General features: G+C 36.3%; 1 long non-coding RNA gene across 1 annotated transcript; it reads right to left on the bottom strand.

The window, feature by feature from the left end:
- Nucleotides 1-47,420: 47,420 nt before the first annotated feature.
- On the bottom strand, nucleotides 47,421-128,181 carry LOC130680681 (uncharacterized). The gene is made up of 5 exons (XR_008993719.1): nucleotides 128,101-128,181; nucleotides 115,219-115,324; nucleotides 112,306-112,360; nucleotides 60,930-61,022; nucleotides 47,421-47,720 (listed from the first exon to the last, which is right to left on the bottom strand). It is a non-coding gene; the product is annotated as an uncharacterized LOC130680681 (long non-coding RNA).
- Between the last annotated feature and the right edge of the window lie 15,998 nt (nucleotides 128,182-144,179).

Here is a 144,179-nt window from a genome sequence, read left to right as displayed (position 1 = left end):
ACCTAACACTTCAGTGCAAAATTTAATCATCTCTTCCCATATAAAACCAACTCCAATCATTCCTCCTCCACTCAGGCAGTTAATTGTACCCTCTGATATTCCCTTTATAATTTGTTAATGCATATATGTTATTGTCTTTATTATTATATTTTACTTATACATGGCTCTCTTCCTCACTAGACTGAAAAATAATCTGCAACATTGAGATCAGAGTTAAAATCCTGATTTGGCCATTTCTTCTCTAGGTAATCTAAGACAATCACTTATGAAACTTTCTGTAATTTAGTGTCTTCAAGTATAATGTGGGAATAATAGTAATAAAATACTATATATGATTACTGGTAGGATAATGTAAACTAACATAATTAAAATGCCTTCTTTGTAGTAAGTACTCAATATATGTCAGCTATTATTATTTTTATTATTTGTCTTCATTGTCTAGATTTGTACAGTTATTGGTACATGATAGGTTCTCAGTAACATTTGCTTATTACTGAGCCACCTGATTTTCAACTAATACACATAGGCACTTAACTGATGTATCTTTGGTGAGACATGAGAACAATGGGCTTCTCTGATTGCTCAGGACCTTATGACTTCTTACGGCCTGAAAAATTTGAAATCCATATTTGAAACAATATAAGAGGGACAGTGAAGTTTTAAGGGTAAGTAAGAGATTATGCCAGGAGTTCCTTTTCCATGAAGAGGGCAGTATGCCTGCTGTGAATCTAAAGATACAGTTAGAATCAGAGTTAGGGCATGATATCAAATATTAAGGTATTATTATAGTTTAGAATGAGCAAACACACTGGCACATGAATCCTGAAGGTCAAAGTGGATGTGAACCCAGTATGGGACAGAGGCTGACATCCAAAAGGTAACAGAGAAGTGTGAGTTGAAGAATCATTAGACTATCTAGGCTGGAGAGCTCAGATTGAGCATTGGGATAAGGTTGACCATGGCAACTGTTGGAGAGAATGTAGAATAACAGAAAAATATGGTACTTTGAAGAATTTAATGAATTGCTGTTAATAAGACTCAGAAAATAAGTAAATAAATAAAAAATAAATAAGAAAATATGTTGGCAATGTAATGAGAGAAGATATTACCATACACCCTACAGACATTGAAGGGATAAAATGAAAATTATTATGAACACCTTTTTGCAAATAAGTTCAACCATTTGAATGAAATATACAATTCTTGGCAAAACATAGCTTACTAAAATTGAAGAAATAAAAAATCTGAATAAGTATTTTACAAAATAAATTAATTCATGATCACAATTCTCACACACACAAAAATATATCACTCCAGAAGGTTATACAGTATATCAAAATTTTCAGGAAGAAATAGTATAAAGTTTATGAAAACTCTTACAGAAAACAGAAGGAACAAATCCCAAATTTTCTAAATCCAGAATAACCCTTATAAGAAAACATGACAGAGATATTATAAGAAAAAAATATAGAATACATTCCTTATGAGTATAAACACAAAAATATCGGCCTAAGAAATATAAAGAAATTAATAAGCAGGATTTATTGCAGGAAGCTAGATTTGGTTTAACAATAAAAAATATAATGTAATTTATCTTCTTTATATAATAACTGAAAAAGATATAAGAATTTCAAAGTGAAGGAAGAACAGTTAATTTCATGTAACACTAATTCATGATAAATAAAAATTTTGAGAAAAATATGAATAGAAAAGATCTTTCTAGTTTTTGGAAAGGGTGTCAACCAAAACACACAGGAAAAATTGTCCTTAATGGTGAAATATTAAAGCAAGATTGTTATATCTCACCATTTTTACTAAACATTATAGTAGATATCCCAGCTACTGCAGTAAGACAAGAAAAAGAAGTAAAAACCATAGGAATTGGGGAAAAAGAAGTAAAACCTTTTATTTTTTTTTGTAGTAATATAAAAAAAAATAAATTATTTTATTTATTTTATTTGTAGTTGGTAGCATTTTTTGTGTGTGTGTGCAGCTTTTTGAAAAATTGCTTTTTTTATTAAAGTATGATTGATATACAATATTATGTTGGTTTCAAGTATACAACACAATGACTTGACAGTTATAAACATTAAATGCTTATCTCAACTAGTGTACTTATTGTGTGTCAACATAGGAATATGATACAGAATTGTTGACTATTCTGTATGCTGTGCTTTTGTCCCTGTGACTAATTTACATCACAATTGAGATTTTGTGCCTTTACCTACTTCACCCACCCACCCAACCCTCCCCCACGGTAATCACTAGTCACTTCTCAGTATCTTTGAGTCTATTGCTATTTTGTTTGCTTTGTTTTGTTTTTAGATTTCATAGATAGATGAAATCATGTGGTACTTGTCTTTCTCTGCCTTGCTTATTTCACTTGGCATAATACCCTCTAGGTCCATCCATGTTGTCACACATGGCAAGATGTCTTTCTTTTTTATAGCTGAATAATTTTTCAATGTATGTTTGTAGTACATCTTTGTCCATTAATCTATTGATGAACACTTTGGTTGTTTCCATTTCTTGGCTATTTAAAATAATTCAGCATATATCTTTTTGAAGCAGATATTTTGTTTTCTTTGGGTAAATTCCTAAAAGTGGAATTAATCAATTGGATATTTCTATTTTTAGTTGTTTAGGGAACCTCTGTACTACTTTTCATAATGGCTGCACCTCTTTAGATTCCATCAACAGCATAGGATAATTCCCTTTTCTCAACATCCTTGCCAACTATTATTTCTTGTCTTTTGGATAGTGCCCATTCTGACTGGTATGAGGTGATATCTCATTGTAGTTGTGATTTGCATTTCCCTGATGATTAGTGAAATAGATCATCTTTTCTTTCATGTGCTTGTTGGCCATCTGTATGTCTTCTTTGGAAAAATTTCTGTTCAGGTCTTTTGCCCATTATTTAATTCGGTTACTTTTTTTTTTAGTGTTGAATCATGAGAGTACTTTATATATTTTGGATGTTAGCCCCTTATCACATATATCATTTGTGGATATATTCTTCCATACCACATATTGCCTTTCTGTTGATTATTTCTTTGCTGTACAGAAGATTTTTAGTTTGATGTAGTCTCACTTGTTCATTTTTGCTCTTGTTTCCCTTTCCTGGGGAGAAATATCCAGGAAAAAATTACTCAAGCTTATGTTAAAGAGATTTTTTCCTGTTACTTTCTAAGAATTTTATGGTTTCATGTCTTATATTTAGGTCTTTAATTCATTTTGAGTTTACTTTTGTTTATGGTGTTAGGGAGTAATCCAGTCTCATTCTCTTGCATGTAGCTGTCCAGTTTTCACAATACCATTTATTGAAGAGACTGTCTTTTCCCCATTATAGATTTATAGCTCCTTTGTCATATTTTAATTAACCATATAAGCATGGGATTATTTTTGGGCTATCTATTCTGTTCCACTGTTCTATGTGTCTGTTCTTATACCAGTATCATACTGTTTTGATTGCTATAGCTTTGTAGTATAGCTTGAAGTTAGGGAGAGAGAGGACCCCAGCTTTGTTCTTTCTCAAGATTGCTTTGGCTATTCAGGGTCTTCTCTGGTTCCACATAAATTTAAGGATTATTTGCTGTAGTTCATTGAAGAATGCTACTGGTATTTTGATAGGGATTGCATTGAATCTGTAAATTGCTGTGGGCAAGATGGCCATTTTGACAATATTAATCTTCCCATCCACGAGCATGGATTGGAATTCCATTTATTGGTATCTTCTTTAATTTCTCTCACGGGTATCTTGTAGTTTTCAGAGTATAGGTCTTTCACCTCCTTGATTAGGTCTATTCAAAGGTATTTTATTCTTTTTGCTGCAATTGTAAATGGAATTGTTTTCTTGATTTCTTTTTCTGCAAGTTCATTGTTAGTATATAGGAATACAACAGATTTCTGTGTATTGATTTTGTATCCTGTAACTTTGCTGAATCCAGTCATTAGTTCTAATAGTTTCTTGGTGGCGTATTTAGGGTTTTCTATATATAGTATCATGTCATCTGTAAATACTGACTGTTTAACTTCTTCCTTACCATTTAGGGTGACTTGTGCCTTTTATCTCTTTTTCTTGTCTGATTACTCTGGCAATGGCTTCCAGTATTATGTTGAATAAAAGTGGTGAGAATGGGCATCCTTATCTTGTTTCTGATCTTGGAGAAAAAGCTTTTAGCTTTTCTTTATTGAGTATGATGTTAGCTCTGAGTTTGTGATATATGGCCTCCATTATGTTAAGGTATGTTTCCTCTGCACCCATTTTGTTAAGTGTTTTTATCATGAATGGGTGCTGAATTTTGTCAAATCCTTTTTTGGTATCTATTTAGATCATCATATGGTTTTTATCCTTCCTTTTGTTAATGTGGTATATCAGATTGATTTGCAGATACTTTACCATCCTTGCATCCCTGGAATAAATCCACTTGGTAGTGATGAAAGATCCTTTTGATGTATTTTTGAATTTGGTTTGCTAATACTTTGTTGGGGAATTTTGCATCTATGTTCATCAAGGATATTGGTCTGTAATTTTTTTTATATTGTTGTTTGCTTTTGGTATGAGAGTGATGTGAGCCTAATAGAATGAATTTGGAACTATTCCCTCATCTTCTATTTTTTTGAATACTTAAAGATGGATAGTCATAGCTCTTTTTTAAATTGGACAACCTAGAAGAAGTGGACAGTTTGTAAAAATGTACAGTCTTCCAAGACTGACCCAGAAATAAACAGATAGGCATTAGCTCTTTAAATGTTTGGTAGAATTTACCCATGAAGATATCTAGTTCTGTTGGGAGCTTTTTAATTACTGATTCAATTTTGTTGCTAGCAATCAGTCTATTCAGGTTTTCTGTTACTTTTTGGGTCAGTCTTTGAGGACTGTACATTTCTAGGAACTTGTCCATTTCTTCTAGGTTGTCCAATTTGTTGTCATGTAATTTTTTGAAAAGTTGTATTATAATTCATTGAATTTCTATGGTGTTGGTTTAATTTCTCCTCTTTTTCTTTTTGGTTTATCTGTGTCCTCTCTCTTTTTTTCTCAATAAGTCTTGCTAGGGGTTTGTCTATTTTGTTTATCTTCTCAAAGAATCAGCTCTTGCTTCCATTGATTGTTTTCTATTGTTTTCTTATTCTCTATTTCATTTATTTCTCCTCTGATATTTGTTATGTCCTTCCTTCTACTAACTCTGGGCTTTGTTCTCCTTTTACTAGTTCCTTTAGTTTTGAAGTTAGATTGTTTATTTGATATTGTTCTTGTTTATTGAAGTAGGCCTGCATTATTTTGTACTTCCCTCCTAGAACTGCTTTTGCTGCATTCCATAAATTCTGAACCATTATATTTCTATTTTTGTCTTCATGTATTATTTGACTTCCTCTTAATTTGTTCACTGATCCATTGATAATTTAGAAGCAGGTTGTTTAGCCCACATGAGTTTGTGTGGTTTTTTTGTTTTCTTCATGTAATTAATTTCTAGTTTTATATATACCATTGTGTCCTGGAAAGATTCTTGATATAATTTCAATCTTCTTGAATTTATTGAGACTTTTTATGTTTCCTAATATATGATCTATTCAGGATAATGCTACATGTGCCCTTGAGAAGAATGTATACTCTGATGCTTTTGGGTGGAATGTTCTTTATATGTCTGTTAAGTCCATCTGATTTGGTGTGTCATTCAATGCCACTGTTTCCTTATTTATTTTCTGTATGAATTATCTAATGATTGATGTAAGTGGGGTGTTAAAAATCTCTTAATATTATTATGAAACTAAAGTTTGCCCTTTAGGTCTTTTAGTGCTTGCTTTATATGTTTAGGTGCTAAATGTTAAATTATGCATAGTATGCTTGGTGCATAGATATTTATAATTGTTATATGCTCTTGTTGGACTGATCCCTTTGTCATTATGTAATATCCTTCTCTGTTTCCTATTAATTTCTTTGTTTTGAAGTCTATTTGTCTGATACAAGTAGTGTTACTATTGCTTTTTTCTCCTTTTTATTTGTGTGAAGTATCTATTTCTATGCCTTCAGTTTCAATCTATGTATGTCTTTGTATCTGAAATGAGTCTCTTGTAGGCAGTGTATAGACAGGTCTTCTTTCTTTATCTATTCTGACACCCTGTGTCTTATGAATGGTGCATTTAAGTCCATTTACATTTAAGATAATTATTGGTAGGTAGGCACTTATTACCATTTTATTAATTGCTTCCTGTTTTTGTTTTTGTTTTTTTTAGTTCTTTGCTATTCCTTTCTTCTCTTGTATTCTTCCTTTATGATTTAATGGTTTTCTTTAGTGTTATTCTTGAATTTCTTTCTTTTCACTTTTTTGTATATCTGTGATAGACTTCAGGTTTGTGGTTACCATAGGTTTGTACATATTCCTAAATATATAACAGTCTTAAGTTGATGATTGCTCAATTTTGAACACAATCTAAAAGTATTACTTTTTTGTTCTTCCTCCTCCACACTTTTGTATATAATGTCATAATCTACATCTCATGTATTCCTTGACTGATTTTGTGTATAGCTAATTTTGCTATTTTCATTTTTATGAACTTTATACTTGCTTTGTATGTAATTGGTCTACTGCCTTTACTGTAGGTTTATTTTCACTCATGAAAAATATTTAAACTTAAGAACATTTCCACCTAAAGAAGTCCCTTTAACATAACCTAACCTGTAAAGACAGTCTAGTGGTAGTGAATTCTTTTAAACTTCCTTTATCTGGGAAACTTTTGATCTCTCCCTCCATTCTGAATGATAACCTTGCTGGGTAGAGAACTCTTGGTTGCAGTTTTTTTTTCTTTCAATAGTCTCAATATTTCATCCCACTCCCTTTTGGCTTGTAGCATTTCCACTGAGAAATCTGCTGATAGCCTTACGGAGTTTCTCTTAGAAGTAAGTGTCTGTTTTTCTCTTGTTGCTTTTAAGATTCTATTTTTTATCTTTGCCATTTTAATTACTGTGTATCTTGGTGTCATCCTACTGGGGTTCATCTTGTTAAGGGCTCTCTGTACTTCCAGAATGTCTATTTCCTTACTCAGACTGGAGAAGTTTTCAGCTATTACTTCTTTAAATATTCTTTCTACCACTTTGTCTCTGTCTTCTCCTTCTGGGACCCTTATTATGTGAATATTGTTTCATTTGGAGTTGTTACACAAGTCTCTTAGCGTCTTTCATTTTTAGAATTTTTTTTTCTCCCTTTTCCTCAGACTGGTTACTCTGCAGTTCTCTATCTTCTATTTTTCTGATTGACTCTTTTGTCTCTTCTATCTTCTTTTTCATTCCCTGTATTTTATTTTCATTTTTGGTTTTTGTATTCTTCAGCTCTGAATGGCTCTTCTTCATATTTTCTCTTTTTGTTGAAATTATCTTTGAACTCCTGAATTGATTTCCCCATTTCAGTGAACATCTTTATGAACATTACTTTAAATTTTTTATCAGGAAGATTGCTAATCTCCATTTCATTTAGCCCTTTTTCTGGTATTTTTTTGGAACATAGTTCTCTGCCTCCTCATTTTGTCTAGGTATCTGTTTTTTCCTTTATATTAGATGGATCACCTATGCCTCCTGCTCTGCAAATTAATGGCTTTATGAAATGTGCACTCTGTGGAGCACAGAAGCTCAAGACCGTCTGCTCACCATTCCCTGGTTCTCTTTGCCAGCTGTGCCATGCTTGTGAGTGGGGCCTATCTTTCTGCCTGTGTGCCATCAGTGGCTAATCCTCACAGCTAACCTCTGTGTGCCCTTTCTGTGTCATAAATCACTTCTGCTGATTCATTGTTGGTGGGGCCAGTCAGCAACGTCAGACCACTGCTGGCTGACTCTGCTGGGGATGGGATCGGGGTGTACACAGGGGGTTGCTGGGGCTGAGCCAGGAGAGCAGGCAGCGAGCCCCAGAGCTGGTTCCTGCAAATGTGTAGCTATTTGTACTGAGAGAAAGTGGGAAGTCTGGGAAAGTGTGGTTGACCTTCCTCCTGCCAGTCAGCAAAGTTAGACTGCTGCTGCGCTGAGCAGGCTGGACATGGTGGGTGTGCAGGGAAATGCTGCCATCTAGGTGGTAACTTTTTATTTTGAACATTCTAAAGAATTTTCAACAAATACTAGACGTAGTAAGTAAATTTAGCACAGTTGTATGATACAAATTCAATATGTAATAATTAATTGTATCTGTACATATAAGCAGTAAACAACTGGAAAATAAAACTAAGAAAGCATTTGGATTTATAATACATCAAAAACATAAAATAATTAAGAATAAATTTAATGAAATACATGTCAACATATAAACTGAAAACTAAACACATTGCTGAGAGAATTTAAAGTTCTTTATAAATGGAAATGAATTGTATATGGGTTGAAAAACTCAGTATTTTTAAAATGTCAACCCATTTCAGACTGGTGAATACAAAAATCAGAATTCTAAGACTTCTCCATAGAAATTGACAAATTGATTCGAAAATTTATTTGGAAAAGCAAAGGATCTGGAAAAGTGAAAACTTTGTTGAAGAAAAACAAGATGGAAGCACTGACATTTCCTGATTTTAAAACATTGTGTAAAACTATAGCAATCAACATAGTGAGATATTAGCATGAAGACTGACAACTTATCAACAGAATAGAGAGCCCCCACATACATATAATAGTTATTTCACAAAAGTGCCAGCCAATTTAATGGGGAAAGAAAAGTGTTTTAAAAAAATATCATGCTAGACCAACTGTATATCTATATGGAAAAAATGAACCTTCTCTCTTTACTTGTTCACCTACACATGTTAATTATATACATTGATTGTGTACACTTCTGGTAGGAGAGTAAACAGCATAGTCACTTTGGAATATATTTGGTATTTTTTCATAAAGCCAGAACTTGAAAACTAAAGCCATAAAGACTTTAACATAAAATATTGGTGAATACATTTGTAATCTTGGGGTAGGGAAAAATTTCTTAAAGAAGACACAAAGTGCTAAAAAGAAATAATGAATTTGACTTCATTACATTTTAAAACACCTGTTTACCTTAAGCCACTAGTACAAAAATAAAAAGGCTAGTAGTCACAATTTGGGAGAGACTTGTCACAATAAATATATTTGACAAAGGAGTTATACTCAGAATTTATAAGTAAATAATAGACATGCCCCCACCCCCACCCGGCCCACCGCCCTGGTCACATACACACATAGGAAGCACTTTTACCTACAAATTAAAAAGAAAATAAACAACTTCATAAGAAAATAGGCAAAAGACTTCTAGAAACTTTTAACAAAAGAAGATATATAAATAACCAACGAGCACATGATTTCACTGGTCACTAGTGAAATGTAAAAATAAACCATGAGATACTACTGCATATGTATTGGTATGGCTAACATTAAAAAGGCTGGCTACATCAATATTGGCAAGAATGTTATAAAACTAAAACTCATACATTGCTGGTATAAGTATAAAATGGTATGGCCATTTTGGTAAACTGCTTTAACAAATTCTCATATACTTAAAGATTTGTTTACTCCATGATACAGCAATTACCATCCTAGGTATTTACCCAGGAATACTGAAGACTTGTAATACTGAATCCACAAAAAGACTTGTAAGAATGTTCATAGCAGCTTCATTCACAAAAATAAAAAAACTGAGCCAGAGACAGGTAAGATTCCTCAAGGGAGGAACAACCTAAGACAGGCACAGTCACAGGGGGGCCATCAGGTGAGAAATTGGGGATCAACAGAGGTGAGGCTTAGAACCTCACCCCCCCCAGTTCTGAGAGAAATCTTCTGCATACGTGGATGTTTTATTGCCCTTGTCTAGCTTGGATTAACACATAGTCTACAGGCACACACCTGATCATCTACATTTGCTCTCTTACAACACTAAACTATGTTTTCTACCTTTATCTTGTATCTACCTACCACTTCAGCATTTTATTAAAAATAAAAAAAATAATAATAATAATAAAGGAAGAAATGTGGGATCCACATATAAATCAAGTATAAAAATCAAACAAATATTCATATTTGACCTGATTGTTTATAGTTCATAATGCGTGATCAAAACCGAAAGTTTCTGTGATGACTGCCCTTGCACTGTTCACCATGTAAGAACTTATTCACTATATAAGAATTTGTTCACCATGTAAGAACTTGTTCGTTATGCATCAGAAGATTGGAGACTGACGAAAATTAGGCTTGGGGTGGATTAATGATTGTGCATTGAGTATTGATCCCCCTATACAGAAATTTATTGTTGTTAACAACCATTTGATCAATAAATATGAGAGATGCCCTCTCAAAAAAAATAAATAAATAAAATAAAAAAACTGGAAATAACCCAGATGTGCATTAATAGTTGAATGGATGAACATATTGTGTAGTTATATAAATGGATACTACTTAGCAATAAAAAAATTACCTACTGATACATGTAAAAACAGGATGAATTTCAGAGATTTTAAGCAGAAGAAGCCAGACACAAAAAAACCACATGCCACTATTCTATTTTTAAAAAAGTTCAATAGCAGGCAAAATTTATTTATACTCAGAAATCAGAAAGTGGTTGCCTGGAAAGTAAGACTGACTGGAAAGAAGCATAAGGAAACTTCCTGGGATATAAAAATATACCATGTCTTGTTTTAAGTGTGGTTATATAGGTATGTGCAAATTGTCAAAACACATATGTGTGTTTCATTGTTTGTAATGTATCCTTAAATTAGAAGCAAACACAAAAGAAATAAGAGATGTTTTATAAGAAGAATTAGGAGGAGAAAATAAGCAACAGAACCTCAGCTAAAGACAATTATCTTTTAATTCATTTGTGGTTCAAACTTTAAGGCAGCTTGGAATAATTAGCTTAAACCTCAAGTTGATACATCTGAATTTTAATTTTTCCTCCTCTGCTTTTTGGCTCTGTGACTTTGGGCTAATATCTTAACCTTTCTTGATTTTAACCTGTAAAATGAAGAAATTGGATTAAATGCCAAATTTCCTTCAAATGTGGTGAGATGCATTTTAGGCATCTGTTGAAAGTTTAGTCTCCTTCAGTAATATGACATTTAGCCAAGTTTCCAAATATCTTACTACTAGCACATCACTTGTCATCCAGACATTTGTTATTGTAGCCCAGTGCTGGCTCTGGTCCAGATAAGAAACAGAAGTAACAGTGTGTCCCCAGGTGCAGAGTTGAGCACTTCCTACCTTGTGCCTGGAGATTCTTTTCTGAGGGAGAATTTGGTCTTAGGAAAAAGAAGATGACTGTTATTACTTGTTTTAATTTTTAAACAGAAATTGAGGGTAACTGTTGAAGTTCCAGTCTTAGTTCTGTTACTTATGTTGAGCCACTTAAAAATAATCCACTGGGCCTTGTTTTATTTTCTTTGAAATAAAGATATTTTCCTGGAGAATATCCAAAATTTCTTAAAGCAAGAGCAAGTTTCCTCTCACCTACAGTCTCTGCACTTTATTTCTCTAACTACATTGGATTGTTTTTCCTAAATGTCAACCTACTTTTACTACCCTCACATTAAATCTTTGACTTCCCATCATACCAATGTACCATGCAGAGCTTTGCACCTGTATTACCTGTGTTATTTCCAATTAGAGATCTGCCACAGTCTTTTGAACCACTGAGCATTAGATGCTACTCAAATGCACCAGCAAGTCAAATGTCTCCCTAATTTTGCTCATCTGTTCTTTCTGCCTGAGAAGACCATTGATGATTTATTGTACTAGCTCATTTCTATTTCCGAGCATCAGCTGAAAGTTTTCCTGACTCTGAAGAATGATTTGACCACTTGTTTCCCTCTGCCTAACTACCAGGTCCCCAACTGCTATGTAGAGTTAGGGTTGCTTTTTAGTGGTGTGTTTTCCAGGGTTCACATAACTTTGCATATCTTGACTGAGAAACAAGACTGTCCCCCTTCCCCTTATATTTATGTCTGAAACAAAGGAAAGGAATTTACTACATACTACCTCCCAAGACACAGACTGTATGAACAAAGCAAGGGGTCAATATGGTTAGGAGTGTGCTACTTGGGACTGGTGGACTTTCAGAAGAAATAGAGTTTAGGGAATGAGGGCCTTCCCCAAGCATGGGTTTTGAACGGACACTACCATTGATTAGGTGGGATTAACACTGGTCTTGTGGTTATTCACAGTTTGGGACTAGGGCCAAAACAGATCATTTTAATTCCTGCCTTAATCATAATACTTAGCATTTCATATATTAGCCATTGATTTTATTTCTCTCTTTTCACTAATTCCTTGGTGGTAGGAAAGCTGTCAAGTTCACCTTGGCATCTAATACATGAATGAAAACACATCTAAAAATATTTTATGATTAAATTTATTTATAATTAATTTATTTTAAATATAAAAATGAAAAAAAAATATATGCTATATCCATATTTACCAGTGGAAACACACACAAGTCTAGCACTGATATGACAGTCCTCACTCAATGAAAGGGAATGAAGAGACAATAAAAAATAAGCACCAGTTATAACATTCTGATATTGGCAATTTGGCAGATGTTTTTACCTAATGCTTCCCTCTTTTTTAAAGCTTATTTCTGAGTTACACCATATCCATGTTGGTTCTTTACCTATTGTTATTTGTTAATTTTTGTTTATTATTCCCATGGAGAACATGGCTGGTGGGGAAATGGAGAAGATCCGTAAATAAAGGACAGGCAGCCTAAGGATCAAGGAAGTGTTAGATATATTTCCTTTATGTTTAGGATTTTAAAATCCAGGAAGAGAAATAAACCCCAAGGAGGTTAATGTAAGTTACTTTGTCATCAGATAGTTTTCACAGGTGAAGATGGGGGAAAATGAAGGCATTCTCTTCTTACCAGCATCAGGGCTGCTTTCTGATGTATCTTAGTTGCACAGTCTCACATTTGCTAAAAACACCTTGATAGCACTTTTCAGGGCTACCTGTGGAAGGCAGTTTACCTGCTGTCTCCTACCTGCAGAGCTCTAAAAGTTGGTATTTATCTGGGAAAAAAATGTTGCTTGGAAATACATCAACACATCAGCATAGAGTCACTTTAACACAGAATAAGCTCTATGACATTTCAGAAATGAGACCATCTTTTATAGAGAATAATGAACTGGATAGCTCGTGTTGGCATTTAGCTCTCTAGCAGACTGTTTTCTTTTGTTAATTTTCTCAAAGAGATTATGGTTATTCTCTGCCACATTTTTTTCTGCTTACCTAAATGGTAGATTTAGATAAGAATTTTGAACTTGTGTGAAAATACTAATAGGCCGTCAGCCATATTACTCTGACTGAATGATTTCCTCTGTCACTTTGCAAGACATGTTGTTATATGCAAAGATATAAGAAAATACTCCTTCAAGCATCATTGCCTTTATTCGAAAGAACTTTCAAAAGTACCGTGAGTAGATGTAATTGTTCCACTTTCTCTTAAGATTTGTGAGCCCATAAAATGGTGTCAATAGGCATTAGATGTTGTTCAGAGAGACCCTAATTTTTGGATTATTTTTGGCAACATTTTTTGGGTTAACACAGAAGGTCCAGCAGACACAATGCTTGCTCTGAAATTCAGTATGGAATCAAACCTGGCTCTTGCTCTGCTATGGGAAACATTTGTGTGGCTGGTGTTGAAGCTCCAAAAATGGGTCCAAATATCCATGTGTCCTTGGACATTCTGAGAATGCAATTGTGGACTAGCAAGAATCCTATTTGCAATGAGATCTTTACTGGGTTTGTCCTTGGAAGTTTTAGAGAAGGTTCTGAGTCATAATTATCATGTTAGGACACAGAAATATCCTCAAGAAGATAACTAACACTGGAAACCCTATTCCTGAGATAGGCACCTTGTCGAAGTGGTATTGATAACAACAAAGCCGGCTTCGTAGATGTGTCAACTGTTCGGTCACAAACAAGGGTTCCCCCTCTTAATGTCTGCCAGCTTGAATTTCTTCATTTTTTAAATTACAATTTTGAAAATGAAAAAAAGATTTACAAGAAATTACATTTTTATCTTGCAGTGGGTTCCACAAATTACGCAAATGATGTGTTATTGAAAGGCTGGTCCCGCCTTTCAGGACAAGAAAAATCCAGTTTCAGTTTGTTTTGTTCCAGGATGTGGGAGAGAAGCATTTAAGTGTTATGCTAAATAGATTTACTAATCTGCCCCCAGGAGAAGTTGGTTTAATTCCCACAGAATGGGGAACTATATTAAACCTCACAAGGCAAGGGGACCCCCTGGAGTTCACAGCAGAGTTGACTGAGAAGCAAGGTCACTGTGTGCTGGCACAGAGAGATCACAAGCTTGAAAGCAGGTCTGGGCTAGAGACAGTCTTGTTTTGGACACTTACATGGAATCAACTGGAGCCGCTGAGACTGTCATGATCATCCTCCCAGATGCACACATTCTAATACAAATGGGGAGACCGGCAGGGGAGGAGGAAGTAGAGACCTATAAAAGCAGAAGTTAGAAGTTCTGAGTAAAGCTGGAATCTTGAAAAATGGGAAATAAAATCCAGATGAAGACTTGTTTCTGCCAGGTATGATTTTGGAAACAACTATCTGTGATTTTAAAGCTTCTGTAAAAATAGAGCTGCTAAGGGCTTGAAGGAAGTCAAGGAGAGGACCTTAGAAAAATAGCTGCAGCTCAACTTTGCATTTCTATTACATTTTGTGAAAACTGGGAGGTAAATACCTATTCTGAGCTTTTTCTTTAGTGAAAATACGGTATTATGAGTACTTACCAGTTTGCATAAAAAGTCTTCATGAGAAAAGGCTGCAAAGTTGGAAATTTGTGGAGCCTAGTAGGTATCTGGGTATAGGATAGGTCTTTCACACAGGGATAAGCAGATTTTTCAAATATGTCTAAAAAGCTGACTTGGACTGTTATAGAAACAGATGGTTTTATAGACAGTTTGTATTGGAATGAAAAGAAATATTGCTCGCCGTGAGCTGACCCAGCATTCAAATGAGAGCTGCACCTCCCGCTGAATGCAAGATGGGAATCTGACCATGAAGAGGCAGATGCGACATCAACAGCTGCCTATGTACCACATTGCAACTGTAAACTAAGTGAAGGCAGGGCCCACATCTATCATGGTGCTGTTGCATGAATGAATACACGTGGCTCATGGTGATGAGCAGAGCTGTGTCCATGAACAGCAGCATCAAGGAACAAATAGTGGAATAGTTAAATCAGTCATGGAAGTTATTTCGCTTGTGTAATCGAGCAGGACTCCAGTTTTTAAATTACTAGTTAACGGTAGGAAGTCTTCCCTGAATTATTCAGTATGAGACTGGTGTTTTTACTAAGACACTTTTCTTTGGTTAGGTATCATGATATCTGATGAGGAATTTCTACCAGAGAAATTCTGCTCTGCCATCATAATTCAGAGGAGAAATAAATGAGAGCAATCAGAATGTTTCCCATTTAACTGCTTCCAAAATAAAATATCCTGTACAAATGCCCATTTGTAATAGGGAGCTCTAGAATTCTGGGTAATGCCACAGTGTATCTATTGACTCTAAAATGTATCTGATGACTTCAGACATTCAGAAGGCTGAGAAACTCCTCAGATTGCAGGGCGGAATGTAAAGTAAAAACCACATGGAGCCTCGATACAATAAACTAGGTTTGAGCTACAATCCCATCAGTCACCAGCCACAAAATATAGGCAACAATTTTTTCTGTTAATGGACATTGTATTGTTCTTGGTAGGCCAGGTTATACTGCTGTGACAAATAACTCCCAAATCTCAATGGCTTTACGCAAACATTTTTATTTCTTGCTTGTAATATTTGTTCAACCTGGGTTGATGGGGCTCTCCATGCTGTTGTCACCTAAGGATCCAAGCTTATGGATCTTTCCTTCATGACAGGTGCTTCCTTGGAACCATAGAAAAAAGAAAAATTCATGTATATTGTGTACCAGATCTCACAGCTTCCACCCAGAAATAACATATGTCACGGCCAGTCACGTTTCATTCACCAAACAAGTCACATCGCTATGACAAACTTCAAGGGGGGTGGTGCAATCCCACCATGTGCTCAGAAGGAGAGAAGAGCTTGAATATTTTGAATACCATCAAGGACTGCCACAGGAAAATAATGCCTCCTCCACAGCAGCGTTGTTTAGTCACATATGTAGAGCATATTAAAATTAGTAGAGGTTCAGTCAATGGTAGTTACCACCATGACTTCCAGATAAGTGTGGCAGATTAAACAGTCATGGCTTAACTGCAAACTTCCTCATATTTAACTAAAAATTATAATTATAGTTTAATTATAATTGAATAAAATCATAATACCTAAATTTTTTTAAAACTTAACAAGTCTACAATGAAGAGGAAAATGGGAGAGTAGATGAAAAATAACAATTTTTTTAAGGTACCTTAAGGTATACATAAAAGAGCCATGAATCAAAGCCAGGAAGTGAGTATGGATGCCAGGTCTGCCCTGGGATTTTAGGGACTTAACGTTTCAGAAATTCTTACTCAGGAGAGAATTGGAAGAGTATGTCTTGGGAATGTGCTGAGCTGGGAGCTGGAATCTGAGATCTACCTATTTAGTTAGGATTTTAGAAGGGCTGAGAGCTTGAAATATGGGTTGAAAAAGTTTTCTGCCAACAAAATCCACAAGGAAATCTATCAATCTCTGTTACAGTTCTGAATAGAAAAACAAGTAGTAGTAAAACTATTCTATAGAATGTTTAACCATGGTTTGTCCCTGAGCTGGTCTTGCTCTTAATTTATATTATCTGAACAGTCTGGGAAATTCAGAGCAAACTAAAGTGCTTCTAGGTTAGTGGCTCCCCCTAGTGTCCAGTGGTAGTAAATTTGTCTAGGAGAAAACTTGGTTGCTAAGATTCCCATGGGTTAAATTCCGTCAATAATGGCTCCACTATAAAAAATTTACATATAAACAGAGAAAAGTCACCATGAAGAGTAGTAAAAGTAAGACAGTGCCGGACACTATTCTTTCCCTTTTAGAGCTCATGATTGTAACTCAACCCTTAGGTTTGTCTGTTCTTCTATTAATTCATAGCAATAAATTAATGAGCTCCCATGCTACCTAGTCCTGTGGTAGCTGATGAAAGATACAGAGGTGACAATGGCAGAGTCTCAGCCTCATATAGTTTATAATTAAAATGGGGAAACAGATGAGCAGACAACTATAATACAATAGAAAGTTTATTATAGAGATATCCAGGAGGTTTATGAAGGCACAACAATATAAATGCCTAAGTTGCTTAGGCGCATTCAAAAATAAGTGGTAGAAACTTTCCTCAAAAATAATTATTATGTATTACTTGTAATAAGACCCAGTAAGTTACAGTATATTAAAATTGCTTCATGGTATACTTATTTGTGAAGTGCCTCATTTGAATTTTATAATATGACTTGGCAATCAAGGGTGAATGTGGTGGGCACAGTGTAATGAAGGACACTGGAGACTTGAGGCTGTCTTTGCTAGGTCAGGAGGAGAAAAAGGGAATAGGATTGGAGCACCATGAAGTGAGGAAAGTAAATGGCTCACTTATATATGTAATTATTATTAAATTACTTTATATAAGATAAAAATGATATATTGAAATATTTTATATTTTGACATTTGATGTAAAATAATACTATACAGTGTTTTATATATATGATCTATTATTACAAACTATAAAAAAGTACATGAGTTTATTTTTATGGATCTGTATCTTTATAAAAAAGAGATTTTATAGGAAAGGGCTTGGTGGTCTCAGGTAAATAGTGTTACTTCTTACTCATAATTTTTTAAATATAATTTGTTCTAAGGGTGATTTTTTACTTTTTTTGTTTTGGTGTACTTAAATTCAAAATTTCTATAAACAGCACATGAATTTTTCGGCATAGAGTATAATTGGGAATCCAGGTCAGAGTCAGCCTTGAGCTCAAGGACCAGGTTCTGGACTTATTTCTATGGAAAATGGCAAATCATTGAATTACTGAATGATTTCAAAGAGGGATTCTTTATGATTTGATTTATTTTCTAGAAAGGAAAACTTCACACCCAACAAGTATGTCTGACACCAAAGATGATTATTCTCTTTATGTTCCGCTGAGTTTAGATTTTAGCTTAGATTAGAATTTAAGATTTGGCTGTATCTGTTATATATATAACTGAATGAGGTTAGAGGCTTCAGAATTATTTTCTCAAGTAAGTGTATTGCTAGCACAGCCCTTGAGTCTTTTTTTACAGTCCATCAAGTCTTCAGCGTTTTCCATCTTTAAACCTAGCAGGTACTTTGGGTAAGTCCAGTCCAGTGCAGCTAAAGTGAAATAAAATACTCTAATGGGCAATGCCTGGTTTGATGTGTTTATGTGCCTTCTTTCTTTGAGTTCACATACCCTATTCCAGTATTTGCTTTTGTTCATTCTGCCATTTTTAATGGCAGCTATATACTGGACTCATAGCTTTAAGGATTTTTCTACAGCTCCCTTAAATCTCATTTTAGCCATTATCTTATATGACTCAATATACTATGTGTTCTTATTTGTGTTCCCTGCTCCTAGACTTACTGCTTTTTCCTGAGCTTTATGGGCTGCTTGGGCATATTTTCTCATCTGTAGATACATAGTTGAGTTTCTTGGACTGCTTATTTTGATATTTTATATTTTCTTTTCTTTTTAAGTTATTTATTTTTACAATGGGAAAGAGGTGTTTTAAAAGTGACCTTTGGAAACATTCAATCCCTTAGCCAAGACTGCTTCATAAACCCTCTCTGTCTTCTAACATGACCACCATTCTCTCCTCTGCATTACTCCTTCATGCATCTTAATGCTATGAGCCTTTATATACACTTATCTGATTGTTGCTCTAATGTGAAAGAATTTACTACAGGTCCTTTGGAAGCCTCAGAGAGAGATTTCACTGTTGAAACAAGGACTGTGGGCTTAGACAGAATAGGGTGAGGGCCTCCAGAAAAAGCAAGGCAGGATATTTGCAGTCAGAGCAATGTAACTACATGCAAGGAAACCCCCTACCAAAACTCTGTGTTAAACGTTAAGCCCTAGAGTCATTCTTCAGTGAGATCAGTTAATATTCCCCAGATAAAGAAGAGTAGCACATGTTTTTATTATGCTAATCATTAGTAATCATGTGTAAGATTCACCTTAGCATGCTGAAAGGCCCAGGCCTCTGTGTTATCTTTCCTCCTTCAGACCTGATGAGATGATTTGCAAACTGGTCAACTAATTTAGCATGCAGACCCAGCCATAAACAACATAGTAAAAGGCAAGAAGGATTCCATCTTAAAGATAAGATTGCCTTTTAATACCCAAGAAGTTAAGAAGTTAGAAATTCTTAACTTACTCTTCAGCAAACAATACCTCAGCGCACCTTGGGGGCTAGGCAGGTGGCCTTGTTTGATATGCTCCCAGACCAAGATACTGGTATCTCAGAGAGAAATCATCAGAGCAGGAAGTTGCTTATATTAAGTTAATTCTAAATATTCAGGGACCACTTAATAAGTCCACACCCCTAAGGTTTTTTCATGTTCCCAAATATCCTCAACTGCCTATAAATCCCCTAGACAACACACCACCCTGGACTTTCTTGTCCCCTCCTGGTGTGAGCCAGGAGCTCTGTCCTTTCACTTTATCTCTAAATAAAAGCCTCTACCTTGCTCTCCTATCCTGAGTGTTTGTGAAGCTCATTCTTCGGCTTGGTGAACAAGAACCCTGGCATCACTGTGGCCCTGGAAGTCTGCAGGATGCTAGGTAAGGACGAAGACTCCTGAGCCTTACCTCTCAGAGAGCATCCTCAAATCATTGCTCACTCTTTCATTGCTAGTTTCTGAAGTATGTATGTGTAACAACGAATTATGTTATAAAGCAAAGCAAGGGAAAATTTGTTTTCTTGTAAGAGAAAACAGAGAGAAAGGGGAAAATAATAGGGAAGAAAAAAAGAGACACACTTGTTAAACACAATGCATCTTTATTTCTAGCTTCACCCTGACAAATAACTGACTCAGTGGACTTTTATTTTTTAGCTGTCAAGTTCAGCCACTCCTGAGGTATGAAGTTAAGCTAGCAGTGTAAGGCAAAGGTACTAATCATGTGTGTCAGTAGCCCACGAACTGCCAGTCTTAAAGAAGTGGCGCTGCCTTTCTGGGCTTTAGTCTCCTCACCTCTGACCTCAGGGTTTCAGATCCTCACAGCTGCTCCACAGACGTGCGTGGGGCCCCAGCTGCAGTGAGAGCTGCATGAGTGCTGGGGTTTAGCTTTTTTACCTATTGTGCTTCTACTTAGGAATTATTTTTTAAGGAAAGTTTCTACTACTAAAAACACTGAAAATCAGATCTCTAGGTGATCCCTAATGTTTTTTCCCTAAGTTTACGGAAGTTACCTCCTCACTGGTTCTTAGAAAAGGGGCTTTTGGTGCCAACTCACTGATTTTTAAGTCTGTTTAAATGTCAAAATCATCTCTGGAGGTTAGTTGATTCTTTTTAATAGAAATTCTTGCCTTTCTAATTACTAAATCAGAATGGCAGGGGAGAAAAAATAATTTTCCTTCTGCTGAAATAAAATTCTAGGGCCCCAGAGATGGAGCAGCTCTTGCCTGGGGAGCCACATTAGCAAACCAAAACCTAGATTACTTTATGTCCCTGTCAATGTTCCAACTGACCACAAACACAGTACATCCAGTCAGCCGGTCCCCACACACCAGGCCGACCCTGGGCTCTTATTTCCTTGTTCCTTTTCACCCCAAGCAAGGTTGACTATGTAGCCTCAGCCAATCAGATATTCTTTATTAGTCTCCTGATTGCCCTTTATTCTCAGTCTTATGAATGCTTCTGCCTTCTGCCCCATTTTGCAGTTCTCAGAAAAGAGACTGTCCACTTCATGACGTGTTCAATCTGTATTTTTTTGGTACTACCTGAATTGTCTTCCTTAATCATTTTTTAACAGCTCTACCCTTCATTGATCTTGGCTGGTACCCTTTATAAATTTTAATTACTAACATTTGTACAGGAGCCCCACAAAAATATCAGACTCAAAAGACAGCCAGAAGATTGAGGCTCTTCTACCGTGGTGGGCCTGGGACAGGGACAGAGGTCTGGGGCTTCAAAGGAAAGGAAGGCAATTCGTGGGAAGGTGAGAAGAGCAAATGATTGGTAATCAAAGGTTGCTCTGCCAGGCAAATTAGCCTCCCAGATAAAAGAGAATTATCACTAGTAGTAGCTTTTTCCTGGTAAGGGAAATATAAATTTCTGGGCTTTAGTCTCCTCACCTCTGACCTGGTAACTTCTATGTTGTATAGAACTTCTATGTTGTAACTTCTGTGTTGCATTCAGAGCTCCTCCTGTGTCTGCAGTTTCTCTCAAAATAATCAGCTCAAAATAATCCTGGCCAAAGTGGCATATTTTGGGGGGCATATTCTGCTCCCCTTCAGGATCTCTATGGCAAAGGCTGGGCAACTATATTTTTTAAATCTCTTCCCAATCCTCTGCATGTGACAATTTTTGACATCCCGGGAGCAACTGGTCTAGCTCCAAAGTGTGGTGCTGAACTCAAGTCAGATGAGCCATACCTGGGATTTGATATAATGGCTACTGATTTCTAAATGCTTCACGTAATTAGCTATCAAACCTGAAGACTCTGATTTAGTAAGTCTGGCATAGACCCCAGAGAAGTTTGAGAAAAGAAACATGAGTGTGTGATTTCTTTTAGCTCTCTCTCTATAATGGGCTGAAAATGTATATAATGTATATTTTTTTGTCTTTTGTTTTTGCCTTTCATCAATATTGAACATTGTTGGTAAGCTAGCTAACTATTAAATGTGATTCCTGGGTGAGCAAAATTTAAACTGACATAATACAGATTAACAGGAGAAAAGCATACAAATTAGAAATTTTACACGACATAGGAACCCTCATAAGGAAGGAAGACCCAAAGAAATGGTGTAATCTGCATGCTTTGTAGTGGTTAAGCAAACAGAGGTAATTGTGGAAAAGTCAACTACGTGGATTGGTTAAATAACAACAATTATTTTGTATAGAATTCTCTAGGTCTCAACTTCTTGTCCTTGTTGGCAAGAATGTCACTTTCCCTCTGGTACAAGGGTACATCTTTCACAGGGCATTTCATCTCCTGCTTTTAAAAAGATCAGAGTGTTTTCTTGCATTTGCTGTTTTTCAAATGCTTTTCCCTCAAAATAATGCCAAAGTGGTGTAGCTGGGGATGGTACATTCCACCCCCCTTTATACTAGTGTTATAATCTTTTAATGTATGATTTTACTATCATAACAACCCCAAAGAGTTAGGTAATTATCATACACATTTTGCAGATGAATAAATGAAAACACAGAATATAAGATGTATTAACTGAAAGTTGCAAAGCTGGTAAATGTCAGAGCTGGGATTCAAACCCAGATTCTGATTTGAGATGTGCTGACTCTAAGGTACTTTGCCTCACTTCAAAGTTACCTGAAGACACTCAACTCGGATGGGGCTGCCATCACCTGGCAAAACACAGCCTCCCAGTGGAAATACAGGAGGTGGAGCAAGATTAATAGCAACTGATTGATAAGGCTCTTGTGTTATATCACATGTTTACACAGACCCCTGGAGAGAAGATATGTTGGGCAGAGACAGAGTTGAGGGCAGGAGTAGTAAGGGATAAAAGCGGGTTTGCTGCAACTCCCTCCCTACTTATCATTTCCACAGAAGATTGGAAACATGCTATAGTTGAATGTTTTCACAGTAAGAAAGCCAACTTTGGTCCAGGGTTTTGCTTAGGGGTAGAATTTAGAGAACTTTTGGATGTTCGTATTATCATAATAAATGGAAAATAAAAAGCTTTATCTAATTTTAAAATTTGCTAGAAACATCTGAACTTGGAATCAGGCAGTAATGTGAAGATTGATAAAACTGCTTTATACAAATATTTCTCCTACAAAATATACGCAGAAAATATTATTTATTTATACCATGGAAATTAACACATGGGTATATGAGAATCAATTATCTATGTTTCTTTTGTCAACTTTACTTTGGGCTCCTGAGTTAGAAATCATACAATTAAATGTTCTTTGAAAGCAGTTCTATAGCTTGTAATGTACTTGTTCTGGATTCTCTGTAACTTATTGCCTGGATAGTCCATTAAACGTCTTTAAAACATTTTAAGAAAAAAAAAATCAAGGTTGTATCTAAACCTTGATCCTGGTTGGCACAGTTGTGTCTATCAAGACTTGAGATCAGGGAAGGAGCTGACCTTCAGTCTGACGCCTGGGAAAGCCCACCCATCCGGGCTTGGTGACTAATTGATTTCCAACTCTGGATTTGGGACGAGAACTTTTAAAGTGTATGTCCCTTTCTTTTGGATAGAGTTCATTTTAAACATTTTCTCACTTCAGTAGACATGCTCAGATAGGTGTCCATAACCTTGGTTCTCTAAAAGGTTGACCAGCTTTTCTATAAATCACCTGTTGAGAGTGTCTCTACAGCATATATGTCCTTCCTTCTACTCTCCACCTCCTCCCACCCCTCTGGTCATACTCTTTCTTTGGTTTTTCTCTTGCAACAGTCTCTGAGCAGGTGAGAATGTGTGACTTTCTCCACATACTTTGTGTCCAGCAATCCATCTAATGCTTGCACACAGAATACATTATGGCACTGCAGTCCCCACTCTGTGCAAAGGAATGGGCTTTTGGGCTCTTTCCAGAGTCATTTGGGGCAGGATTTATGATTCAGCTATTTTGACTCAAACCAGGCTAAGAATTCTTGGCGCTGGTGGAGTTTTAACTCCATTAAAATTTGGCTTAAATATGTCAGACTATTTTTTTGGCACAATGTATTACTAAGGCAGGAAAGGAAATCAATGTACCTGGGATTTTTCTTAAGCTCACTGAGTGGTGCAATGTGTTGTATATATCCGTGTTCTTCTTTCCCAATTAGCCTATATAAATCTGGGTGATTTGCTCTTAAAGTGCCATGCAACTGTTCTTTATGGTTAACTTTATTTTGAATAATTTAATTCAGTGAATGTAAACTGATACATAAAATGATTTGCTCGTATGAAAGATAATTATGTGACTAAAGATCCTGATTAATTGCATTATTCAGTTCACGTCAATAACTGCATGTAAAATGTGGAACCATTTTATTCCACTTAAATGGGGGAAAACTAGTATCGTTTTCTTTTACAAAGAGAGTTGAAGACAGGGCCTTTGTTGCTATGATTATGTTTGTGATTTTAATTGCTAAGATATTCATGTCTGAAAAGGATCTGCTGTCAAAGCAGAGAAGCAGTAAATGTTCCTAAAGCTTTTTGTACAATGACAATTACATCACAATCCATTTGAGAATAACCGTAATGGTTCCATTTAGTGTGTGTTGTGTGAAGGACCATCAGGGTCAATATAATGCCTGTGAAAATGTCTGATATAACAGATACTTCTTGTGGGTAAAATTGAAACATTTCCAGAATATCTCGCCTGGCGTTCAGAGGTGGAAAGAAGTATGGCTTTAGTAAATTTGCATCTTTCCTCGGGTGGAGAAGTTCATCTCCATATCAATGGGTAATTACTAGGGCAACAGAGGGCTTATCTGTATCTGAGAGGTGAGGGGGAGGGCTGGTGTTGTGGCTGCTTGAGGAAGAGAAGAAAGACAGCTGGAACTGCAGTTTGTGAGCAATAAATGGGTTTTAAACTTTATTTCTCTCTTTGACTGATTTTGGTTTTTAGGGGTATTTTGCCCCGGGATTTCCTTTTCCCGGACTTACACTTCTATTATGTCATTTCCATTGATGTTATGGAAGGGAAAATGGAGACCTGAACCCTGAAGAAATGGGGAAGAAAAGGAGCATTTTATTATGCTACTGTTACCGCATCTGAGGCACTCCCTTGTGAATCCACACATCAGAAACTTCCATTTGAACTTCTTAATGCTGTTTTTCTTTTGAAAATTGAGGAGAAAAACAAAAAGGAAACATTGATTTAAAAAAATACATGCAAAAACTCTGTGAAATGTTTTAAAGGCAGATTAGTAACCAACCTGTGTATTGTTTCTTAAATGAAGTCCTGCTCTTATATTAGATGAAGAATCAAATGAACTTTCTGACCGATTTGGCTCTCTAAGGAAATGATACAGAAAAAACTTTTGAAAAACTTGAGCAATGAACATCAGCCTTGAAATGAAAATGAAAAGAAAACATTTAAAACACCTGAGCAACCCTAATTAGTTTACTCAATTCCAAAATATCTAAAACGGTCCCCTCATTTTGTCCTGCTCTTATTAAGAATGCTGAAAGAGAAAGCTTTTAAAATAGAGGTCAAGAGAGGCAAGAAAGATTTGTGTACTTCTGCTTCTCCCTCTCAAGGTGGATGGAGTAAGCCCTGAGGATAGATTGGCGTCTGTGTGCCTGCGGTGGCATGCTGCAGCTGGCTCCCATCAGCTCAGGAGAGCAACTGTATATTTTCAGGAACTTTCTGAGTCACTTGTTCAACAATAGCATGATTTGAACATAAACTGTATGAATGTAAAATTAACTATATTAAAAACAAAAGTAATAATATTCAAACATCATATTCTAATTATTTTGCTACATGTTATTATTATCTGTGCTCTTGAGATAATATGTGTCGATTGTACCTATTCGATGGAAATACAATAGAACAGTATGCTATTGCATGTTTCCTCCAAACACTGCTGATGATTTCTTGGTGGATTGAAATCAGCTATGGTGGGGATATTTGCAAGCAGTCATAGTGGTAGTATTTACATCACGATAGCAGATATTGGCAAATGCTACCAATTAAGGCTAGATTATTGTTTTGTTGATGGTCCAGACATCAGTAAGTTATGGACACTCTTAGTAATTTGGATTAAACTTAAAAGTATGTTGTATTAATTTGAAAAGGGCCAAAGACAGTAACAGACACCTCATGAAAGAAGTGTACAGATTGCAAAAAAAAAGCTTATGAAAAGATGCTCCCTCTCATAAGACAGCAGGGAAATGTGAATTAAAAGCAACAGTGCTACCAAACACCAGTTAGGATGGCCAAAATCGAAACACTGACAACAAATGTTGTCAAGGCTGTGGAGCAGCAGGAACTCTGATATTTTGCTGGTGGGAACACAAAATGATATAGCTGTTTTGGAAAACAGTCTGACAGCTTCTCACAAAACAAAATGTTGCCTTAACTGTATGATCCAGTAGTCACACTCCTTGAAATTTACTCAAACAAATAGACAAGTCATGGCCACACAGACCCCTATACACAGATGTTTATAGTGGTTTTATTCACAATTGCTGAAACTTGGAAGCAACCAAGATGTTCTTCAGTAGGCGAGTGAATAAAGTGAAGTACGTTCAGGCAGTGGAATATTATTCAGAGCTAAAAAGAAATAACCTGTCAAGTCATGAAAAAACAGAAGAATTTTAAATATGTATCACTAAGTAAAAGAAGCCAATCTAAAAAAGCTACCTGCTCTATAATTACACCTACATGACATTCTGGAAAAGGTGAAACTATGGAGATAATTAAAAGATCAGGAGTTGGATTGGGAAGAATGAATAGGCAGAGCACAAAGGATTTTTAGGGCAGTAAAAGTGCTCTGTACTGGTACTATAATGATGGATGTATATTGTCCAAACACATAAATATACAACACCAACGGTGAACTCTTAACATAAACTATGTATTTGGGATGATTATATGTCCATGTAGTTTCATCAATTGTAATAAACATACCATTCTAGTGGGGGATGTTGACAGTGGAGGAGTTTATGCAGGTGTAGGGCAAAGGGTATATGGAATATCTCTGCACCTTCCTCTCAATGTTTTTGAGAACCTAAAATGGCTCAAAAAATAGTCTTTAATTTAAAAAAGTTTGTAGGGTCTATAGTAACTACAAATTGCTACCAATTGTAATAATTCACACATTTTTACAAATCTGGGAAATATTCTTGTAGTATCTGGAACTATTAGACAATTCAGCAAAGAAATGACTCAGTTATTGTAAAAATAATTGAAGTTCTAACATACATCTTCATTGTTTCACTTTTATCCTAATTAGTTTTACCAAAAATACCAACCAACATTCATGTAGGAACTACTCTTGTTCATTAATTGCAACCATTGTCTGTCTACAAAAATTGTCCCAAAATCAATGAAAGTATTCTATGAGAATGAAATAGCTATATGAATTTAGAATAAGGAATGTTATACATTTTATTATTATTTGTAAATTGTATGTTATATATCCTCTTTATCAGTGTGTGTGTGTGTACATGCATGTACATGTTTTTTTCAGATAACCTGTTGTCAAATATTACTAGCACACCCCTGTGTACCTAAATGCTATAATTTTTAAGTCATTTAGCTGAAGAACATCTCTCTCACAACTACCTATTCTGAGGCCTGAAATTCCAACATTAAAGATAATCTCATTAATTTAGAATGTTGAACCCTTTTAAGAAGCACCTATTTCTCCAAAGAGTACTGATGTAAGCTCAATCATGATTTTGTTTTCTTTGGGTAAATTCCCAGAAGTGGAATTGCTGGGTCAAATGGCACTTTTATTTTTAAATTTTTGAGGACCCTCCATACTGTCTTTTATAGTCTCTGCACCAATTTACACTCCCACCAACATTGTACAAGGTCTCTTTTTTCTCCACAAACTTGCCAACACCTGTTATTTTAAATTGAAATTTTACATTTTTTTGAATCATAGAAAGGTAAAACTAAACAAAACTTAGAGGAGACTAAGTCTTCAAGAGGTTGATGGTCAAAAAAAAATCATAGAACTAGTTAAATAATAATAATGATATTGAGTTCATTAATTGGATCCTCATATGCTGTGATCTGAATGTGTACTCACAAAATTCATAGGTTGGAATCCTAACCCCCAAAGATGATGGTTTTGGCGGGTAGGGCCTTTGGGAGGTGATAAGGTCATGAGGATGGTGTCCCCAGGATTAGGATTAGTGCTCGTCTAAGAGAGACCCCACAGAACTCCCAAGCCCTTGGTCTGCCATGTGCAGGAGGATACGGCAAGGACTCTGTGACCTGGAAGACAGCCTTCACTCAGCTATGCTGGCACTCTGATCTCACCCTTCCAGCCTCCAGAACAGTGGGCATTAAAGTCTTGCTGTTTATAAGTGACCTAATCTATGGTAATTTGTTAATAGCCGCCTGAAGAGACTAAGACACACTATGCCAGTCAGTATACTAAGAACCTAATATGAATTATTTTCTTTATCACACTGATCTTTTGTTACTACTTCATTTTGGCCATTTTACAGATAAGGAAACAGGCACAATGACTTTTTAAGAAGTTTGTTCCCAAGTTCCCATGCTCAGATCATAGAACTCGCATGTGGGTTCCACTGTATAATTAAAGGGCCTGTTCTTTTTTTCCTCAGCTCTGTTGAGATATGATTGACACATAGCATTGTATAAGTTTAAGGTGTACAGTGCATTGATTTGATATACTTCTATATTGCAAAATGATTACCACCATAGCATTAATTAACACCTCCATTACATCACATAATTACCATTTCTTTTTTGTGGTGAGAACACTTAATTTTCTCTTAGCAACTTCCAAATAATATAATACAGTATTATTAACTATAATCACCATGCATTACAATAGATCCCTAGAACTTATTTATCTTATAATTGGAAGTTTGTATTCTTTGGCCAACATCTCTCCATTTGCCCCAACACTCAGCCCCTAGTAAGCACTATTGTACTCTCCTTTTCTATAAATCTGGCTTTTTTAGTGTCCACATATAAGTGTTATTATACAGTCCTGGTATTTCTCTGTCTGACTTATTTCACTTAGCATAATGCCCTTCAGATTCACCCATGTTGATGCAAATGGCAGGATTTCCTTTCTTATGGCTGAAAAATAATCCAGTTCATGCACATGTGAGTGTGTGTGTGTGTTTGTGTGTAATTCACATCTTTATCCATTAATCCATCAACAGGCACTTAGGTTGTTTCCACATCTTGGCCATTATGAATAATGCAGCAATGTACATGGTAGTGCAGATATCTCTTTGAGATTCTGTCTTTATTTCTTTGGTATGTATACCCAGAAGTGGGAAATCTGGGTCATATGATAGTTCTATTTTTAATTTTTTGAGGAACCTCCGTACTGTTTTCCACAGTGGCTGAACTAATTTGCATTCCCACCAGCAGTGTACCAGGGTTCCCTTTTTTCCACATCCCCTTCAATCCTTGTTATTTATTTGTATTCTTGATGATAGCCACTCTAGCAGGTATGAGATGATATCTTGATGTGGTTTTTATTTGCATTTCATCGATGATTAGTGATGTTAAACACCTTTTCATGTAACTGTTGACCATTTGCATGCCTTCTTTGGAAAAATATTTATTCAGTTCCTTTACCCATTTTTTTCCCTCCTCTGCCCATTTTTAAATTGGATTATTTGTTTTGTTGTATTCAATTGTATGATTTTTTAAAATATATTTTATAAATTAATAGTTATATGATTTGCAAATATTTTCTCCCATTCTGCATGTAGCCTTTTGATTTTGTTAATTCTTTTGCTGTGCAGAAACCTTTGAATTATTGGTCTTAGAATTCGTTGTTCTAGGCTGGGCTTATCTGATCTTGGCTGGGCTCACTCTTGTGTCTGCAGGCTGGAGGCTTTGTTTCAGACAAGGGGGAACCCCGTGGCAGCTTATCTGCAGCAATTCTACTTCATATGCCAGGCCTGCTTCTGGGACCACTGGGCGCGTCCAGCCATGCCCTTCTCATGACAATGGCTTTTTCAAGCCTCTGCTTGTAGTACATTTGCTAATGAATCACTAACCAGAGCAAGTCACACAATTTAAACCAAACTCAGACAAAGGAGAAATAAGCTGCACCCACAATAAGAGGACACTGTAAAGTTTCTTCCACAAAGATATGTGCATGGGGGAGGTGACTGGCAGAGTCTATTAATCTACCTCAGAAAGTAAGGTTGATTTACCATAGACATTGGAAGCAAACAGTGTTTCACTGGAAGCCAAGTGAAGAGCATGTGTCAAGGAGAACACGATCTCTTCTGTGTTAAATGTTGCTGGTAGGTCAAGTGAGATGAGGTCTGAGATTTGAATGGTGGAGGCAATGAGTGACCCTGAAAAGAGCAATTTCATTACACTGTTGGGGACAATATTCAGATTGGTGGAGATTTAGGAGAGAATAGTGGGAGAGAGATTGTAGAAGATAATTATAAAAAATACTTTCATAAATTTTTTTCTGTTGCAAAAGCATAGAGAGATGGACTGGTACCTGACTGAAAAATGGCATCAAAAGAGATGTATTTATTTATTTTTGTTAATATGGGATAAATAATAACAGGTTTATATGCTGATGGAAGTCACTCAGTAGATGATAGGAAACTGGTGATGTAATACAAAGAACAGAGAATTGTGATGTCTTCCAAATAGGCAGGATGAAATAGAATCGAGTTCATAATTGGAAGGATTGTGTTTCCATAGAAGCCTGGAGAATTTATCTGTGGTATGTGAAGGGAAGGTAGAGTATATGCTGGCATTGGATAGCTGTGGCCATGCTAGTCTGTAGAAGCTCCCTAGGGTACCAGAGACCTCCCAACTCTGCAACTCTGGAACTCTTTAGTACGAAAGTAGAGAACTATCAGCATAATCATCTATCACTAAACATTTTCATTTTCTTTGTCAACTCACAATTTTACTTTTTATAATTTTCAACTAGCCTATATATATATATATATACATATCTATATTAGAAATCAGCATAAAAACATTCCTATCTCTACTCCAAATATTCAAAATCACATTAAAGTACTTTCATTTCTTAATGTTGCTTTAGGCTTGAGAGTTTAAGTCTTTATATACCAACTGAACTAACTGCATGGTTGAAATTACTCTTGAAGTACCTCTTATAGGACTAAGCACCTGAAACATTTAGAGACAAGAATTCACCATTCCTTTCATAGTGATTGGGTATTAAGAGTTTCTTTTTGCTGAGACTAAAGCTTGATTGACTGAATGAATAAGAAGCCCCAAGTACACTTGTAGCAGTCAAAGAAAAAGAAATAACTAAGTTAAGAGAAAAATAAAAGCTAAAGGTGAATAAAATATCCTATAATATCTTAGGACCTAGGTGGAATTTGGCAAAGAACAGTATTTGTTCTCTTTATTATGAATTTTGTTTTCAGAAAGCAGCAAAAATTGTGTCCTTTCTGAAGTATTTCTATTCTTTTAACTAGAGCATCTTGATATTTTGTCACAGAATCTCTGCTTTTTTTTCTCTTCTGCCATCAGTGAAAACAGCCATTTGCAATAGTTTGGGGTGACTTTGTTTTCATACCAGATTGCTTAGGAGAATGTTGTGAATGAAAACACATAAGCTACAATATGAACCTGTCCTTATAATTAAACACTGGAGGTGATAAAGGGTGGTAGATGGATTCTAAACTAAAAGAATCCATCCTCATGAATTCATCTTTTAAAAACCAAATTCAATGCCAGGGATAAGATGGAGATTTGGGATACATTTTACCAAGGATTTTGTCCTCATTCCTGGTATTGGGACCATCCTTGTGACTACAGGATTTCATGCATTTGCTGTATGGTGTGATCTCAGCCAGCCTCCTTTGCTAGGTGATGCACACTTGCTATGGGGGCTTTCAGTCATCCCCATCACCATTATCACCATCATTGCCACCATCACCACCATCACCACCATCACCATCATCACCACCATCACCACCATCACCATCATCACTACCATCACCACCATCATCACCATTATCACCATCATCACCACCATCACCATTATCACCATCACCATCAGCACCATCACAATCATCATCACCATCATCACCACCATCACAATCATCACCATCACCATCATCACCATCAACACTATCACCACCATTACCATCATCATCACCATCAACATCATCACCATCACCACCATCAAAACCACCATCAGCTTCAACACCACCACCACCATCACCATCACCACCACCATCATCATCACCTTCACCATTACCATCATCTGGGTATACATTTTGATATAAACACTGCAGTGCTTTCTAACTATGTACTGTAGTCTGGTGTGAGAAAATTGTTTTAAATGACCGCTTTTAAAGATTTAAATGAGCTATCTTTGAGGAAAATTTGAAATATATTTCCTTTGCAAAAAAAAAAAAGACATAACCGTTTAAAATTAAAACCAGGCTTGCAAATGAGCTAAAACTATTTTCTTTCCATTTTGACTAAAAAGTCACATACTGTACACCTTTTGCCAAGTCATGTGTAAACAAAATAAGATTCTTTTCTCATAAAGGAACTGAGACTGCTTGTGGCCATGTCTGGAGACATTTTTGCTCATCGCAGTGTAGGAAGGAGTTGTTCCTGGCCTTTGGTAGGTAGAATGAGAGATATGGCTAAACATTTTATAATACCAAAGACTATCTCCTCTCCCCTGAGAAAGAATTATGTTGCCCCAAATTGCATAGACTTGTTGAGGTTGAGAAACCTTCTGTAAGAAGATAATTACTATCTATTCATCATACCATTTCCTGGTAAGTCCAGAAAGGTTAATTTCTTCCTCCAACACTAAAATAGATCCTCACTGGTTTTTCACCTCCTATGTAGAATGAAGACATGGAAGACCTTCACTTACACTTATGTAACACCAAGTAAAATATGGATAATACAAAAATCTCACATATTTATGTGACTATTGAAGAATTCTAGATGCAGGAAAGTCTTAATGAACTGATCTCCAGAGAATGGAGCACTGCACAGTTGAGTAGTGAGCTGCAGCAGATTCTGGGGCAAAAACTGCATCTGGATCTAGACAGATGATGGAGAAAGCCTGCCAAGGACATAAATTTTAAGGTTGGGAAGAAGACAGTTGAGCCACTGGCAGCACTAGGAGTAGGTGGGATGGTCTGTCATCTGGAAAACCCCCAAACACAATAATAGTTTGCTTGGCATAACAAAGCTCCATGCTTTACCTTTCCTCTCATTTTTATGAAAAAGAGAAAAGAAAAGTAGGACCGAAAAGCAGAAACTGGGTGGTCTTGACTCTCAGTTAGGAGAACTGCTGAACCAAATCATTCAGTCTCACCCCACTCCTTTCTTGACTTCAGGCTCACACATCAGTTAAAAAAAAAATCTAGCTAGCCCCTAGAAGACAGGAGGGGCACTTATGGTGGAGAAAGTAGCAATAACCAGTAGTGGGTGAATTTTCTTAAAACTGTGGCTCAGTCATACTCATGGTGAAATCTCTTTAATTTATCAAACAAATGTTAGAACTTCCACTCTCGGGGAACAATGGTAATAGTAGTAGTACTAGCAGTAGTAGTAATAATAATACTAATAATAGTAATAATAATAATTGGCAGTATTCCTCAACCTCTATTATTCCACAGATAAAGACCCCACACCATAAAAAAATCTAAAGACATTCAAAGATGCAAGTAAATAGAATTTATACTTATTATAAAAAATAGCATTCACTTAGACTAACCCATAGATGACCCAAATACTAGAGGTAGCTGACAAGGACTTTAAAATAATTACTATGACTATGTTGGGGAATTTATACAAAGAGATGGAAAAAATGAGAGAACAGATAGAAAATTTCATTAAAGAAATGGAAACCACAAAAATAATGAAAGGGAAAGCCTAGATACGAAAAGTGTGTATGTGAAATTAAAAAATACACTAACTTAATTTAATAACAGAATAAACACTGCAAAATAAAGGATCAGTTAGTTTAAAGACAGATCAATAGAAATTGTCTGAAGTGAAGAATAGAAAAAAAACTGAAAATGAGCAGAGTATACGTGAGCTATGGGATAATACCAAAATATCAAATATATGTGTACTGGGATTACCAGAAGGAGAAATGAGATTTGGCCTGAAAAAATTATGAAGATAAAAGTGGAAAACTTTGTTTCCATTTATCTGAATTTCAAGATCATTTAAAATTATTTATATATTAATTTATAACAAAATATGTGTGTAATATAAATATATAACATCTTATACTAATATTGTAAGTAATACTTATATTGATAGCAATCTGAATACTATTTCTTGAGAAAAATAGACTAGAAATGAGCATAAAAGAACTTTCTAGGTTAAGTTCATGGCTCTGTATTTTGTTTGGTATCTTGGCTACAGCATGCATGTATTTGTCCAATCTCATTGTGTGCACTTAATGTGTGTACATCCTTCTTTTATCTGTGATTTTAAAATAAAATAGTAGTGTCAGAAGCAAATAATATATAGAACTTCCAGTGACAGACTGGAGATGTCAAATACATTCAAAATAATTTTCAGGTATCCTTTTGTTACTCATATTTTCCTCTGTGCTACCTGAAAGCTATAAATACAGGCTTTTCTAATTAAAATTAACATCTGAGTACATTGTCTCCCTCCTTCCCACCCCTTACCTGTGCATACACTAAATAGAGTCCTTTTTATCACGCATCCCCGGTAAAAGTCAGAAAAAAGTCATATGCCTTTACTCCAGGACTTAACAGTATAACAAAATAGCATAATTTAAAACTTGGCAGACTGCTTTGCTTTGAAAATTTGCTATTCTTTGATGAAATTAGAAATTAGAAACTTTTGTGTCTTTTAGTTTGAACAGAGTTGTTTCTTACTTAAAAGCTTTCTATTTATTTGTAACATTTTGAAATACAGTATACATAGAAAAATATACAAAGTATACAGCTTGATGAATTTTCACAAAGCAAATACATCCATATAACCCTCATCTAGAACAAGAAACAGAACAATTAAGCCCTGATGGCTCAAATTTAGTCACTATCCACCTGTAAGAATAATTATCATCTTGACTTGCAAAAGTGTGGTTTGTTTTTGCCCAGTTTATTTTTATATCCAGGAGTTTATGTACTACATGCCATTTTGTGTCTGGTTTCCTTTGCTCAACAATACATATGTGAGAGGCATGTGTTTATGTCTAGCTGTAGATTACCCAGTCTCACTGCTGCATAGTATTCCATTGTAGGAATACACCACGATTGATTAATTTCCAGTTAGGGGAAATTATAAAGAGTGCTGCTGTGGACTCTCTGGAACATAAATGTCTTTTGGTAGACATTCCTATGAATTTCTATTGGATTTATAACCTGAGTGGAATTGAGTCATTATAAAATATGCATATGTTTAGCCAAACAATTTTCCATAGTGATTCTATTGAATTATACTCCCATCTGTATTCTATTAGAGTCCTGGTTGTTCCACATTTGGATATGATCTTAATCTTCCATTTCAACCATTCTACATATGTCTGGGTGTGTATAACAGTTTTATTAAGGTATAATTGACATACAATAATCTGCACAATAAAACTTCACTGGCAAAATTTTGACAAGTGTATACACCCATGCAATCATCACCAAGGTCAAGATAGCAAGCATACACATTGCCACGCACAGTTTCCAGATGACACCTTAGCATCTCTTCCCTCCACCCCTCCCATCATGTTCAGATCTTCCGTTGTTTCAGTGCGCAGGGCAAATCCAATTCCTGCTACTTTATCTTGGCCGAAATTGAAAATTGCATTGTGGTTATAATTTGCAATTTCCTTGGTGGTTGATAAAATGGAATAGTTTTTTTATTGTCCAAGATATTTTTCACTTTTCATTTGACTATATAAAGGAAAACATAATGGGTGGAATCTCTAAGATAACCCCATAGATGGAAAGTTTATCATTTTGTTCTTGGAGATCATGGCTCAGCTGCCAGCGATCACCTGGCATCAGCTTACTCATATTTTATATATACCATATCTTGGACATACAGATATGCCCTTGATCTCTTAAGTGATCTTCCATAGATCTCAGTAAAGGAAAAAAAAATGGATGAGACACTAAAGCAATTAATTTCATAAATTATAACTTTTAGGAATATTTGAACAGCATTTTTTTGTAATATATTTTTGCCATCAATAGTAGGATATGCTTCAAAGATGTTATTTCTTCTTGCAGTTCTGTCCTTTCAATAAGGTTCAATTGAACTTTTAATGGTTTAATGTTTTAAAAATTGGGCTGTTTTCTATCACATGTAAACCTAGCACTGTTTGATGGATTTTACTGTAATATATTTTTCTTTCCCTTTGATTTTTGGTCTGGATAGTCATCTTTCTAACATACTCTTCTAGATTTTGCTACCAAAACATACTCTGGGTACTTCTGTGGTGAGGTATAAAGTTCTGAGCTTCCCAAAGGCATCTATTGTTCACCTAAATCTTGTCCAATGTCACCTGTCTGAATTAGAAATTTCTACACAAAAGGAGGTACTCTCCCATCAAATCAGCATGTGATTCCGGCTCGGACCAGCTCTGTCATTGCACTCTCTGGCTTCCAGGCAGAGGCAACAACTTTGTGGTGGTTTTCCTTAGAGTCATAATTCCATAAATGTCTTGGGTACATTCCCTTAAGATACAGGAGATAGAGCTATATAGGTAATGGAGAAAACCTTCCTATAGTATTTTAAGTATTCTATAATAATCTTTCAAACCTTTAAAATCCATCCAGAATTTTTGTAACCATTGCTCTTACTGTCCAAATCTTGAAGAGATAATCATATATGTATGTGTGTATACACACACACACACACACATATATATATATGCAGTGAGACATTGCTTCTCAGAGGATTTCTTGACCTGACTGCTTTTGATGAAGTCTCTATAAGATGCCCTATATCCTATCTTCCTCTGTTCTTTTTGGACCCTGATCTAGTGATATTTCAATTTTCTATTCTTCATTCCTTTTCTAAATCACTCCATTTTCCATTTCATTTATGTCTGGTCTACTGTTCAGATTATAGTCATTCTTCTAAGGGAATCTCTCTTTTCTTCTGGCTGAGTCAGTCTTATTTTTTACTTTATTCATTACTCCTCTTTTGGTAAGACTAAAGCAAGTTTTTCAAACCATCCTAGTTCCTGCTCAATTTCCTGAGCAGACATGACTCTTGGAGACACAATCTCAGGACTTTTAGGTCTTCCTTTGCCTTTGGAATTGAAATAATTTCACTGCATTATTTCCTTACCTCAACCTAAGACAGTGTCCTTAGTAAGGTCCTCATTCCTCTGTATTTGTTTGTGAATACATTCTTTAATCTTTTGCGGATAGAGCTATGCTTACAGCTTTGGAAATCCAGGCTATGGTCAATATTTATACATTAACAAATCCAGAGACTTGTATATATAATCTAGGTTATTTCCTTCCAGCTTCCTCCCTTGGACCTAATGACAGTTCAAAACACATAAAATAAGGACCAAATCTGGTGTAGTCTGTGTATAGTACATATATAAAATTACCAATAATAATTTTCCCTAAGCCTGACATTCTTTTCCTTTGCCTTAAGTGTGCCTGCTTAGGAAAGATGTACATCCATAACTCAAAGACAGACTACAGCAACTACATTATAACCAAATTAAAATGGCTTCTATTTAGTGAGCATCTCCTTTGTCCCAGATATAGTTTCACTTAGGTAAAGTGATTGTTTTCAATACCTTATGTACCAGGTATCATTATCGTTGTTCTTTGGTGTTTGTAGACTTTGAAATAGACTCATGGATGTTAAAAAGCTTATGTAAATACATACAACTAGGGCGGAGCAAACATGGCAGCATGAGTAAGACAGTGGGAATCTCCTCCCAAAAACATATATATTTTTGAAAATACAACAAATACAACTAATCCTAAAAGAGAGACCAGAAGACACAGGAAAACAGACAGAATACAACTACACCAGCGAGAACCCAGCGCCTGGTGAAAGGGGTAAGATACAAGCCCCGGCACAGCGGGACCCGAGCACACCACCCCAGCTCCCGGCGGGAGAAGAGTAGGCAGAGCGGGAGGGAGATGGAGCCCAGGACTGCTAAACACCCAGCCCCAGCCACCCGCACCAGAGCGCAGGCACAGTGCATTGGTAGAGGGCTGGTAACTATGAAATAGGGCAGCAAGACCTCTGAGCGGGTGCAGAAGCTGATGCCCCTGTGACAAAGAAAAGCAGAGGCTTTTTGAAAGTCTTAAAGGGACAGGGATTTAACAGCTGGACGGAAACAGCATAGGTCACAGCCCAGTGGCAGGAAATTACAAGGAAAACCGGGCGCACTAACCCTCTGGGCAACAGCTCTGAGACCCCTCATGGAGGTAAACAGCCTAACAGCACCCCCCCCACCCCCCCGGTCCATTACCCCTCTGGGCCCTGCGAAAGCAGAGAAACAGCCTAAGGCAAACCCTGCCCACAGAAAGGGAGATCCATCCATATCGGCCAGGCAAGACACAAAGACCCAGCCTACTCGCAATTACCAAACACAAGCCACTAGAGGTCGCAGTTGTCCCAGTAAAGAAAGGCCAGCAGCAAGTGAAAAGTTTGGCCCTCCCAGCTGACAGTCAATAGCACCTGTCAACATGAAAAGGCAAAAACATATGATCCAGACAAGACAAACACAGACAGCTTCGGCATCTGCTACATCTTCCCCTGAGAAGAAACCTGGGGAGATCGATTTAACCAGTCTTCCTGAAAAAGAATTCAAAACAAAAGTCATAACCATGCTGATGGACTTGCAGAGAAATATGCAAGAACTAAGGAAGGAGAATACAGAAATAAAACAAGCTCTGGAAGGACTTCAAAACAGAATGGACGAGATGCAAGAGACCATTAATGGACTAGAAAATAGAGAACAGGAACTCAGAGAAGCTGATGCAGAGAGAGATAAAAGGATCTCCAGGAAAGAAAGAATTTTAAGAGAGCTGAGTGACCAATCAAAAAGGAATAATATATGCATCATTGGAATGGCAGAAGGAGAAGAGACAGAAAAAGGGATAGAAAATGTCTTTGAAGAAATAATTGTCGAAAACTTCCCCAAACAAGGGGAAGAAATGGCCTCTCAGACCACAGAGGTACACAGAACTCCCATGACAAGGGATCCAAGGAGGGCAACACCAAGACACATAATAATTAAAATGACAAAGATCAAAGACAAGGAAAAAATATTAAAGGCAGCCAGAGAGAAAAAAAAGTTCACCTACAAAGAAAAACCCATCAGGCTATCAACAGACTTCTCAACAGAAACCCTACAGGCCAGAAGAGAATGGCATGATATACTTAATGGAAGGAAACAGAAGGGCCTTGAACCAAGACTACTGTATCCAGCACGAATATCATTTAAATATGAAGGAGGGATTAAACAATTCCCAGACAAACAAAAATTGAGGGAATTTGCCTCCCACAGACCACCACTACAGGGCATCCTACAGGGACTGCTCTACATGGGAGCACTCCTAAAAAGAGCACAGAACAAAACACCCAAAATGTGAAGAAGGGAGGAGGAGGAATAAGAAGGAAGAGAAATAAAGAATCATCAGACCGCATTTATAATAGCTCAATAAGCGAGTTAAGTTAGACAGTAAGATAGTAAAGAAGCTAACCCTGAACCTTTGGTAACCACAAACTTAAAGCCTGCAATGGCAATAAATTCATACCTTTCACTAATCACCCTAAATGTAAATGGACTGAATGCACCAATCAAAAGACACAGAGTAATAGAATGGATAAAAAAGCAAGATCCATCCATATGCTGCTTACAAGAGACTCACCTCAAACCCAAAGACATGCACAGACTTAAAGTCAAGGGATGGAAAAAGATATTTCATGCAAACAACACAGAGAAGAAAGCAGGTGTTGCAATTCTGGTATCAGACAAAACAGACTTCAAAATAAAGAAAGTAACAAAAGACAAGGAAGGACATTACAAAATGATAAAGGGCTCAGTCCATCAAGAGGATATAACCATTATAAATATATATGCACCCAAATCAGGAGCACCAACATATGTGAAACAAATACTAACAGAACTAAAGGAGGAAATAGAATGCAATGCATTCATTCTAGGAGACTTCAACACACCACTCACACCAAAGAACACATCCACCAGACAGAAAATAAGTAAGGACACAGAGGCACTGAACAACACATTAGAACAGATGGACCAAAGAGACATCTACATAACTTTACATCCAAAAGCAACAGGAGACACATTCTTCTCAAGTGCACATGGAACATTCTCCAGAATAGACCACATGCTAGGCCACAAAAAGAGCCTCAGTAAATTCCAAAAGATTGAAATCCTACCAACCAACTTTTCAGACCACAAAGGCATAAAATTAGAAATAAACTGTACAAAGAAAGCAAAAAGGCTCACAAACAAATGGAGGCCAAACAACACACTCCTAAATAATCAATGGATCAATGACCAAATCAAAATGGAGATCCAGCAATATATGGAAACAAACGACAACAACAGCACTAAGCCCCAACTTCTGTGGGACACAGCAAAAGCAGTCTTAAGAGGAAAGTATATAGCAATCCAAGCATATTTAAAAAAGGAAGAACAAGCCCAAATTAATGGTCTAATGTCACAATTATCGAAATTGGAAAAAGAAGAAGAAATGAGACCTAAGGTCAGCAGAAGGAGGGACATAATAAAGATCAGAGAAGAAATAAATAAAATTGAGAAGAATAAAACAATAGCAAAAATCAGTGAAACCAAGAGCTGGTTCTTTGAGAAAATAAACAAAATAGATAAGCCTCTAGCTAGACTTATTAAGAGGAAAAGAGAGTCAACACAAATCAATAGTATCAGAAACGAGAAAGGAAAAATCATGACGGACCCCACAGAAATACAAAGAATTATTAAAGAGTACTATGAAAACCTATATGCTAACAAGCTGGGAAACCTAGGAGAAATGTACAACTTCCTAGAAAAATACAACCTTCCAACACTGACCTAGAAAGAAACAGAAAATCTAAACAGACCAATTAACGGCAACGAAATTGAAGCGGTAATCAAAAAACTACCAAAGAACAAAACCCCGGGCCAGATGGATTTACCTCGGAATTTTACCAGACATACAGGGAAGACATAATACCCATTGTCCTTAAAGTTTTCCAAAAAATAGAAGAGGAGGGGATACTCCCAAACTCATTCTATGAAGCTAACATCACCCTAATACCAAAACCAGGCAAAGACACCACCAAAAAAAAACTACAGACCAATATCCCTGATGAACGTAGACGAAAAAATACTCAACAAAATTTTAGCAAACCGAATTCAAAAATACATCAAAAAGATTGTACACCATGACCAAGTGGGATTCATCCGAGGGATGCAAGGATGGCACAACATTCGAAAGTCCATCAACATCATCCACCACATCAACAAAAAGAAAGACAAAAACCACATGATCATCTCCATAGATGCTGAAAAAGCATTTGACAAAGTTCAACATCCATTCATGATAAAAACTCTCAGCAAAATGGGAATAGAGGGCAAGTACCTCAACATAATAAAGGCCATCTATGATAAACCCACAGCCAACATTATACTGAACAGCGAGAAGCTGAAAGCTTTTCATCTGAGATTGGGAACTAGACAGGGATGCCCACTCTCCTCACTGTTATTTAACATAGTACTGGAGGTCCTACCCATGGCAATCAGAGAAAACAAAGAAATACAAGGAATCCAGATTGGTAAAGAAGAAGTTAAACTGTCACTATTTGCAGATGACATGATACTGTACATAAAAAACCCTAAAGACTCCACACCAAAACTACTAGAACTGATATTGGAATACAGCAAAGTTGCAGGATATAAAATCAACACACAGAAATCTGTGGCTTTCCTATACACTAACAATGAACCAACAGAAAGAGAAATCAGGAATACTCCATTCACAATTGCATCAAAAAAAATAAAATACCTAGGAATAAACCTAACCAAAGAAGTGAAAGACTTATACTCTGAAAACTACAAGTCACTCTTAAGAGAAATTGAAGGGGACACTAACAGATGGAAACTCATCCCATGCTCGTGGCTAGGAAGAATTAATATCGTCAAAATGGCCATTCTGCCCAAAGCAACATACAGATTTGATGCAATCCCTATGAAACTACCAGCAACATTCTTCAATGAACTGGAACAAATAGTTCAAAAATTCATATGGAACCACCAAAGACCCCGAATAGCCAAAGCAATCCTGAGAAAGAAGAATAAAGTACGGGGGATCTCACTCCCCAACTTCAAGCTCTACTATAAAGCCATAGTAATCAAGACAATTTGGTACTAGCACAAGAACAGAGCCACAGACCAATGGAACAGACTAGACAATCCAGACATTAACCCAGACATATATGGTCAATTAATATTTGATAAAGGAGCCATGGACATACAATGACGAAATGACAGTCTCTAACAGGTGGTGCTGGCAAAACTGGACAGCTACATGTAGGAGAATGAAACTGGACCATTGTCTAACCCCATATACAAAAGTAAACTCAAAATGGATCAAAGACCTGAATGTAAGTCACGAAACCATTAATCTCTTGAAAGAAAACATAGGCAAAAACCTCTTAGACATAAACATGAGTGACCTCTTCTTGAACATATCTCCCCGGGCAAGGAAAACAACAGCAAAAATGAGTAAGTGGGACTATATTAAGCTGAAAAGCTTCTGTACAGCAAAAGACACCATCAATAGAACAAAAAGGATCCCTACAGTATGGAAGAATATATTTGAAAATGACACATCCGATAAAGGCTTGACGTCCAGAATATATAAAGAGCTCACACGCCTCAACAAACAAAAAACAAATAACCCAATTAAAAAATGGGCAGAGGAACTGAACAGACAGTTCTCCAAAAAAGAAATACAGATGGCCAGCAGACACATGAAAAGATGCTCCACATTGCTAATTATCAGAGAAATGCAAATTAAAACTACAATGAGGTATCACCTCACACCAGTAAGGATAGCTGCCGTCCAAAAGACAAACAACAACAAATGTTGGCAAGGCTGTGGAGAATACTCTCCTACACTGCTGGTGGGAATGTAAATTAGTTCAACCATTGTGGAAAGCAGTATGGAGGTACATCAAAATGCTCAAAACAAACATACCATTTGACCCAGGAATTGCACTCCTAGGAATTTACCCTAAGAATGCAGCAATCAAGTATGAGAAAGTCCAATGCACCCCTATGTTTATCGAAGCACTATTTACAATATCCAAGAATTGGAAGCAACCTAAATGTCCTTCGATACATGAATGGATAAAGAAGATGTGGTACATATACACAATGGAATACTACTCAGCCATAAAAAAAGGGCAAATCCTACCTTTTGCAGCAACATGGATGGAGCTGGAGGGTATTATGCTCAGTGAAACAAGCCAAGTAGAGAAATAGTAATACCGAATGATCTCACTCATCTGTGGAGTATAAGAATAAAGGAAAAACTGAAGGAACAAAACAGCAGCAGAATCACAGAACTCAAGAATGGACTAACAGGTACCAAAGGGAAAGGGACTGGGGAGGATGGGTGGGTAGGGAGGGATAAGGGGGTGGAGAGAAAAAGTCGGGTATTAAGATTAGCATCCATAGGGGGGGTGGGAGAAAGGGGAGGGCTGTACAACACAGAGAAGACAAGTAGTGATTCTACAACATTTTGCTATGCTGATGGACAGTAACTATAAAGGGGTATATAGGTGGGACCTGGTATAGAGGTGAGCCCAGTAAACAAAGTATTCGTCATATAAGTGTAGATTAATGTTAAAAAAAAAAAAAGAGCAGTTCCTGTGTGGTGACCTCCAATGAGCTCTACACAATGATACAAAGGGCATATAAAAGTGTAGGCAAAGGGTCTGTTTGTGTTTATACAGAGGATCAAAGCCTAATTTGGCTACCCCGAAAATGAACTAAGATACGATATGCAAAAGAACTTTCAACATCAGCACTCTTGGGAGGACTCATGCCAGAAGATGATCATCAAAAAACCCCAACAAAGATCCACGCACTGCTACAGGTTTAGATGCACTCATCCCACCAAATCCTGGACTTGCCATGGGAATGAAGAAGTAGATATCTAAGCTGGCCTGTGCATTCAGTAAAACAACAAATTTGACTGGATCTATATGGTTGGAACTCAACCAAGAATTAGGAGAAGTGCTAATTGTAGCACTCCAAAATCTTACAACCACAGACTATTTACTGTTAAAAGAACATATGGGATGTGAACAGTCCCCAGGAATGGGTTGTTTTAATTTATCTGAATTCTCTGAGACTGTTCAAGTTCAGTTGGACATTATACACCATATCATAGATAAGTTTTCAGAAATGCCTAAGGTGCCTAACTGGTTTTCTTGGTTTCACTGGAGATGGCTGGTAATTACAGGTATGCTTTGGTTACGTAACTGTACTCCTATTATGTTAATGTGTGTGTACAATTTACCTAGTAGTTTAAAAACTATACATGCTGAAGTTACTCTACAAGAAGATATGTCAAAGAAATAATCAATCTCCCCAGGTTTTCTTCCGCCTGCTACTTGTATAGCTTTTCTTCTTCCTTCCTAATTACAACCCTTAAATAGAATTCGTGCCATATATCGAATTTACCGAGTATCATAATTCTTCCAAGGGGTAAAGACACCTCAAGACAAACACTGGGCATAGAAGCCACAGGGCGTAAATATGCAAAGAAGTAAAAAGCTAACCTTTTCAAACAATAAGGCTTCTCTCTCACTGATCAACTTTACATTTCCCTGTATGGCCCCAGAAGATGACTGGTTAGCCAGAGACGGGTAAGATTCCTCAAGGGAGGAACAACCTAAGACAGGCACAGTTGCAGGGGGGCCATCAGGTGAGAAAATGGGGATCAACAGAGGTGAGGCTTAGAACCTCCCCTCCCCCATTCTGAGAGAAATCTTCTGCATACGTGGATGTTTTATTGCCCTTGTCTAGCTTGGATTAACACATAGTCTACAGGCACACACCTGATCATCTACATTTGCTCTCTTACAACAATAAACTATGTTTTCTACCTTTATCTTGTATCTACCTACCACTTCAGCATTTTATTAAAAATAATAATAATAAAGAGGGAACTGTGGTATCCACATATAAATCAAGTATAAAAATCAAATGAATATTCATATTTGAACTGTTTATAGTTCGTAATGCATGAGCAAAACCGAAAGTTTCTGTGATGACTGCCCCTGTAATGTTCACCATGTAACTTAATCACTATGTAAGAATTTGTTCTCCATGTAAGAACTTGTTCGTTAAGCTTCAAAAGTTTGGAGACTGACGAAAATTAGGCTTGTGGTGGATTAATGATTGTGCATTGAGCATTGACCCCCCTATAGAGAATTTTATTGTTGTCAACAACCATTTGATCAATAAATATGAGAGATGCCCTCACACACACACACAAAAATATATATATATACACGCACTTCCAATTGTAAAATAATTAAGTAACCGGGATGTAATGTATAGCATAAGGAATATAGTCAAAATATTGTAACAACTTGGTATGGTGATAGCTGGTGCCTAGAATTATCATGTATATAAATGTTGAATCACTGTGTTGTACACCTGAAACTAATGTAATACTGTGTGTCAACTACCCTTCAATAAAAATAAAATAAAATAAAATAAAATACATACAACCAGGAATTACTGAAGCCAGGATTCATATCCAGGAATGTAAAAAAAGAAAAAAAAACATACTAATCAAGAAATATAAAAAGATGTACAGAATAAGATACACTGAGACTCTGGAGTATCACATTGCCTGTGAGTAAAAGTAAGTATGAAAACATTCTCAGATCTAATGGGATTAGGTCTCTGAATTGAGCAGATTCTAACTTGAGCTTGGAGAGTGGAAACAACAGAGGCCTTAGGAAATGAGAAGTTTATCAGTCTTATAAAGAAAAAATGAAAGCCTAAGATTGGTTCCAAAATTTTAAGGCAATTCCTGTTATCTACTCCAATAGATATTCGGAATCACATGACAAAGAGTATGTTCCAGCCTTAATGGCCTTTCTTACAGTCCTATTCCTTTTGGCTGGTTAAGTCCTGGAGGAAATCTGGATCTCAGAAGGGCATTTGGTTTACACCCACTATAAGGAAAGAGATGTGAGTTGTAAAGGGAGGTTCTTGACCTCTGGAGGTTGTGGGAGATATAATCCTTCTATAGAGAAAAATAGAGGGATTTCTCATATAACTGCATACCCTCAGAGCCTTGGGAATTCTAAGGGTGACTTGACTGTCCTGCAGGGACCTATGAAAAAAGGAGAAAGATGTATAGTGAAGTGCACTGAAGACACTACCGCACAGATTTTTATAGTTATCATCCTATGAGCGAGGAGATAAAATGGAGAACTTCCCACATCTTGTCTCACATAATTTTATTTAATTTTTTTCTTTTTTAAACAAAGTGTAATCAAACCCAATGCAAGCACCTTTAGAAACTTTCATATCAAGAAGCTGGGGTGAGGTGTAAAGTGATCAAATAATGGTCTATTCTTAATACTGAACATTTTCTAAGTCTGCTTATTCATTATTTTAATTATATGGGAATAGGAAATAGTAGTGATGTCTATTGCAAATAGAAGGAAATGGAAATAATGATCAATTGTGGTTTTCCCAAGATTAAAAAAAGAAACAATTCTGAGAGGGTGAGTTTTAGTAATCTGAACTGAATACCTTACAAAGAGTTCACTGGTATTTACACATTGAAATTCTTTTTCTACGTGTCCAGAGGCATATGGGTCACAGCACATTTTTAATAAATCCTGTAAGTAAGCATATGTAACAGCTACACTCTGGAGGTAGTTGAAGGAGTCTTAAGGTAAAGGAATGCATGCACAACAAGGAGTTATGTATTCTTTGATTCAAGTTTGAACAGGTTCTCATTATTCAAACTTTTTATTTTGAAATAATTTTAGATTCACAGAAAAGTTGCAGAGATAATATAGGGAGTTTCAGTATACATTCTCTTCGCTCAGTTTTCTCCATTGTTAATTTCTTATATAAGCTGGTACATTTGTCAAAAGTAAGAAACTGACACAGATGTATTACCATTAATTAAACTGCAGACTTTGTGTCCTCTTTCTGTCTGTTCTAGGATTCAGTGTAAGTACCACATTGTATCTCGTTGGTTTGTTATGGAAGAATAAATTATATGGGAAATAGAAAAGAAAAGGAATAGATACGTTGGTTTGAAAAGTTAAGGGAAAAGTAAAAATATGGAAAAGAAAGAGCATGTATTATTCCTGGAAAAATGGAGTATTGACAAGAATGAAGATCTTATCTCTCGAAGTATATTGTAGGAGATGAAGAAATTCTTGCAAAGTAATTTGAAGGTTTCATACCTCTAAAAGGAGAGGAGGATTTGGACTTGTGAAAGCTAATATTCTGGCATTTACATAGCTCTTCTCGTGTGCTAGTATGCTATAAACTTTTTTAATATGTTAAATATTTATTTCTCAGAAAAATACCATGAGAGCCAAACTATTATTAGACCTATCTAACACAGTGATTCTCAGTCCGAGGCACTGTTGCCTCAGGGGACATTTGGAAATATATGGAAGCATTTTTTATTTTCACGACTTGGGGAAAGGGTGCTAGTGGCATCTACTGGGTAGGAAGGACAGTAGTGCAGTTAAGTAGGAGGTTGCACAGGCAAGGCCACGCAAGAAATCCTTCCAAAACAATGTCTGATAATAAATGAGGAAAAAAGGCAAAAGAAATTAAGTCATCCTCCCATACTACACATCAAGTAAGTGGTGGATTATGGCAGTCTTATTCTCTTCCTCTATGTTGTACCTCATCTTGAACAGCATCATAAGAAAGGGGTTCTGTGGGAACAAAATAGTAATGTAATAGTGCAAACAGGTATTTGAATATTTGTGTGTGTGTGTGTGTGTGTGTGAGTGTGTTGGAGGGTTGTGATACTAAATACAAAGCCTTACATATTCTGCTAACAGATGTATTTATCTAAATAGCAACAGAAGACATACTTATTAACTATATTTGGAAAATAATTTAAAAAATACATCAGAATGGGCTTAGGTTTGTTGTTTAGTTTCTGCTGGACCTAGACTGGGATGCTGAGAGTAAAATGAGCATGATGCTAAATTTAAGAAATAATGCTCAAGAATCCTGATAAATACCATTAGGACCCAGTGGAACAGATGTCTTGTCAACAGGCAAAGTACCTCATTGTGGACCATCTCTTCCAAGGGACTGGTAGAAGAAAATATGGAAGCTAAATTCTTTGTTTTTGTTTTCCAGAGGCATGAAAACACCCTACTTTACAAAAATGAAGTGCAGAGAAGAAGGGAATACTGGCAATACATCCTCTTTGATACATCACAGGTGGGAGAGTTCAAACCAGACAGAGACAGGAATTGAAAATAATGGGCTGGGAGTGGCTTTAATTTATAATATCTTTAACGCTGAAGTACAACATCTGTACTACACCTGGACGGTATCTCATGTCTATCTGAGTTTGCAAAAAACTTGACTGTCTTGACACAACCTTAAACTTCATTTGAACCTAAGTTGTTTAAAGCGTATTTAAAACACAGAAATGGATATCTCACATCTGGCGGCTGTCTGACTTAACCAATGGGCTTGCAACATTTTGGGTCAGGCAGAATATAGGAAACAGAAGGTATCTAATTTTAGTTTGATTGATCGTAATACTGTATCTTCCAATCTTTCTTATTCTCACGAACTTACATAAAGCATCTGTTTAGGGGCCTTTCTCAAGGAGCAGTATATAAACCAGATGTATACATTAAAGGATGTTAGAAGCACAAAGAAGGTCATATGGACTTCATTCAGCTAAGCACAAAATTCAACATCTGGAGGAGTCGAAGTTTGATCCCAGTTCTGCTATTGCCTTGTTATATCACTCACAGAAAAAGCTCTCATTCCCTTTGGGCTCTTAAGAACGGGAAACATCCTGACATCAACTGTTGAGTTGAATATAGAACTAAGTAGCTGTTTCAATATGAGTTGGGAAACTTTACAAGAACAGTGTAAACTATTATTATATATTTAGGTTAAAACACACACAATTATTTTAGAAATGCTATTGACATCATGTTCTGCTTGACACTATAAATCTGCAAATTCTGCTCCAGGTATGTTTTTTTTTTTTTTTCTGCAAAATCTTTGGAGGATAAATAGGGAAGATGCTCTTTCCTTGCAACTTTTATACCTGATTATTACTGCTTCTGAGCTTAGCCAAATTAATGTCCCTAACTCATAAATTAGTACTGTCCCATGACTCTGTAAATCCCTGCCTCAGTCCTTACAAATCTAATAGTAAAAGTCAAACTTTTTCATTTCAGACAAAATAATACACACATAAAATTTTAAACATTAAATTACTTGTTACTACTCAGGGATAACCTTTTTTTAAATACTGATTTGTACATATTTTGTCTCATTTTTGTTTGTGAATAGATTTCTATATGTAAGTGACATGTAAGTATATGTTTGCATATATATTATTATTCTATATACACATTGTTATCTTTGTATCCTTATGTTTGTATATGTGTGTAAATGTGCTTGTGTGTGTATCCTACATTTTTCTGGTTAGTGTACTCTTTAACTTTCTAAAAAAGCTTGATTCAAATCTTTTCCATGCTTTTAAAGTTTTTAGTGCTGTTTGCCTCTGCCCTGAGCAAATGACCTCAACTAGAATATTGAGGAATAAGAGGTCATCAGTTAAGAATCCTCTCAACTTCTTGCTACCAGACCTTGAAGTTTTACATCTTCAGTTGTCTTATTTGCTATCCAGTTACAGTGAAGAACATGCCACTTCCCTTTCCATGAATATGGATCTGGTTATGCATATATTAATAATTGTTCTTTCAACTACCTCCTCTTTAGTTGGATTATTATCATTGACTGACGTTCAACTTTTTTTTTTCAGATGTAGCAGATGTTGTTTCTGTGGCTCTTAGGTGCCTATTTGAATTGCTCATAATCCTCAGTTCATGACTGGCAAGCAACAATTTCAAAATTTCTTCCTTTGATCCCAAGCCAGCTCCCCTCCAATCAGGTGGACCCGCTCCAATCCGTTTATCCACAAAAATTCTTATCCTTGTATACTTGTAAAATATATAGTGTATTTATGTTAGAATTGTCTGCCTCAGATCAGAATCACAAAAGATTTTATCAGATGGGCATGAAAATATTAGTTTTATGATGAATAAAATAAAACTAGGTGGAGATTTTGGTCCAAGTGTGAGGCCAAATGGACTTGCTGACAGTCTTCTCCACACCCCACCCTTCATTTCCGTTTCCTTTTCCTTAACTGCACTGTTGGGACTGCCAATAAAATCCTGAATCATACATTTCTTTACCATTTGGAGGGATATTAGCTGTAGGATTGTTTGCATGTATTTTGTTTTGTTTTGTTTTGTTTTAGGTTGAGGATGTTCATTTTATTCCAAGTTATTGAGATTTCTTATTAGCAATTTTGTGGACTTTTTCCAATGCTTTTTCTGCATCTGTTAAAAGGATGATATGTTTCTTTATTCTTTAATCTGTAAATATGGTGAATTGCATGGATTAATTTTCATGTGTTAAATCCGTCTTGTATTTGAGGGATAAACCATATGTGACATGATCTATTAACCTTGTTATGGATTGTTGGATTCAATGTCTAACATTTTGTTAAAGGATTTCTTGCATGTGTTCATGAGGGATGTTGGTGTGTAGTTTTTTCTTGTAATATTTTTGCCAGAGTACAAAATGTCTTTTCTACAGAGTATGCCCAGGAGCTTAAAATGAATTGGAATGTGCTTTCTTAAGCTCCTTTTTCTGCAAGAGTTGGTATGGAATTGGTAATACTTATTTTTTAAATGTTTATTAGAAGTCCTGGGCCTGGAATTTTCTGTGTGTTTTACAATCCTTTTAATATCTTCAGGATCTGGAATGATAAACTCTCCTTTTGTTCTTTTGTAGATTAACTTACAATTTATCTAATTGATTTGAGATGTTTCTCTAATAATTGTTTTATGATACCATTTTCTTTCTAAAAAATGCTTTAGCTGTATCACACATTTTGATTTATTTTCATTTAGTTCAGTTTTTGTCTAATTTTCTTTGTGATTGCTTCCTTGATACATGGGTTACTTAAAAGCTTTTAGTTTAATTTCAAAATACTTGGCAACTTTCTAGATTTCTTTTTTTTTTGAGAGGGCATCTCTCATATTTATTGATCAAATAGTTGTTAACAAAAATAAAATTCTGTAAAGGGGAGTCAATGCTCAATGCACAATCATTAATCCACCCCAAGCCTAATTCTCATCAGTCTCCAATCTTTTGAAGCATAATGAACAAGTTCTTACATGGTGAACAAATTCTTATATAGTGAATAAATTCTTACATGGTGAACAGTACAAGGGCAGTCATCACAGAAACTTTCAGTTTTGATCATGCATTATGAACTATAAACAATCAGGTCAAATATGAATATTCGTTTGATTTTTATACTTGATTTATATGTGGATACCACATTTCTCTCTTTATTATTATTATTTTTAATAAAATGCTGAAGTGGTAGGTAGATACAAGATAAAGGTAGAAAACATAGTTTAGTGTTGTAAGAGAGCAAATGTAGATGATCAGGTGTGTGCCTGTAGACTATGTGTTAATCCAAGCTAGACAAGGGCAATAAAACATCCACGTATGCAGAAGATTTCTCTCAGAACAGGGGGTGTGAGGTTCTAAGCCTCACCTCTGTTGATCCCCAATTTCTCACCTGATGGTCCCCCTGCAACTGTGCCTGTCTTAGGTTGTTCCTCCCTTGAGGAATCTTACCAGTCTCTGGCTAACCAATCATCTTCCGGGGCCATACAGGGAAATGTAAAGTTGGTAAGTGAGAGAGAAGCCATATTGTTTGAAAAGGTTAGCTTTTTACTTCTTTGCAGATTTATGCCCTGTGGCTTCTATGCCCAGCATTTGTCTTGAGGTATCTTTACCACTTGGAGGAATTATGATACTCGGTAAATTCGATATATGGCACGAATTCTATTTAAGGGTTGTAATTAGGAAGGAAGAAGAAAAGCTATAGAAGTAGGAGACGGAAGAAAACATGGGAAGATTGATTATTTCTTTGACATATCTTCTTGTAGAGTAACTTAAGCATGTATAGGTTTTAAACTACTAATTAAATTGTGCGCACACATTAACATAATAGGAGTACAGTTACATAACCAAAGCAGACCTATAATTACCAGCCATCTCCAGTGAAACCAAGAAAACCAGTTAGGCACCTTAGGCATTTGTGAAAATTTATCTATGATATGGTGGATAATGTCCAACTGAACTTGAACAGTCTGAGAGAAATCAGACAAATTAAAACAACCCATTCCTGGGAACTGTTCACATCCCATATGTTCTTTTAACAGTAAATAGTCTGTAGTTGTAAGATTTTGGAGCACTAAAACTTGCACTTCTCCTAATTCTTGGTTGAGTTTCAACAGTATAGATCCAGTCAAATTTGTTGTTTTACTGTATGCACAGGCCAGCTTAGATATCTCCTTCTTCATTCCCATGGCAAGTCCAGGAACAGGTGGGATGAATGCAGCTACAACTGTAGCAGCGCCTGGATCTTTCTTGAGGTTTATTGATGATCATCTTCTGGTATGACTCTACCAGAGAGTGCTGAGGTTGGAAGTTCTTCTTTATATAGTATCTTAGTTCATTTTCTGGGTAGCCAAATTATGCTTTGATCCTCTGTATAAACACAAACAGACCCTTTGCCCACACTTTGATATGCCCTTTATACCATTGTGTAGAACTCATTGGAGGTCACCACACAGGAACTGCTCTTTTTTTTTTTTTTTAAGAGAAAGGAATATTATCAGAAAAATGTACCTCCATAGCTGATCATCTGACACCCTTTAAGTGATCAAAATTAAGGATATTTAAAGCATGCATTAATCGTTGATTTACAGTTAGTTTTATCCTATCAGGGAGTAATCCCCCTTTTCTTTCTTTCTTTTTTTTTTTTGTTATCATTAATCTACACTTACATGAAGAATATTATGTTTACTAGGCTCTCCCCTTTACCAGGTTCCCCCCCTTAAACCCCACTACAGTCACTGTCCATCAGCACAGCAAAATGCCATAGAATCACTACTTGTCTTCTCTGTCTTGCACAGCCCTCCCCTTTCTCCCACCCCCTATGGATGCTAATCTTAATACCCCCCTTTTTCTCCCCCACCCCCTTATCCCTCCCTACCCACCCATCCTCCCCAGTCCCTTTCCCTTTGGTACCTGTTAGTCCATTCTTGGGTTCTGTGATTCCCCTGCTGTTTTGTTCCCTCAGTTTTTCCTTTGTTCTTATACTCCACAGATGAGTGAGATCATTCGGTATTTCTCTTTCTACACTTGGCTTATTTCACTGAGCATTAATACCCTCCAGCTCCATCCATGTTGCTGCAAATGGTAGGATTTGCCCTCTTCGTATGGATGAGTAATATTCATTGTGTATATGTACCACATCTTCTTTATCCATTCATCTACTGATAGACATTTAGGTTGCTTCCAATTCTTGGCTATTGTAAATAGTGCTGCAATAAACATAAGGGTGCATCTGTCTTTTTCAAACTTGATTGCTGCGTTCTGAGGGTAAATTCCTAGGAGTGGAATTCCTGGGTCAAATGGTAAGTCTGTTTTGAGAATTTTGAGGAACCTCAATACTGCTTTCCACAATGGTTGAACTAATTTACATTCCCACCAGCAGTGTAGGAGGGTTCCCCTTTCTCCACAGCCTCGCCAACATTTGTTGTTGTTTGTCTTTTGGATGGCAGCCATCCTTACTGGTGTGAGGTGCCTCATTGTAGTTTTAATTTGCATTTCTCTGATAATTAGCGATGTGGAGCATCTTTTCATGTGTTTGTTGGCCATCTGTATTTCTTTTTTGGAGAACTGTCTGTTCAGTTCCCCTGCCCATTTTTAATTGGATTATTTGTTTTTTTTTGTTGAGGCATGTGAGATCTTTATATATTTTGGACGTCAAGCCTTTATCGGATGTGTCATTTACAAATATATTCTCCCATACTGTAGGGTTCCTTTTTGTTCTATTGATGGTGTCTTTTGCTGTACAGAAGCTTTTCAGCTTAATATAGTCCCACTTACTCATTTTTGCTGTTGTTTTCCTTGCCTGGAGAGATATGTTCAAGAAGAGGTCATTCATGTTTATGTCTAAGAGGTTTTTGCCTATGTTTTATTCTAAGAGTTTAATGGTTTCATGACTTACATTCAGGTCTTTGATCCATTTTGAATTTACTTTTGTATATGGGGTTAGACAATGGTCCAGTTTCATTCTCCTACATGTAGCTGCCCAGTTTTGCCAGCACCATCTGTTGAAGAGACTGTCATTTTGCCATTGAATGTCCATGGCTCCCTTATCAAATATTAATTGACCATATATATTTGGGTTAATGTCTGGAGTCTCTAATCTGTTCCACTGGTCTGTGGCTCTGTTCTTGTGCCAGTATCAAATTGTCTTGATTACTATGGCTTTATAGTAGCGCTTGAAGTTGGGGAGTGAGATCCCCCCTACTTTATTCTTCTTTCTCAGGATTGCTTTGTCTATTCGGGGTCTTTGGTGTTTCCATATGAATTTTTGAACTATTTGTTCCAGTTCATTGAAGAACGTTGCTGATAATTTGATAGGGATTGCATCAAATCTGTATATTGCTTTGGGCAGGATGGCCATTTTGATGATATTAATTCTTCCTAGCCACGAGCATGGGATGAGTTTCCATTTGTTAGTGTCCCCTTTAATTTCTCTTAAGAGTGACTTGTAGTTTTCAGAGTATAGGTCTTTCACTTCTTTGGTTAAGTTTATTCCTAGGTATTTTATTCTTTTTGATGCAATTGTGAATGGAATTGTTTTCCTGATTTCTCTTTCTGTTGGTTCATTGTTAGTGTATAGGAAAGGTACAGATTTCTGTGTGTTAATTTTGTATCCTGCAACTTTGCTGTATTCTGATATCAGTTCTTGTAGTTTTGGTGTGGAGTGTTTAGGGTTTTTTATGTACAATATCATGTCATCTGCAATAAGTGACATTGTAACTTCTTCTTTACCAATCTGGATTCCTTCTATTTCTTTGTTTTGTCTGATTGCCATGGCTAGGACCTCCAGTACTGTGTTAAATAGCAGTGGGGAGAGTGGGCAACCCTGTCTAGTTCCCGATCTCAGAGGGAAAGCTTTCAGCTTCTCGCTATTCAGTATGATGTTGGCTGTGGGTTTATCATATACGGGCTTTATTATATTGAGGTACTTGCCCTCTATTTCCATTCTGCTGAGAGTTTTTATCATGAATAGATGTTGAATTCTGTCAAATGCTTTTTCAGCATCTATGGAGATGATCATGTGGTTTTTGTCTTTCTTTTTGTTGATGTGGTGGATGATGTTGATGGATTTTCGAATGTTGTACCATCCTTGCATCCCTCGGATGAATCCCACTTGGTCATGGTGTAAGATCCTTTTGATGTATTTTGAATTCGGTTTGCTAATATTTTATTGTGTATTTTTGCATCTACGTTCATCAGGGATATTGGTCTCTAGTTTTCTCTTTTGGTGGGGTCTTTGCTTGGTTTTAGTATTAGGGTGATGTCATAGAATGAGTTTGGGAGTATTCCCTCCTGTTCTATTTTTTGGAAAACGTTAAGGGGAATGGGTATTATGTCTTCCCTGTATGTCTGATAAAATTCTGAGGTAAATCCATCTGGCCCGGGGGTTTTGTTCTTTGGTAGTTTTTTGATTAACACTTCAATTTCGTTGCTGGTAATTGGTCTGTTTAGATTCTCTGTTTCTTTCTGGGTCAGTCTTGGAAGGTTGTATTTTTCTAGGAAGTTATCCAATTCTCCTAGGTTTCCCAGCTTTTTAGCATATAGGTTTTCATAGTACTCTCTAATAATTCTTTGTATTTCTGTGGGGTCCGTCGTGATTTTTCCTTTCTCATTTCTGATTCTGCTGATTTGTGTTGAATCTCTTTTCCTCTTAATAAGTCTGGCTAGAGGCTTATCTATTTTGTTTATTTTCTCAAAGAACCAGCTCTTGGTTTCATTGATTTTTGCTATTGTTTTATTCTTCTCAATTTTATTTATTTCTTCTCTGATCTTTATTATGTCCCTCCTTCTGCTGACCTTAGGCCTTATTTGTTCTTCTTTTTCCAATTTCGATAATTGTGACATTAGACCATTCATTTGGGATTGTTCTTCCTTCTTTAAATATGCCTGGATTGCTATATACTTTACTCTTAAGACTGCTTTTGCTGTATCCCACAGAAGTTCTGGCTTTGTGTTGTTGTTGTCCTTTGTTTCCATATATTGCTGCATCTCCATTTTGATTTGGTCATTGATCCGCTGATTATTTAGGAACGTGTTGTTAAGCCTCCATGTGTTTGTGAGCCTTTTTGCTTTCTTTGTACAGTTTATTTCTAATTTTATGCCTTTGTGGTCTGAAAAGTTGGTTGGTAGGATTTCAATCTTTTGGAATTTACTGAGGCTCTTTTTGTGGCCTAGTATGTGGTGTATTCTGGAGAATGTTGCATGTGCACTTGAGAAGAATGTGTATCCTGTTGCTTTTGGATGTAGAGTTCTGTAGATGTCTGTTAGGTCCATCTGTTCTAGTGTGTTGTTTAGTGCCTCTGTGTCCTTACTTATTTTCTGTCTGGTGAATCTGTTCTTTGGAGTGAGTGGTGTGTTGAAGTCTCCCAGAATGAATACATTGCATTCTATTTCCTCCTTTAGTCCTGTTAGTATTTGTTTCAGACATGTTGTTGCTCCTGTATTGGGTGCATATATATTTATAATGGTTATATCCTCTTGTTGGACTGAGCCCTTTATCATTATGTAATGTCCTTCTTTATCTGTTGTTACTTTCTTTATTCTGAAGTCTGTTTTGTCTGATACTAGTATTGCCACACCTGCTTTTTTCTCTCTGTTGTTTGCTTGAAATATCTTTTTCTATCCCTTGACTTTAAGTCTGTGCATGTCTTTGAGTTTGAGGTGAGTCTCTTGTAAGCAGCATATGGATGGATCTTGCTTTTTTATCCATTCTATTACTCTGTGTCTTTTGATTGGTGCATTCAGTCAATTTGCATTTAGGGTGATTATTGAAAGGTATGAACTTATTGCCATTGCAGGCTTTAAGTTTGTGGTTACCAAAGGTTCAGGGTTAGCTTCTTTACTATCTTACTGTCTAACTTAACTCGCTTGTTGAGCTGTTATAAACGCGGTCTGATGATTCTTTATTTCTCTCCCTTCTTATTCCTCTTCCTCCCTTCTTCATATGTTGGGTGTTTTGTTCTGTGCTCTTTTTAGGAGTGCTCCCATCTAGAGCAGTCTCTGTAAGATGCCCTGTAGAGGTGGTTTGTGGGAGGCAAATTCCCTCAACTTTTGCTTTTCTGGGAATTGTTTAATCCCTCCTTCATATTTAAATGATAATCGTGCTGTATGCAGTAGTCTTGGTTCGAGGCCCTTCTGCTTCATTGCATTAAGTATATCATGCCATTCTCTTCTGGCCTGTAAGGTTTCTGTTGAGAAGTCTGATGATAGCCTGATGGGTTTTCCTTTGTAGGTGACCTTTTTTTCTCACTGGCTACCTTTAATACTTTGTCCTTGTCTTTGATCTTTGCCATTTTAATTATTATGTGTCTTGGTGTTTCCCTCCTTGGATCCCTTGTCATGGGAATTCTGTGTATCTCTGTGGTCTGAGAGGCCATTTCCTCCCCTAGTTTGGGGAAGTTTTCAGCAATTATTTCTTCAAAGTCACTTTCTATCCCTTTTTTTCTCTCTTCTTCTTCTAGTACCCCTTTAATATGGATATTGTTCCATTTAAATTGGTCACTCAGCTCTCTTAGAATTCTTTCATTCCTGGAGATCCTTTTATCTCTCTCCTCATCAGCTTCTCTGCGTTCCTGTTCTCTGTTTTCTAGTCCTTTAATGGTCTCTTGCATCTCGTCCATTCTTTTTTGATGTCCTTCCAGAGCTTGTTTTTTTTCTGTATTCTCCCTCCTTAGTTCTTGCATATTTCTCTGCAAGTCCATCAGCATGGTTATGACTTTTGTTTTGAATTATTTTTCAGGAATACTGGTTAAATCTATATCCCCAGTTTCCTTCTCAGGGGAAGATGTAGCAGATGCCGAAGCTGTGTGGGTTAGTCTTGTCTGGATCAAATTTTTTTGCCTTTTCATGTTGATAGGTGCTATTGACTGTCAGCTGGGAGAGCCAAACTTTCCACTTGCTACTGGCCTTTCTTTACTGGGACAACTGCAACCCCTAGTGGCTTGTGTTGTGCAATTGTGTGTAGACTGGGTCTTTTTGTCTTGCCCAGCCGGTATGGAGGAAGCTCCCTTTTGAGGGCATGGCCAGTCTTAGGCTGCTTCTCTGCTGTGGCCGTGCCCCGGAGGGGTAATGGACCAGGGGCTGTTTGGCTGTTTACCTCCGTGAGGGGTCTCAGAGCTCTTGCCCAAGGGGTTAGTGCGCCTGGGTTTCCCTTGAATTTCTAGCTGCTGGACTGTGACCTGGGTTGTTTCGGTCCAGCTGTTGCGTCCTTGTCCCTTTAAGAGTTTCAAAAAGCACTCACTTTTCTTTGTCACAGGGACATCAGCTTCGGAACCCGCTCAGAGGTCTTGCTGCCCTGTTTCCCTAGTTTCTAGCCCTCCATGCATGCACTGTGTCTGCACTCTGGTGCAGGTGGCTGCGGCTGGGTGTTCAGCAGTCCTGGGCTCCCTCTCCCTCCCCGCTCTGACTCCTCTCCTCCCACCGGGAGCTGGGGTGAGGGGCGCTCGGGTCCTGCTGGGCTGGGGCTTGTATCTTACCCCTTTCACCAGGTGCTGGGCTCTTGCACGTGTGGATGTAGTCTGGCTGTTGTCCTATGTCTTCTGGTCTCTCTTTTAGGATTAGTTGTATTTGCTGTATTTTCAAAAATATATATGTTTTCAGGAGGCGATTCCCACTGTCCTACTCATGCAGCCTTCTTGGCACCACCCCCCCCTCTAGATTTCTTATATTGATTTCTAGTTTAATTCCATTTCAGTCATAGAAAGACCTTTCATCATTTCAGTGCTCTTATGTTGATCAAGATCTCTTTTATGGCCCTGACCATCTGTGGTCTCTCTGGGTGACAGTCCCATGTGCATTTGAAAAGAATGTGCTATTGCTAGGAATATTGTTCCATAGAGCTCAATTAGATCAAGTTTAATAGAAGTGTTTAATTCTTCTACATCCTTATTGAATTTATATCTACTTTTTTTCTATCAACTACTAAGAGTATTGAATCGTTCAACTGTTTTTTTTTATTTCTTTATTCTTCCAGTTCTATTAATTTCTGCTTTCTTTTCTTGAAACTCTGTTATTAGGTGCATACATATAGGGTTATTGCATCCTCTTGATCAATTAATCACCTTATAAAATTTTCCTCTTTAACCTTGGTAATGGTTCTTGTTCTGAAGTCTTGTTTGGTCAGTGTTAATACAGACACTGCCATATTTCTTTAACTAGTGTTTTTATGGTTTGCATTTTCCATTATTTTACTTTTAAACTCTTTATGTGTCTACATTTAAAGTTGGCTTTTTATAGATAGCATATAGTTAGGTTTTTTGTTTTTAATCCTATCTGACAATCTCTGCCATTTAATTAGAATGTTTAGACCATTAATATTAAATTTAATTATTGATATTGCTGTGTTTAAATGTTCTATGTTGCTATTTTTATATCTCTGTATTACATCATTTTATTTCCCTTTTCTTCCTTATTCTATATTCTTTAATTATTCTATTTATCTACATATGTATATTCCTTTTTTTAAGTTATTATTTTATTTGATTTATCATATTTGAAAAAAAATTGGTAAATACTACTTCAACTATATTTTTGTTCTGTCATTTCTCTCCTCTCCTGCTGAGACTCCAGTAGCACACATATCATCTCATTTCTTGCTGTACCGCAGATTGTTAGTATGTTTTTCACCTTGATCTTTTTCCTTCCTTCATTTTGTGTAATTTTTATTGATATCCATCCAAGGTCACTAATCACTAATCTTTTGTTCTGCAGTGTCTGTCAAATCATCTCCTAACTCCATTCATTGTATATTTATTTCACAAGTTACATTTTTTTTTCACCTTCAGAATTTTCCCTGGCATCTTTTTTTATACCTTCTACTTCCCTCTTCTTTATAGTCATGATTTCTTCTACTTTCTTGAACATACAGAACATATTTATAATAGTTACTTTAGCATATTTGTCTGCTGGTTCCATTACACCTCATTCCTTGTTCTGATTCCATTGTTGACTTTTCTCCTGATTAATGGTTATATCTCCATGCTCCTTTGCTTGCTTGAAAATTTTTATTGGATGCCAGATGTTGTGAAATTTTCATTATTATTTCTTGGGTTTTCTTGTATTTCTTTAAGTAGTACTGGAATTTGTTCTGGTGTGCAGTGAAGTTACTCAGAATTAGCTGGGTCTTTTCAAAACTTACTTTTAAGCTTTGGTAGGAGAGGTCCTAAGCAGCCACAATCTAAGGCTAAATTAATCTCAGTTATGAAGGTAATACTCTTCTAAACTACACTATGCCTGTGCATTTACAGGGTCCTTCTGGTCTGGCTGGTAGGAATACAAATGGTTCCCAGCAGGATATGAACTATAGGAATTATTACATCTACTGCTTTCTCCTACTCCTCACTGGGGTGTTTCTTTACCTGGGGTTGGATAGTTTCCTCCCCCATTGAACAGATTCATATTCAGCTAAATACTATGAGAGTCCTTCTCCAGTCAGCTCTCTCTTTACCTCTCTCTGTGTATCTCTTTGTATCTCTGTCTATCTATCTTTATCTCTCTGTGCAACTCCTTTTTCTCTAGTACTTTGCCCTACAAATTCCAGCTAATATGCCTCACTAATTCCAATCCCTATGTCCTCAATTTGGTGAGACTGTCAGACTTTCTTTGAGTCACCCCTCCCTTTGCTGTGCCCTTGGAAGTTGCCTCCAGGCAGTAAGCTGGTCCAGTCATAGACTCACCTTGTTCGCTTCTCTTCTTTCAGGGGTCACAGTCCTGAGGTGTTTGCTCTCTGATGTCTGGAAATCATTATTTCCCATATTTTGACAGTTTTCCTAGATATATAGGTTAGAAGGGAAATCTGGTCCCAGTTACCAGTTATTCCATATTGACCAGAATCAGACATCACACTATACTATTTTATCAGAACTCATTTCTGCCATCATATCTTACAATATCTGTTAACATAATCTTTTCTCTCTTTTCTTCTCTCTCATTATCTAGGTCAATATTGTTGTGCTCTTTGGAAAGTCTCAGTCTATTTCATGTACTTTTTTTGTTCTTTTGGCAGTTTCCCTAGTAATTATGGCCCATATTTTGTTTTATTTTTACCCATCAGTTTGTTAAATTTACCAGTATTTATATCTTCACCCCAAACTAGATAATTACTCCAGAAAGTTGTTTTTTTTCATTTTTCTTTCCACCTACCTCCTTCCTGCCCCCTGATTGCTGTTATATTATTGTCATCCAGAACTTCTGATCTGTATTATTGTTATATGTTTTTTATCTTATTTGTTTAGACCATGGTAGACATGATTAAGATTTTCTCCTGCTTTCTTCCCATATTGCAGAGCACTGTCCTGTATTTATTTGTCTCTTTTCTCAGATACTTTAAAAGAGAATGATTCTGTAGTGAAATTTATGAAGTCTTGCATGACTGAATATAACATTATTTTGCTTTCATTATTAAATAACTTCTTTTCTAGATCTAAAGTTGTCTTCTGATTTGTTTTATTGCATCACCCTGAATATATTACTCCATGGTCTCCTTTGTCCTGTATTATTGCAGTTTGCTTTTATCCTATGGCAGGTATTGCATTATTACTTTATCAAGATTTATGGGTTTTTTTCTTCTTGTTTGATGCTTTTCTGGTGTACCCAGGAATGGCCTTTAAAAATCTTCTTAGTGTGACATTCCACTAAACCTCTCTTCTAAAGTTCTACATCTTTTTATAAAATTGTTTACAGAAATGATCATTTCCTTTGAGTAAATGGACAAATAGGAATACTCTGCCAAAAGATACATTCTGAAGTACTGAAGAGAAAAGAGATACCAATGTTTTGGGTTAGGTTGACAGGAGAGAATGATACAGACTTGGTCTCATTAAAAGCCGCTCCCATGCCAGGAAATCTGCTACCTTATGGGATTGGAATTGGGTGGTGGAAACTGTGTGGTGTTTTCCTGTGTACGGTTCTTCTGTTCTGCTTAAGGGCCTTATTCTAACTTTGCTTAATGAAAGAAATTCCATCTGTGAGCTGGAAGGTTATTGACTAGTATTTCTAATGTCTGGTCCTGTTTAAACTGTTAATTTATTTTGGGACGGTTATGAGTAATTTAGTAGGAATATGGGAAAGGGCAAATCAGGCAATGTTAATATTTTACCACAAAAATCTGGAACTCTTAAAATACCTTTACCTCAGATTTATGATTTACTTCCTTTTAGAAGATTTTTTGAGCATTCTCTGACAGCTGTTGTATTACTTCCTGGCACCTATCTTCCACCTCTTCCTTTGGACGACTACTCTTTCTCTATTCCCTACAGTAACGGTAATTAATAAATGTGTCTCCTCTTGACGCCAGTGTGCCCTGCCTCAGGTAGTGTTTGAGCACTGTCTTTGACCAAATCTAGGATAATGAGATTCTCTCTCCTGGGAATGTGAATCATGAACAAACCAGTGAAAGAATGGAAAAAAAAGTTCAAAAATTTTGGAGAGGCCCTTGTTCCTGTCCTTCCAAGCCTTGTTTGTACAAATTATCCTTCATCTATGAGCTACCCAATATCCTTCCCATAAATTCCCTTCTTTCCCCTTTGCTTGTGCAAGCCAAAATTTACTGTGGTTTCTTGGAAAGAATTCTAATTGATAACCGGATGTGTTTAAGAGTTGGCTGCAGGAAACAGATCCTCAGAGACAAGTGCAATGTTTGTTGGATAAAGATAAAATGAAAGATATGAAGTCTTTTGTTCTTTTATAGGGAAGAAAATTAGCATTCCAAGGAACAAAATTCACCATCAGCTGATCAAGTGATGGTCTGCTATCATCTGAGATCTTGTGTGCAGCTCTGGGTCTCTAGGTACATGCGGCCATAGCATAGTTTAATGGGGATGATTTAGGGGAAAAAAATCATAGTGTAGGATAGTGATTTTGAATAGGATTGAATAATTTAAAGCAAAAGAATGACAAGAAACAATGTCAAAATTCTTGCCTTATGGCAAAGGATGACACTCCTATGTGAAACTCTTACATGCTCTGCATACATTCAGATCCATGGGTTTGCAATTACCAAAAAAAAAAAAAACCTGAGTAGTTAATATAGAGTTGCTGAATTAAAAGAGTAGAATACACAGCCTCATCAAAACACCTCTTGTAGCACTGGCATTGTTCTTTTCCCCATAGTCCAGGAAAGGAAGAGCAGCTGGCCCACTACCACCTACCTGATGGCTGACACAGCTGGGGCTTGAAGCAGTTTAAGGTAGATGCCAGAGTCCTTGTTCCTTGATACTATGAAAATTCTTCCTAATGACCCCAAAAAGAGCTTCTGGGCTTTCATCTAGATTATTATATTCCAACGTTTTCCCTGGAAGATGAGAGAGGTGAAATCAGGATCTGTAAAAAAGTCCTACTAAACTGATTGGAAGTCAGGACCTGGAAAGAGAAATATCAGTAGACTGGTGACAAGGAAGATTTTCATGGTTTGTTTTGGAAAATATCTGCCAGTGGATCTTGCAGAAAGGACAAAAAGCCTGCAAACCATCTGTGCCCGCTGTGGATGCTCAGCCAAATGTCTCCCCCACAGTAGAAACTGGCAGCCGATCCAGCGGACGAGAAGGCTCCGCTCCTGATGAGAGGCGATTTCTGTGACCATCCCACCGCTTGCTTGGGGCCCCTATGAATACTGTATGTATAGTGTGGCAGTAATAAAAAACAGTACAATGATACGAAAACACAAATTTCCAAGGTGGGCCACTATTAAGTGGCCAGCAGTGGTGACCAGCCCTGAAGTTTTAGAATGACACAAATAGCAGAAAGGAGCCAGACACGTCCCCAAGGGGCAAGTTGTTCACCCTGGACAACTTTTGTCATAGGAGGGGCAGTACAGATTTTTTTCTCATGGATTAGTAACTTTTCTGCTTAGGATTCATCTTTTTTTTTTTGTCTGTTAGCAAAAATGCATCATCGTGATACACTTATTGCTTCATAATGATCAATCAATAGTTCTTCCAGAAAAGCCTTATCAAAGTGAAGGATGTAAGACAGAGAGAAAATCCCCATGAGTTTCAGAACTCACACACACCCTCATCTACAAATAACTTGTTGTATTAAATGGCTCAATGAAGCCTTAATTCCAATGTCAGCTGGATAAAGTTACTCTGCCAAGCGAGGGAGATCATGTATATCCTGAAACAGAAAAAAAAAAAAAGTGGGTGCTGTATTTCCCCAAGTCAAAACACACAGAACTAGTAACCAAGGACTCAGAGATGGGGTGGTGCCTTTTATATTCATACAAAATGACCCGCATTTTGAATATTTAATCCTGCCCATGAATCTGGCATGTGCTGAGTCAGAGGTTTTAGTGGTCAAGGTTGAACGGCTCTACCAGGAGATACACCCTCTTGTGACTCTATATTGGAAGCTGAGGCTCGCCATTCAGCCACTGTGCTCTCCTTAGGAAAGGTGCTCAGGCACTGAGAGTGGAGACTGACCTTTGCTCTCACGAGTAAACAGAATTGCTTTGGGATACAGAATTAAGAGGACATGGTTTGAACCCAGATATTCCTTATGAGCCTCTTCTACTTTCCATCCCAGTGGGTACAATTATCAGAAAACTACTACAGACACAGTATCACAATCACTTATTCCCTTAGGGCATGAATATTATGTCACACTTAGAGGCAAAAACACCCAACCAGCTAAGGGACTGGCTAAAGGGCACAGAAATGTGGAATATGTTGCATAGAAAAAGAGTAAAAATACTAGCTATAGCCTTGTGAGCAGCTGACCAAATAAACATCAAAGTATTTCCAGGTATGCTCCTACTTGCTCTGTCTTTCCTGTCTCTGCGTTTTGACTACTGTCTTATGCTAGAGTTGTGGGTGGTGGTTACATTTATCACATCACCTGTGGATTGTACAATAATGAGATGGAATGACCTTGGGACTAGGAGAGAGAGACCAGTGGTGGAAGCCATGTACAAGCCCCCGCCGCCCAGCCCTTCGGGAATAAGGATGAGTGTTTGCTCGTCAGTACTTTTCACCTTCCCTTTGGTAATGACATGCTCCCTTCCTTTTAGGGACTCCATTTCCTCTATTCTATGAGGTCCCTGTAGGATTTGCAATCCCTTGGCACATGAACTGAATGGGGACAAAGAGGTAAATAAACACCTGCCAATGTGACTCTTGAAGGGCCTGATGCCACATTGCCCAGAGCTGGAGCTCAGCCCTTGCAGCACCCTGAGGACCCTTCTCCAAATGAGTCTCTGTGGCTTCCCCGCTTACTATTCTTGCAGAGGCCTTATAGTTGGACAACTCCTGGGAGTTTGTGAGCTTTCCCATAGCCCAAGTTCGTTTTTAACACTGGGGATCAAAAAATCTAACTTGACACCTTTTCTTGATCTATTTCATAGACTCTTATACACTGACACCATTCTCACATCCTGTTGTCTCATACTTCCTCCTTATTCTTTTGGATAAGGCATAAAATTAGACTGGAAATTAGATATAGCACAAGGTAGCCATTGACCTGGGCAAGTCACTAGTCTCTAGAGGCATCAGAGTCTTCATGTACAAAATAAGGTGATTTTTACTCTGCCTCGCTCATGGAATGGTTATGGAACTAAATTATGAGTCATATGAGATGATATTTAGAGAGACATAGGTACAACATATGGCACTTAGAGGCACAAATCTAATTAGGACAAGCTTTTATTAGAAGGCTGTTTCTCTGGATTTACTCTCAGTTGGCACCAGAATATTGCCCCAAAATGGTTGGGCTTAGTCTGTCCAACCCAGGTACATATTCATTATAAGACTGTCTCCTATATGAAGACTTCCCCAGTGACCATGCACTTCTTCCTTCCAGGAGAGCAATCTTTGTTTTTCTGTTCTTTGCCTTAGAGTCTCATAGCATTTTGCACCATCCACACACCACACTACAATTCAATACTTGCATGTCTTTCTTTCACCAGTTAAAAGTTGAAAGTTCTTTGAAGATAGTCACTACATCTTATTTATCACTGTACACTCTTGCATTCATTCAGTTTTTAAATTAAATAAAGAAATTAAAATGAAAGGTTATGAGGACAAAGGAAAGCTAATAATGTCAATACTAACTTTCCCCTTTGCAGCACTGAACATGATGTTAATGAATGCTGCACTGCTGCACTGCTCTTACTGGCAATGGGTGCATGGTACCCTCCAGAAGGTGTTACTCTCAGCCATGGTGGGAACGTTTAGAAGGAACACTTTAAAAAAAAGAGGCTCCAGTATGGTTTTTCATATCAGGGCAAATATAAGCACAGTTCATTTTACTGTACTGTTCTCTACTGCACTTTGCAGATAATATGTTTTTTTACAAATTGAAAGTTTGTGGTAACCCTGCATTGAGCAAATCTATGGGTGCCATTTTGTCTAACAGCATTTACTTTGTGTCTGTGTGTCACATTTTGGTAATTTTCACAATATTTCAAACTTTGTCATTATTATTAAATTTGTAATGGTGACCTGTGATCAGTGATCTTGGGTGTTACCAGATATTGTTTTGGGGTGACACGAACCATGTCCATATAAGACAGCAAACTTAGTCAATAAATGTTGTACGTGTTCTGAGGGCTCCACCCACCAAGTGGCTCCCCCACCTCTCTCCCTCTCCTCAGGCCTCCCTATTCACAATATTTAAATTAGGCCAATTGATAACCATACAATGATCTCTAAGTGTCGGAGTGAAAGGAAGGGTCACACGTCTCTCTCACTTTCAATCAGAAGTGAAGAAATGATTAAACTTAGTGAGGAAGGAATGTTGAAAGCTGAGATAGGCCTCTTACAGGAAACAGTTGGCCAAATTGTGAATGCAAAGGGAAAATTCCTAAATAAAAAAATGCTACTCCTGTGAACACATGAATGCTAAGAAGGGAAACAGCTTTATTGCTGATATGCAAAATATTTTAATGGTCTGGACAGAAGATAAAAATTGCCTTAAGCCAAAGCCTAATCCAGAACAAGGTCCCAACTCTCTTTAATTCTATGTAGACTGAGAGAAGCTACAGAAGAAGAGCTGGAAGCTAGTAGAGGTTGGTTCATGAGGTTTAAGGAAAGAAGCCATCTGCACAGCAAGAAAATGCAAAGTGAAGAAGCAAGTGCTGTTGTAGAAGCTGCAGCAAGTTATCCAGGAGACCTAGCTGAGATCATTAATGAACACGCAACACTAAATAAGAGATTTTCACTGCAGATAAAACAGCTTTCTGTTGGAAGAAGATAGCACCCAGGACTCTCATAGCTGAAGGGAAGTCAATGCCTGGCTTCAAAACTTCAAAGGACAGGCTGACCCTCATTAGCTCTCAAGAGCTAAGCAGTGGTGACTTTAAGTTGAAGCTGATGTTCATGATCATTCTGAAAATCCTCGGGCCCTTATGAATTATGCTAAATCTACGCTGTGTGTGCTGTCTAATATAAACAGAACAATAAAGCCTGGATGACAGCACATCTACTTATAACATGGTTTACTAAATGTTTTAAGCCCACTGCCGAGACCTACTGCTCAGGAAATAAATGATTCCCTTCAAAATATTACTGCCCACTGACAATGCAGCTGGTCACTGGAGAGCTCTGATGGAGATGGACAATGAAATGAAAGCTGTTTTCATTGCCATTAACACACCATCCATTCTGCAGCTCATGGATTAAGGAGTCATTTCAACTTTTAAGTCTCTTTATTTAAGAAATACATTTTGTAAGGCTTTAACTGTCATAGATAACCATTCCTCTGCTGGGTCTGGGCAAAGTAAGTTGAAAACCTCTGGAAAGGATTCACCACCCTAGATGCCATGATGATCATTCATGATTCATGGATGGTCAAAATATCTGCATGAATAGAGGTTTGGAAGAAGTTGATTCCAACCTTCATGGATGAATTTGAGGGGTTCAAGATCATTGGAAGAAGTAATGGCAGATGTGGAAACAACAAGAGAACTAAAATCCGACCTGGGCCTGAACATGTGACTGTTCAGTCACATGCTACCATCTCATGAAACTTGAACAGATAAAGAGTTGCTTTTTATGGAAGAGTAAAGGAAGTGCTTTCTTGAGAAGGAATCTACTCCTGGTGAAGATACTGTGAATTTTGTTGAATGACAACAGGATTTACAATATTACAAAAACTTAGTTGATAAAGCAGCATCAGGGTTTGAGAGGATTGACTCTCATTTTAAAAGAAGTCTGTGAGTAAAATGGTATCAAACAGCATCACATGCTAAGAGAAGTTATCTGTGAAAGGAAGAGTCAGTGCATGTGGCACACTTCATTGTCTTACTTTCAGAACTTGCCGCAATCACCCAACTTCAGCAGCCAGCACCCTAATCGGTCAGTGGCCATCAACACTGAGGGAAGACCCTCTATCAGCAAACAGATGATGACTCACTGAAAGCTCAGATAATGGTTAGCTTTTTAACAGTATTTTTTAAATTACATACTTTCTGTAGACATATGCTACTGCACACTTAATAGACTACAGTATAATGTAAACATAACTTCTATATGTACTGGGAAACCAAAAAATTCATTTGACTCACTTTATTGGATATTTGCTTTATTGTGGTGGTCAGGAATGGAAGCCACAATACCTCTGAGTTATGCCTGTATTTTGTGGAAGAGTTTGATAGAAAAATCACCTTTCTTAATGACATCAGGAAACATTCCCAGTGCTACTATGGCTACCACACAGTGTCACTACAAACCGTAAACACCTAGACTACCCCTGTGATGACCAGAACACAGGGATTTATTACTGGAATAGTTCTTTTAACATTGGTTGTAAGCTGTATTCCAACCATCTGTGGACTGTACCAGTAAGTAGCTTATCCTGGCACTGCTTTCTGAGAGGCCAAGGTTAATATGGTAAAATATTATGGAACTTTTTTCCACACGAATCTGCGTAATATACAAGAGAGTTTTATTTACTTTGTGCATGTGAACTTGGTTCGTTGAGACCAGGGTCCCATAAATGGGGGAATCAATAGTATCGACCAGAGCAAATTGATAGACATGTCCCTTAGTATGGGGGCTAAGAAACACGTTAAGAAAAAGGTTTTAGATTCTCTTAAATAATGTTTATATGAGTTGCAAGATCAAGTAAGATCTCAATTTGAACTAACTTCTCTGTTCCATTAAAGGAATAAGCAATAGTTTAATTATGGGATTGTGGGATAGCCAACTTTTTATTTAGTTTCACTTTAAAACCACTCTGAGTCAGTCTTTATCTCTAAATACCGTTTCTCAGAAATTGAGGGAAATGATGTTTGAACAAGAGGCTGGGAATATTTTAATTTAAGCTTAAAGTTTTAATTTCAGCCCTATTTTTGTTCAAAGTAATTCAGAGTACATATATATATCACTGTCATATATTTGCAATGAAATCTTGATAATCAATGTTGATTTTACTCTGTCTTGGTAGAAACAGGTGTCACCCTATGCAAATTAAGATCAATGTAATTTGATAGAATGAAAAGAGCTTTAGCATGAAAACAAACTTAACTTCAGTCTAGGTTCAGTCACTTAATAACAGTATGACTTGAAGACCAAGTCTAAGTTTTGGCATCAAAACAGTGAGGATTTTTAAAATGCTGATTGGTATTTTGGAAGGATTAAATGAGAAAACCAGAAGTAAAGGTCTGGCTCATAGTCATAGCTGATCAATTTTATTTTTGCTTTTATTATTGTTTTCTAAGAAAGGAATGGAAGGAAAAAAATCATAGGGCTCAAGAGCAAGTAGGTGAGAGAGTAGCCACAGATCACTGGAAGGGAAAATAAAAATATGTGGGACCACATTTTAGTTTTTCCCATTTAATGGGGGAGAAGGAGTGAAAATGATATCTTCTCTGGTCTTATGTGAAGTAGACATGACTGCCTGTCAGTTGTACCTTGCCTGACTTCCAAAACCTCCATCACTGTGCCAGAGCTTCGGTGTTCTAGGCAATGGCTAAATGTATATTTCTTGACATTTGTTATATGAAATATGACTTCTATTTAAAAGGTAGAAAATGTGATTTTCTTTTAGCTTTCATGATTTAAGAAAGAAGTCTCCCCTTGTACAATGTTAAGAAAAATGAATTTCAGTGTTTTTAGGTGAGAAAGTATTCTCTATTTTAATTTCACTAATTAATTTTCACTAATTAAATTAATAATTCACTAATTTAATTCCAGTAATTAATTTCACTAATTAAATTAAATTTCGATTAGTTAGTTAATAACATAATCCTTTCTTAAAAATTTCAAATTCATGAGACATCTATTAATACAGGGCTCACTTTTTGTTTAGTTTATTGTATTTTTTTTCCCAGTCTGTACCATGATCTTTGATATGTATATCAGTTTTCTATTGTTTCTCTAACAGAGTACCACAAACTTAGTGTCTTAAAACAACACAAATATATGATCTTACATTTTCATAGGTTACAAGTCTGACAGTACTCATTATGCTAAAATGAAGGTATTTCTGTTTATTTTACCAAAGGGTTGTATTGCAATCTGATCTGGAGACTCACAGACAAAGACAAAAATTATTTCCTTGCCTTTCCAGGTTCTAGAGGCTGTCTGTCTGCTTGGCCTGTGGCCCCCTTCCCTCCGTCGTCAAAGCCCGCAATGGTGAGTGGCCTCTTCCTCACACAGCATCGCTGTGACTGCTGCTTTCTTGTTCCACTTTTAAGGACCTGTAAGATTGTATTTGGCCCACCCAGATAATTCAGTATACTCACCCAATCTCATTGCAAAGTTCCTTTTGCTACGTAAGGTAACATATTTATAGATTGCAGAGATTATGATATGTATATTTTTCAGGGAAAGGCCTGTGAAATTTCTGTGCTGTGCTTGCTTGCTTTTTTCTCTCTCTTTCTTTCTTTCACTTGACATATTTTTAAGACCTTTATACTTGTGTGTGTGTTGATTTAGTTCACTACTTCTATGTGCTGTCTGGTGTTCCTTCTTGTACATCCACCATATTTTAATGATCCATTTCCCTATTGACAGACATGTAGGTGGCCAATATTTGCAGTCTCAAACAAAACTACTATGAACAACCTTATGCATATCTCTTTGTAATCAACATGAAATTTCTCTGGAGTATATACCCAGAAGCAAGATTAATGGGTAGAATACTACAGGCATCCTTAATTTTCATTAAATACTGCCAGAGTTCACTCCCACCTCCCATAGTGTATGAAGATTATCACAAACCTTATCCTTGCAAACACCCCATGTTATCCGATTTTATAATTTTTACCAATCTCATTGATTCACATGGTTTTCATTTATGTTTTATGTAATACTCCTCATTTCAGTGTAATGTACATACAAAGCAAGGTACATATCCTAAGTTTACAGTTCAATCAATTATCACAAATTAAACATGCTTGCATAAGTGACACCCCAAAAACAGACAGAAGGTTGAAAACCCTGCTTTTAGTCACTATTCCCTCCAAATGGAGCAATTACTCAGATTTTTATCTCTATGGAATAGTTCTCCAATTAATTTAAATGAAATCACAGTGTTTTTTTTTGTTTGTTTGTTTATTGTCTGTTTGGTTCTGGCTTCTTTTAACCAATGCAGTTTGTGAGATTTACGCATGGATTTGTGTGTAGCAATAGTTGTTCATTCACATTGTCTTGTAAGGTTTACGTGATTCAACGACAAGGTCTAGCGTATGGTAAACAGCCTGTAGGTGACAACTGCTGTCTCTGAGCTTTGGTGTTTCTCAACCCCTGTCTCTCGTAGCCCTTAGCTACGCAGCCCCTGAAATGGGGCTCTCGTACAAACTGCTTTCCTTGTCAAGTTCAAAGTCATTGGCCCCTGACTGCCTCTGTCTTTACCTCCCATAACTCAGCTCCACATCATTTACTGTTAACTCATATCAACTGTTCCTGTTGCCTGAAATAACTTGTCTGCTGTGATAAGCTCCTGCAAATTCATTGCATGATTTATTTCTCTGTTCTATTATAGATGTTTTAGCATATTATGAATACTCTTGCAATAAAAATGCTGGTAGATGACCTTTCTTGAACATATCTATTCATTTTTAATGGGCCCAAACCTGGTGGTGGAATTGATGGGTCCAACCGAGTGAATTTGTTCATCTTTTGTAGACATCACCAAAGAGTTTTCCAGAGTGGTTATACCAATTGCTACTCCCACTATCAGGATATGAGAGTCTAAGCTGCTCCACATCGTTGTCAATGTCATTCTCTGACTTTTCTGTTTTTCCATTCTGGTGGATGTACAGAGGTATCTTATTGTTCTTTTTAATTTCCAGTCCCCGAATGACTAATGAAGTTGAACACTTTCTATATGCTTATTGATACTTGGATATTATCTGTTTTGAATTGACTGTTCAAGTATTCTGCCCATTTTTATTAGGTTGTTTGCCTTTATTTTATTGATTTGTAGTAATTCACATACTACAAATAGGAATCATTTGTTGTATACATCTATGTAACAAACATTATCTCTAACATTGATTGTATCCTTAGTTTTATCCCCCTTTCTCATATGATTTTTTTTTGCATTTTTCTCTTTGGTCTTTCTTATTATAGATCTATATATTTTTTGTTCTTTTAAAAAGTGAGTTGTAAAAATTTTCTTGTATCTTTCTATATACTTTCATAAATTTCTACTCCAGTTTTTATTATTTCTTCCCATCTACATTGTGTGGGGTGGGGGGGGAGTTAATTTGCTGTTGTTTCCCTAACTTATGAAGATGAGTATTTAGAACTCTGGTTTTCAGTTTTTCTTCTTTTCTGGTCTAAACTCCCTTATAAGCAGAGCTTTAGCTACATCCAATATGTTGTCATGTCTTTTATTTCTCATTGATTTAGTTTAAAATATATTTTAATTTTCTTTATGAGCTCTTCTTAAGCACATAGATTATTTTAAAGTACATTGCTTAATTTCCAATTATTTGAGGAATTTTAATAATTATTATCTTGTCATTGAATGTTAACTTAACATCAGTGTGGCAGAGAACAGTCTGCATGATGTCAAACCTTAAAGTTTGTTGAGTCTGGCTCTTTGACTCAGCCTCTGTCCAGTTTTTTTAATGTTATATGTTCTTGAAAAATAATACAGGTATATTCTGTAATTGTTTCATGCAATGTTTTGCGTTTGTCACTTCAGTTACATTTACTAATCTAGCTGTTAAAAGCTGCTACATTCATACAGAGATGCTGTTTGTTCAGGATATAGTTTTGCTCTACTAGTTATTGAAAAGATGCAATAGATTTCTAACTGCAGTTTTGCATTTGACTAGTTCTCCTTTTAGTTTTGCCTTTGCTTAAATATTTGTGTACTATAGCACAGGTATATAAAGAGAAGTAAACATGTCCTAAATGTCCAGTCTAATAAGTGTTCACAAACTGCACCTACCCATGTGGTCGTTTCCCAGATGAAGAACAAAATATCATTGTCATTCAAACACTTAATATTATTCTCCCTCCCAGTAATTTCCTCCTAAATGGTAACCATAATCCTGCCTTCTAACAGCCTAAAAATTTTTTACATGTGTTTTAAATTTCATTTGCTCATGTAGTCATGCTTTGCATTCCTTTGTATATGGTTTCTTTGGATGAGCATTATACTTTGAAATTAACCCATGGCGTTTTTAGTTGTTATAGATGGCTCATTGCCACTGTTGTATAGTATTCCACTTCGTGAGCACAGTAAGATTTATATATCTGTTCTACTGTTGATGGGCATTTAGGTTATTTCCCATTGGGTACTATTTCCAGTAGTACTGTAATAAATATTTTGGTGAACATGTGCATGAATTGGGGGTGGATACGTACTTAGAAGTGGAATTGGTGGATCCTGTGGTTTTCCCGTGTTCAGCTTTAGTAGGTACTACATGAGAGTGTTGTAGAGTGGCTATATCCATTTACATGCTCATCAGCAGAGCATCAGGGTTCTGACTGTGCTGCTGTGCTCAAAACAGTGGTTCTTGTCAGACTTCTTCATCTTAGCCATTCTGGCAAGTATCTAATGGTTCTCACCGAAGTTTCAATTTGAATTTCTAGGAAAGTTTAACACTCATATGTATGGATACTCTTTCATGATGTATCTGGTTATTCTTTAGCCCATTATCAACTGTGTTGTAAGTGTACTTAATGCTGAAATTAAGTTTTTCTTATTGATTTGTAAGAGTCCTTTATTCTGAATATGGGTCTTTTCTTAAGTATAAGAATCATGAATATATTCTCCCACTTCATGTATTGCCTTTCCATTCTACTAATGGTGTATTTATAATATATGTTATTTTCTTATAATATAGCCATTTCTTTTTTTTTCTTATATGGATAGCACTTTTAGGGCCCTATAAAGAAATATTTTCCCATAAACAGGGAATCAAGATTTTCTTCCATTTTTCTCCAAATTGTGTATAGTTTTACATGTCACATTTAACATATGATCAGTCTGGAACTGATTTTTTTGATGGTTTGATATAAGAGTCAAAATACTTATTTTCATACGACAGTCTTCAGTGTCACCTTTACGAAAAATCAGGTGACCACGTAAGTGTGAGTCTGTCTGTGTGCTCTCTATTCTGTCTCACTGGGTAGTTTGTGGATCCTTGCATCCATACCACACTCTCTTAATTATCATATTTTTGCAATAGGTCTTGACATCTTGTACTATATGCCCTTTTTACTACATCTTTAAAATTACCCTGGATACTTTTAATTTGCCAACCTTATTAGTGAGAATAGTATCACATTATTATTTTTTTTTCTGATTGCTATGAGGCTGAGCTTTTCCTATGTAAATGGAAAATTCACTTAACCTATTCTTTACTTAGGGGAAATTTTCTCTCTTCTCTGTTTAGTATTGGTACAAATTAGGTCTTTCCATGTTCCAGATAATAACTCTGTCATTTTTAAAGGTTGTATATACCATTTCCAGTGTGTGCTTTGTCTATTCACTCTTTGATGTACAAAAGATTAGACATTTTGATACATGGTCAAATTTATCAGTTTTTACTCACAGACTATGCTTTTGTGTCAGTGTCATCTTTAAGAACATTATATTTGCTTCTAAATTTTTTAAAACTTGCTTTATACAGGTAAGCCTTGAATCCACCTGGTATTGATTTTTCTTTGTGATATAGAATGAGACTCCAATTTTATTTATTTATTTTCCATAGAGTTAATCAATTCTCACATTTATTGATGAGTTTATTCTTCATTGACTTCTCTGAAAATGATCTCAATTATTTCAGTCTTTGTGTATACTTGCATCTATTTCTATGCTTTCTATTTTATTCCAGTAGTCTATTTTTTTAAACTTTCATCAGTATTTCTCAACTTTAACACTCCCTTAATTTCTGAAACTTCTAATGATTTTGATCTCTGCTAGGGCAAGTGTCTCCATGCAGTAATATTAGTTGTAAGGTATTTATGGAGCAAAGGGATTTTCCATTCTTATTTTGAGATGCCTTGAATCATAAATAGGTATATAAAAATTGTAAAGTAATTTTACTGTAATTTCTTTATTTTACAAGTGAAGACCCTGAGAGCTAAAAAAGATGAAATGTTCTATGACTCCTGATTCTCAACTTATCTCCTTGATTGTGTAAAAAAAAGCAAAGAAATTAGGTATATAAGAAATTATATTGCTTTAATTTTCTGTGATTCTCTCAGAAGAAAGAAAATAATTGTGCATTTTTTCTTTGGACAAAAACATTGTCCAGGGAACTATTTCATATAAAAGATTAATTAAAAATCATTAAATCCAGTAAAAGAACACTGATTTGTCATTGGTAAAAGTGGATGTTAACAACAGGTGGACCAATCACCACCATGTAGCTGAGGGCAATTACCTCATTTGTCAGTTGAGTGGATTTGTCTGGTGAAGTTTAGGTGCTAGGTGATTTTTAACTCTCTATAATTTTATTATTACATCTTGAAAAATAGTGGATATTGCTCATACTGGTAGGAAGAATGAAACAGCTTTGTCGTGAAAAATTTGTGAATAATTATAAAGAGTTATTTTGAAACTAAGATCAAGATAAAGAACTAGTATTAAAAAACAACCAAATAAAAATAGAAACCAATATTCAAATATCAGATGGGATCCTTGTATTGCTGATTGCTTATACTATTGCATAATTATGTTTAGAATAAATAAAGGCAATAAATAGTGAATTTATAATTTAATTCACTATTTCCACTGCACGAATTGTTATTACTTCTAGTTGGTTGTAATGATATTTTTAAAAACCTGTTTTAAAAAACCTTAAAACAAAAATATTTTCTACTGGAATTATTTCATGAAATCAATGATAAACTTCTTTAGAAAATGAAGTTTGGCTATATTGTGAATTTACACCATTATAGGAGTTTACTCCTTTTACTATATGTGTCAAACAATGGTACATTTCATCAATATTTAAAACCATGAGATGTTGTCATGGGATAATGAATAGGGATATTCAATTTTATTGGAATTACATAATAATCAGAAAATCCTGACTCACACCAAGTAACTAAATAGTTTGTCTCAGTTATATGTAGGAACAATAAAATTTAACTTCCTGTCTGCAAGAATAGATCTAATGAACAAAACATGTTTTAAAACAAAAGGATTGTTTTTAAGCATTGATATATACAAAATGCTTTTTGACTGAATTGTGAGTTATAATCTAAAGAACTAATGAAGTCAGTGTTTGGGTGTTTGAAAGGTATTTTTCAGGTTTAAGTATTCTCTAGTTCGTTTTGAAAGTACTGGATAGATGGTGTCCTTAAGGTCCCAGAAAAATGGTGAAGAAACCTACATAAAACATGTAGAAGAAAAGTTGGTGAAAATACATCTTCATGAACATCTAGATGTGAATGGCTGGAGGCAAACTAGCAGAAGCTGAACGAGTATTATCAATATTGTGAAGAGAGAAACAGAAAGAATGAATAGGGCATCTGTGAGGCCTAAAAATAATAGAACCCAAATGGCTAAGATATTCTCCCTGCAAAGATCAGGGGGCAATTTGAATATAGTAGCTAAAACTAAGGCTATTAGTTTCATTGGAAAGAGGTTTGTGGTAAGATCTGAAGTAGCAGAAGCATTCTATGCCTTTCCCATGAAGTCTTAAAATCAACAAGCCAAGATTACCTTCTCAAATAAAGCCAAACACTAAGGAGAGAATTTATTTGGATCTACATTGAACAGGACAAGACAAAGGAAAGAGAAGGCCCAGATAGAAGTGGGGAAGGGACCAGTACCTGAATATCTCTGCACACATTAAACTATTTTTGATGATTTCATAAAAGCAAGACAGGCTGGGTCTGTGATTTGAAGCTGGAAATCCCTCCTGATCCAACCCTACTTCTTAAAGTTAAGGAAAATTTAAATTACATAAAAATTGGAAAAGAAAAATATTATGTTTGGAAATGCTTTTGCATTTGAATCTCATACAAAAATACTACAAGGAAAAAATGCATGCCAAACACATGACACTATAAACCACTACTTCAAAGTATGCTAAAATAGACTAAGAAAATAATAGAAGACATGAAAAGACAACACAAATTACAATTAGGAAAATGCAGAAGTGAAATTTAGAAATCAAGAAATAATTAGAATAAAAGAAAAACATGTCAGAAATTAACATTAAACTGAAAAAAGCATAAATGGAAACTAAAACAACAGATTGATCCTCAAGATAAATGAAAGTTGAAGAGAAAGAATATTAAAAGAAGTATGAAAAAGAAATGACACATCTCAGGATTTGAAATAAAATTTTAAATGTTTAAGACATGCAAAGAAGATCCAACATACATATGATAGAAATTCCCAATGGAAAAAAATCAAAGGACACAAATAATATTAATAATAAAAATTTAAGAAATTGAGAAGTAACTAGAATGATCAAAACACTAAAACTTAGTTTAGTAAAATACAATAAACCTTAAAAATACTCTTTAATATCCACACACAAAAAACAAATAATTTATAAGGGAAAGATCATCATGTCATCAGACCTTCTGAATAGCAACCCTTTAATGTGAGATGACAGTGCTTACTCAAGGAAACATATTCAAGGAAATAAAATGAGAATGAAATATATTACATTTTGACAAACTGACTTTCAAAATAAAAGTGGAATTAAAGTTATTAAAATGCAAAATCCCAGAGAATTTTAATCTTAATGAGACTTCCCTAAGGAATCTGCTACAGAATCAGCTTTAGATTACCAAAATAATTGAGAAGAAACACATAAAAAACTATGAGTCATTATAGTTGGAACTAAGAATAAATAAATTATGGTTGTAAGAAAGAAACTATAATGTATCATAGGAGTGTGCTTTGACAAAAAATATACTTCAATAAGTAAAACATAAGAGGGCAATGGGAAAAGCATACCGAAATTTATAATGCCAGTTATTGCCTGGAGGCAAAATAATATTACTTAAAATTATATACTATAGGTGAGGTTGGAATAAGAGAAAAATAGCTTATTAGCTATTTTCAATCTTAATAAAGCACCAATAGAAAATAATTTTTGAAATGATAACAGAAAATGATATATTAAAGTCAACAAAGGAACAAAAATGTAAACCTCCCTAAACAATGATAAAAATATCCTCTCCTCCATCTAAAGGGTGATATAGTATGGATATTTGCTCTTTCTAAAAAATAATGAAAGATTAACATTAAAATAATTAGTTAATTAGTTAACCTATCAGAGAGGTAGGGAATACAGTTGAGAGAACAAGAGTAGAGTTTATTCTCTTTAAATGTGACTTATTTCATGATTTCTCTTGAAAGTATAAATATTTTATATAAAAATTAAACAATATCAAATATTTAAAATTTCTAAAATTTTTGTTCATTAAATGAATAAAACCAAGATATGTCATAGGAGGCATAGAAAGGGATTCGTCTAAGTCATTTAGAACATGTTCATTTGATAATACTATGTATTTCACAGAACTATTTTTACAAGAACTTAAAAATAAAAATTTATACAATTTTAAGTAATCATTATCAGTGGTAGTTGTCAGTAGTATAATTTTGTTTCACTGTGTGTAATGTGGGTTAAAATTAATGAGTAATTATGTGTTAATTCTAGCCTCTCAAGTGTCCTTGACAACTGGAATTGTTCAGCATTGAAGAGTAGATAAAAAAGAAAGACAGAAGTTATGTAGAAATCTTGTAATCCTTTCACTTTAAAATATCTATATATTCATTACTTATTCAATGATTGGATCTCCATCCTAAATTAATTCATGAGTTCTTGAATATTTTTCTGTACCTCCATGAGCATGTTTATGATTTTTATTTTGAAATCTCTTTCAGGAAGATGTATTAATTCAGTCTCACTTGGTCCTTTCTCTGGTGTTGAGCTTTTGCTTTGAACCCCAGTTCCTCTGATGTTTCATATTTGCATGTGGTGACCTCTAGGGCCCAGAATCTCTACTCTCTGGAGTTGCTCAGCCCCTGGAGCGATGTCGGGGGTCACAGGGGAGGGGTGCTGGTGCCTGGGGAGAGGAAAGAGCTATTTCCTGTTTCCCAGCTGTTATTCCTGTCTCCACTGCCAGAACCAGTGGGCTGAATACACAGGTGTAAGCCTCTATGCTTTGTGTTTGTAACTGCTGTAGGCAGGGCTTCCCTCTGGTTGGCCTGACACCAGGGTAGGGGCTGCCAGTTTGCGAGCCAGGTGCCGGATAGCTGGGAGGAAGGCACAGCAGGCTGCGTATCACAGTGGGGGGCCTTGGAGCTGCACAGCCAGCCAGGGGAGGAATGCCTGAAGATTGTTTTAAGGTCCCAACCTGCTAGGCAGAGTGCACCTGAACAATCTTGTCCACCTGTCCTCTCTCCTGAGCAGCAAGCTCTGTGCAGTCCTTGCCCCTTTAGCAGCCCTTTCACTGTTAGGAAGTCTCTCAGACTGCCTGCCCAGATCAGCTGGATATGAATCCCTGTTTTTCACAAGCAGCTGGAATCTCTATCTCTCCAAGTATTCTGCCTGTCTTAGCTTTCCAACCCCACTAATCACCAGAGCACCATGCAATGTAAGTTCATGCTCCCAGAGCAGATCTCCAATGCCAGGTGTTCAGCAAGGCCTCCACTCCCTTCCTGCTCTGTTTCTCTTCCTCCCACTGGTGAGCTGGGGGAAGGGCTTGGGTCCCACCAGGTCACAGCTTTGGTATGGTATGTTACCCTGTTCTGTGAGGTCTGCTCTTTTCTCCAGGTGTATGCTGCCTTCTTTCCTGTTGCTCTTTCAGGATTAGTTCTATTAATTATGTTTTTGTATTATATATGGTTTTAGGAGGAGATCACTGTCTCACCTCTCACACTGCCATCTTTAATCCAATAAATTTCCTCATTACTTATTATATCACAAAAATATTTCTTGACCTGTCCAATGAAGAGAACTAGAAATGACAAATAACTCAGAAACAATAGGTACACTTAATTCCCATATTGTAGTTGCATTGCAAGGAACCAGGGCATTTGGAGAAATTTCTGATTTCAGATTTGGGGCAGTAAGTGTGTAAGTCTCGAACAACGTTGCAGATTCAACAGCAAGGAAGTTATCAATGAGCACTAGAGTTGGGTCAAAAGAATTCAAAGTACAAATTTGAAGAGACTCTCATGGCCAAAATTGAGACAATGTGCAATAACTACAAGAGAGTCAGAACTTCAAGTACATTTAATCATGTTTTCAAAATCATTCCAAACAATTGATCACCATTGGAGAATGATGATGAATCAGCTCTTATTTTTAAGACTGTTAAATACAGGAAAAGACTCATGCATTTATCTTTCCCTTTCAACATGAACTATACTATGAGGTAAACAAATAAAGAGGGTTAAGCATCTCTTTAAAAAGTATTCCAGCTAATAAATGAAAAAAAATTATATAAATAGAACATTTCAGTTTTGCAAAGTATATGCCATTGCGTATATATATCAATGTATATGTACTTACATGGTTTTGCAATCTTTTAAGTGCCTAATGGATCTAGGTCTTGAGACTCAACTGCTACTAATATCACTAACTGAGGGGCAGCTAGCCATTTACATTGATAAAAGAGCTCAACATTCTCTCTAAGGTAATGATGCCAGAAACCAAACAATAAACAAAGAAACCTTAAATTTGATCAAGATTCTAAGTCCAGTTATCCAGTTATAGGATGTGCAGAGCACAGAGGACCATGTTAAAAACCATAAGGATGCAGTCTACAAAGTCTAAGCCAGGGCAGTTCTATTGGAACACATTTCTTGATCAAACAAATTCCAAGGAAAGAGAGAGAGAGAATGTAGGAAATAAAAGAAACTTAAAAATGTCAAACAATTGTACTATGTGGACATTATTTAGACCCTGGTTTAAAAACAAAATATGAATATAAAATAAAAGGTCTTTGAAATTTAGGTCAAATAAAATTTAAACTGTCTGCCTATTTGATGATACTGAGAAACTATTGTAAAATTTTTCTATATCATGATAGTGTGGCTAGGTTAAAAGAAGAGCCCTCATATTTTGTAGATATGTGGCAATTTTTACAGATGAACTTACATGATGCTTGATATTTGCTTTAAAAAATAGGGGCAATGGAAAGTGGGTGGGAATTAAAATGAAAGAAGTTTGGCCATGAATTGGTAGTATCTGGTTGGTGGTACAGGAGGGTTCATTTTACCATTCTATGTGGTTTGTATATGTTTGAAGTATTCCACAATTTTTAGTTAAAATAATAGTAATATATATGCTGATTTTGAGGACAGCAGAGTGCATAAATGATATACATGAAAAATAGCCTCCCTCCTAAATCTCCTTGGATCTTACTGGGGATATTTTTATTCTTCTTTTCCCAGGAAAATGCTTTCCTTTTGCCATATTTGCTCAGAGGTTCTCAGCCTCTTCTCATCAATCTTAGCATCTCATTTATTGCTTATTATTTTATCTGTCATTCATAGAGCTTGTCGGCCTTTCACTGTGTTTATTATAATAGAACAAACCCTATCCCTGGGACCATCTGGAGTTCTGCTCTTTAATAGCATTTCTTTCAACACTTAACCAACCCAAAGTGGTTGGGAGCATGCCCCCAGGCTAAAATAGACACCTATTTCATGGCCAAGCTCTGTCAAATTTATTTATTTGCACACTGTGAGCTCAATTTGTTATGGGCCTTTGGTTAGATCAGTGTGTTTTAATTGGCACTAGACATGCACTGGGTTTAAATATACCCTTGACATCCCTAATTGCAATACTACGTAATGCCCTGTTTTGGTAAACACCTGCTTTAGGGCAGGCATCCCATCCAAACTTCAACGTCATCTGCCAGCTGTTTCTAATAGACAACACCAGTCACTAGGCTATAAATGACAGTCATTTTAAGTCCACTCTAATCATGGAAACTCTGAGGATTTAAAAGGAAAATTTGACTTATTTAGCAATAACTTGAAATCATGAAGTAGTCTATAATGAATATGAGCTCAGTTCTATTCTGCCAAGTAGACTGGTGAGCAACAAAATAATAAACTTCTAGACAATGGGGAGAATAGTGCCATACTAAGTTTTAAACAAACCTAGTGCCATTTTTTTCTTAGGTTTTAAAAGCAATTTGATTCTTTAACAGCAAGATTTTATTCAGTTTTTCTGTATTAGAAATATTTTATTTAATTTTTGCCAGTATGACTCTACTGCAGGATCCAAAAAAATTGGAAAATTAGATTTCCAGTTATATCAAACCATGAACTTAATCATTGTCCTCTAACTTGAGATGCACATTTCCTTGAAATTGATCCTTTTAATAATTTTACCACAGGTTCTTTCTTCCTGATGACCTTGGCAATTTTGATCATAGCAAGGTCATCCAAATGTTTACATGGAGTTGCTAAGTTGAAGGAAGCAACATTATATTGTATCCCTAGAGGTACATAGAATACAATGAGACTAGTGCTCCTTGGAGTTGTCCAAAGTGGTGGCATTGTTATTTAGAATGTATAGAAGCAATAGCTCCTGAAGTATCCTGAATCTTTGTGTTCCTCCAAAATTCATATGTGGAAGCCCTAACCCCCAATGTGATGGTATTTGGAGCTGGGACCACTGCAAGGTGATTAGGTCATGAGGGTAGAGCCCTCAGAAATAAGATTAGTGCCCTTTTAAGGGGATGAAGAGATCAAAATTCTTCCCTTCACCACATGAGGATGAGAATGAGGACACAGTGAGAAGACAGCAGTCTATGAACCAGTAAGCAGGTCCTCACCAGACAACAGACCTACCAGCACAGAGATCTTGGACATCCAGAGCTATGAAACACAAATTTCTGTTGTTTAGAAGCCACCTAGTCTATGGTATTCTATTAGAGCAGGTTGAATGAACTAAGACAGCTGCCCTGAAATGGATTAAGTTACTGTTCCAAGTTTCCACAAAGTCTCTAGGAAATTTTCTAAAACACACCACCTTCTCCAATGGTGAATCATTTTTGAACTTTACAGCACATTTTCCCTTAGATTGAAAACATAGATTTTTTAAACAAACTTAATTAGAGGTAAAATGTTTTTGTAACCAAATAAGAGACTGTGATATTTAAACTATAAAGATTCCTATTTAAAAGTAATTGTTGATTTGTTTCCAAGGCTGTGAGGAGAATAAAGTAGAATTTAAATGGCAGGCTAGAGAAAAGAGGTCAAATGTTGCCACAGGCAAATGGAACGTGAAGTTCAGAAGCTTCCTTGCTACACCGGACTCCAAAGCTGTTATTTTTAAGAGGGTTTTAAATTTGGCAATCAAAATTCTCCCATCCTTAAATGAAAAACAGTGAATTTAATGTAATGCTCTTAAAAATAAATATACTCAAGTGGGTGTTTTAGCTTCTTTAGAGCTGGATTATCTGATTACCAACTTCAGGAAGAATAAAAAAATGCATCTGGGAAATGTTTTTCAAAGTGAGGACTTGGTTCTCCTCACACGTATTTCCTTTAGCTTCATCGCAGAAAGCTATAGCTACTTCAGATATTTCCAGAAAACTCCATTATTGGCCAATGAATGTTCCCATTTCCCATACTCTCATACATGTTCATATGTTTGTGTATCTTCCGTTGGTTGAATCTCAGCTTCATGGTTTTCTGTAGTTGGCTAAAACCTAAAACAGAAGTACCCTCAGCATATAATGTCTAATATGATGAACCTGACAGATCTGTCACATAAACCTCTGAAGGGAGGAGACATTCTCTTTTCTTTTTCTTTTTCTTTTTTTTATAGTATCTTCCTTATCTTAATGATAATCAGTACTTCTGCTTGCTGATCAAGCTTGGGAGAAAATTTTGGTCCACCTATGTGTAACTACGGGGGTAAAATATGTTCCCAGCCCGGGGCCAATAAACCTTTGAAACTGAAATCAATTAAAGGGAGAAATAAAGTGGGAGGAACCCGTTTATTACTTACAAACAGTGTCTACTCTTGCTCGCCCATGTCTCTTGTGATCCAGCTACTAAAGGACCCCACCAAACCTTTCTGTACAGGTGCATGCTGGCCCCCCACCCCCTTTGTAATCACCTATTGATATGGAGATGGACAACTTCTCTCCAACCCTTGGAAATACCTACTGATACAGAGATGTACTGAGGCCAGGCAAGAGATTCTGGAACTGTTGCAATGTTCCCACACTATTAATCTACTAAGTGGTGCCTGTGTATTAGTATACACAAAATCTCAATAATCCTTAACACATCAGCTATGCTACTTAAGTAGCTGTTTATCCACATTTCCTGTAAACTTTGGTCTGTAAACCAGGAGTAAAACCAAGTATTAGGCTCTAAAGTGCTGTGAAAGAGTAAAAAATGCTAATGATTATCCTTAGGATTAGTGAAACTCTCCTTCTCCTGAATAATTCAGAATCATTGCCTCTGAGCTTAATACCCTAAAAAAAAAAAAAAAAAACAACTTTCTTGCCTCTCCTTGTACTTTCAGGGTCAAATACAATACAAACTTCTTAACATGAAATAAAAAGGCCTTTGACAATATGGTTCTAATATTTTTTATCCAGGTTTCTGATATGAGAGAATAGATTTCAGTCTAATAAGCAAGAGAAATTTCAACAACATTATCCAAAGATGGGACTGGCTCCCATTGTAGGTGGTGGATTCACTTTCAGTGGATGGCCACTTGGCAGTGCATTTTCAGATATGATGGGCATGTGAATGGAAAAATAGCATAGTAGTTAATACATGGTCAAGATTCAAATAATAATTGCTCTACTTACTGGATTCCTGCACTTAGACACATTACTTCAGTGTATTTATCATCATACTAACTTCATAAAACTGTTGAGGATCAAATCAAATGCTATACATAAATGGGATAATCATATAATTTAACATCCATATTGATTACTGTGGAGAATGAAGAGGTGATTATTAATAATTACATCAAGAAAACAGGTGTTCTATCCTGGGCATTTTACATATAAAACATTTTTAAAAATTCTTGGCACCAACAAATGATGAATAAATGCTTGCTCTTATTATGGTTGTGGTATTACTATGGTTGTTTTAGTTGTTGACATGAAAGAGATGACCCTTTTGGTTTCTTCCCAAACTTGGGATTCTAAGATATGCAAGTAAATAGCTGTCATTCACGAGCCCTAGTGAATCCATTGCCAAGTGATACAGCTCAGGAAAGAGCTGAGAGAGAGATGGTAAGTATGAATAAATATGTTTATTTCCAGAATCAGTGTGTTTGGATTTCAGTGCACTAAAGAAGCATAAAATGGAGATCACCTCTGTCAAATCTGTGGAGGAGGCCACTTTATCACGTTGGCAACTTTCTTTTTTCCTATCAATGTTGTATCATAAAAGACAAGAAAATTGTGTTCATGTTCTCTGTTATGACATGCACTGACATGATTGATAGGAAGCAACCTTTATGTTGCATAAGAGAAAAGAAAATAATGGCACCTTACAACCAATCAAGAGTGGCAGGCACAGAAGATCTCTCTGAGTCTCTGCAAGGGCCCAGAAACATTTGTGTTCTTTCTCCTCCAGCTAAGAAGGTAAAAGATGAAGTCACATTTTTACAAGGCAGCGTGGAGTAGTTGGGAGTATGCTAATACTTTTTATGTTGCTGTTGTTAAAGGATAATTTTCATAAAAGATAATACAATAACATTCAGACAGATATAAATAGAATGTTTTTTTAAATTTAATTAATTAATGAAATGAGGCAACTGGCAGATGTCAAATCAATTCAAAGGAGAATTAAAAGAACAAGCATATGTGTAGATCAGGACTCTGGAGATGAATTAAAAATGGAAGGCATATCTGGCTTCTTCCCCAGTGGGAGGGGAAAGTCAATTGACCTTCTGATAAGCAGAATTTACATGTCTATAGAAAGGAATTATTTCGCATTATTATCGGTTATCTATAATTAACAGTGCTAGTTGTAAGAAAGCTCTTATGAGTCAGATAACTCAGAAGTGAGCTCTAGACTAAACTAGGATTTGGCAAACTATAGCTGAGGACCAGCTGCCTGGTTTTAGAAATAAAGTTTTATTGGAACACAATCATGTTCATTTGTTTATGTATTTCTTATCTTGCCCCATGGCAGAGTTGAAAAGATGCAACCTTGGGGCCTGCAGACCTAAAATATTTACTCTTAGGCCCTTTAAGGAAAAGTTTTCTGGACTTTGCTGTAGACAATGTTTAGGTTTCAACAGAAGCACAAATTTTTCCCTAAATTGTGTAGTAGTAAAAATAGAATTTGGGAAATAGAGAAATCTGGGTACAAATCTGAATTCCATCACTTAATAAATATATCATTTTAGGCAAGTTACATAAACTTGCCTTTTAGGGGCCAATACTACCTGTAAGCTAATAGCCTTAAGTTACTGGGCTTCTCATCATAAGAGAGTTGGCCATTCATGCAGCAGGCAGCAGAATCTGGCCACTGTGTTATTCTTTGGGACAATGAAGAGTCACCAAGTTTATCAACCCTCACAATGAATTGGGGATTAGGACATCAGAGACCCAGCCTGGTGAATTTGGAAAACTCTCAGATCTCTCTGGTTGTCAGTTACTTTATCTCTAAAGTGAAAGTGTTGAGCTAGAGGCAGAGAACTGCTAGTGCCCTTCTAGGCTCTGAAATTCTGTGAAATGATGCCACAATAGCTTCTTTGTCCTATCATTTTGCAGCTGAGAGAATAAAAGGGAAAATATGACCGGAAATTGTGACCATATGGAGGCAAATTCTTTTTCTTTTGGCACAATGCCATTGCTTCCTTCTTGTTTTCTAACAGGTATTCTTTTTGGCAGAAGATGATGTCTGATATGATTTTTGTTATCCATCCACTTTGCTCCTTATAGAGTTAATAGAGTTCTGAACACAGTGGCACTTAATATCCAATGAAGATAGAAATAATTCTTCAATGATGATTATCATTAACTGTTCTTAATAGCATCCTGGGAAGCAATGTCAGTATAATTGCCTTGGTTTTACAGGTGAAAAATCTGAAGCCTAGAAAGGGTGGAGCCACGTTTCTAAAGTCATACAGTTAGTAATTAGCAGAACTGGGAATAGAATTCACCATCCCAAGTCCTGGGATTTTGTTCAAACAAAACTATGATGACATCCTGCCAAGGGACTGGTAGCCTTGGGGAAAGACATTCCCCTGAAGGGGACAGAGGCTCTGTATCGCCACCTAAGATCATTGAGTAGAGCGGGCTCCTGAAAAGTCATTTAATTCTCATTCATTCATATATTTTCTCAGTTTTTATGATGATTCCTATATCAAAAGTGTCGTTGTGATTCTAGATACCTTCTTAACATGGCTTTGTAATTCTTGTGAGAAATGTCTAAACTTAAAGGCATGCTCTAACAATGATGTTAATGAGTTAAAAGTACTGGTGATTAAGAAAGTAGGTGGCAGAGGAAACATGACTTACTTCATTCACTTATTGAATAAATATTTATTGATCGCCTGCTACCTGCCAGGTACTGATCTAGGCATTAGGAATACAGCCACAAGCTAACATTCCTCTTCTGATGGACTTTACGGTCTGATGGGAAACAGAAAATAAATAGGCAAATATATAATATAAAGTTACTATTAACAAACACAATAGAAAATCACAGAATAAGCCCAGGAAAAGAGAATAGTGTTTCGAGAGTTTACTATTTTTACATTCAGTCATCAGGAAAGGCCTTTCTAGAGAGGCGGCATTTGAGAAGAAGTCTAAATGAAGTTAAAAGGTGATGCCATGAGAGTGCCTGGAGGGTTTGGTGTAGTACATGCTCAGTGCGTTCACGGGTTAGCAAGTAGGTCAGTGGGGATGGGACATGTAGGGATGGACACATGGGGAGAGTGTCAGAAAATCATGTTGCAGAGAAAGCTGAGCAGGCTCACAGACCATGGTAAGAACTTTAATTTTATTCTAAATTAGAAGAGAGAAGGGTTTGAGGCAGAGAAGGAATGTGAACTAATTTATATTTTACTTTTCCACTCCTATGAGGCCATAGGGAATGGACCACAGTGAATGCAGAGAGAAGAGAGACTTCAGAGGGCATTGCAGTAGCTGAGGGGATAACTCTTGGGTGGTTACTGTGGAAGAAGTGGACAAAGTTTGGAGATGAGCTATATTTTGAAGACATGGTCAATTTATGTTCTAATGCATTGAACGTCAACTGTGAAAGATAAGGGTCAAAAATGATTGCAGGTTTCTTGGCTTAAGCACCTAAGTGACACAATACAATTTACTGAGCTGGAGAACATAGATGAGGAAAACTTGGGGAAGGATGCAGGATTTCATTTTAGGACAAGAAAACCTGGGGATGTTTATTTGGAATCTTAGTGAAGCAATTCAGTAGGCAGTAGGATTTGCGATTTTAGACTTCAGAGTAGTTGACACATTTTTAGACATGTTTTTGGAGTCATCAATATGTAGATGGTACTTAAAGATATAAAACCTGTCAAGATCACACCTAGAAACTGCACCCTGGGGCACTACAATATTTAGATGCTGGGGAGGAGTGGAGGAAGGTCCATATAGTAAACTGAGGAGGAAAAATCAGGTGAGTATGGGATCCCAAAAGACAGGTGAAGAGTATTTCAAAAGAGAGCATACTTTCTTGTGTCAAATGCTGTTGAGAAACTGAATTCAAATAGAACTGTTAATTGGCTGTGGACTTTGGTGATGTGGACTTTGGTAATGAGATCCTTGGTGATTTGACAAAAATGGTTTTAGAGGAGAGGTTGGAATAAAGACTTTCCTGAGATCATTCAAGAGGGAACTGGAGAAGAGACTTTGGAAAAATACCAAAAAAAAAAAAAAAAGTTTTTTGAGTTTTCCTAAAGAAAGAATAAGAGAAATAGGGCAATAACTGGATGGTGATACCAGATAAAGAAATAAGTTACTTTTTAATATTGTAGCTAATACATCATGTTTGAATGCTGATGGGAATAATGTATTAATGTAATAAAGATAGGCCTTCCAGGCAGGGGAATGAGAGATTGATGGAGGTGAGAGCGAAACTTTATAGGACCAATGGGTTAAAAATTCTTGTGGGTTTAAAAATTCAGTGGATTTGTTTCCTGGAAGGAGTGAGTTGGAAATACAAGAGATAAGAAAGTGGGAAGCCCGAAGTTGAGGCCTTAATAGACAAGATCCAAGGGAGTCGGATGAGGCTGTTGTTTCCCTGCAGGTCACATTTGTTGATTCATTGATCCTAACCGGACAAATGTTGTCTCTCTTGTCAGTTTTCATCATGAACACTCAAAATACATTTATCTGGAATAAAATGTAAGTATCATTACAAATATCCCTATTTAGAGCTTGTTGATGCTTTAAACATTAAAGCATTCTGCAATGGATCAGGTAAAGGAGAAGGAACATCGCTGGAGCAAAACCTGTGAGTAGGTTCCACAACCCAGGCGGATGGACTTCTCGGCTTATAGACAACACAGCATTCTCACAGCAGGGAGGCTGGAGTACATGGAAGCAATGATAGGCAAGTTGGTAAATTTGGAAGCAACATGAAGATAGGCAAACTATGTCCTGATTGTAATTTTCTCAGTGAAATGAGATGTCAGAGCTCCGGAGAAGGGAGAGCGAATAGAGAGGGAAAACGGGAGGATTGCTAGTGAGGTTTGCGGTCATAAATAAAAGTGAGGTCAGTCAGCACAGTTATGTGTAGAACAATATTAGGGTTTTCTGTTGAAATAAAACAATTTTTATTGAATTCCCACTTCATCTTTTCTTCTTTACTGCCAAACAACATAATATCTTCAGGAAATGAGGAAAGGATTTTATTTATGTGAAAATTGGATGATAAAATTAGGCAGCCCACATCTCCTCCCCTTTCTGGAAGCAAATAGACTCTGTACTTAAACTAATTTCTTTGCTTCAATTGAAGGGCTTTTTTCAGATGCATTTCTTCTTTCAGAAATATGCATATTAGCAGACTTTCCTTTTATGTTTTGAGAGGAAATAACTTTTTGTATTGTATAAGTCACAATATTCATTATGCGAAATGTAGAAGAGTCCATTTAAAATGTAAGGAAATAAAAATCATTGGTGTTCCTATCAGGCCGTGATAATCACTGGTAATGTGTTAGTATATTTCTTTTTTGGACTGCCTAGATTAACAGATTTATTTCTCTCCTAATGGGACCACACTTTAAAAAGTTTTATTATCTATGTTTTAAAATGTAATAATATATATTCTAAATGTTTTTCAATGTCATTCTTCTGGAATATCATTTTTAGTGAGTTCTTCTGTTCGATATTCCCACTCACATTGTGCAGGTTCTTCATCAAACTGGAGAATTGATTCTAAAGTTCAGTGGAAGAGGCAAAGTAAAAGACTATTGAAGAATATTTTGGAAAAAAAAGGAATAACAACAAAAAAGTACATATCCTTTAACCTAGCAATGCATTTCTAGGATATGTTTAATAGAAATATCAGTACTTCCGCAGAAGGACACTTGTATAGGGAAACTCACTGCTGAGTTGCTTCTAATACTTCAAATTTAGGAGTCACTCAAGCGTTTTTCAGTAGGTGACCAGATATATAAAAGGTTTCTAAGATATATTGTCTAGCAGAAAAAATATCAAATTTAAGTGTAATTTGTTTAATGAAAATGAAATAAGGAAGAACAAAGCCTTCTATATTTAAAAGGCATATAAAAGAAAGTTCACAAAGCTATCCACCCCAGTAATAACAGTCATTTTCTTTGGGGCAAGAAGTCATTTTCTTTGGGGATTGCAGAAGGACAAATGGAGCAATTATGTGGGAAATCATTGCATATTTACTCTTTATTTGTGATTGGTTTACATTTTTATTTTGAGAATGTGGTTATTCATTATTTATCAGTTATTAATTATGCATATATTTTTTATAAACGGTATCTAATACATTTTATAAAGCACCAAAACAAAAGAATTAACAAAATAAATTTTTTGGAGCTTGCGATAGCTACCTTTACCAGGAGTATGTGTATTTATGATGGGGCAGTTGAAGTATCATTGAATAAGTGAGTTTTAAGTTAAGGTGCAAAGGATTAACACCTGTGAAAGGCAAAAATATCAGAGAAGCAGGAAACAGTATGTGTGTGAAGACTCAGAGATAAGAAACCACATGGCACATTTGAGGAACAGAACTAAAGAATGGCTGAAGCATCAAGATCAATGGAAAGACTAACATAAAATAAGGGTGGTGAGATTAACATATTTCAGATTATAAATGGCCTGTGCTTAATCCATGGTAAAGTTTGGAGATCTGATGAGACAGCAGAAATGAAAGAGTTTTAAAGTTCAGTAGTGACATGATCAGATTTACATTTTAAAATTTCTAGTGCTTGAGATTGGAAACTGGATTGGAGGAGAGCCTATTGTATGGATAAGGAAGGCCAGTCAGTCTAAGTGAGGCGCGTTGGTGAAGTGGACAGGATGGTAACAGTGGATACAGAAACAAATGGGTTGATTCAAGGAATATTCATAGAGAGAAATCTACAGAAATTGCTGGTAAGTTGGATATGAAAGAAAAGACAATAACAGTAAAGCTTTATGCTTTAGTGAAGAGGCATATGTAAAACACATGGAAAGGCTAAAAGTAAAACAATGAAAAAATTCAGGCAAGTACTAACAGCATCTAAATATTTAAGTTCTCCAGAATGATAAGAGTCCTATTTATTTTTCTAGTTTTATTGAGCCATTATTGACATTTAACATATATAAAGTTAAGGTGTACAATGGGATGACTTGATACTTAGGTATATTGCAAAATGATTTTCACAAGAAGGTTAGATAGCACCTCCACCTCTCATATTACTACGACTTCTTTTTGTGGTAATACCGTGTAAAATCTGTTCTCTTAACTACTTTCAAGTATATAATGCTTTTTTGTTGATTATAGTCACCATGCTGTACATTAGAGCTCCAGAGCTTCATCTTAGAGCTGGAAGTTCATTCCCTTTGACCAACATCTCTTCATTCGCCCCACTCTACGTCCTCATGCAACCACTATGCTGCTCTCTTTTTCGGAGTTCAGTTTTTTTAGATTCCACTTGTGAGAATCTTTGATACTTGTCTCTGTCTTATTTCACTTAGAATGAGAGCCTCAAGATTTTTCCATGTTGTCACAAAAGGCAGGATTTCCATCTTTTTTATGGATGAAAATTACTCTTGTGTGTGTGTGTGTGTGTGTGTATGCGCATGCTACATTTTCTTACATTCATCCTTCAGTGGACATTTAGGTGTTTCCTTATCTTGACTATTGTGAATAATGCTGCAATGAGCATTTCATTTACTTTTACTTCATTTACTTTAATAACTTCAGAAGTGGAATTCCTGGATCATATGGTAGTCCTATTTTTAAATTTTTGAGGAACCTCCATACTGCTTTCCATAAGGACTGCACCAATTTACATTCCCACCAACAGGGCACCAGGGTTCCCTTTTATTCACATCCTTGCCAGTCTTTTTGATAATATCCATTCTAACAAGTGTACGGTGTCCTAAGTTGTGCTTTTGATTTGATTCCCCTGATGATCAGTGATGTTGAGCATCTTTTTATGTACTTGGCCATTTAGATGTCTTTAGAAAAAAATGTCTATTCAAGTCTTCTGACCATTTTTAAAAATAGGATTATTTGTTTTTTAAATATTGATTGATTCTTATTGTTTTATAAATTATTACTGAGTTCCTTATATATTTTGGATATTAACTCATAATCACATATGTGTTTTGCAAATATCCCTCCATTCCATAGGTTGCCTTTACGTTTTGCAGATTGTTTCTTTTGCTGTGCAGAAGTTTTTGAATAGTCGTACCTGTTGATTATTGTGCAAATCAAAAAAAGTCTTGCAAAGACAATATTGAAGAGCTTTTTCCCTAAGTTTTAATTTAGTAGTTTTATAGTTTTTGGTCTTATATTTAAGTCTTTAATACATTTGAGTTAACTTTGTGAATGGTATAAGATAGAGGTGTAATTTCATTTTTTTGAATATCCAATTTTCCCACTATTTATTGAAGAGGCTGTCCTCTCCCTACTCAGTATTTTTGGTACACTTGTCAAATATTAGTTGACTGTGTGTGTGTGTGGGTTTATTTCTGGGCTCTGAATTTCATTCTTGATCTATATGTTGGTTTTGTGCCAGTACCATAATGTTTTGATTATTACAGCTATGTAATGAAGTTTGAAAAAAGGAGTTATGATGCCTTCAGCTTTTCTTTCTTATGATTGCTTTGTCTGTTAAGCTTCTTTTGTGGTTCCCTATCAATTTTAGGATTGTTTGTCCTTTCTGTAAAAAAATGCCATTGGAATTCTGATAGGACTTGTACTGATATTTTAATATTAGTTGTTCCAATCCATAAACACAGGATATCTTTCCATTTATTTGTGTCTTATTCAATTTCTTTCATCAATATCTTGTTATTTTCATTGTACAGATCTTTTACCTCTTTGGTTAAATTTATTCTTCAGTGTTTTATTATTTTTTATGTTATAAATGGGATGTTTTTATTTTTCAGACCTTTGTTAGTATGTAGAACCAATTTTCGTATGCTGATTTTGTATCCTGCAACTTTAGTGAATTTGTTCATTAGCTCTAATAGTTTTTTGGTGGAAAATCTGTAGGATTTTCTACATGTAAGATCATATCATCTGAAAACAGAAAATTTTATTTTTATTTTTCCAATTTGGATGTCTTTTATTTTTCTATCCCACCTGACTGCTCTAGGTAGGATTTCCAGGTGTTGAATAAGGGTGGTGAAAACGGGCATCATTGTCTTTTTTTCTCATATTAGAGGAAAAGCTTTCAACGTTTTACTATTGAGTGTGATGTTAGCTGTGGATTTGTTGTACATGGGCTTTATGTGTTGAGGTATATCCCTTCTATACTCAAGTTGTTGAGAGGTTTTATCATGAAAGAATGTTGAATTTTTTCAAATGCCTTTTTCTGTACCTATTGAAATGGGCATATGATATTTTTCTTCCAATCTATTAACATGGCATATCACATTTAATGATTTGCATATGTTGAGCCATCCTTGTATCCCAGGTATAAATGCCATTTGACCATGGTGTGTGATCCTTTTAATGTGCGGAATTTGGCTTGCTAGTATTATATTGAGAATTTGTGCACCTGTAATGCAAATGCATCTATAATGCTGGTCTCTTAAATGAGTTTGGAAATGTTCCCTCATTTTCAATTTTTTTCAATTCCTCTTCTTCAGCTTTAGTTTCAGAAGGATTGGTGTTCTTTTTTAAATGTTTGGAAACTTCACCAGTGAAGCCATTATCTCCTGGACCTTTCTTCGTTGGGAGGTTTTTAATTACTGATGCAATCTCCTTATTGGTAATTGATCTGTTCAAAATTTCCAGTTCTTAATTTTTCAGTTTTGGTAGGTTGCATGTTTCTAGGGATTTATACACTTTTTCTAGGTTATCCTATTTGTTGGCTTATAATTGTTTATAATAGTTGCTTAGGATCCTTTGTTTTTATGTGATGTCAGTTTTAATATCTCCTCTTTCGTTTCTGATTTTATTTGAGTATTCTCTCTTCTTTTCTTAGTCTAGGTAAACGTTTGTCAATTTTGTTTACCTTTTCAAAAACTAGTTTATTTCCAATGGAAATAAAGTTTTGCCATGTTTTGTTTCCATTTTCATTTGTCTCAAGATTTCTTTGATTTTTGTTTCGATTTATTCTTTAATTCATCGAGTGTTCAGCAACATGTTGTTTAAATGCCAAATATTTGTGAATTTTCTGGTTTTCCTCCTGTTATCGATTTCTAGTTTAATACCATTGTGTTCAGAAAAACATGTTTGGTGAGATTTCAGTCATCTTATATTTGCTAAAGTTAGGTTTTTGGTCTAATATATGTTCTATCCTGGAGGATGTTTCATATGCACTTGAGAAAAGTGTGTATTCTGATGCTTTGGGATGGAATGTTCTGTATTTGTCTATTAGTTTCATTTGGTCTATGAAGTACTTCAAATCCAGGGTTTCCTTATTGATTTTCTGGTTGGATGATTTATGCACTGTTGAAAGTAGAACATTGAAGTCCCCTGCTATTGTTGTATTGTTGCACATTTTTCCTTCCAGACCTTTGAGTATTTGCTTAATATATTTAGGTGTTCTCATATTGAGTACATAGATATTTACAATTATTATATCTTCTCGATGAATTCACCCAAGTATCATTACATAATGACCTGCTTTGTCTCTTGTTACAGTTTTCAACTTCTATTCTGTCTGATATAAGTATAGCTACCTTTGCTCTCTGTTAGTTTCTACTTGCATGAAATATCACTTTCCATTCCCTCACTTTCAGTCTTCATATGTCCTTAAAGCTGAAATATATCTCTTGTAGACAGCACATATCTGAGTCTTGTTTTTTAATCCATTGAGCCACTCTGTGACTTTTGATTGGAGAATTTTTTCAGATTACATTTAAAGTAATTATTGCTAGATAAAGTCTTACTAATGCCATCTCACTATTTTCTGGCTGGTTTGTACTTCCATTGTTCCTTTCTTCCTCTTTTGCTGTCTTTCTCTGGGAGTTGATGATTTTCCACAGTGATATACTTTGATTCCCTTCTCTTTGTCTTTTGGGTCTCTATAACAGTTTTTATTTGGTGGTTGTCAGGACTCTAACATAAAATATCTCATTGATACGAATCTATTTTAAACTTTTGACAATCCGCTAGAGTGAGGCAAAAGCCTTGGGTCCACAGTAGTCAGTCTAGTGCTGGGCCCAGCTAGGAGCCTGGGTTTGTAGGGGCTGATTTTGCACCTGCTACCATGGGAAGCACCCAGGGCTATGGGAGCTGACAGATGCCAAGACGGGGCAGGGGGCTGGGTTCATGGTGACCCACCAGGAGTCTGGTGTCACAGCAATTACCTGGGGCTGCTGGAACCGTCAGGTGGCTGGATGAGCCAGGGGCTGGGGTATGCAGGAATATCCTGGAAGGTACTTAGGGGCACAGGAGTTGACCTAGGGCTGGGTCATTCATGGGAGGTCCATGGCACTCACTTCACTCTCCTGCTCTTAAGGGAAGAATATCTATCTATTCATGCTGAGCTGCTGGGTTTTGACACAGGAGAGATGAGCTAATGTGAATCTCTTTCCTACTCTCCTCAATGTGTCTTTCTTGTTTTGGTACTTCCCTCGGTTATTATAATGTCTCATATGGAATCCTTAGCTCTAGTGATGATAGTTTTGTGCAGAGATAGTTGTTCAAATTGATGAGTTTGGAAGAGAATGGGCACTGGAAATTCTTATACTGCCATTTTGCTAACATCACTTTCCCTAAAAAGCCCAATTCAAAAATGGTCAGAAGACCTGAATACACATTGCAGACTGTCAGAAAGGAATAGAATGCTTGGAACAGGATCCAGGAATTCACCCGGTTGTGGGAACCAGCTACCTGAGAGAGTGTTAACGCCCTTCCTCCAGATGGAAGAACTGGACTGAAATAGTTTCCTATGGGTTCGGTAACTCCCTGAACTTGAAATTAGGCTTTCCTCTTTCCCAAACCAGCAGTGCCCTGGAAGAGGAACGATAACGTAATTTTCTTATTAATGCAGACTTGGATCAGGTATGGACAGTAGTGAAAGCAAAAATATGTTGTGACCACTCCTTTTACATAAAACATTAATTGTATCAAGAGATGAAACCTTGATTTGACATGAAGCATCCTTCCCAATACCCCAGTGGCTAATTACTGTTAAATTAATGGTCATGGGAGGCAAAATTCTGATGGTAGATTATGTGGCAGTTTTATTTTTAAGTATATCAACAATTTTTATTTTTACTTATGTTTTCATTAGAATGAAATTGGAGGTCAGAAGCTGTATGTCCTAGTAGCAAGATTCTTTTACTTCCGTTCAAACTTGAAATACAGAAAACAAAGACTCTAAGTGCAGACAAGATATGTTTCCCTATTTCTGGAGATCGCAAAGGAAAGATTAACTTGGTTTAACTGGAGTAGGGGTGATTTTGACTGGACATTACTGGTCTTAGACATGAAATATTGAAATACACTATTGAAAGAGATGGAGATAGCTCCATCTTCAGTAATCTCTTAGAAGGAAAAGGAGATAGCATGATACAATATCACTTCAACAGCAAGAAAGATAATTCTATGAAACAACAAGGCAAGAAAAGGAGGAGAGAAAGTATTTTTCCTTAAGTCTGAGTTAAATTGACTTGTTTCAGGTCTTTCTAGAAGAGGGTTACCCCCGAGTTGGATACAATTCCAAGCCTGTTTTTCTGTTCCAAATGAATGGATAAGGAGATACTTCTTGTGGTCTCTGATCTATAATCTTTTCCATCATCATAAGGAAATCTCCAAACAGCAGCAATGTGGTCTATTGCTAATTGCTTCTTTGACTTGACTAACCCATCAATAATCTTTGAGGTTAGATTGAATGAGGAAGGGAAATCAAGTTTTTGTTCTACTCTATCTTGTACATTTTTACAAAAAGCTTCCATTTTGTCATTCATAAAATGGCTTAAAATAGCATGAGTGGTTTATTTGTTTTGAAACTTAAAACTCTGTAGAACTGACTCAGGAGTCTCACTGAACATGGGGCTGAGAGGTGGGGCTTCATGCTTTCTACTCCTGCTTTTCTTTTTTAAAAACAGCCCTACTGAGATATAGTTCACACACACACAAGTAACCCATTTAAAGCATACAATTCTGTGCTCTTCAGTATACTGCATATATGTGCAAACAGTATCACAGTCAACTATAGAATATTTATCACCTCAAAAAGAAACTCTGTGTTCTGTAGCTATCACCCTAATATCTCACTTGCCATGCCAACTCTGGGCAACTGATAATCTACTTTATGTCTCTAGAAAATTTCATTTGAAATAATTACATAATATTAATTTTGTTGTGACTGATTTCTCTCACTTAACAAAATGTTTTCACATGTTAACATGTATCCAAACTTCATTACTTTTTATGGCTGAAAGTTATTGCATTAGAAGTATCTTAAAAAAAAACATAGAGTTATAGGCAAATTTTTATTTGAAATAAACACATATCTTTATCCTAAACTAAATATAAATAAATATGATTGTATACTAAAGCTAGTATTTTGAATACTAGCAATGTGAAGATCTTTAAGTCTGTTGCATGCAAATCTGATATTCTTTGAGCCTATAATTCATCCTTTTCAGTATCAAGAAATCCCACTCAGTGTTCCTGGTGAGCAGTCAGTCCTAACTCCCTTCACTTACAGTAGAACTAAAGAGAAGCTGGGTTGGTGTATGATCACCTTTGATAGTATTTTCATGTTAAAGTTGACTGTGCCCAATCAAGTGTCCCTCCTTTACAAAATACAGTATCTAGAACCTTCCCTGATATGCCAAATCTTGTGAAAACCTCTAGGTGAGGGAGCAAAGTAATGAAGTCTGGAGTCCATCAACTTGGACTTGAATCCTAGTTCCATTGTTTTCTACCTTTGGGACCTTTGTTAAGATACTTACCTATTCTAAACTTGAGTTTTTTCATCTGTGAAATAAGATAATAATTATATCTACATCACAAGGTTATTTTTTAAGACAATTTAATGAGAAAATATATGTGAATTTCAGGCAAAATTTATGGCATGCTGATGCCAGTAAGCATTTAATATATATGAATTGCAATTATTCATATTATTATCTTTATTTTTTATCGTTATTCATACTTGAATCCCAATATGTAGCACAGTGCTTATTATGTATTAAATGTCACCCCCTCCCACATAAGTGTTTAATGAGGGAATACATTAATTAAGGAGCCTTTCAATACAGTGGACTCTACATTGTATATTTCACCTTATTAAACCTGGACTCCACAATAGTTATCCATTTTGTATGAGTCATTTGGGGAAGCCACTGGGGAAAGGTCTTCTCAAACACAAAAATTACTACTAAGGAGGAGATGTGTCAGCTTCTGTCTTAAACCTCTCATTGTCACTCAGTGAAAAGAGGGGATATGATGTTCCACTTCTATGTCAATAAACAGTGATGATGTCACATCTCCTGCCCTCCCTCTTGTGGTGAGAATGACAACATCAGAATACTTGGAAACATTTCTTCTAGAACCACCTGGCATTGATTTTTTTTAGCTGCCCTTCCTGAGAACTCAGCAAATTTACAAAGTAAAGGAAGCAATAATTCTCTGGCCAAGAAAACTGCTGAAGTAAAGCCACATGTTCTTGCTATACCCATGGTAGAACACAGAGCTAGCCTGACAAAAATGTGGACCCCCTTCCTGCTTGACACTGTTAATTTCTGAGGAGTGGGGAGCCTGGGGTTCAGTTTCTGTATTTTCTGTCACTCTTAAGTTCCTGTGGGTGGTTGTGTTCCATTTGATTTTCAGAGCTATAAGGTTGCCTTGATTGAAGACAGTAAGTCCAGAGTTGCCTTTGAGGAATAAATTACAACTTATTGAAGGCTTGCTTTCTCCCTGCACATTTTTTTGATACACAATGAAACATAACATGGGACTTTTTCAAAACATAGTAGTAGAAAGATGACAGTTGTACCCCATCCCCTGAACTCCTGAATCTAAGAAGTTTGGGAGATTATGTGCATATTTCTTGACAATGCATGTGAGTGAAACTTCGGAATTTTGTTAGGACTGTGAATGAAGGAGAAAGAATGAAATCAGAGGAAGGAAGTTCACAGTTTATCACAGCAGTCTGTAATTCTGTCTCTTCAGTGACCATCTTCCTGCAGACCACCAGTTCTCCTCTGGACTGAGGCTGTCTCCGCTCCACATGTTCTCTGGGCTCACCTCACCCCCTGGGTAGAAGGCAGACAAATCCCCATCACATTCAGCCAAGGTAAAGTTGTAATTTTTCAAAATAAATGTATTAGGAAAAAGAAAAGGTAGCTGAAACAAAACCAAACTAAGGAAAATTAATTCCTCCCCTGAAAGAATAGAGAAAATATAAAAACATGGAGGTAATGGAGACCATAGAGGAGACTCTATGAGAGATTCATTGTTCTCAGTGCAGCCTTAGGTTGGCTCAGTGGCCATGACTTAGTGGGAACATGACCCTTAAGTTCCTTCTCTCTGTTTACCTGAAACGTCTTATGTCAAACCTGTGTGTGCCCTGGGCATTTATAAAGGCCCTGTGTGAGCTATTTGCCTAGTTCAGTGCCTTTTGGAGCCACGTGACCTGGATGAGTGTTACCCTTGGAGCCTCTCTGTTACATGTGATCCTTCTTTGTTCACCTTGCTTAAATTCTGTATTCACTACCTTCTAATTGTGTGATCTTTCTAAGTCCTAATTCCATCAAGTATAGTAAATTGATATTCTAAAACCTACTTTGGAGGGCTGTTGTAAGTATTGCTAATATCATATTCATAGTTATTAGTAGAGAATCTGGCACAATGTAGCTCAGGAAAATGGTAGATATTTTTATTATTACTGTGACTAATTAGAAACATCCATCTCTTACAATGGCTGAGCTTTGACACCTATTAGAATGTTCTAAGTTTCCAGCTCCTAGTTTTCAAAGCATGGGTGACTGACAATTAAAATGAATCACTTCCATATCACTTATGTTTATTGTATCATTTCCAATTATAATATTTCCTGTTGCTTTACATATACCATGAGACAACACATATAAAGATCCTTCTACAGAGTGAGGTGCACAGTGGCCACTTAACCCTTTCCTTGTCTGCTAGCAATGCTTAGTGTTTCCCATCTCAGATATGCTAGAGCAGCATTTGCTTTTGTGAGGACTTGGCTTATCAGAACCACAAAGGGAAACCAGCAAACATGAAAAGAGTCAAAGTATGGATAAATCCTTTCAGGCTTACGTGTCTAGGAAGGAGGGCTCTAATCTACATTCAAATTTCACTTTTGTATATTCCATTGGCATTGACTTAAATACTGAGAAATGCAATAATTTGTGTGATACACTGTATTATTTTTAGTTGGGTGTTAATGAGGCTCAGCAACAGTGAACAGGGCTTGAAGATGACTTCAAGAATGAAACATAAGATAAAGCCCATCACTAAGTCAAGAGCCATGTAAACCGATTAAAGCCACTAAGTTGAAAAGAGCAGGATGTCAGGGGTCAAGAGAACAGAATCAGTCACCCGGGACAAGAAGACATTGACAGAGAAACAGTCTATTTGACATAGAAGGAAGGTTGCTGAAAAGACCCTAAGTCTGGGGCTCCAATCAGTATGTAGTCTTCTCTACTTCCTGAGTGTATGTTTAGAAACAATTCACTATACCTCTGTAAATTGCATTTTCCTCACCTATAAAATGAGAATGGTATTTATCTTACCTACTTTCCCAAACTCTAGTGATGTAAACAACAGTAAAACACTTGATAAGCCATTGAGTTCTATGGCTGTTGTAAGGTAAAAGTAGCCTGTAGTTGGATGCCACATGCAGATGTACGTTCGGCATACAGCTCGGGGGCTTCAGACAATATGGGTTTTCTTGAAACACTGAAAGACTGGAGTCTCTGCATTTGGGTTCATAACCTTTAATAAGAGATTCATGCCTCCCCTCTGCTCAGGATCCAGACCTGACAGCCCAGGATATGATTAGTCATGCCTGAGGGCTCAGGAAAGAGCTCTCTGCACCCGGCAGAGCCTGACAAAATCTTTGCAGCCAGATTAACAAAGCAGGGATATATATGATGTCTTGTCAGTGGGGGCAAGGACATGGAACGTCATTATGCAGAACAATTTATTATCATAGCCCACCTTGTACTAGGCTTTTGCCTGCATGTTCACCTGACACAGCTCCCTGAAGGAACATGGGTAAATGTGTGGCTAAGGTGTGACAGCAATTGGCAAGCAGCTAGAAAGCTAGGTCTTTCCACCCCAAGCTCAGTTTTAAGAGAACCACAGTTCTGGGGGCACCATTCATTTTGCTATTTCTGAGTCCTTTCAGCTCTGCTTCAGCGAGCTACAGAGGCTTCTTTCTTTCATCCTGAATGAGTTTTTCTCCTTATCATTCAGTTCTGCCTCTACCCTAGTGCTTCGGAGCTCATTGGCGTGGGTTGGTGGAGGAGGCATTTTGCAAATTTTTTAAGCTATCAGTTCTTCTCCTTTTTGGATAGTCCAGGATATACCTACTTCCTCCAGAATCGCCCTTTTCTCCAAGTCTGCTCGCACCCAACGGGTCTATGGCGTCACTCACAGATCATACCCTGAGGGACCACTTTCTTGCACCTACATTAGGCCATTGCCCCTGAACACCAGGAACTTTTCATGACTGTTTACTAAAATGCCCAGCAAGAATTTTAGACAGAGCTTCAGTCATGCTTCACCTCTGCTATTTAATAAAAGGGGAGCCATTGTATAATTTAATTAACTCTATTAAGATTTAGTTTCTTCTTTCTCAAAATGGCCATGACGGAGAGAGAACAGTAAACCTGTTTCATCTGACCACCTTCACAGCACTACTATGCCAAGGATTTCTGGGTACACCTTTGACCAGTCAGGTAATCCGGGTTTCTGTGTGCTTCACAGACTTGATGATCTCAGACTTGTGAGGGAGCAGGACACAGAGGTGCCCCAGAGACTGGGACACGGCACATCCTCCCAGCTGCCCGTATCAGAGGGCGCTCGCCTACTTACTCAGGCTCTTGCCGTCCTGGGTGCGCTGTGATTGCAGTTACAGGAAGTGACTGCAGCGGTGGGGGAGTTTGACAGCTGCTTTCATTCACACCAAAATTGAACCTTGACCAAAACAGTATTTATAAAAAACACTCAATATCTTTGAAAAAAGATGGTGTCACAGGCCAGGTTCCCCAGGAAGGTTGTGTGCTCTGAAGTAGACGCTTGTGCATGGTGGGTTTGTCAGGACATGCTTTTGAGAGCAGAGTCCTGGGCAGCAGGAAAGCTTGGGCTATGGTGCAATTGCAACAGACTTCATAGCCCATCCAGCAGATGGAAATGGGTGGCATAGCTGTTCATCACTTTCCTACACACTGGGCATGAGGGTGAGGCCTTTATAGCCCGCGTTGACTAATCACTGGTTGTGGGCTGCCTCTAGGAAGGGATTTTAACCTTCAAAGACACAACTCTGTCTAAGCCAGAGCAATTTGGGGTGGGGGGCATGGGGCAGAGAAGCTAGATGAGTGATAGAATTTATGCTTTTTCTTCTTACACATTTTACCTTTCAAAAGCACTCAGATCTCTGCATGTAACACCCCCTTACTTTTGCATAATGCTTTATATATTTCACAGACATGAGCAATTTGGGGTGGGGGGCATGGTGCAGAGAAGCTAGATGAATGATAGAATTTATGCTTTTTCTTCTTACACATTTTTCCTTATGAAAGCACTCAGATCTCTGCATGTAACACCCCCTTACTTTTGCATAATGCTTTATATATTTCACAGACTGATGACATATGTCCCTCCTCCATGATATTTTTTGAAGCTGGTGAAACAAATTTTATCTCCATTTTAAAGAAAAAACAAATACTTAGACTCTTTCTCATCATTACAGCCTTCAACAAATTGTAATTTCTGTGGCAGTTAGCTTCCTTTTTAACAAAATGGGGCAAAAATCACTTGCCTGTCTAATGTTTCTATCCCAGATTTTGGATCTGTGATGATGTACCTTGCACAGATTCATGTGTTGCTCTACAGAGGAGCCAACCACAGCATCAACGTCCAGGGGACTGTGCCCCAGGGCTCTGTCTACTGCCCCACGCTGCCCTGCCGGGACTGAGATTGCAGACAACAGCATGTGAAAGAAGTAGAATGCAACCTGAGAAAATGTCCCCGGTGTTCAGGTGTCTTAGTGTGTGTGCAGTTGCATGAAGAGCAATGTGGAACATTTCCGAGTTCTCTGTGTGCTGAGATTCTTCCCCCTTCCAGATAGACTGGTTTGTACTTCTAAAGTGGAATCATCACATGTAGTAGATCTGGCAGTCTGTGTGACGCTTATGCTTGGATTTTTTAAGCCAATTGGTGGCATAAGCCTTTTTTGGGGTATGCTTGCTATCCTCTGAAGTTGGCTAACTCTATTAGAGAAAGACATAAGCACGACGTCTAACACACATGTTCGTCATTCTCCAGTCACACTCCTCTCCTCTGCATATTTCCATTAGTTTTGCCAGCTGAGAGAGTTTGCAGAACCACTCTCTACCCTGTGGAGAGTTTCTTGTCCCTGTCCGTGGGGATGACGTTTAGCCCACCGATTTTTGTGCAGTTTCAGCGAGCATTTAGTGCCCAAGCAAATTACCTGAAATGAGGAGCTGGAGCTGACCCACATCAGACCTCATCAGCATTCAGCAATACAGGTACAGGGTGAGGGAAAAAAGAGGGAAGACACAGGGAAAGGGGCTCAGTCCGAGAGGAGCAGTGAAGCAGAAAATAAGGACATCACCCAGTTGTTGAGCCCCAATTTCACGTACCTTACAAGCTGTTTCTTACAACAGTGCAAGGCCTCCTGACCCACCTGTGTGTGCCTTTTCTAATACTACCATCCTGTTAGCTTGCAAAAGCTGGCTGTGTTGTATATAAGCTTTAATTTTAGAGAAAGGAAGTGAAATATGAATTAGGACCATCAAATTGAAGGAGAAAATGCCCCTGGCTCCCTGACATGGAAGAAATGCCCTAAGGCAGGAAGGAGAAGGAAGGAGCATGTGTGACACTCCGCCTTTGGCCTCGCCCACTGTTGCCAGAAGTTGGGGCTATAAACTGCCCTCCTCGACTTGTCTGACCTTTTCCTGATGTACTCCGTAGCATTTTTGTTTCTTGTCTCAGGCACTTCTCTCTTAAAATCTTCACTTTTGACTTTTAAGTCTCTGAGATTTCTTAAAGATCGTATTGATTGAAAGTCTTTAATACATCAATCTGTTTCACTTATTTGTTATCACAAATACCCCAGATGATACATTTCCCATCATTGGGAGGAACTGAAGTGTTCTAGTCACAACTCAGGTTGACGACAGTAAATACTGGGTTTCACTTTTGTCCCCCACTACTGTGCTGGAGTGAAGTGAGCTGAAAGAAAGTTGTAAAGTCCCTCATCTTCAGGTCTCTCATCTTTTGAGGAGGAGCCCCAAGAGCTTATCAGTCAAGTGATAGCCTTTGGAGGTGGGATAAAAGATGTGAAGTGAGATTACATGGACAGCCAGGTGCACAGAGGTGCGATCATAGCCGCAGTGGACATGAGCTGGTAATGAGCACTTCAGCTACAAGGCCAAAGTCCATTTTTCAGAAGGGAAAGGTGCCTTAGAACTTAGAATGTCCTGAACCATGTGGTATGCATTAAACCAAATGAGACTAAACAGGTTTGTCTAAAAATCATAAATAATGTCAATTTTAAGCTCTGTAAGGTATTCCTCACAAAGCCATCTTCATCCTCACTCAGTCTTCAGGATTATGCTCATCATTTACACATAGGTCTGTCCCATCTTATACAAACTGACAGGGAGACAACCAGTGACAGGACTGGTGATTACTCAAACAGCAAAGCCCTTTAACCTCACTTTCCCCTCCATTTAATCACAGCTACTATAGCCTCTTTTGCTTACAGTGAAATATCTTACAGTATTCTCTAATATAAGATCTTAACAATAAGAAAAACTAGGTGTGGGGTACGTGAGAACTCTGTACTATCTGCAGGTTTGCTGTAAATTGAAAACTGTTCTAAAGTAAAGATTTTATTTAAAAACAAAAAGCAATGTTCTCTCTTCCCTGACTCCATTTTCATCACCTCCCACTCACTGCTCAGACTTCTGCAGTCTGACTCACTCAGCACAGAAATGACTCTGCACAGCTACCAATAATCTCCATATTGATAAATCCAGGGACGCTCTCCACCCTCATCTCCTTTAACTTCTTCATATTCAAAACATGGATCACTCCCTCCTATTTGAAACATTTTCAAAGGAAGAGACAGTAGCCTCTTTATCTGAAACAGAAAGCTGAATGTGTTATGTGCTCGGTAAGGGAGAACAATGCTTGAAAAACAGTATTTTTAGATAATCAATAGAGTCTGGGGAGGAATGCAAAGACTGACAGATTTTCAGAAGTGAGAGTATTTAGGGATAGATAGGTAAAAAGTCAGCTTTGGAAGATTATTTGAATGAGTCTGTTGCTGATTGGCTGACTTTTAAATGTATGGTTACCAAAGCCAGTTGTAGCCATGCAAATCATCACTGGGCAGTTGAGATGGATTTAAAACCAGCTCTGGACATTACTTTTCATATCTTGGATTGTGGCCAAAGAACAATGTCTTTTCCTTGAATTATTGGAGTGAGTCAACTTTAAAAATTTTCCCTTGGCCTCTATTCCTGTCCTAATTTTCTTCCTGTGTCAGTATTTCTGCCCCCTCCCCACCCGTTCAAGTTTTGCTTGCCCCACCATCTTCTTTTTGTTACACATTTAAATATTGGGACTCCTACATTCCATACACTTTATGTGTATGCAGTTCCATCTAGCCCTTGGGCCTCGTCTCTCCTCATCAATCCCTTGATTTCATCTAATCTTATGGCTTTAAACACAAATTCCTTGCTTATATTTCTCTAAAGTAGATTCCTAGCTGAAACCCTACATCTAGCTGCTTAATGAATATGTTCAGTTAGTTGTCTAATGCACATTTCCAGCTCAAGATGCCCTAACAAACCTTTCCACCTAAAATTCACCATTTTTAAAAATTCAATCAATTTTTAAAATTTATTTTTATTGAGCTATATGACATATAACATTGTTGAAGTTTTAGGTGTATAACATGTTGATATGATACATTTATTTATCACAATATGATTACTAACAGAGTGTTCATTAGCACCTCTGTCATGTCACATGACTGTCATTTCTTTTTTGTAGTGGGGACACTTAAGATTTAGACTTTTAGCAACTTTCAACTATGTAATATAGTATTGTTGTTTATAATCACTATCTTGTTCATTAGATCTCCAGGATTTATTTATCTATTAACTCCCAGCCTGTACCCCTAAATAATAGGTCTCCAATTCTCCCTCATCCCAGCCTCTGGTAACTACCATTCTAGTGTGTTTTTAACAAATTTGGCTTCTTTTAAAGATTCATATGTAACTAATATCATACTGTCTGACTCTGCCTGACTTATCTCACTTAGCAGAAGGCCCTCATAGTCTACTCATGTTGTCCTTTCAAATGGCAGGATTTCCTTTTTTCATGGCTGAGTAATAATCAGTTACATATTTATATACACATTTCTTATCCTTTCTTATGTTGATGAATGTGTAAGTTGTTTCCCTCTCTTGGCTACTGTGAACCATGTGCAGGAGACATGGGTGCACATGTCTCTGCAGCATCCTGTTTTCCTCTCCTTTGGTTACATACACAAAAATGAGATTGTTAGGAATATGGTAGCTCTATTTTTCATTTTTTGAGGAAACACTATACTGGAAACCAATTTGCATTTCCACCAACAGTATGCAAGGGTTCCCTTATCTTCACACCTTGACATCACTTATCTCTTGTTTTTTTTAGGATAGCCATTCTCACTGGTGTGAGATGGTATCCCAGTGTGGTTTTGATTTGCATTTTTCTGATGACTAGTGAGGCTGAGCATCTTTTCATGTACCCATTGACCATTTGTATGTCTTCTTTGGAAAAAATATGTTTAGTTCCTCTGTCCATTTTTTAATCAGATTATTTTTGTATTGAGATGTATATGAGTTTTTATATATTTGAACATTCAATATGGAAAAGAGAGTCTCTTCAATGAATGGTACTGGGAAAACTGAATAACCACATGCAGAAAAATAAGAGTAGACCCCTATCTTACATCACTCACAAAAATTAACACAAGTGGATTAAAAGTTTAAACTTAAGACCTGACACCATAAAACTAGAAGAAAACATAGGGAAGAAATTCCCTGACAATGATCTGCATAATGATTTTTTTGAATATGATATCAGAAGCACAAACAACAAGAGGAAAATGAAGTAGAACTGCACTAAGCTAGAAAGCTGCATACAAAAAAGAAACAATGAAAAAAGGTGACTTATGGAATGGGAGAAAATATTTACAAACCATATATCAGATGAAGGGCTAATATCCAAAATTATATATAAAGAATTCATACACTCCCCAACTTCAGGCTCTACTACAAAGCCACAGCAATCGAAACAATTTGGTCCTGGCATAAGAACAGACCCATAGATCAATGGAACAGAATAGAGAGCCCAGATAAAAAACTACACATATACAGCCAATTAATATACAATAAGGGAGCCATGTATATACAATGCAGAAATGACAGCCTCTTTAACAACTGCTACTGGCAAAACTGGACAGCTACATGTAAGAGAATGAAACTGGATTACTCTGTAACTCCATACACATAAGTAAACTTGAAATGGATCAAAGACCTGAATGTAAGCCATGAAACCATGAAACTCATAAAAGAAAACATAGGCAAAAATCTCTTGAATATAAACATGAGAAACTTTTTCCTGAACACATCTCCTTGGGCAAGGGAAACAATAACATAAATGAACAAATGGGGCTACATCAAACTAAAAAGCTTCTGCATACCAAAGGACACCATCAGTAGAAAAAAAAGGTATCCTACAGTATGGGAGAATATATTTGTAAATGATATATCTGATAGGGGGTTAACATCCAAATGTATAAATAACTCACATGCCTCAACACCCAAAAAGCAAATAACCCAATTAAAAATTGGGCAGAGGATCTGAACAGACACTTCTCCAAAGAAGAAATTCAGATGGCCAACAGGCACATGAAAAAATGCTCCACATAGTTAATTATCAGGGAAATATTAATTAAAACCATAATGAGATATTACCTCATATCAGTTAGGATGGCCAACATCCAAAAGATAAGAAACAAAAAATGCTGGAGAGCATATGGAGAAAAGGGAACCTTCCTACACTGTTGGTGGGAATGTAAATTAGTTAAACCACTTTGGAAAGCAATATGCAGGTTCCTCAAAAAACTAAAAATGGAAATACCATTTGGCTTAGGAATTCTACTCCTAGGAATTTACCTGAAGAAAACAAGATGACTGATTCAAAAAGACATATGTGCCCCTATGTTTATCACAGCACTATTTGTAATAGTCAAGATATGGAAGCAACCTAATGGTCCATCAGTAGATGAATGGATAAGGAGATGTGGTACATATACACAATGGAATATTATTCAACCATAAGAAGAAAACAAATCCTACCATTTGCAACAACATGAATGGAGCTAGAGGGTATTATGCTCAGTGAAATAAGCCAGGCAGAGAAAGACAACTACCAAATGATTTTACTCATTTGTGGAGTATAACAACAAAGCAAAACTAAAGGACCAAAACAGCAGCAGACTCCAAGACTCCAAGAAGGGACTAGTGGCTACTAAAGGGAAGGGGTTGGGGAGGGTAGGTGGGAGGGAGGGAGAAGTGGATTAAAGGACATTATGATTAGCACCCATAATGGAGGGAGGGTCACGGGAAAGGCAGTATAGCACAGAGAAGACAAGTAGTGATTCTATAGCATCTTACTATGCTGATGGTCAGTGACTGCAATGGGTTGTGGGGGCCACTTGATAATATGGGTAAATGTAGTAACCACAATGTTGTTCATGTGAAACCTTCACAAGATTATATATCAGTGATACCTTAATAAAAAAACTGAATCCAAAGAACACAATAACAGCACAGATCAAAAAACCTAATTAAAAAATTGTCAGAGAGACTAGACATTTTCCCAGGGAGACTTCCAAACAGCCAAGAGGTTCATGAAAAGATGCTCATCTCCACAGGATAATTCAGCCCCACACAGTGTTGCCTTGTAGAGGGGTGGCATGGGGAAATTTCTTCTTACCAACTCTACTGTGACCAAACTCATAATTTTTTTGGCTCTGATGGTGTGCCAAAATCTCTCTTTAGGAAGGCTGGACTTTTGCAAATTCTCTCTTGACCATGGAATTTTCCCAGTCAGCTCTTTCCAAGTTTTTATTTTTCCCAACTGCTGTGAGAAGGGTTGGGACAGGTTCACTGGCTCTGCTGGTTCTACAGTCTCTGTGGAGGTCTATCTGCAGATATGAAGGCAGGCAAGACCCCTTCCAGATCTGTTGGCTTATGGTGCAATCCCAGAACCCCCATAAAGGTACTTTCGTTCATGGACGGATATCTAATTCATTGTTTAAAGTGGAGGCATATCTTGCAGTGCCATGATCTGTTATCACTCCCCACTTCTGGTCCCCATCTTGACAGTTGAAGGAATTCTTGACTCCTCTCTTCTCACATCATGCTATCCAATTTGTCAGCAAATACAGTTGTCTCTAACTTCAGAGTAAATCTGTAACTGGAGTGATCACTTCTTGTCAACTCCACAGCCACCATCTTGGTTATAAACACCAAGATTGCTAGGAAAGTTATTGTAATAGCCTCTGAGCTCGTTTTCCTACTTCTACTCTAGATCTTCTCACTACCATTAAGTTGAGCAACCATCCTGGCACTTCCTGGCTTTAATATTGAAAGTCATATGTCTCAAGACATCCCTCAGTCATAGGAAAACTGGGACAGATGGATGGTCACCCTATCATTTACTCTCAGTACAAATCCAGAGTTGTCCTTTAAAAATATAAATCAGATTATATCAGTCTTCTCCTCAAATCCTCCAATGACTCCCAGCTTCACTCAGAGTGCACACTGATATCCTTACAATGGCCTACAAGACTCTGCACTGCATGCTGCTGCTTCCTCTGTTCTGACTTTAACTATGACTCTCCTCCTCATTTATTTTGCAGTGGCCACAGTGACTTCTATGTTCCTTGAGCAGACCAGGTGTCTTCCTGTCTTAGGATCTTTGCCATGGTTACTCCTGGGATACTCAGCTTCTAGGTACATACATGGCTAACACTCTCATATTTCAGGTCTTTGCTCAAATGTCACCTTCTCGATTAAACCCACTCTGATCATCTTGTTTAATATTGCAGTGCCCACTCTCAGAACTCTGAATCTTAGTTTCCATGCTTTTGTCCACCCCATTATATTTACTACTTTCTAATATATTATATAATTTACCTATCAATCATGTTTATTTCTTGTCTTTCAACAATAGAATGAAACTAATGAAGGTAGGAATTTTTAATCTGTTTTGTTTATGATGTATCTATAGTGCTTAGACCAGTTCCTGGCATAAGAAGGTTTCAGTACCTATTTGTAAAATGAATAAATGAATGGCCTCATTTACTACCTCCGTATGGATAATCCTCTCCATCAACCTCTGTCTATTTCTATCTCTATCACTGCCTCTGTTTCTATCTCAATATTTATCTCTTCCTCTCCTCCTCCCTATACCTCTTTTAATAGTTCAGACCTGTGTATATTTCTGCCTTGTTTAACTATACTGCCTGTGTATGACTAATGGAATTTCAGACTCAATTTATTCAAAGTTTAATTCATGATCTTCCTACTAAAGCCACTTTCCTCTAGTGTGCTCTTTCCTAGTAAATGACCATATTTTATATTTGATTGTGCACACTAGAACTTGAAAGTTAGCTGTGACACCCCTTTCTCCATGATCTACCATATCCAAAATACTGTCACTTCCGAATAAGTGAAATATCTTCATCGTACTCCACCTATGCTATCAACATCCATACTCACGCCTCTGTCATTTCTCAGCTGGCAGATGTCCTTTACTGACCTCTTTGTTTTATCTTCTCTCTTCTCTTCTACCCATTCTCTACCCTGCAGCCAAGCTGAAACACAAACATATAATTAATTATGTCACCTCATGAGTATGCACATACCACCATCACTGTGTTAAACCTCTTAAATAGTTTTTATTGTCTTTGGAATAAGTACAAAATCATCAATTTGGCCTCCCTGGACCGGTATGGTAAGTTCTGGCCCTTGTCTACTTCACCAACTTCATGCCAACCCCCTGACTCTCCTACTCTAGCCTGGAAGTCAATTTGAGTTCCTTAAAAGTGTTGTGCTCTAACTGGCTTGAGTCTTTCATACGTGGTTTGCTTCTAACCCAAATGGTCTCTCTTTCTATCTTTTCCTATTACCTGCTTCAAAGCTCAGCTCAAACACTGATCTCTCAGGAAAACCCTTTGTGACTCTCCAAGCCTGGTTAGTGTCACTGGGTAGGTTCTCATAACATTGTGCATTTCTATTTCTCTTCACAGTCCTTTTAAAAAGTAATTTAAATAATTAGGTGATTGCTTTTTAAACGTCTGTCTCTTTCATTAAAATACCAGCTCTAAGAGGAAAGAGACTGTTTCTAAAGCACTTAAATGGTGGTTTGTCTTAGTCTCCGTTTGGGCTGCTATAATAAAAGACCACAGACAGGGTAGCTTATAAACAACAGAAACTTATTTCTTACAGTTTCTGAGGCTGGGAGTCCAAGACCAGAGTGCCAGCTTTGTTGTGCTCTGCTGAAAGCCCGATTCCAGGATGCAGACTACCAACTTCTCACTAACGAGTTCTCTGTTACCAGGCCACTAATCTCCTTCATGAGGGTTCTACGCCGTGACCTAAGTACCTCCTGAAGGCCTCATCTCCTTATACCTTGACACTGGACATTACAATTGCAACATTTGAATTTTGGGGGAAGACAATGAGATCATAGTACCATTCTTTGAACATTTTAGGCATTTACTAATATTTATGAATGAATGGATGGAAGAATGAAGGAGTGAGTAAGGATTGAGCTGTGGTTGTCTCCTCTCAGATCATGTCCTTCCTCCTTATGGTATATTAATGGAAGTCCTCCAAACTGCATGATAGTTACATTTTGAGCATCACATCTGTGACAGCCTTTTTTCAATAGCAATGAATTGCTTTCCTTCCCTTAGTGAGCTTAACTGCAACTTAATCAGTAATTAATATTCAAATATTCACATGTATGTAAAATAATAAATCTCTCTATGTTTTCCTCTCTTAGTTTAGTGTGCTGTTATGAAGTCATGATATCAAGAAACTAAAAGTCTGGGAGAACCTCTTAGTTGAGAGGCTCTGGATGAGAAAAAGCATCTTAGGGTGAAGTGAGGGTGATTATAGAGTGTTTTAATGCAAAACACCAAGTGCTGATTGGAGTAGTTATCAGAACTACAAGTACAGGTAAAAGCAGATATTAGGAAGGTGAATTACACTACAGAAAGTTTCTGTTCAGGGAGGAAACACTAAACAAATTGATCAAATTCTCTTAGCCCCAGACTTGCAGGCTGTTTTGTAAAACTTTAGTATCTGTATACTTATCTCACCAGCCATATTAAATAAGTGCCTTATTTCTGATTATTTCTGTAACTTGTATACTTAATTTATATTCTTAACAAAATACTGATTTGTGTTCTTAGCAGAAATGTATAATTTTGGTTATATGAAATTTCTAAAAAGATTGTGCAAATAGGTATTATTAAACAAAATGTTACACTAGTTCCTGAACTTAGTAGCATGCAGGATTAAGATTAGCTCATATAACAGAGAATCAAAATAACAATGTTTTAAACACTGAAACAACTTTTTTAAAACATAACAATCTAGCTCCACATCACTAATCATCAGGGAAATGCAAATTAAAATCACAGTGAGATATCACCTCACACCAGTAAGGATGGCCAGCATCAAAAAGACTAAGAACGGAGAAAGAGGAACCCTCCTCACTGCTGGTGGGAATGTAAGCTAGTTCAACCATTGTGGAAAGCAATATGGAGGTTCCTCAAAAAACTAAAAATAGAAATACCATTTGACCCCAAAATCCCACTCCTTGGAATTTACCCAAAGAATACAACTTCTCAGATTCAAAAAGACATATGCACCCCTCTGTTTATCTCAACACTTTTTACAATAGCCAAGATATGGAAGCAACCTAAGTGTCCATTTGTAGATGAATGGATAAAGAAGATGTGATACATTTATACAATGGAATACTATTCAGCCATAAGAAAGAAACAAATCCTACCATTTGCAACAACATGGATGGAGCTAGAGGACATTATGCTCAGTGAAATAAGCCAGGCGGAGAAAGACAAATGCCAAGTGATTTCCCTCATTTGTGGAGTATAACAATGAAGCAAAACTGAAGGAACAAAATGGCAGCAGACTCACAGACTCCAAGAATAAACTAGTGGTTACCAAAGGGGAGGGATGTGGGAGAGTGGGTGGGGAGGGAGGGAGGGAGGGAGAAGGGGACTGAGGGGTATTATGTTTAGTACACATGGTGTGGGGGATCACGGGGAGAGCAGTGTATCACAGAGAAGGGACATAGTGGATCTCTGGCAACTTGCTGCACTGATGGACAGTGACTGCATTGGGGTGTGGGTGGGGACGTGATGATGTGGGCGAATGTAGTAACCACATTGTTTTATCATGTGAAACCTTCATAAGAGTGTATATCAATCATACCTTAATAAAAAATTTTAAAAAAAACATAACAATCTATACACAAGTGTCTCAGAGCTAGAATAGATCTTTCTCATATTGGAACCCAGATCTAGCTACTGATCTCCCATCTCCGGAGCATTGCTCTAATCCAATACTATTTACAGTTCATAGCAGCACCTGGGCCGACACAGTGGGGAAGGGAGAGTGTGTCCTAGAAAGTACACACCTTACGTCTGCTCACAAGCCTTCAGTCAGCACTCAGTGGGATCCAGGACGGGCTCCAAAGGAGGTTGAGAAATGCGCTGTCATAAACGTTCATGTGCCTGCTAAAACTTGCAGAGATTATTACTATGAGAGGCAAGGAAGAACATATTTATGGGAAAACTAACAATTTCTATTACAGTCAGTAAGTAAATCTAATCTCATCCCTCCCTTTTTTTTTACAAACTGCTCACTCAAGTTTTTTTTCTGGAGTTGGTTTTCAAGGGAAAATATTTCTTGGAATGCTTTCTGCTTTTGGTTAGAGTAAGTAAAAATATTGGTAACTAAGGTCAACATGAGAATGAGTGGAAAATCTTAAAATGATAATAAAAAATTAACTGGAAATGAGTAACTGAAGTCCCCTGAGTTACTGTGCTTTTCCTGATGCAAAAAAAATTTTTGTGAACCCAGACGACGTGCACTGGTCGTTTTGGACGACCACCGAAAGGACAACCATATCCCTTTGGTTTTCTTTCTGTGTCCCGAGTGGCTTATTTTTCCTGGTTAATCTTGGCTCTGATTTGAGGCATCCACTGAATTAGGGACAGAATCACAGAATCATCTCTGGGGCCCTAAACCGCACCTCATTTATACATTGCTGAAGTCTTTAGTCAGAATGTCAATTTTCTTTGATTTCTCGTAAAACATGACTGATGCAAAGCATTAATATGTACAGAATTTACTGAAGGTTTCTTTTTTTATTTGTGGTAATGCTGGATATGTATGTTCATGCATACATCCATACTGAAGACAACAAAATGTTTATTAGTAGTATGGTTGTGTCTTACAGTGTCACTGTAGAATTTCTGCCAATTTCATCTGGGACCTCCTGTCACTAATCTCTCCCTCCTCTTCTCTGCTCACTATCCTTCCTCTGAATTCCTATTTTTTGCCTATCTGGAACAATCTAGCTTTCTTCTATTTCTTATTTTCCCCTCAGCTGTACCCATATGAACATATTATTTTAAGCATAGACATTTCTTGACTAATTTTTGGTGGCAGATACTAAATATTGGTGAGTTTTTGTCTTGCTATATATATTCTAACTACATCCTTTTCCTGGATCTGAGCCATGCAGAACAAATATAACAGGAGCCATGTACTTACATTGACACTATCTACTTTGCATATTGATTCATTAGAAAAATCTGTAAAATAAATATTATTGATTTAAATGTTAAAATGTCTTAGTTTCACAATAAATTCTAGTAACTCACTGGTCTGTTCACAAATGCATTCTTCCTTTCTCTGAAGCTTTACATTTACTTTGTTCATATGCAGTGCAAAAGCATTCAAATTCATGTTGCCATTTATTTTTTTATTATTGAATATTTGGCAAGCACTTCTTTTGTTTCAAGAAAATTTTGAATTTGAGATAACAGGAAATCTTTTTAAAACTCTACCAGAGATCAACCAGTGAGAATTGGCAAAGAACTTAAGATCATTAAATATACTGTCTTCTATTTCTTCTTGAAGTTCCAAAAACCAGTTTTGATTCATGTATTTATGACACATTTCATAATCTCCTTCAAAGCCTATGCATAAATATTTTCACCATGTGTCATACAGTAGAGTGAAGCAATAAGGAAACTATCCATCTCTTAAAAATCTCAATAAATCTAGTCTTTTGCCCTAACATAGAACACTGTTCACAGTGATAAAAAGAGATTTTTCTTTAATATCTAGGTGAAATCTTTGAAAGATGTAGAACATTCACAGTATGCTCTGAAGGCTGATATTTTACACTGCAAATTGGCAAGATTTCTTTATAAACTTGGAAGTCCAAAGGCAAAACATGCCCAAAGATATAATTGGGTGGTGTTTCATATTCCATGACTCATCTTAAACAAAGCAAAACAAAAAAGGTACTTGCAATTTTTCAAATTTTGTGTCAACTATCTTTGATATTGTTGGAAAGGTATATTATGGGCAAGTGTTTCGGAGCTCAACTGAAGATCTTTCAATTTTCTAAAAAAATTAAAATAATTTCCTTGTGACTCACTAACTAGATTTTCATAATTGAAATGAGTTTATTTTACCACCTCTTGATCTTCTGTTTTTATATATTTATAAGAATCCAAGATGTTTTAAACTGACCACCGTTATAATGTTAGATCCAATTCAAAATAATTCATACTTTTTTTGACATTTAATTTTTATTTTAGATGACCAATTTCTTCAATTCCGTTTTAGCTATCAAGATAAAATTTCTTATCAAATTTACTGTCCACTTCACATTGTCTTGTTTATTATCCATAAAATTGTTTTTGCACCCCAAGAATGTTTTTTATTTTGTCCTGCTGCCGTTGCCATATTTATTTTCTAATTAAAAAATAATTGAATTATAATTAAGTTAATAATAAATATTTTAATTGCAAACTAGAATTTATACAGGTACTGTTGCAGCTCATATTGTCTGCATAAAATATTCAAATAAACCCATTACAAAGTTACACTGATACAAAAAATAGTACCATTCAAACTGAATTAATCCAGACACACAATGGATTGATGATAGGTTTATGTGTAATACTAGAAATGAGGAATGTTCCCAACATGTGTAGTATAATCTAACAATAATATCTTACATGATCCAATAGTTGAGTGAAATGTAGCTTTGCTAAAATAGTGAAGTTGTATAACAAAAAATATTTTACATTGCTTAAGTTTTTACCACATTCCAATGTTCAATGGCCACATGAGGCTAAGGGCTACCACACTGGATTGGACAGTTCTAAGTACTACATTGACATCTCCTCATGTTTAACACTCAGTGATTTCTTACTTTTCTTAATTGCAGTAACTTTTAAAAGAACATATTTCTCTGGATTAAGTGGTTTGTCATAAACTGGGTCTTTTATGTATTCTTCAGTCTGGCGCATTACTAGGCCTTGATAAATATTACATGAGTAGATAAGCAAACCTGTACTTTGCCACTGTTTTATATAACTTCCAATGATAAACTTTTCCAGTGTATCTAGGGCAACCCTTTTCATGAGAGAAATAACCCATTTAACTCTTCACTATCTCTCATTTGTTATCAGTACGTTCAGATAATTGTACTTGATTCTGTCTTAAAACCTCATACCACTAAATTTCGATCACAAGAGTAGAGGTGAAAAATATCAAAATCTCTTTCCTAAATCACCAGATTTAGCAATTATTGACATATTGTCATGCTATATCTCCCAAATCTCTGCCCTTCCCCAACCCCACACCCCTACTGTTGGATTACTTTAAAGGAAATCACAAACTCATTCATGTTTCATTCAGAAATACTTCAGTATGCTATTTTAGAAGCAAACTCTGTTGAAAACATAAATACAGAACCAATTTCACATCTATGAAAATAAAAATAATATCATAAAATACCAAATCAATGTTCAAATTTCCTAAATTTTCTCTTAAGTTTTACAACTGGTTTGCTCAAATCTGGATCTACACAAATCCTACACATGTCAGTTAATTCTCTTTTAGTCTGTAACCATTTCTTCTACATCCATTTCGTTTCTTGATATTTGTTGAAAGAGCAGGATTAATTTTATTGCAGATTTATCCACAATATTTTGCTGAGGGCATTCACATGATGTCATTCAAAATATCTATTTCCTACATTTTCTGTAAACTAGTGGTCTATTCTAGAGACTAGATCAGGTTTTTTACTTTCCCTGCGACCATCAATGTTGGTTTCAATTCTCTTCAGTAATCTCAACTATTATTACTCATTTTAATTCTTTCCAGTCACCAAAATGTTGGTGCTACCATTCACCCATATTTTTCCATTCCCAATGGATTTATGTTTTTTAACTTCAATTCAGGAACGTGTAGAAATAAATGCTTGTATCCACTAACCATGTTTCTCTTTTCTCTTTCAGTTCTATATATCTGCATTTTAGTTTCCTCTTTATCATAGATACTCTGCCTAAAGTTACCAATAGCCTCCATTTTAGCAAATCTCCCTGACTGTTTCCATTGCAACACTATTCCATGAAAGACTTTTATCCCTTCATCTTTTGGAGATAAATTTCTTCAGGTTCTTCTGTTTCTGTATTCTTACTTCTTTTTTAATTAGTCTTCATTCTCTTGTACCTCTCTTAAGAAGTCTCTATTTCTTGTTTAGTCTTTTTATACTTATATATAGACCTTTTTATTTTTCACTCAACTTTAGGCAAACTTGAATTAACTATTTTCTTGCAGAAATACATTCCTTCTCTTATGTAAACTCTATATAAGCAGGAAATATGTTCTCCTCATATGTAATTTTATCCCCAATCCTGGCAAGTGCTTGACTTATAGTAAGCATATAATAAATGTTATAGAACGACTTAATCAATGAATGAGAACTCATTTTAAAGGGAAATTTTATTTCCTTACATCTTTAGGTACCTTCAGTTTCCTTCTTTGAATTTTTATTCTCTGCCAGGAGTTAAATGTTGTCCTCTGGTTTCCATGCTGGGCCTTCTATGCATTTCACTCCAAACCCCGCTTCTGTATTTTTTCTTAGACAATTATGATGGTGCTACTGTATTTATATCAGTGACTACTTATGCCTGAATCTCCCGTTTCAAATTTTACATAAAACTCTAGACCCATATTTTTCATTTGGTACTGGGTACCATCAGAGTCTTACTCTGACCCCTAAAACTTGATGTGTCCAACTACCTGTCTTCTGCTATTGATGAAAATCTACTCTTCATCTTTTATTCACAATCCTGGATTATGGAATCACCACCCACCAGCTTCTCCAAGTACGCTCTCCATTCATCTCCCCATGTCATTGAGTCAGTCACCAATCCCAACTTATCCAACTCATAGAATTTCAAATCCAGTTGCCTTTTTCTGTTAAATACTACTATCTGATCAAAATCCTTATGTTCCCCTTTCTCCCTGTGGCACTCTCCTAAATGCTATTCCTGTCACCATCACCATCCCTTTCTATCTTACCATTTTCTATATCCCATATTGTCTAGATGACTATCTTCCTAAAAATCAAACTTGATTGTGTATCTCCCTTGAATATACCCTTTCCCCTTTGTTTTGGGCTCCTGTTATCTATACTCAGAAGGACTCACAACCTATCTTATTAGTCTTAGGTCACTCCTCTCCTCTGCTCTTAACTTGCTGCTTTTCCTTCTCAAATAAGCAATGCTGAGCTCTCTATTAATAAACCCAGTGGAATTATTTTCTCTATTCCTGAAACTGCTACCTTCTTTAATTTCTTTCTGTATGTTCTTTAAAGAAATGAATATTTTCCTCTGCTTGGAATGGCTTTCTGCCCCACCTTCACCTGGAAAGTCATTCACTATCCCTTTCAAGTGGATAGTCAGCATATCTGTAGGTTCTGATATAGAAACACATATAAATTTATCATTATTTGACAACAAGCTTCCTTTATTTGAGAAAGTTATTGTTTTCTGCAAAGCTTCTTGCTTCCAGAGGGCATATGTGTGGTAAGCAGGGGATAGTGCTAAACCACATATGATCAAACAAATAAATCCTGCTAATTAGTAGCATGGCAGGTGTGGAGTCTGGCCTCCTCATACCTGGATTAGAAGCAGCTCCAATCCTATTTCTGCCCTGAAACTTTCATGCAGTTAGTCAGCCACTTTCTGTGTTTCCTTAGCATTCTGTTCACAGTTCCAGTAAAGCACATATTATACAGTTTTCTAGCACTTGTTGACATGTCTGCCAAAATGTGATTTTTATGGACAAGTCCAATTCATCTTTATATCCCTGGTATATAGTTTACTCTAAACATTTACTTTGAATGAGTAAATTTAGAAGAAAAAAATAAGAGTGAGAGGCATATCAAAGGCCTATGAATGAAAAACCTATTCTTCATAGCTCTCAAATTTCTTGGATTATATATATTTTTCAGGCTAGATTGCTAAGGCAAGAATTTTTAATAAAGGGTTCCTTTTAAAGGAAGTCTTTAAAATATCAGAGTTTCTTATGTTTACATATTGAGATTTCAGTTTATCTGGAACAGAACTTCTTGATTAGGAGCCTTTAAATAGTCTCATGTGTGGAGATTAGCTCTTGCTTGGCCGTTTCATGGCACAAGCAAGGCCACAACTCCTATGATTCCTGGTCTGTAAAATTGCCAAGTGGGAAGGAGAAGGTGGACTTTGCCCAAGAATCTGAGGTTCTATTTGGAAACAAATGAACAATACTTTCCCCTTCTTTCATTTAATAGAAAAGGAATCTTTTTACTTAAAATTCTTGCCCTGGCAGGTATTAATTGTGTAAATAATATTTTAATCATCAGATCATTTATTAAAAGCTTTGGTATTGGTCCAAGTGCTAGTTTCTATCCTCCAGAAATATGTAATCCAAGAACTTGAGAGCTATCAAGTGTAGGTTTTTCATTTCAGTGTTAAGGAGATTTATTTTAGTGACTGACACAGCTCCTACCAATATGGGTAGCAGGCATGTTAATAAAATGCTCAGAATGATACCACCATATAGAGGTAGGAAATCTAAGCTTAAGTAACCTGAGTTACCAAGGCCAAGTATAGGTTTCACTGTGGCTACTTCTGGTATTTGCTTTAAATCCAAATACTTGGCAATAAATTTGCTTTAGGGAATATTACCTGTATAAACAAGTGTGAACTAAAACAGCAGTAATTTGGATCCCACAAATGGCGCCATATTAGGAGCTATGTAGACATATGAACCTGGTATTACCCTGTCGACAAGTTTCCAAAGAGTTGTGTAGGATTGTGTTCCAACAATAAAAGCCACAGTATTTCAACAGTCTCCAGGTCCTTCTACTCTTTTTAACTGAGATAGAGTTGATATGTAATATTATTATTAGTTTCAGGTGTCCAACATACTGATCCAATATTTATATACACTATGAAATACTCACCACCATTAAGTGTAGTTATCATCTGTCACCATACAAACTTATTACAATTACTGACTATATTCTGTATTCTGTAATTTTCATCACTATGATTTATTTATTTTATAACTGGGAGTATGTATCTCTTGATCCCCTTCAACTATTTTACCTATTCCCTGACCCCCATCCTTTTTGCTAACCACCAGATTGTTCTCGGTATTTTTTAGTCTGTTTCTGCACTTTTTGTTTGTTTTGCTTTTTAGATTCCATGTATAGGTGAAAGAATATAGTATTTTTTTTCCTCCGTCGACATTATTTCACTTAGCATAGTACCCTCTAGGTCCATCCATGTTATTGCAAATTGCAAAATTTCCTGTCTTTTTAAGGCTGAGTAATATTCCATTGTGTATTCATACCACATTTTCATCTATTGATGGACATTTAGGTTGTTTGCATATCTTGCTTACTGTAAATGATGCTGCAAATAACAAAGTGCATTTATCTTAAAAAATTAGTGTTTTCTCTTTTTTGTGTAAATAATCAGAAATAAAATAACTGAAAATAATAAAATAAATTATTTTATGAGGAAACTTCATACTGCTTGACATAATGACTGCACCAGTATACATTCCCACCAACAGTGCATGAAGGTTCCCTTTTCTCCACATCCTCACCAAGACTTTTTCATTTTTGTCTTTTGGATAGCAGCCATTCTGTTGGGTGTGAAGTGATATCTTATTGTGGTTTTAAATTGCATTTGGTTAGTGGCATTGAGCATCTTTTCATGTGTCTGTATACCATCTGTATATCTTTGGAGAAATGTCTATTTAGGTCCTCTAGCCATTTTTCAAGGTTATTTGTTTTTATTGGTGTTGAGTTATGTGATTTCTTTATATATTTGAATATTAACCCATTTTTTGATATGTCATTTTCAAATATAGTCTCCCGTACAGTAGGTTGTCTTTCATTTTATTGATAGTTTCCTTTCCTGTGAAAATGCTTTTTAGCTTGATGTAGTCCTACTTACTAATTTTTTATTTTCTTTCCACTGCCTGGGGAGACATATCCAGAAAACATTGCTAATGCTGCTCTGTAAGAGTTTGCTACCTATATTTTCTTTAAGGAGTTTTGCATTTAGGTCTTTATTCCATTTCAGATTTACTTTTGTTTATGGAATAAGTAGTACAGTTTCATTCTTTTGCGTGTAGCTGATCAGCTTTCACAACATCATATATTGAAAAGACTATCTTTCCCCAATTATATATTCTTGCCAACTTTGTTGTAGATTAATTGACCCTTGGTTTATTTCAAGGCTCCTTCTTATGTTACATTGATCTACATGTCTATTTTTGTGCCAGTACTATACTGTATTGATGATGATAACTTTGTGGTTTAGTTTGAAATCAGTGCATGTGGTATCTTCATCTTTGTTCTTATTTCTCAAGATTGTTTTGACTATTTGAAGTCTTTTGTGGTTCTATAAAAATTTTAGGGTTCTGTGAAAAATATCATTAGTATTTTTATAGGAACTCTACTAAATCTGTAGATTGCTTTGGGTAGTATGAGTGTTTAAATAATATTAATTCTTCCAATCCATGAGCATGGTATATCCTTCCATTTATTTTTGTCATCTCAATATCTTTAATCAATGTCTTCTTATTTTCAGAGTATAGATCTTCTACCTCCTTGATTATATTTATTCCTTGGTATTTTATACTTTTTGATGTAATTGTGATATAATTATTTTCTTAATTTCTCTGCTAGTTCATTATTAGTGTATAAAAACACAACATATTTCTGTACATTAATTTTGTATCCTGTAAGTTCACTGAATCCATTTACTAGTTCTATAGATTTTTCTTGGATTTTTTAGGGTTTTTCAGATATAGTGTCATGTCATCTGCAAGTAGTGACAGTTTTACTTCTTCCTAACCAATTTGGATGCATTTTATTTATTTTTCTTGTATTATTGCTATGGCTAGGACTTTCAGCACTATGTTGAATAAATGTAGTTATCGTAGACATTTTTGTCTTACTCCTAATCTTAAAGCAAAATCTTTCAGCTTCTCACGATTGAGTGTGATGCTAGCAGTGTATCTGTCTTATATGGTCCCTATTATGTTGAAATATGTTCCCTCTATGCTAAGTGTGTTGAGAGTTTTTATAATGAATGGATTTGAATTTTGTCAAATCACTTTTCTGTACCTGTAGAGTTGATCATGTGGATTTTTTATTCTTCCTTTTGTTGATGTCTTATATATCACATTAATTGATTTGTGGGTATTGAAGCATCCTTGCATCCCTGGAATAAATCCTACTTGATCATGGTAAACAATGCTTTGAATCTCTTTTTGAATTCAGTTTGCTAATTTTTTGTTGAGGATTTTTGCATCTGGGTTTATCAGGGATATTGGCCTGTGGTTTCTTTTCTTGTGGTATCATTGGTTTTGGTATCAGTGTAATGCTGGCCTTGAAGAGTGAATTTAGAAGCATTCCTTCCTCTTGTATTTTAGGAATAGTTTTAAAAGGTAGGTATTAACTCTTTTTAGAATTCACCTGTGAATACATCTGGTCCTGGACTTGGATTTGTTAGAAGTTTTTCTTTATTATCAATTCAATTTCACTACTCGTACTTGGTCTGTTCACATTTTCTATTTCTTCCTGAGTCAGTCTTGGAAGGTTGATTATATGTATCTAAGAATTTATCCATTTCTTCTATAGTTTCTAATTTGTTGGCGTATGATTTTTTTGTAGTAATTTCTTATAATTCTTTGTATTTCTTTGTCAATTGTAACTTTGATTTCACTTTTTATTTATTTGAGTTCTCTCTTTTTTTCTCAATTACTCTGGCTAAAGTTTTCCCAATTTTGTTTTTATTTTCAAAGAACCATCTCTTAGTTTTATTGATGTTTCATTGGTGTATGTGTGTGTATGTGTGTGTGTGTGTGTGTGTGTGTGTATGTGTGTGTGTGTGTCTATTTAATTTATTTCTGCTCTGATCTTTATTATGTCTTTTCTTCTGCTAACTTTGGGGTTTATTCCTTTTTCTAGTTACTTTAGGTATAAGTTTAGATTGTTTATTTGAAAGTTTTGCACCTTGAATTAGGCCTGTATCACTATAAACTTCCCTCTCATTACTAATTTTTCTGCTTCCCAAAGGTTTTGGACCATTATGTTTCAGATCTTTCTACTCTGGACATCAGGAGAAAGCTGACTTACCTTTGAGCTTGGTAAGCTTACTCTGGGATTCCTAGACAATTCAAGGGCAGGGAAAAATAAGCCTCAATGGAAACATTTTTAATAAGTGAAAAGTGGGAGATCAAATCATGTTCAGTTAACTACTTGTTTGCCCAGAGTGTACCAAAAATAAATGATATTTAAAATTTTTTCTTCACCAAGTTAGCTGATTTTTTTTCTACTTATACTTATTATTTTCTTTTTCTCCTTGTAATAAGTCAAGGGGAATTTGAATAATTAATTAAAGAACAAAGAAATAGCATATTTTTTCTCTATAGTTGTGATGAGGTTCATAGGAGTTAAACAGAAGTACTTTCTGGAAGCACTTTTGTGTACTTGGTAGAAGTCTAATGACATGACATCTTTTAATGAAATCATGTGATTATGAGTACTTAGTAAGTGAAAAATACTATACACATGAAATAAATATAATAGATTATTACTTTTAGTTAGAATTTACATAATATCTGTTAAAATATTATAGTAGCCATTGCTCTGAGTGAAATCATTTTAAATAATTTGAATGAAGTAGTCTTATCATGTTTCTCTGATCTTGTACAAGGAAGCTATCCCAGGTGGACATCTATCATAAGCCATTTATCCAAGGCTGTGATACAGATGTGCTAAGTCTAAAATGCAAATGATATATTTAGAGACAAAATATATCTCAACTAGGAGAAAAAGGCAACACTTTTTTTCTTCGATGATCCATTTAATTACTTTATATCCATTATAGATGTCTTTGAATAGTGCCAAAACAAATGGGTGAAAAGTGGGAGATCAAATCATGTTCAATTAACCACTTGTTTGCTTACAGTGTGCCAAAAATAAATGATATTTAAAATTTTTTCTTCACCCAGTTGGCTGATTTTTTTTCTACTCATACTTATTATTTTCTTTTTCTTCTCATTTTGCATTTAGTTTGTTCTTTTTCTAGTTTATTAAGGTAGTTTAGGTTATTTATCTGTTTTTTTTTCTAATATATGTTTTTAAAGTTACAGATTTCCCTATAAGCTGATTTTGCTGCATTCCATAATTTCAAAAACATACAAAATATGCTCCTATATAGTTCTGCTCCCCTTCCTCCTTTGTATTGTTTTTGTCACAAATTATATCTTTATACATTATGTTCTCATCAGCTTAGATTGATAAGTATTGAATTATTCAGTCTTTTGAATCAGATGGTAAAAGAAAAACTAAACAGGAGTTACAAGCAAAAAATAGATGCTTTTAAATTTTTTACAAACAAAAAATATATTTTGTATATTTACTAAGTAGTGAGCTTTACCGATTCTCTTTATTTCTTCATCTGGATTCAAATTACTGTCCATTTTCAGTCATTTCCACCTGAAAGACTCCCTTTAGAATTTCTTGTGAGGTGAAAATGTCATCCCATTGCCTCTGACCTAATAGTTCCTTATGTGAAATGAGCTATTTTTCTAAAGGATCACTTGTATGTAACGAGTCACCTTTATTGTTGCTTTCAAGATTTTCTCTTTTCTTTGACTTTAACTATTTGATTACAGTGTATTTCAGTGTAAATCTTTGAGTTTATCTTACCTGGAGTTGCTGTGCCACTTGGATGTGCAGATTCATACCTTTCATCAAATTTGGGAGACTTTTGACTATTTCTTCAGATATTCTCTTCCTGTTCTTGCTTCTTTTTCTAGGAATTCTGTGTGTATATATTTCTATGCTTTATGGTGTCCCACATGTTCTGAAGCCTGGTTAATTTTTCTTCATTCTTTCTTTGTTTTCTTTTTATTCATCAGTTTACCTGTCTCCAGATTCACTGATTCTTTCCTTTGTCTTCTCAAATCTGCTATTGAAATACTCTAGTGAACATTTAACTTCAGATCCATATTTCTGAATCACACTTTTCAGTTCAAAATTTCTATTTGATTCCTTTTTATAATTTCTATCTACTTATATCCTCATATTGTCTTCAGTCCTTTACACATGATTTCATTTAGTTCTTTGAACATATTTAAAATAGCTAATCTAAAGACTTAATCCAATATCTGTGCTTTCTCAGGGACATTTCCTATTGATTTATTTTTCTGGGAATAGGTCATACTAATTTCTTTATATATATCACATTTTTTCTGTTGTTGAAAATTGGGATATTTCAAATATGTTGTGGCAACTCAACAGATCTTCTCCCTTCTTCAGGGTTGTCATCATTTTTTGTTGTAATTGTTTGTTTAGTGACTTTTCTAAACAGATTCTGTAGAGTCGATCTTTGTCATATATGGCTTTTGAAATCTTTCATCAGTCTGCTAAGTGGTCAGTTGATAATTTAACACAAATGCCTTTAAATTCTTAGAATCAATAATTCTCATAGTCTTTGCTGCAGAGCTCTATGTGTGTGGTTGGGACATGCCTTTAACACTCAAACAGACAGTTTACAACTCTGCCTTAGCCTTTGCCTCCTGTTATCAGCACTTCAAGGTGCTGAGAGTTGAGCAGTTAGGTCCTTCTAAATTCTTTCCTGAGCAAATATACAGCTGTGCAGAGTCCTGGGCATGAATTTGGCTCTCTAGATTCCCAGGAATATGGAAGAGTTTTTGCAAGTTCCTATAGAAATCTCATTCCTGAGCTTTTCTCTTAAGTTTTTATCTGTCTATTTTTGCTGTGCTGATCCATCAACTCAGGGAGCCATGATATTAAAACCCTTTACCATGATCCTCCACCCCTCACTTGCCCACCAGGGAGAGGTGTTCAACACTAAGTCAGTCTGAGTGAGGCAAAATTTAAACAAACCTTTTGAGTGGGTCTTCCAAGTAAGTATGATCAAATAGTGGCAGGTCTTTGAATGAGATTCATTCTTCTCCCTATAAAACTGGAAACACATATTTTTATTTTCAAATCTATTATTGATCTGGGGAATACAAGATTCACTAGAGCAAGTTAAAATGCCAAGAAGTTTGGCTCAGTTATTTTTTTTTATTAAATCTTCACTGGTTTTTGCAATTCTTCAGTTATTTTCCAGACAAATTTTTCCAGTTTTATTTTTGTTGATTTTATGGAGGGACAGGTTTTCAAAAGTCTTTAATCCACCATTTTCGATAAAGTTACCATGAATGATTTGTTGTAAAACATATAGTGATGTAGACCTCAGGTCTACATATAGAAAAGGAGCTTTTAATAACTCAATATCTAACTCAAAATGGTTATTTATTTATTCAACACTGATGTGATTGGCAATGTGTTAGGGATTCAGTGTGTTATTAATCTTTTTCATTACTGAAACTCATTGGTATCATTATTCACTCCCATTTTACTGATGAGGAGATAGAAAGAAAGAAGAAAGAAGAGGGGTGGGTGGAGGGGAAATGAGGGACAGAATGAGAATAATTTGCCTAGGAGCCAAATCTTGCAGACTAACTCAAGATCCATTCCTTATGTTAAGTATGACATTAGGCCATCCTTCAAAACTTGAAGTTTGGAATGACTGACACTCCACAAAAGGATAAATAACTCCCTGTTTTGGTTGCTGTTCAGAGCTTTTTCCATCATATGACTGGTAGGTTCAGATGATCCTGAGCATTTATTATGCAAAACAGTATCTAAATGTCATATCTGACTCAAACAACTTTATGAGATCCTTCTATATTATTTTTTAATTGGAAAAGTAACACTTAGTTTAAATAACTTGCCCCAAATCAGTACAGTAGATGAAACTTAATCCAAAACTGATTAACTAAAAAATCTCATTTTTCTCATCTCAGATCATTGGCCCTAGTGATATATTTGGGAATCAAAAAAAAATCAGATTATTCTCTCACATAGTAACCCATTACTTTGCTCGAAATAATTGAGGAAATGAGTATATAGAAATATTAATCTTAATAAAAACTAACACTTGTTTAGTATCAACTGCATACTATATTCTTGCCATGTATTATGTCTAATGCTCATATCAGTAAGGTGGGTATCTGAGTCCTTTTTTATTTAAAAGCTAAAGGTCATAAAATGTAAGTATTGCCTGAAGTCATTCAGATAGTAAAGGGCTGAGCTGAAAATCAATTACAGACTTATCTGATCCCAGAGCTCAAGCTTTTCCATTGTGCACAGCTACCTAATAAGTAAAAGAATGCAACACAAAGTCTCATGAAATGCAGGTTTAATCTATATAGTAAGGGTTAAATTACAAAAAAATAATGATGGGTAGTTTTGGAAGGTATATGGGGAAATGACACATTCATACGTATACAATAGTTTTATGAAACTTTTTCAAGGACTGACACAGGAAACATCAGAAAGGAAGCAGAAAAGCAATTGTTTACATTAGTACATTCATTAGTACTAAAGACGACAGTCTTAGTCATCTTTACATGCCAACACAACTAAGGATATAATTAAAACAGGTTATAAAATAGACATATGATTGAAACTAACAGTCTAATATAAGCCTTGAAGATACATAGATTAACACACACACACACACACACACACACACACTGTTCTTCCCCCAAAGACTGGGGGAATATATTCTTTAAGCCCTTAAATACACGTTTAATGTCTATATGTTTTCCACTTCAGAAATGCATGTGCATTAAATTTTTCATGGAATATGACACTATGCTTTATGTTTCAAAATACCATGCTTACATCAAATATAAGTGACCTGGCTCCTGACACTGACTCTATATCACACTGATTAGTTATACAGAGTGTGTGAATGGACACAGAACAAATTTGAGGCTAAATGTATATATTGTCACAATTTTTAAATGTTGTTTTATGATAGGAGTAATAATTATTATTGTAGAATGAGAGCCTAATTGAACCCTTAATGTGGTTTAGAATGAAAGGAAAAGGAAACTTCTTAAACATCCATTAAATTATTCAAATATACTACCTGCAGGAGCAAACAGTACTTGGAAAGAGATATTTTTTCTCTGTTAGATATTTGCAAGTATTTCCTTTCTCATCATCATAGAGTACTTACATACTTTTCTAAAGTGTTTTAATGCATGCTTTCACATTTGATTGCCATAATTATGTAAAGAAAGCAAATATGACCACCCCTATTTTAAATACTAGGAAGCTGAGGCATAGTGAATTCAAATGCTGTTATATAATGTTCACAGAATGTTGGTGACATAATCTCAGAAAGTGTTGTGCATTTTTTGCTTTTTTGTCAGTCTGGTTGTTTTGTTTGATTTTCTTCAAGGTTCACTGAAGCAGAGATCAGGCAAAGTATTCTTCATTCATTTAATAAATAGCATATTAAAATTATTTTGAACCAACTTCATCTCTCACTTCCTTTCATACTTTCTTGACAAAGTTTTCTTGTCCAGATAAGTGTTTGTCATTATTTGTCTTTCCCCCAACCCTGAATTGGGAGGAACAAATGAAATACATACAGTATATTCCTTAGCACCACATTCTTTAAAAGGAATGCAATGTGAGCCCCCTATACGTTTAAAATTTCTAGTAGCCACATTTTAGAAAATGAAAAGTAAATTTTGCTATTATATTTTATTTAACCCCATTGAGTCCAAAATATAATTTGAACTGATAACCAATATAGAAATTATTGAGATATTTTACCTTCTTTTTCTGTACTAACTCTTTGATATTCCACATGTATTTTAGAAGCTACAGCACATCTCAATTTGAACTAGCCACTTTTGAAGTGATTAATAGCTAAATAATCAGACAGTACAGTCTGAGTGCAGTTGGGACTTCTGCTGGCCTATTTGGCACTTAGTTAAATAAAATTTGAAATTTTTTCAGACTTTTAAAGGACTCTGGGGAATATGTCTGCTTGCAGACTTAACATTGAAGATCTGCTGGTTAACCTTTGTTTTCATAACCTGCACACAATTAATTAATTGAAATGTGAACTATTAATTGACTCTGTTTTCTTAGGTCCTCACTTTATTCTGACCTTCTTCTTCTTCCTCTTTTTAGTCAGTTCTTTCACATATCCTTAAGAACTAGCCTTAAGACAGGAGCAGTATTAAATCATGTATCTTAAGAGCAAAGGAAGTATTTTCTTCCAGAAGATTTTCATTTCCCTTATTAATGCCTAATTTCTACCAAGTCATTTAGTTCCTTTCATTTATTTGTTACCTATTAGTCTGCTAGCCTCTATAATAGACAAACTCCAAAGTTTCAGTTGTAAAGCCCAAAATTTACTTCTGAGATGATAGGCCAAATATAGGCTCTTTTTCAGCAAGAGCCCTAAGGAAGAGATGGTGGTGTTTCCAGTCCACAGAGGCATTCAGATGCCAAGCAGACTAAGGCCCTGTCTTCTTGAATATGTAATTTCTAAGATAGTTCTTTCAAGCACTGATGTTCAATAGGCAAAGAACAAGGATAGAGAAGTTAGGATACCGTCCCTAAATACCTCAATCTATAAGCAACACACATCATTTTTACTTATATTCCACTGGCAAGAGCTAGTCACACACTCACACTAAATGTAAAAAGGGATGAGATGCCTGGCTGCGGTGTGCTTCCTAGCACCAGCTCTCCTGAATGGAAATAGGGAATAAATCTTTGCTGGACACTAAGTATTCTATGCCACAAATGATGATCTCTTTTAACCACAAATCATTTTGTGGAAGATCTAAAACTGAGATAGCAGTGGTGGTATTCTGGAGATGGGAAGACCTGGACTCAAATTCTGGTCCCAGAAATGAACAAATTAATCAGCTTCCTTGAATCTAGTTTTTCCCATTTCTGTCAGTATGTTGGGAATAGTGGAAGAGACGAAAATCATTTTCCCAATACCATTATACTCTTATTTATACAATGATCCCCAGTTTTGTTGGGGTGGGAAATTTATCCAGCTTAAAGTTATGTTTCCCAGTTGGGGGTGAATATATGAATTATTTTTGGCCAATGACAAAATAGGTCATTCGTTGTTTTAGATATTGATTGTTGACCTATGCTTCTGTATGAAAGTACTAAAAAATTCTAGAGGTTCAGGTCCTTTCTTAGGAGCAGTATATCATAGGGATAGGCCAATGTTTACAGAATTTCTGAGAGATCAAAAACGTGTACAAGGTAGGTAGGATAAGCTATGTTGTGCTGCAGTATCAAGCAATCCCAAATTTCAAAGGCTCGACTCAACAGTAAATTCTGTATGACTCACACAAGTTCTGCCGCAGACCTAGGTGGTTCTTTATGACAGCTATTCTCCATGTAATAGATTGGTAGCAAGGGCTGAGATGTTCTTTATTTCCCTCGAATTCAGAGAATAGGAGAGCAGCCCAGAGAAGAACAAGGAGGTGGCCTGTGTGTAAAGTGTGCAGACCTTAAAATCTTACTGCCAAGATAATGGGAGAATATTAAATGTGTGAATATATCTCTAGCATCCTCCAGATTTGTGCACTGTTTTCCAAGTTCTTAATATATGATAAAGTCTAAAAAAAAAACTCCTTTGAGAAGCTTTAATTCATTTTAGTAAGTTGCTTTCATTTCAAAATACACTGAGTGCAATTATTCATCCACTTTACAGCAGCTCTGTTTTAGTTGACTAAATATGACTCTCTCATAAAGGCATCCCTTCAGAAGTTGCCTCCAAATCATTGTTTTCTCAAAGCCACCAGTTAAAGGGTGACATTTGTCAAGGTAGACTAATGGAAGTCAAATTCCACTGTAAATGCAGAACTGAAATTATGCTTCATGCACATATGGTAACATGTCCATTGGTACATAAGAAAGGCATGAATAAGATTATGTCTCAAATAAATTAGCCACTGACTATGAAAATTAACTAGCTGTCATAGGTATTCAATTATCTAATTATCTAACTAAACTGCGCCAGGTGTTCCCTATGTCCACATTTCCATTATGTTACATTTTATTAACAAATCTGCTTCATTTTGAGGAACAGTCTAACTTAAAATACCTGGACAAACTATTTTCTTTTTCTTTTTTTCATATCTAAAGACCCCAGTTTACAAATGAAGCCATCTGAATAATGCATGAAGATCATGTGTAGATTCAAACTCATTTGCCCACATCACAGCAACGGTTTGTGCTGGCCCAACTGCTCACTATGCAGGCAGATGTTAAATTATGTATCCTCGATCATCTGTTTATAATGCAAAATGACAGGTTGACTTGATTTTATCTAGCAGAAATAATTCAGGCATCCACTTTGGCAAATTTGACCCAGAAGGTTTTATGAAATGTTATGTAGTAAAGCCTGTGAATGAATTAAAATGCATCTCTCATTTCTATGTGTGTTCATTGTACAGGATTTTTCAAAAACTAGAGATTTTCCTTTCCTAATCTCCAAAGAGAAGCAATTTTCCCCATGAGTCAAGAACTGTAAATAACACTGTTTTTCTTTTTTGGCTTTACCACCCACCATAAAATAGCTGTGAGTGATATGCGCAGGACTACCAGTACTTGCTTTAGCAAATGAAAAGAAATAAGTTCTTTGAAACTGCATTTTTATTTATACAGAAATTCATGTAGGATTTTACAAGGACTTGTTGGTCTGCATGCTTTCTATGGTCATGAATGTAACTCCCACTGAAACTAGGGATAAAGCTTGTTCTACAAAACAAGTAACTTCAAAGGCCTTTGACTGCATTGTCCAATGTTGTGTCAAAAGCACCCCTACACTGATGAGAAACCAGAATATCTAAATATCAATGCAGAGAACACAGAGAAAGAAAGCATAAAAGAGAAACTGTCTTATAAATATATGGTTCTGATTTTGGCAGAGCCAGAATTTGCAATTCTTTTTCCCATTGTCCCTTTCTACTTCAAATTCTAACTAAATTGCCTAGACCTTTTCAAAACCTAGCTAGACTTTCTGCTATCTGTGCTGTGTTCCCAGCCCTCAGTGATTTGCTCTTCTTTGTAAAATCTAAATACAGCTTCAAGAGGACACATGTAAGACCCTGGGGGGCCTGTGTAGGTTTGGGGTTAGGAGTAATTTTTGTAAAGCTCAGATAGAGGACCAAGTCTAACTCATTCGTTTAGCTGCTGGGGATTTTCTCCTACAGCATTACGCACTGGTTTTGTGGCCTATCCCTTGCCATATTCCATTCTCTTTCCTTTCCAACCCAACTCTAATATTTCATACCACTTATTTGAACATTATTCTCCCAAATAGCATATATTGTTCCACTTGATAGTCCATATGTATAATATCCTTTCCTCAATATCCACTTGTCAAAACACTGAGAGAGTTTTATAGATCTATCAGTTCCATTGAGCAATCAGGCTTGCCCACCCAAGCTGGAATGTTTTATTGACAGCCACATCCAGAGCACTTTATTAATTTCTGTTGCCTCATTTGTACATCTATGTTTCATCTATCAGAGGTATTTATATCTAATGGCACTGTTAAATGATAAGCCATCACATTGCATAGCCGAAACTGGATATTTTCTTTTGTACTGCCTTCACAACTATCAAGAGAAGTAGATGTCCATTAAAGCACTTATTCTATAACCAATGGCTACTATAAAAAAAAGATAACAGGTTTTGGTGAAGTTATAGGGAAATTAGAACCCTTGTACACTATTGGTGGAGTACAAATGGTGAGTCTTTATGGAAAATAGTATGGAAGTTCCTCAGAAAGCTAAAAATAGAACTACTATATGATCCCGCAATTTCACTTCTGGGTATATATCCAAAAGAACCAAAAACAGGATCTCAAAGAGAAATCTGCATTCCCTTGTTCATTACTGCATTATTCACAATAGCCAAGTATGGAAACAAAACAAATGTTCATTGATGGACAAACAGATAAAGACAAAGAAGTATATACAAACAAAGAAATATTTCTCAGCATTTAAAAAGAAGGAAATCTCACTATGTTCAATAAGTATTGACTGGGGAAACATACTAACTGAAATGTCAGTCGCAGTAGGACAAATATTGCATGATTCCATTTACAGGCAGTGTCAAAAATAGTCAAACTTCTAGAAGCATAAAATAGAATGGTTGTCTGTGGATGGGGGCAGGGAAAAATGGGACATTGTGGCTTTATGGTTATAAAGTTACAGTTATACAAGATGACTAAGTACTAGAGATTTGCTGTAAAACATAGTGTTCACAGTTAAGAATATAGTATTGTGCACTAAAAATTTGTTAAGAGGTTAGATCTCATGTTAAGCGTTATTGTCACACACACAAGAAAAGCAAGCCTGTAAGGAAAGTTTTGGAGGTGATGATATGGTTTTCATCTTGATTGTGGTGCCTGTATCACAGATACATGCATACATCCAAACACATCAATTTATATAGGTTAAATATGTGAATTTTTATACATCAATTACACTTCAATAAAGCCATAAAATAAATAACACACACCTGAGTCAAATTAGCTCCTCCAGAAATGTAATTAACAGGAAAGGAATGAACTCTGTTGGTAGTTGAGGTGTCCAAGGTTATTCTGTTTAATCTAAATCATAAGACCTGAACATGAATAACTTATAAAGAGGGATTTTTATTATATATATATAATATACTATTTTATTATAGTAAAAAGATTACTATAATAAATGATGTAGATACTGAAACATGTGATGTAATGGCAAGATAGGCTATGGCCAGCATCTGTGTAGTCTCAGACTCCAAACGTAACTCCGTTGCCCACCCACCAGCAAACCCAAGACCCTTGCCACATGCTTGTGGCCTGCCTTCTACCACCAAAGCTGAAAGTATCAGAATTCCCCTTTCCCAGCCTTCTTTGAAGCCACAACAGGGAATGTGAAATTATGCTGGACGATATTATCTGAGAAGAAATCTTCAATAGGATTTATGGGAAAGTTTTTTTCCCCTAACACAAAAGGAAAAACTGGGAAATACCCTTGTTTATGACTTTTATTATTGCTTTGTAAGACTGGAATACCTGCAGCAATGGATCCTGCACCTGTAACTCTTTCCTTCTGTATCCTCGCAAAGCAGAGTAAATCAGAGTTGGCAACACATTGTCTTTGACCGTACTCTTGTTTTGCTGATTTAACCAGCCTTGAAACTCTCTACCCCTGAACTTTGTAAGTGATAAAATTCTTATGTGTGTTTCTTGAGCACTGCTAAGTGGGTCTCTGTTAATTGCATCTAAATTTTACTAACTGATACAATCCTATAAATATTATGAGACCACACATGGGGCAAAGCAGAAAAGTAACAGAATCATACTAGTATTTTACAAATATCATTCTCAATATAGTAAAAAAGACAAATAGCAAAGGAGAAGAATGGATGTAAGTTTTGTTAGAAGGTTTTTATATTAAGATGGGTGTATGATATAAGTAAATAAAGCAAACAGCAGGGGATATGTTACAGCAATGTTTTCTTAGGTGTGCTCCATGAAATGTTAGCTTTGAAGGATTTTAGCAGGCACTAAATAAAGAAGTTTGGGGATCAAATAATAATTTAGAAAGATACTAGCTTAAGTCAGATTAAACTGATTTGCTAAAATACAGTGCAAATTCATAATGGGGGACTAACAGAATTTTCATTATGCAAAAGAATTTATGTTCACTGAAGCATTTTGTGGAACAGTGTTTCACAGAACACACTGTAGGAAATTCTAGAGTCAGATTATATGTTTGAGAGAATCCTCAACACCTGGGGACTAATTATAAGATGAAATGCCTTCTTTTCTGTTTTGAGTGGTGGGATGGATAGTGGTGCCATTAATTGTGATAGGAGCTTGTGTGGGAAGATAATCATTTCATCCTGGGACCTGCTGAATTTTGAGTTGCCTGTGGAATATCCAAGTGGGAAAATTCCTGATAGCTATTTGAACATGCATCTAAAGTTCAACAACATGTTTTCTAGATATGTGGGTAGTGAGTAAAGTCTTATGAGCAGAAGAGATTGTTCTGTATTAAATTCTTTAGACAGAATTTGAGCTTCCTTTCTGCCTAATTGTGGGCATTTGAGATCTAGAGAACAATCTTTGCAAATAGAATTAGACAGTAGTTGTCAGTGAAATGTCTAAGATGGGGAAATGTAGGGTTGGTGCAGGCTGCACACTTTTTTAACATAGCTGTTCATTGTGTATCCTCTTTTTCCATTGAAAAATGCATCTTTGTAAAGTATAGACTCCTGTGGCTAAGTGGTGGATAATGAGTGTTAGCCTTCAGCAATACTGTGATGTGGGCACTTGAGCAGTGTCACGGAATCGCTCAGGTGTCCCTCAGACTGGAGTGCAAGGACTTCTTTTATTAACTTGGGCTGAACTTGAAGCAGGAATCTGGAGATGGAAAAACTTGAGTGGCCATGATGAGCTCTCTAAGCTACAAAGCCCTATAAACCCAATTAAGTTTACATTTTTAAAGAGGCCCAGAGGTTAAACTCTTGATATTCTCAGATGGAGCAGCATGAGCACCATTTTGTGGACTCTGCACTAGAGTGACTCACAAAGAGCACACATTGGACGCTCTCTCTCCTTCCTGTGGCAGTTTGAGTGTTTATTCCTCTGACATTCCGTGTCGAATACTCATCTGAGCTCTCTTCTTTCATAAGCAGCTACTGTGCTGTAGATGTGACGTGATGCAGAGAAACTGCAGATCAGAACTAGCAAGTCCACATCACCTCAGTCTGACCTGCCGAGCCCAGCACAGGCGATGGGATCACTGAGTCTCCCATCTTCTATTGCAATGTCTTCAGGGATGACCACTGGAGATGCTTAAACTCTTGACACAGAAGGAAAAAGAAGTAGATGGTAAAGAAACAAGTTAACATACAGTGGGGCATACATAGAACTTATACAAAAGACTATATACAGTGTATTTGCCAAGAGGAAACATGTTATATAATTTTCTCTCCCAAGATTTACTTAAGTTTTTTTTTTTTTTATACTGAATGTCTGGCATTATATTATACCTGGCAAGAAAAAAAAATCAGTCAGAAAAGATTCTTATGGTACATCTCAGAATTTTGAGGTCATGAGGTCACATAAAATTAAGACAATTTAATATTTTCTCATGACACCCCAAATACTTGGTGACTGTGCATGTGGTGCATTAAAGACTATCAATTCTTTGTCACATGAAGCTCCATGAAGAAAGAATGTTAAATTGTCCTTCCCTTAGGTTTATCTATTTTTGCCTTCTTAAACATATGCCTTCTTAAACAATTGAATGTGGTAGAAATCACACTTGTGAAATCAAGTTGAGACTTTCAAATATCTAGCAGCTTCTGTTTGCTCACTTTTGGAAAAATCACCGTTGACATGCTTACTCTCAAAATCCATCTTCTGCTCAGAAGCCAAGGTCACGTGAAGAGTCTGTGAGTGCCTCATGTTTAACAGTCTCACTTGAGCTCCCAGCCAAAAGACAGGTGAAGAACTCATCTGTACTAGTCCCAGAAAGTCTCCCAGTGATGTAGCCCTAGTTTATATCACACAGAGAAAACTACCCAGCTAATCTTGGTCAACATATACAATCATGGAAAATAACAAAATTGTTTCTAGCCACTAAGTTTTGATCTGGTATGCTATGCAGTAGTTGATAGTTGAAACAAATAAAAGGCTTGTTCTTGAGGACGGGTACAGTCTTAATTCTTTTAGAGGCCATTTAGTAATGCTGAAGGAAATTGCTGTCTAAGAAACTGAAAAATAAGAAGTGGTTCAGTATCCCACTTATGAAATAACTGAAGTTGATGAGATTCATGAATAGCTACATTAAGGGATCCCAAGCACATGTTGGTTTGATCTTTATAAAAGAAAAACAGGAAACAACTGTGTTCAACCAAAAAGGTATGGAGAAGCTACTAATTAGAATATAGTATAACCATTTAGAATTATGTGATGAAAACCTTATAATATAGTGGCTAACTGAAAAAGATACTGGGATATGGAACATAATGAAAACCACATAAAATAAACAAGGCAAAATATGTCTAGGAGCAAAAGTCTGATCATAATGCTTCAAGGTATGCATGAGCTTCCCTGGATGTATCATTTGCATGCTTAACTCTTGGTGAGAAAACAAGAACAAGCAATATCCTACGGAGGAACAAATGAGGAAATAGGTCGATCTGTCCTGGTCAGTTGGACATGGCTTCTTTGAGGATTTTTCAGTTGAGGTGAGTTTTACAGGATGAATAGGAATTTGTCAGGAGGTCAATTAAAGAGAAAAATCTAAGTAGAAGAAATAAACAGTGCAAAATCACAGAAAGTGACAAAAATAGCAACAAGCAGTAACTTTAGGAACCTGCAATTAAGTGTTCTGGTGCAGAGTTTGTGGAAGGAGGTCAGAGATAGGAGGGCTGGTTATGATATTATGGACCAATATACTGAACTCAATATTTCCATTTGGGCTGATTTCTCCTTTTTCTTTGAATGCCCCTGATACTTTTGTTTAATCATTCTTTATTTTATAGATTGTTTGACAGCATTTTTTACCTTCTATCCTAAATCATTAATTCCTTACACCTAAGTCATTTTTTCCACAAATAACCACGTGCTCATCTAGCTTTCCTAGGCTCCCTTTGGCTGTTTAAGATTTTTGAAAAGACCCAGGTACTCTAACCTTCGAAGAGCAGAAGGAGCTGAGAGGGTTGTACAAGGCCAAGATGATTACACTTCCCAAAGCTCAAAGCAAACTACAGCTGAGGAAGAAAATGGATGAGGAAGTCAGCAGAACTAAGGGGAAATGGACAAATAAGTTTTCAGAGAGAAGAATCAGGGCTTAATTAAGGGACTACCTCCCTCGTCCCCAGAGTGCGGGTTTCTTATAATGTTTATCTAGTGTTAATTAGACTTGCTACGTTCCAGTAACCAGTATATGTTTTCCATTCTTCCCCTCCCAAAGAAAGGGTGTGTATTGCAATTATTCTATTTCAACACTGGTGTAGAGGGTAAGATAACTGGCCTTGTTATTCAGCAGTCTTCAGAAGGTGAAGTGCTCTACCCATTCTCATGGAAAAACTACTGCCTGTACCCAGAGTCTCTGGATTGTAAGGATGCAGTGTCTGGGTAGGACTTTGTGTAGTTTCCTTGTGGGAAAGTTTGCATATGTAGTCACTACATTTGATGAAAGGAGCAAAGGGATATACCGGTTCTAGAAATATGACCTCTGTTCACCAAATATCTGTATGCTTTCTACTCATTTCCCAGACATGTTTGCAATTAGGTTGGGGATATGCAATTAGATATGGCCAATCAACTGTGAGCAGAACGAATGTGTGCCACTTCTGTGATAACCATTAAGATCCAGGATGATTCTTCCATCCCTCTCCTCCCACTGCCCTGCAATTCAAAGTGCATCTGGTTTATATAATACGGCCGAAAGATGGAGGAACGTATCCTGACCTTCATTGGACTATGTTAAATCACTGAAATCTGAAAGTTTGTTTATGGCAACAGTGTTAAGCCCCTTAAGGAATAGATTTCTGGGAGGAAGAGCTTAGCAAGAGCTTTCACATAGCAAAGCTAAATAATTAGCATCCATCATTTTTTGCCCCATATTACACATACCCTTGTGAGAGGTATTTGCATCTTTTTATGTCTTTCAAGCCTTTATTCAATCTCTGCACCATTGCCAAAATTTGTATAACAAAAAGTTTGCTAATTTGGCCTTACTATCCAGTGTGCTTTCTGAAGTGAAGAAACGTATCTCTGGCTCTGGCCTATTTTCCAAACATGAGTGAATTTATTATCCTTCCATCCCGCCAGAAATTACTTTTCCTTCCCTGTTTTGTAAACCCAGACTCCTACATTGTCAGCGGAAGTCTCATAACTTGAAGTGTTCTCTCCAACTTACTGGAACTACAACAGCTCTAACTAAAATGTCCAGGGCTGCTGTTTCTCATTGCACATTTTATTTCTGCTGATTTAATCTTGGAACACTTCCTTTTTTACTGTACCTCTCTGCAAAGATAAGGCAATATTCTATTTTAATATAGAACATAAGAGTTTAGGGACTCATTCATATATGGTAATGCATTGGTTCTCAAAAGAGCTCTGTAGAATTAGGCATGAACGATATTATTTATGCCTTATGCCCATATTCCAGATGAGGAAATGAGACTCAGGGGACTTCTCCAAATGCCCTGGCTGTGACTGCACACCCATGAAATCTTATTCCAAACCTCATTTTTCCTCTATACCTTTATTCATTTTACAACTCTTTCATTTGTTCCTGATCCTATATCTTAACATATCCATCAATCATTCATGTGAAATCTAACATGTTTTGAAATCTGTATTACTATACCTAAAATCAAATTAATATAACATGATATAATGCCATGAGTTTTAAGGAAGGAAAAATTAGAAATCCAAATAGGAAATAGCAAAGCTAAAAATACAAGAATGAGAAAAATAGACATTTGAATTGCTTCCAGTGTTGTGTTTTGTTGTTTTAAGTTTGTATGCATGCACACATTTTGTTTTGTTTTGTTTTTTGCTATTAAAGATAATTATACCATGAACATTCTTGTTCAATGCTTGATGCTCATGAATAAGATTTTCTCCCAGTCTAAGTTCTAGACCCAGGATTGAAAATGTTGGGAAAGTTTGAAAAAGTCAATTCAAAGTTATCCAATTGACCTTTGAACAACATGGGGGAAGTAAGGGCACCAACCCCTGCACAGTTGAAAGTTCACGTATGGCTTTTGACTCCTCAAAAACTTAGCTACTAATAGCCTATTGTTGACAGAAAGCTTTACTGATAACATCAATAGTCAGCACATATCTTATATGTTATATGTATTATAAATTGTATTATTACAACAGAGTAAGCTAGAGGAAAGAAAATGTTTTTTTAAGTTGTCACAAATAAGCAAACTTTCCAATATATTGAAAAAAATCTGCATATATGTGGACCCATGTAGTTCAAACCTGTGTTCAAAGGTCATCTATCTATATCTATATCCGTCTATCTATCTGTATATATACGAATGTGCCTTCATTGCAGATTTGTGAGACTCTGAGCATATATATTCATATGTTTATATGTATACATAATAAAAAATTGTGCCATACTGTATATAAGATACAAAAATTGTCATTCTTTATATGTGAACAAATTTGTATCATACTATATTACATTATGTATACATATACATATGTATATGTAATCATACTGTATATATAACATATGTAGTATATGTGCATATGTATTATATATGTACATCTATATATATATATACACATATTACATATGTACTACATAAGTATATAGTAAATGTATATACTATATGTATATAGTATCTATAAATATATGTAGTATAACTACATATACATATACTGTATATATTATATATTATAATTTTTATAAAGCTCAAAAACAAATATACAGAAATAATATGTTATTTAGAAGTACACATGGGGCAAAATTACTTAAATAAATTATGGACTGGCAAACAGTGGAGATTACCTGTGAGGGAATGTAGAATGATGACATTAAGTGGTAGCAAAACACACTGGTCTTGCACTGGTATTTGGTAGTATTAGTTATCAAGTTGGGTGATGGGTTCATGGGCATTCAATTAATCCCTTCAATTCATAAATTTACATATTAACTACATAAAGTTTTGAAAACATTACATAAATATTTCTTTGAATTCAGAGAACAGCTACTTCTAAAATTTAAATAGCTAGCAAGCCATATTGGTATACAACTCTATCCACTGTCTAAAGATGTTTTTTATTGTCTATGTGTGTTAATTTTATTTAAACTCCAATCACTCCCAGTCAAAAAGGAAACTTTCTGTGACAGATAAACCTTATGTCGACCCCCAGTGATCCCCATCTCCTGGTGTTCTTGCCTTTGTGGATTTCCCTCCTCTGATGTGTGGATGTGAGTAGTGACTTGCTTCTACCCCATTGAATAAGAGATATTACACCCATAGTTAATTTAGGTTATGTGGCAAAGGTGATAATGTGTCTGCTATTATGGTATCTATGACTCTGCCTTGGTAGCAGTCTGGAGCTAGAGATCTCCTCCAGGCATGATGAAATAAATAGCCATGGTAGAGAAGGTCATAGAGCAAAGAAGTGTGAGAGTAATTAGGAATTCAAGGCTGTACTCTAGGATCTAAGGGTAACCTCCAGCTGACTGGAAGCAAAAAGCTGGGGTCAGTCATACAGCTAGGAGGAAATGAATTCTGCCAACAATATGTATGGACTTAGAAGTATATTTTTCCCTAGTTGAGTCTCCAGATGAGAATGCAGCCTGTCCAAACCCTGATTACAGATCTCTGAGACCCTGAGCAGAGTATTCAGCTAAACTGTGCCAAGAATCTTGACTCATAGGACTGTGAAATAATAAATTATAAATGTGTGTTGTTTCAAGTTGCTGAGTTTATGGTAATTGTTATGCAAAAATAGGACTAATATATTTTCTTATTACAAAATAGAACTGTGAGGTTCATTTCAGTATGTAGCTACAACTTTGCTTTCAGAGGTCATTATAACATTACTTCTGACATATTTAAATTTTTATAAAAAATTATCAAACCTGGAGATTAAAGATGGAGGCATGAGAGGTGAGACAGAGAACTCCTCCCCAAACCACATATAATATGAAAATATAGTTAATACAACTAATCCTAAAAGAGCAACAGATCCAGTGGGACCCAAGCCCTTCCCCAACCCTAGCTCACCAGTGGGAGGAAGAGAAACAGACTGGACTGCTGAACACCCAGCCCTGGAGATCTGCTTTGGGAGCACAAATCTACATTGCATGGTGCTCTGGAGATTAGTGGGGTTGGAAAGCTAAGACAGGCAGGATACTTGAAGGACTGATATTCCAGCCAGTGTGGAGGACAGGGATCCACATCTGGCTGCTCTGGGAAAAAGGAAAGGTGCATGGTCTAAGAGGCTTCCTGGCACTGAGAGAGCTGCCCAAGGGGCGGGGTTTTCATGAAGCTTCCCACATGGGAGAAGGGAGAGCTGG

The sequence above is a fragment of the Manis pentadactyla genome, chromosome 14 (assembly GCF_030020395.1).
Source record: "Manis pentadactyla isolate mManPen7 chromosome 14, mManPen7.hap1, whole genome shotgun sequence".
NCBI classification, from domain to species: domain Eukaryota; kingdom Metazoa; phylum Chordata; class Mammalia; order Pholidota; family Manidae; genus Manis; species Manis pentadactyla.
The sequence above is the reverse complement of the archived record's forward strand: the minus strand, read 5'-3'. Positions and strand labels throughout refer to the sequence as shown.